General features: G+C 47.6%; 2 protein-coding genes and 1 non-coding gene across 8 annotated transcripts; 2 read left to right on the top strand and 1 right to left on the bottom strand.

Moving 5' to 3' along the window:
• The first annotated feature begins 43,764 nt into the window (after window positions 1-43,764).
• Window positions 43,765-108,496, top strand: VKORC1L1 (vitamin K epoxide reductase complex subunit 1 like 1). Of its 3 annotated transcripts, none has more exons than XM_040972762.1 (3): window positions 43,765-44,011; window positions 100,379-100,488; window positions 104,637-108,496. In XM_040972762.1, the coding sequence occupies exons 1-3, from the start codon at window positions 43,818-43,820 to the stop codon at window positions 104,861-104,863; spliced, it is 531 nt and encodes a 176-aa protein (XP_040828696.1). In that variant the 5' UTR covers window positions 43,765-43,817; the 3' UTR covers window positions 104,864-108,496. The 3 variants fall into 3 exon arrangements, with proteins under 3 accessions (XP_040828696.1, XP_040828698.1, XP_040828697.1); XM_040972764.1 differs by lacking the exon at window positions 100,379-100,488 and adding an exon at window positions 51,686-51,691 and having other exon boundaries at window positions 43,814-44,011; XM_040972763.1 differs by having other exon boundaries at window positions 43,818-43,873.
• On the top strand, window positions 80,317-80,478 carry LOC121152110. Its single transcript, XR_005883240.1, has one exon. It is a non-coding gene; the product is annotated as a U1 spliceosomal RNA (small nuclear RNA).
• A 16,523-nt stretch (window positions 108,497-125,019) lies between the features above and the next one.
• Window positions 125,020-141,044, bottom strand: GUSB (glucuronidase beta). Of its 4 annotated transcripts, none has more exons than XM_040972759.1 (13): window positions 140,822-141,044; window positions 139,941-140,126; window positions 139,438-139,619; window positions 139,109-139,251; window positions 138,529-138,716; window positions 138,068-138,220; window positions 137,616-137,794; window positions 137,379-137,525; window positions 134,746-134,830; window positions 131,483-131,659; window positions 128,119-128,254; window positions 125,962-126,089; window positions 125,020-125,872 (listed from the first exon to the last, which is right to left on the bottom strand). In XM_040972759.1, exons 1-13 carry the CDS (start codon window positions 141,029-141,031, stop codon window positions 125,867-125,869), a joined length of 1,920 nt encoding a protein of 639 aa, XP_040828693.1. In that variant the 5' UTR covers window positions 141,032-141,044; the 3' UTR covers window positions 125,020-125,866. The 4 variants fall into 4 exon arrangements, with proteins under 4 accessions (XP_040828693.1, XP_040828691.1, XP_040828694.1 ...); XM_040972757.1 differs by having other exon boundaries at window positions 125,978-126,089; XM_040972760.1 differs by lacking the exons at window positions 138,529-138,716; window positions 139,109-139,251 and having other exon boundaries at window positions 125,020-126,089; window positions 138,068-138,215; window positions 139,537-139,619.
• Between the last annotated feature and the right edge of the window lie 1,301 nt (window positions 141,045-142,345).

The raw sequence follows: 142,345 nt of genomic DNA, 5'->3' as shown, positions 1-142,345 counted from the left end.
CTCGCTCCAGTCTCTCTCACCTCAACTCATGATCTGAGGACCAGACATCATCCATGCCAGTTCCCCAAAACTTTCTAATTCAAGATAGAAGACACGGTTCAAGCACAGGGCCAAAGCTGTCCTGCAGCAGGTAAAGCAGCCACCTGTAATGCCAGCATTCCATCTGGGTAACAATTCATGTTCTGGATGTCCCACTTCTTTTTTCTTAAACGTGTATATTTTGATGATCTTTACATAGTTGATTAGGGCTCAAAGGGTCAAGGGCTACAGGAAAGTGGGTAAGACCATTGTTTTCACATTCTCTTTTTTCCTCCCTGTATCTGGGGGGAGGGGAGAGACAAAGGGAGAAGCCACACCCAGCCTCCCATCCATCCCAGGGTTCCCGATGTGGGGCATGCTCCGAGGGCACTGCTCAAGTGGCTTCGACAGTTCAGCCGTTCTGAGTTGCTGCCCATCTCACCATTCCAAGCATGATGAAATCCCTTCAGAATCCACTGGCTGACACAGTCCACCTTAGCGTCTCCAATTGCCCAGATTTTCACTGCCAACACTTGGCTGGGGTAGTTGATCAATTTGTTCTGTCCTCTGTTGTGGTAGCAGGTGTCCTATGCAGGCTCCAGTGTACTACCAGTTTTCCATGTGCACCTGGATACGCTGCCCACTGCTCCGTCTGAGCCGCTGAGGAGGCTCAGTTTGACACATGCCCTCCGTGACTGTTCCACTTCTGATCTAGCTCCCTGCAGTGACTTGCTAAGGTAGTGGTATATGGCCCAAATGCTTAGGTCCCTGCTACCTGTGGAGGGACCTAGAAGAAGCTCTTGGCTTCTGTCTTCAGCTTGCTGGGGGGGGGGGGGGACACTTTCTCTCTCTCACACACAACAACTCTGACTTTCAAATGAATAATTTGGTCTTTTTCTTTTAGTATTATTAATCATACTTAGTTTTGATGATAGTTTTTTAGGGTGATAAGGATCCAGAGCTACAGTAAGGTGGGTGAGACTACCATTTCCACGTTCTCGTTTTTTTTCTTCCTGCCTATATCTGGGCAAAAGGGGAAAGACAACAAATAATTTGAAAAAGAAAATCAAGCACAATGTCAGGGTGAGGGATCTCGAATTGCAATGACAGTAGCATTTGGGCTCACCAAGTTTCTCAGTTGAACGTCAAATCAGGAAAGATTAGGATCCTGCAGCTTGGAAAGGGAACATATTTCTGGATCCCAATGGAACTTCCAACTGCTCTTGGAGGTTGAACAGTTAAAGGGTTGGATTATGGTAGTCATCCATTTATTGCCTGTCGGTCCCAAGCTGGCTTCCACGGATCCCAGCTTTCTGCCTCCACACCTTCACAGTTGTGTTGGCATCTCTGTGAGGCTACACTGATGCCCACTGCTCAGTGGCCTTTCAAGCCAAGCCAGCACTCTGTCTGCACGCTTCTCCCACAGTGTTTCACATGGCAAGCACCCCTACCGTTCTGGGGCTTCGCTCAGTTCACACTACCAGGGATTCCAACCCCCAAATCCACCAAGACCCTACACTTCTTGCATCTTGCAAACCTGCAGAACTAGTACCACTAGCCTAGAAGTTAGGCACCTGTGAAGTGTGACGACACAGGCGCTAGAAGTTAAGAGGGCAGAGGTTGAAGAAGTGAAAGGGCAGGCTTGAAACATTCCTGTACAACCAGCTGAGATAATAACAACTCACCTGAGAAGGGATAAATGTAGCAAGCAAACTAGAAGAACTGGGAAGGTCAGTTAGAGAATGACAATGGCCACAAGACTGGTTGGAACATGAAGGGTAGGCCTGTAGCAACTGTCCTCTTTTAAGTTAGGGTGATTGTTACCACATGGTTGCCAGCGACTGTCCATTAAAATGGGTCCAAAATCGAAGAAGTAAACTTGATTTTCTTTTTCAAAAACTTACTTATTTTCATTGGAAAGGCAGGTTTACAGAGAGGAGAGACAGAGAAAAAGGTCTTCCATTCAAGATTCAATCCCCAAATGACCGCAATGGCCGAAGTGGAGATGTTCTAAAGCCAGTAGCCAGGAGCCTCTTCCAGATCTCCCATGTAGGTGCAGGGTCCCAAGACTTTGTGCCATTCTCCACTGACTTCCCAGACCATAGGCAGGGAGCTGGATGAGAAGTGGAACACCCGGACACAAACTGGAGCCCATATGAGATGTCACACTTGGAAGTGGACAATTAACCAGTTGAGCCACTGTGCCAGCCCCAGAGAAGTGTACATGTAACTGCATTATTTCCTCATTTTTGATTTGCTACCTGTGGTTCATGAGGTTATTCCGAGTAAGGGATATGCCTCTCACCCATGCCCTTCGTCTTGAAGAATTCTGCCAAATTCTCGGACCACCCTCTGCGTTGTTTTTTTTTTTGTCTCTATCTCTCTCTTTTCCGCTCTGCTACTTACATAAATAAGTTAAAAAGCTGTCAGAAGTCACACTGTGGCCAGTGTAGTTTGGGCTGCCGTGGCCTCTGAAGGCCAGGCAGAATCCAGAACCGACCGTGGGCAATCCCAGGATTTGTCCTGAAAGGGTTCTGCCCTGGAAGGCATTGGATACCTGTTTGTACTCCCAGGCCTCTGATGAGACGGTGATGTGGTTGGCAGAGAGAGCTGCTTTAAAGATCTCTGCAAAGCCTTGGGTCTTTCATTGCCTTGCTCATTCATGCTTCCTGCACCAACTTCTTTAGCAAGTTCTTTCTCTCCTGCGCCCTCTCAGAATGCATGATTTATCCCCCCCCCCCCGCTTTTTTTTGGGTCAGGCTGAAATTTTTTAAGATATTTCTTCCCTGCTCCCGACTCTCACTGTAAAACAGCTGCAGCCCGTGGCTGAACTTGGACACCTTGAAATCTCCACACAGACCGCTCCATCATCTTTCCCTTCAACCTCCCGTGATGTCTCAAGAACAGGGACAAGATAAAGCCAGCTTCTTTGTGACAGAGGAGCAGGGGCGGCTGGTAGCACATTTCCTAATATCATCCTCACTTCCCTCTGAAACCTTACCAGCCGCCCACATCTAGCAGCTTCTGGTTTTTCAAGCCCTTATCACAATCACCCATAAGGTTCTGCTTACAGCAACCCAGGCTAGTCTGTTCTTCCAGAACCTTCCAGCCTCTTTTTAATCAAATCATTTGCACATCTTCAAGTGGAGTTAATGGCAAGGATGCTGCCTCTGTGGTACCAAGCTGTGATTGGGCATTCCCTTCTGTCTGGCATTAGCTGAGGGCAGAAACTGGCAACGGTGAGGTGCACCGTCCTTGGTTTCATGCAAGAAAACAATTCAAGGGAGGAGCCATATAGAAAGGGAACAGGAAGCAGGAGTTACGGAAAGAGACGATCAATGCTCAGATGTCAGTGCAACAACCTCTCTTCACAAAGAAAGAAGGCCTGTTCTCCTAGCAAGGTTGTGTTGTGTAAGGAGTGATGCCTTGGGCAGGGGCTAGTTGAGTATTCAAGCAGGGTGGAGTTCAGGCAGGACTTGACCGATTCCCTCCCTAGTCCCACTCTGGGGCTCGCGTCATCTCCTGGGAGGTGTCAAGGCAACGTGTGTATGATGGGCAGTGAGGTTCAGGAATAAGATGAGAATGATGGGCTGAGGTTACAGCCAGTGCACACGGAAGGAGTGGCCCTCTGGTGAGCCCAGGTGCCACTGGTACCCTTTAGTTTCTCCTTGCTTCTTCCCTGTCTGCATCAGAACAAATATGGTGAGCCAGGATAGAGAGAGCAGAAGGTTGGGTGCATTTATAGCCAACCTTCCAGGCAGAATGACCTTCTGAGGACACAACCTCAGTGTTCTAAGCACCTCCCGCTGGGCCCATCTCATAGACACCATAGTTTCATCCAGTCTGCACCCTTAATCCATAAGCCATTAGGATAAGATGCTAGGGTTTGATCATCTGCCTAGGTTGGGGAGGCAAATGTTCTGTACACCATGACGGGCCTTTAAGCAGGTGTTCTCTCTCGCTCGCTCGCTCTCTTAAGATTTCATTTTTTTTTTCCTTTTATTGCAAAGTCAGATATACAGAAAGGAAGAGAGACAGAGAGGAAGACCTTCCATTTGATGATTCACTCCCCAAGTGACTACAAGAGCCGGAGCTGAGCCAATCCAAAACCAGGAACCAGGAACCAGGAACTTCCGGGTCTCCCGCGCAGGTGCAGGGTCCCAAGGCTTTTGACCATCCTTAACTGTTTTCCCAGGCCACATGCAGAGAACTAGATGGGAAGTGGGGCTGCTGGGATTAGAACTGGTGCCCATATAGGATCCCGGCGCGTTCAGAGTGAGGACTTTTGGCCACTAGGCCACCACGCTGGGCCCAAAGCAGGTGTTTCTTGCTAGCTGGTGCCAAGCTTTTTTACGACTGAGTGCTAAGGAGACATTAGAAGAGGAAGAGGTTTCCTGTTGTCAGATTGGCAGCTTCCCATGACATGGATAAGTTTTGCTTCATGGGATGACTTCTCAAAGCTGGCTCCGTGGAGTATGTGATGCTCAGTACCCCCAGCCAGCCCCTGCCTTTGGCTCCCCAGAAGGACTATTGCACCACAGAGTGTCTCCAAGGATGCATCCATGGGCTGATTCCCTCAGTACCCTTGAAGATGGGTTTCTAGAACATTTCTAGGAAATTCTGCCATTATCACCATGACAGAGACCCACAGTCCTACAGAGAGAAGGTGAGATGGGGCAACGTCAATTACATTGCGCTTTGTTGTAGTCGTTTGAAAGGCAGAGTGACAGAACCAGGGACTGAGAAAATTTCCATCTGCGTGGTCACTCCCCAGATGGCCACAGTAGCCAGGGCTCAGCCTGGAGCTCTGTCTTGGAGCATCAGGGACACAAGAACTTGGCTGTTTTTGGCTGCCTGTTTAAGAGCAAGCACTGGGCCCACCTGTGGCCTAGCAGCTAAAGTCCTCACCTTGAACGCGCCGGGGTCCCTTATGGGCACTGGTTCTAATCCTTGCAGCTCCACTTCCCATCCAGCTCCCTGCTTGGGGCCTGGGAAAGCAGTCGAGGACAGCCCAAAGCCTTGGGACCCTGCACCCGTGTGGGAGACCTGGAAGAAGTTCCTGGCTCCTGGCTTCAGATCAGCATGGCATCGGCCGTTGCGCTCACTTGGGGAGTGAATCATCGGACGGAAGATCTTCCTCTCTGTCTCTCCTCCAATCTGTATATCTGACTTTCCAATAAATAAATAAATCTTTAAAAAAAAAAAAAAAGCAAGCACTAACAGAGAGCTAAATCAGAAATGCAACAGCCGGGGCTCAAGTAGCACTCTGATATGGCGCTGTAAGCATGGTTTACCTAGCGAGCCATGACACTGCTCCTGATATTTCCATCTCCAGGAGAGCGTCGCACAACCTGGGAAACTTGGCTACACCTTAGCTGCAATGTACACTTCACACATCAGTACATTGCCATTTTCTTTAGTGTAGTGGGAATAAGCACGCATTTATATCTACACATACATATGCACACGCGTGTGAGTACTTCAAATGTTCATGGAAAAAATCAAAGTAAAAGGTAACTTTATTGTGTCGCAACACAGTTTTGAAATCTGAGGCAGATGTTGAGATGTTGAGGTGCAGTGTTTAAGGTTCTGCTCAGAACTCCACCTTGGCGTGCCAGTTTGAGTCCCACCTGCTCTGCTTCCGGTCCAGTTCCCTACTACTGTGTTGGGGAAGCAATGGATGATGGTTCAGGCACTGCAGTTCCTGCCATCCGTGTAGGAGATCTGAACATGATTCCTGGTCCCTGACTTCCGTCGGGCCCATCTACAGCTGTTGTGGCCATTGGCAGAGCGAGCTGGTGGGTGGAATGCAAAGAATTTGTTTTAAAATCCATGCCTAGCTTTTTCTTTTCTTAATATTTATGTTCTTTGAAGGAGAGCGAAGGAGAACCAGAGATCACACCTCTGCTGACTCACTTCCCAAATGGCTGTCACAACCAGGCCTGGGCCGGGTTGAAGACAGGAATCAGGAATTTCACCTTGGTCTCCCATGTGGCTGTGAGGGACAAGTACTTGGGCCACCTTCCAAATCTTTCCATACACGTTAGCAGGGAGCTATATCGAAAGTGGAGCAGCTAGGACTTGAACCAGTGCCGGTATGGGATGCTGCTTTCGCAGGCGGCGGCTTAAGCTGCTATGCCACAGCGCTGGTGGCTTCCATGAGCTTGATAAGTATTTCCAGATGGAGAGTTTACCTTCTGTGCTCAGGCTTTTGCGTAGATCCAAACCACCACAAATCCAAAATACCCAGGGGAAAGAAAAACCCTGCATCTGAATAGAACATGTCCAGACTTAAAAAAATTATAATTAGTCCCCAAAAGATACAGAATAACAACTATTTTACATAACATTTTCATGGAATTGGGGATTACAAGGAGCCTATAGAGCACTGGGGGTACATAAGAGAATGGACAAAGGTTTTATGCAAATACTATATCATTTTATGCAAGGTATTTAAACATCTACAGCTTTTCGTGTTCATGGTACCAATAACCATAAGCATGTGTATGAATTTGCATATAATAGATATGTATGCGATTTTTGTTTCTGTGGAAAAGATATTTGAATAGCCAGAAATTCCCCCAGCCATTTGAAAGCACCTTTAACACAAAAACTGCGGAAGTACACAGTGTCAGAGATGACCATCAGTCAATAGGACTTTGCCCTTCAGCTGCCTTCCAACAGAGCATCTCAAAGGGCTGGTGTTCTTTGAACATCAACCCTTCCACATCGGCAGGTGGCTCTGGGGTGAGCGCTCCTCAAGACGCCATTGCGTCCCTTGTCAGGGTGAAATCAGCAGTGATTACCCAAATCACAGAGGTACTGAATACCAATCAGGAAGTGAATATTGCCTTTAGTTCGTCCTAAGTGCCTGGCCTAGGCAGGTGGAATAGTGCAGCAGTGTGCGTGTAAGAACCCTCCTGTGCACACACATGGAGTTGAGGATAAGGCTTAAAGCCGATAAACCTGGCAGGCAGGGTGCTGGGAGGAGTTTGGCAGCAGGCAAAGTTTGAACTCTTCGCTTTACTAGATACGTGATTCTAGAATTAACGTACTCACAATCCTTTTTGTCTTCTGGAAAATGATTGCTATAATCCCTACTTTGATGAATTATACTTGGACTCAATGATCCAAAAAAAATGCAAGATGTCTAGCCTGTAATAGGTAATGACTAATCCTTCTTTTGCAGGGTGGGCATCCTCTGTGGTTGCCGGTTCAAGTCCCAGCTGCTCCACTTCCCATCCAGCTCCCTGTGAATGTGCCTGGGAAGGCAGTAGAAGCTGGCTCAAATACCTGGGCCCCTGTCACCCATACGGGAGGGCCAAATGCAGTTCCTGGCTATTGGCTTCGCTCTGATCTGGACACAGCTCTTGTGACCATGTACGCAGGAAACCACTGAGGGCACATTCTCGTTCTTTCTCTCCCTCTCGCTCTCTCTTTCTCCCTCCCTAACATTGTCTTTCGAACACATGAGTGAATCTTTAAAAGAAATACACACAATCTTACGTTTGCCTAATATAACAGAATTTATGAACATCAGATAAGTGCTGATGCACAAATAGTATTTGTTTCTTCAAGATTTATTAAAATGATAGAAAGACTTAAAGCACAATGATTCTTTTTAATCTGCAGGTTTCATTTCAGCTCATTGCTGCTGTATTGAGAGAACTGACGCATGAGAGAGAGTTTCTGATTATTGCTGTCATGCCTGAATGGCATTTTCTGGGTTCAGCCCTGCCTTAGGCCTGTGACTCCAATACCTTGCAGCTCTTGCTGCAGTCATGGAAAAGCCCAGGTCTGACCGAAGGCCCTTCTCCTGTGCAGGTGATGTTTTCCTGCCCGAAGTCCTATGCAATGCTTTCTTTTCCCTGGAGTTGCACAGCTTAGCCAGGACCAGCTCTGGCCCAGTGACTGACTCCTCACGCGGTCTGTTTTGTTTTCCAAGTACCTTCTGTGCCCTCTGCTAAGTAGAATCTTCTGTATTACTCAAAACTTTCCCAGTAGTTTCTTGCTGTTGTTTTGCTTTTTTAGCTCGTCTTCATCAGGGTCACCAGCTGACAACCCAAGGGTGTATTTTTGTCTCTGTGTGATTTCCAAAATTGTTCATATTTTTCTGTTGCTTTAATTTATTCCTTCTATTCTTACTAAGATTACACCACTCTGTGTTATTTTTTTTTAAATGAGAGTTTTGGGATTTATTTAATCATTTTTCTTTTTGTTAAAAACATGATTTATTTGAAACACACACACACAATCTTCCATCAGCTGGTTCACTCCCCAAGTGGTCAACATGGCCGGAGCTGGGCCAGACTGAAGTCAGGAAAGGCGATATACAGAAAAGAGAGGAGAGGCAGAGAGGAAGATCTTCCGTCTGATGGTTCACTCCCCAAGTGGTCACAACGGCTGGAGCTGAGCCAATCCGAAATCAGGAGCCTGGAGCTTCTTCTGGGTCTTCCATGTGGCTGCAGGGTCCCAAAGCTTTGAGCCGTCCTCGACTGCTTTCCTAGGCCACAGGCAGGGAGCTGGATGGGAAGTGGAGCAGCCGGGATTAGAACCAGCACCCATATGGGATCCTGGTGTGTGCAAGGCAAGGACTTTAACTGCTATGCTATTGCGCCAGGCTCCATTTCTACTTTCTGAGCGCATCTTTGCATTCTTTCATCTTTGCCCCACTGTCAGTTCCTGCCTGGAGTTGGCAGAAACTCTTGCTCACCTCTCTTCTTCCTTTGTTGTCCCTGACACCTGTAATGTATCCTCTACTTGGAAATAAAGATGTGGTGCATTAAAACACTTCTGTCATCACAGGGTGTGAGTCTGGTTCCCTTTCTTTGGAATGAGGACCTCATCGTGTGTGTCCATGGTGAGAGCACTGCCTGCCCATGACTGACTCCCCCTGCTGGGATGCTCCGCTCTTCTGTGAGGTCACGTGGGGAGGCCGTGGGTAGTCGTGATTGACTGAGGTCCAGGAGGCAGCCTGAGTGAGAAAATCTTTGAGATGATTCCAGTCACTGTTTGTTGTTGTTGTTTGTGTTTAGGATGTTATTTAACTGCTTGAAAGGCAGTGTATGTGTGTGTGTGTGTGTGTGAGAGAGAGAGAGAGAGAGAGAGAATATGAGAGTTACTTTCTATCATTGGCTTATTCACTCACCATGATAGCCAGGGCGGGACTAGGTCAAAGCCAGGAACTGGGCTGGCGGTCCATGGCCCCCAGGGGCTCAGCTGCATGAACTGTGACCTGCAGAGTCCACAATGGTTAAGAAGCAGGAATTGGGGGCCTGGCACAGTGGCCTAGCAGCTAAAGTCCTCGCCTTGAACGCACCAGGATCCCACATGGGCGCCGGTTCTAATCCTTGCAGCTCCACTTCCCATCCAGCTCCCTGCTTGTGGCCTGGGAAAGCAGTCAAGAACGGCCCATAAATAGCCTTGGGACCCTGCACCCACGTGGGAGACCAGGAAGAGGCTCATGGCTCCTGGCTTCGGATTGGCGCAGCACCGGCTGTTGTGGGTCACCTGGGGAGTGAATCATTGGACGGAAGATCTTCCTCTCTGTCTCTCCTCCTCTCTGTATATCTGACTTTCCAATAAATAAATAAGTAAATAAAATAAAAAAGAAAGTACACAGGAAATATTGTGTGTGTGTGGGTTTTTTTTTTTTTTTTTTTTTAGTTTTTTAGTTTTGTTGGAAAGGCAGATTCACAGAGAGAAGAGGAAGATCTTCCATCTGCTGGTTCCACTCTGCAAGCGGCTGCAACAGCCGGAGCTGAGCCAACCTCAAGTTAGGGACCATGGTCTCCCACGCAGGTGCAGGGTCCCAAGGCTTTGGCAGTCCACCATTGCTTTCCCAGGCCACAAGCAGGGAGCTGGATGGAAAGTGGAGCAGCTAGGGCATGAACCAACATCCATATGAGATTCTGACGAGTCCAAGTTAAGGATTTGGCCGTTAGGCTATTGTGCTGGACTCAATATTGTGGACTTCTTTTGGGCCTGGCACTGTAGCCTAGCAGCTAAAGTCCTCCCCTTGCACACACTGGGATTCCATACGGACATGATTCGTTATCTCGATTGAGGCTGGGGCAGGCTGAAATCAGGAGCCAGGAGCTTCCTCTGGGTATTCCACATGACACAGGGGTCCAAGCACTTGAGCCATTTTTGCTGCTTTCTCAGGCACCAGCAGGGAACTGGATCGGAAGTACAGCATCCGGGGCTTCACCAGGTGCCCATATGGGATGGCAACATTGCAGATAGTGGCTTAGCCTCAGGAAATTTCTCTGGAATGAGTGAGGATCAAGGGAGGGAGATATTGTGATATTCCACCTTTACATGGAGTTCCTACCTGGCAATGAAAGGTTTCTCACGTGACATCCATATAAGAGGAAGTCGAATCTGAAATCATTCAACAAAAACAACCTCTTATTGGTAGTCATCACCATTTACTCCTTCAACTAGGAGGAGTGAACCACTGGCTGGAAGATCACGTTCACTTCTTTGTTTCTTTATTTCTTTGTCTCTCACTCCCTCCCCATCACTCTGCCTTTTGAATATGTCAATAAATCATTTTTAAGATTCCTTTTCATGTCCGGCGCGATGGCCTAGCGGCTAAACTCTTCACCTTGAACGCCCCAGGATCTCATATGGGCGCCAGTTCTGATTCCAGCAGCCCCGTTTTCCATCCAGCTCCCTGCTTGTGTCCTGAGAAGGTATTGGAGGATGGTACAAAACCTTGGGACCCTGCACCTGCTTGGGAGACCTGGAAGAGGTCGTGGGCTCCTGGTTTCAGATTGGCTCAGCTCTGGTCATTGCATCCCCTTGGGCAGTGATCATCAGAAGGAAGATCTTCCTCTCTCTCTCTCTTTCTCTCTCTCTCTCAAAGTGATATATATATCACTTTGCAATAATTAAAAAAAAGATTCCTTCTCTCAGCAGATGGGATTAACACAGCATCAACAATAGTCCCTAATGTAGTGTTCAGGTAAACCTTTGACGAAAAATACAGCAAAGTGAAAATAAAGTGACAGAAGACTGTAGCTAGAGTGGTCAGAAAACACCTCCCTAAGCAGAGGGCTTGAGCAAACATCTGGAATGAGAGTGGAGCCATGTGAAGGTTCAAGAATCTTTCAACAGAGAGAACAACAGGTCCAGAAGTTGAGAAACCCTAAGACTGGTGTGACCGGAAGAGGGGCTGGAGATAAAAATCAAAGGGCAAACAGAAAGTGGGGGACGAAGGCTTTCCGAGATCCTGGTGAGGTCTGTGCATTCTGAAGAACTGCGGGCAAATGAGGGAGAGTTTGACTTTGTTGAAAAGAATTCCAGATGTGTGTTGAGAGACTCTAAGAGGAGTAGCCAACGTGGGAGCAGGACGACTGGTGAGGCGTATCCACTTCCACGTCCTTTAGAATCATTCAAGGTGGAGTATTGATCAGGGCCCATGGGAAGATGTGGGGGGCAGCGTCCAGATCCCCGGACTCTGCCCTCCTCGGGGGGCTCAGACTCGGGAGGCTGCAGGAAATGGCTGGATTCTCCAAAGTGATATCTTCACCCATCACTTGCACCTGCAGGTGGACACCTGTCTCCCCTGGCGTGTCTGCTCCTCCGGCTACAGACGAGGCAGAGCATCTGTAGTCCAGCAGGGCATGCTACTCGAGCTCGCATAAACACAAACCAATGGCACAGGTTCACAGGTGGTACCTCATCCTGGCTCTGGCCCCCCCAAAAAACAACTGTCTGGACAGCAGTGGACTCCAAAATATTGAAAGTTCCCCATGCACTCCTTCTTCTGAGCTTGAAAATGAAATTCACATTTGGAGGGGGGTGGGAATGGCGAAAAGCAAAGGCCGGGAGAACAAAGCTGTTTGCCGCTCTATGAAGCTCCTTGGATTGGCTTTTACTTCCACTGATGTGTCTAAGAAGAGTTCTGTTTTCCAATGCCTTTGAACCTACTTGGCATGTGCTTTGTTTTCTTTCTCAACTATTGCAAGATTTGAGTATCTATTCCGTCACTGAATGAAGCAAAGGTTTCACATTTGAGAAACCCTGTTGCCATGACTGCCTCGCCTTGGGGCAAGGCAACAGAGGGAGTCACCGTGGTTCTGTCCCTGGGCTCCGCAGCCACCTCCCCCACCCCCTGTTACCCAGGGCGCTCATCCAGAGGCAGAAGGATGAAGCAGGATGAGAAGATGGAATACCCCTGAAGCATTTTTATTGGCTACATTGATTTGGTTTATTTACTCATTCGATTCATGAAGCTTGCACTTTGTTTTTTAGGGCCTCTGACTATCTAGCCAGCTGTTAACACAATGATGTTACTGATATTTGAAAGACAGTTAGTGGGGCCTGGCACAATGGCTCAATTGGCACCTCCAAGTCCCAGGATCCCATATGGGCACCGGATCGTGTCCCAGATACTCCACTTCCCTTCCAGCTCCCTGCTTATGGTCTGGGAAAACAGTTAGAGGAGACCCAGAAGCAAGGGAGACCCAGCAGAAACTCCTGGCTCCCAGCTTCAGAGCAACTCAGTTCCAGCCATTGTCATTTGGGGAGTGAATCAACAGATAAAAGAACTTTCTCTCTCTCCTTCTTTCTGTAAATCTGCCTTTCCAATAATAAAAAAAAAAAAAATTGAAGAAACAAACAAAAGGTAGGCAGTGAGTATGAGTGAGTTATCCGAAACCAGGCAATGTGCTCACTTCGGCAGCACAGTCAGCAAAGCCAGGCAGCAAGCTGAGAGCTCACACTGAACTCGGCTGCTGCAGCCACTTTGTCAGGGTGTTGACCGACTGTGTGATGACATGCTGCCTCCTTCATCTGCCAGTTCAGGAACCAACACTGTCATTGGCCACACTGGGCCATTTCCCCTGGGGGCAGGGGAGTTTTGTTTGGTTCACCCTTCACCTTGGCCACTGCGTCTACTTGCTCTCCAAGTTATGTTTGATCCTCTTCACTCTCTCTTTTGTCTACCTTCTCCTCCCTGGTCACTGACTCCATCCAGCTATAATCATTTCTGGCCTAGTTACTGCAGGAGCCCCTTGACGGAGTCTTCTAAGTTGTATCTCTATTTTTATTTTAATATGTATGTGTTATTTGAAGGGCACAGTTCGAGGCGAGAGAGGGAGGGAGAGGCAGAGAGATCTTCCACCTGCTGCTTTATTTCCTCTAAATGTTTGCAACGGACAGGGCTGGAGCGGACCTAAGCCAGGAGCCCGAAACACCACGTGGGCGGCAGGGGCTGCAGCACGTGGGCCATCTTCCGCTGTGTTCACGGGCACATTCGTAGGGAGCAGGGTTAGAAGCGGAGCCTCAGGACTCCAGCCAGCCCTCATACTGAATGCCCACGTTGCAGGTGGCAGTTTAACCCATTTCTTCACATGGCCAGATCCACATTCCACCTTTTAAACAAAGAGGCTTTATCAAAATAGCTCCTTGGACACTGTCTAGTATTAAGACTCCCTGCCTTTTCACCAACTCCCATAGCCTCTAAGCCCTTAGTTACTATACCATAAAAAGAAAGAACATACTTTTAAAGGAGACAAAATACTGAGCTATCTTTTTCATTATCTTTGACCCTTATTAATTTACATAAACTGCGATCTCATTACACCGCAATGGAAACAATCCTCTGTAAGTCACTGGATTGACTTGGATTGAAAGGCTATTAGTAATGGTTTTTATTCTGTCTGGAACTGGAAAGTCCTTCTGCAATCTCCACGTTGCTTGAGCTGCCCACCAGCATGCTGAGTTAAACTCCAGTCTGGTTCAGCAGAACAATGGCATCCCTGGCTGCCCTGTTGTGAATGTTTGCTTTGTCCAGCTTGATTGTGTCCTATTTGCATGTGGAAAATTCCAGAGGTGGTGGGGAACAGATTGTGCTAGCTCATGGCTTCCCTCCCTAATTGAATACTTGAGGAATAGGCACGGGTTTAGGAATATAAGAGATAAGCCAAAATAGGGCCTGGAATCTTTCCTTGTGCTAAATATAGAGAAGAGGGGAGCAAGCACTTGGATCTGATTCACAGCATTCTTAGGGAGTTCCTCCGATTTAGCTCAAGTCCTTCTTGTCTTTCTTCCTCTTTCCTTCCACCTTCCCTCGTTTTTTATTTGCGTTTGGAAACAACAGGGAAGAAATGCTAGTCCCATTTTCCAAGGGCAATTTTTTCAATTGAGGTGAGGCCGCTGAACGTTTCTCTCTCATAAAAATACCATCTCCTCTCTTGGAGGGTTGCCTTCTTCTCTCTCCACTTTCTTCTTGTCCTGGCTTCTTAGCGTGAAATTTCATCAAATGCCCCGACATAGGACATTTTACCCCCTTTCACTCTCAGTGGGCCAGCTTACATTTCCTTGTCACAATGAGAACTAAAGGAGAAGCTTAGTTTGAGCTGAGTGAAAATGTATAAAAAAGAAACAAATGATTTCAATCTGCACTGATACAAATCTTTTGGACTAGCCTCTGTCCCGTGTGTCATGGGCCAGATGATCAATAGTGAGTGTTAACTGGCCAATACACTCCCTCACACTTGAATATATTTCTTTTTGGCTTAAAAATGTTGGTATTTTTTCACCTACCTGAAAGGGAGAAGGAGAGAGAAAAGAAGGGAGATATTCAATCTTACTAATTGATTCCCCATATGCCTGCAACAGCCAGAGCTGGACCAGGCCACAGCCAGGAGCCAGATCTCCCATGCAGGTGGCAGGGGTCCAAACACTTGCACCGTGATCTGCTACTTCCCAGGGTGCTCATTAGCAGGGAAGTACCAGGACGTGAACCAGCTCTCCTTTGGGGAATGTAGTCAGTTTAGTTGCTACACCACAATGCCCAGCCCTTGAATGCAATTTCTTTTACTTCAGTAGTAAAGTCACTTCACCTCTGCTTCATGGTCCTGTTCTCTTCCCCATCCTGTGTTTTTCCCTACCACCTGTGGCTAAAGAAGGAGTCTGGAGCTAGGCCAAGCCTTCTAAGCCTTCGCCCTCCATTGCACAGGGTAGAACAACTCTCAACTCCAAGGCTGTTGCCACTCAAGGGTTTGCACAAACATGACGTTGAGAAACACTGCTTGCCAAAAAAATGGGCAAAAGGCCAAGGACAAACTAGTTGTCCTTTGAGGTGGAGACATTTCCGTGTTGTCCTTAGCAGTTCCATGTTGATCTAGGATCTTGGAGGGTACAAGCAGGAAGAGGCTCCCTGGTCCCCTTTGGCAGATGTTCCTTGCAGACAAGTGACCTAGAGCTGTTCTCAGCAGGGTGAGTGGGCGAGTGGGTGGGTGGCTTAGTCGAGTTTCCTCACCTTTAAAACTAAGAGGTGCAGCCACGTGTTCCCTGAGATCCTGTTGGGGGCACTGACAATTTCCTGCCCTGTCATTGGCCCTTTGCCCTGATTGGTGTGCCTTGGTGATCTTTAAGCTGATTGGGCAGGTTTGACAGATAAGCGGGAGGCTTGGTGCGGGAGGGGCTTCAGCGTAACAGAATTAACGGGCATAACGGTTTTTAACGGAAGATCTGAATAAAGCGCCTCTGAGACTCTCTCCAGTGTCGGGTGATTTCTTCTGCAGGACGGGAGACCCCGATAAGATCCTTTCATCTTGGCATTGCTAGGAGTTAGGGGATGAGACTCATTTTCCAGAAAGCACATATCCAAAATAGTACCCATGGTCTTTGAGGTAGGCCTTCTGTCTGTTCCTGGAACCCTGTCACCAAGTATGAAACCAAGAGGCGCTTTCTCCCCCCACCCACTCCCTCCCCTCATTGATTTTTTAATAATTGTAATTACCTTTTCTTCTAAATATCCTTGGAGCTCTGCTTTCCCTGTGGAAGCTGGAGTCACTTTTAGCCAAGTCTTGTGAATGTGGTGAGAGGCCAAACATGATGCCACAACCTTGGCTAAAACAGTTTCCCGGAGGGCGTGCCATGAACTCCGAAATGTTGTCTGCCAGTCACCAGGCCACAGTTGACTCTCCTTGCCAAGCTCAGAACTGGACATCAAAAAATGTCCCCAGTATCAAAGGGCTAAAGCACCAGGGTCTTCCATTTGTTTTGATTCGTTGATTTTCTTGGTTCTAGAGATTTTGTAGCTTCTGACTTTGGTGTCTGGTCTTTTTTTGTACCAGATATTCTCATCATTTATTTTAAAATCTACTGCTTAGAAATAACTTTGATATTTTCTACGCCCAAATGTATGGACCGATTCTTCATACTCGATATTACTTTTTAAATTAGAACGTGCAACAGGAACTCTTGGAAGAGCAAGCTGTACAGAGCAAGGTGGACACTGACAACACAAGCTAAGCCAGGAACGAGAGAGGTATCGCCACCACCCTCATCCGCTGTCACAGGATTCTTACGTTCCTGAAACCCTGGAAGAAGATGTACTGGTTGGAGTTCAATTGGGAAAGGGAGCAGAGAAAACATCCCTGAGTAGCCCCATGCCTGCCGCTAGCCTGGATACCAAGACACCCTCGGGGGAGCCACAGCTGCTCCAACCAGCCCTGACTACCCTCACCATTACCATGAGCAGTGAGATGGAGACCTAGCACGTGCCCATTGAGCCCAAGCCCTCCACCATGGTCACTGGCCTCACAAGACTGGCACAGCCAGAGGAACAGGATTATTGCAACCAAGGTTCTAGAAATCACGAAATAGTTCAACATGAGAGACCTGCTCCGCTACATCAACTACAATGACAGCAAGCAGGACGGCTTTGCACATCAGACTGCCATCAAGAAGAATAAACCCAGCAAGTTTCTTCACAGCTTGGGAGATGGCAAGACCGTGGAGTTCTATGTGGTGGAGGATGAGAGGCGTGTGGAGGCTGCAAATGTCACAGGCTCCAGGAACAGAGCTGTGGTGCGGGGCAGTAAACCTTAGCAGAGCCCTTCGCAGTGCTACCCGTGGCAGAAGGCTCCTTGGTGCCATTATCAACTGAGTCACTTGACCAGCGACAGTGATGGCTCAGACAGCACTTCCAATGGCCAGGCTCAACCTTGCTGTCCCCAAAGTAGTTGAAGGCTCCCACCCCACTACCTACAGAGACCCTATTGGCTGCACAGTGTTCCTATGCGCCTGTGCGAGAGAAGGGATGAAAGGTGCTCACAGGCTACAGGTGAGCGTGACTGGCCTATGGGACAAAAAGTGTTATCAGGGTTATAGATCACCATGCCACAGGGGACCTCACCACAGCCAGACTGAAAAGGGTAATGACAAGGCAGACGGGAAAGACTGGGGACAAGAGACCCAAAGCCAAGAGCAGCCTCTCCAGTGCTCCTCACACAGCTGCCCAGACAGCCCTGAACCCTAAGATCATAAAGACACCAGGGCTGCCCATCCCACTGCTGAACATTCACCTGCTCCTGAAGATAAGTAAACCCCATCTTAACATCATCCCCATTGCCTGAGTTAGTTACCCGCCAAGAATAAATGAATGTGAAATTCCACTAAAAGAGAAGGACACAAGATTGGAGCTGAAAAACCCTCATCACGTGCTTATTTATTATTATTTTTTTTTTGCCACTTAACCAGACTAATATAGCTCTTTGTATTCTTTCTGCAACTTTATTTTACATAAAGATGTCCCTTTTATGTCATGAGTAGTGTATTTTTCCCTTGGTGCACCTTTTAAGGGTTATTAAATTGTATTATACATTATATATTAATTGTGTTATATGTTATATGTTGAAATTTCTAAGAAATTAATTTTAATTTGACAACTTCATCTTTCAACTTTAACTAACAAGTTGTTTCAACAAAATCAACAAGTTAAAAAGATGTAGTGGGGCCCGGCGCGGTGGCGCAAGTGGTTAAGGTCCTCGCCTTGCACCCCCGGGATCCCATATGAGTGCCGGTTCTAATCCCGGCAGCCCCGCTTCCCATCCAGCTCCCTGCCTGTGGTCTGGGAAGGCAGTTGAGGATGGCCCAGAGCTTTGGGACCCTGCACCCGCGTGGGAGACCCAGAAGAAGCTCCTGGCTTTGGATCAGCATAGCACCCACCGTTGCGTTCACTTGGGGAGTGAATCACCGGACGGAAGATCTTCCTCTCTGTCTCTCCTCTCTGTATATCCGCCTTTCCAATAAAACAAAATAAATCTTTAAAAAAAAATGTAGTGGTCCAGCTAACGCAGTTCTCATAGTAGAGGAAAAGCTAGTTTCACCTGCTAATGAAAAGGAGCACACCCAGGATGAAGTTGCCTCACAGAACCAACCCAGAACAGTTGAAGATGGTCTCCAGGCAGAGCCGTAAGGGCATTACAGCGCTCTGTCTCAAAAGAACAAGGGAAATAGCGTGCTGTATCCCTGAGTGACAAGGAAAGTTGACAGTTGCACAGAAACTGTCAGCAGCAGACGACCTGAGCAAAGCACACGCAGAAAGGAAGAAAACCAAAGAACTAACTCAACAGAGCAAGGTCCAACGGGGCGTTCTGTGTGTTTCCTAGAGAATGATGAAGCTTGTAAATGGTACACAAGAATATCTTGTGGGGCCTGGCAGCGTGGCCTACTGGCTAAAGTCCTCGCCCTGAATGCGCCAGGATCCTATATGAGCCCCGGTTCGTGTCCCGGCAGCTCCACTTCCCATCCAACTCCCCGCTTGTAGCCTGGGAAAGCAGTCGAGGACGGCCCAAAGCCTTGGGATCCTGTACCTGTGTGGGAGACCTGGAGGAGGTTCCTGGATCCTGGTTTCAGATCGGCACAGCACCGGCCATTGTGCTCACTTGGGGAGTGAGTCAACGGACAGAAGATCTTCCTCTCTGTCTCTCCTCCTTTCTGTATATCTGCCTTTCCAATAAAAAAATAAATAAATCTTAAAAAAAAAAAGGAAAGAATATCTGATGGACAAGCCCCTAATAAAGTTTTGAAACTTCCCCAAACTGGTTGCATAACTTTCTGCAGAGTCACCATATAGTCCACTTACAGGACACACAGTAAACACATTTCTGCATAAGGATAGGACTGAAATGTGACCAAAAAGAGGGGCTTGAAGACAGTAGAAATTGCTGGGGGACCAGCACTGCACTGTATTAAGTGGCTTTCTGTGATGCCAGATCCCACATGAGCACTGAGGTGAGTCCCACTGACCCATTTTTGGTCCAGCTCCCTACAAACATACCTGGGAAAGCAGCAAAGGATGAAGCCGGTGCATAGGACTGAACCACCCCTATGGGAGACCTGGATGAAGCTCCTGGCTTCAGCTTCAGAGTGGTCCAGATTTGGCCTTTTGTCACTTCCATCAGCAGGTGGAAGATTCTGTCTCTCCTTCCCTCCCTGGAACTTTGCCTTTTAAATAAACATATTTTTAAAAGATTTATTTATTTTTAATTAATAAATAAAGTGTATTGATGGAGAACCAGGGACTTGAACTTGCACTCTATGCTAGCATTTAATTTTTTGTTTATTTGAGAGAGAGTGCTCCCATCAGCATAACCACCCTGGTCACATGCCAGCTCCCAATCCCTTCCTCTTTTTTTTTTTTTTTTAAAGATTTGTTTATTTTTATTACAAAGTCGTGTGTGTGTGTGTGTGTGTGTGTGTGTGTGGAGGGAGGGAGAGAGAGAGAGAGAGAGAGAGAGAGAGAGGAGGAGAGACAGAGAGGAAGATCTTCCATCTGCTGATTCACCCCCCAGGTGACCGCAACAGCTGGAGCTGAGCCAATCCAAAGCCAGGAGCCAGGAGCTCTCTGAATCTCCCATGTGAGTGCAGGATCCCAAAGCTTTGAGATGTCCTCTACTCCTTTCCCAGGCCACAAGCAGGGAGCTGGATGGGAAGCATGGCTGCCGAGATTAGAACTGGTGCCCCTATGGGATCCCGGCGCGTTCAAGGTGAGGACTTTAGCCGCTAGGCCACCATGCCGGGCCCAATTCCTTCCTCTTAAAAAAAAGCTGAATCTCGTATCCGGTTTCTAAGCATTAGAATACATAAAAGCCACATCATGTCACTTTCCATGATTAGGCTAAGATCAGTTGGGATTTCCATCTCTCTGGTTCTCTCTTCCCGGCACAATCTTGCTCCCCTGTCATGCTTGTTCTAATAAAGCCAGCTGCCGTGAGAAAAAGCTCAGACTGGCTGGACCATAGTTGGAAGGGAGTGGTGCCCCTAGTGGGATAACCAGCAAGGAGGGGGAGTGTTGCCCAGACCAAGTGAGCGAGCTGTGAAACCAAACCTTTCACCACTGAACCTTCAAGTATGACTGCAGCCTTGGCTAGCACCTTGACCATAGCCTTGGGAGGCATCCTGATGCAGATGGCATGGTGATTTTTCAGAGTCTTGCAACCAAAAAAAATAGATACAGATCTTCCAACCACTAGGTCACTCTCCCAAAATGGCCATAGTGAAGTCAACCTGAAGCCGGGAGCGAGGAGCTGCTTCTGGGTCTCTCATGTGGATACAAGGACCCAAGGACTTCAGCCATCCTCTGCTGCTTTCCCAGGCCATAGGCAGGGAGCTGGATTGGAAGTGGAGTAACCCAGACTAGAACGGGTATCCACATGGGATGTTAGTGCTGGCAGGCTGAGAATTAGTCTGTTGGGCCATTGTGCCAGCTCTTAAGTCACTAAAGTGTTTTTTTTTTTTTAAGGTTTGTTCATTTTTATTGGAAAGGCAGATATTTAGAGAGGAGGAGAGACGGAGAGGAAGATCTTCCACCTGCTGATTCACTCCCCAAGTGGCCACAACTATTGGAGCTGAGCCAATCCAAAACCAGGAACGGGGTGGCAGCTTCCTCTTGGTCTCCCACTCAGGTGCGGGGTCCCAGGGCTTTGGGCCATCCTTGACTGCTTTTCCAAGCCACAAGCAGGGAGCTGGATGGGAAGTGGGGCCACTGGGACACGAACCGGTGCCAATAAGGGATCCCGGTGCATGCAAGGCAAGGACTTTAGCCGCTAGGCTACCACACTGGGCCTACCACTGAAATTTTAAAGGCATAATATAGTGGTCATGTAACACATAAGCAACTGATTCACCGCTCAGGAGAATCAACAGCACTAATTCTGGAACAGGCAGTTAGCCTCCCGTTTAAGATGCACGCAGCCCAAATTGGAGTATGAGAACCAAGGCCCAGGTCTCTCTGCCTCTCAAGTTAATTGATGAATTCTTTTTAAAGCCCTTGCTCTGGTAACGTTGATTTATCTAGCAGAACTCTTTTTGAAAACGTGAGTTTTAACAGCTCTGTTGAAAGACAGAGCTGTTTTGTACTGTGCACTCTCCAAATGCTTGCAATGGCTGGAACTGGGCCAGGCCGAAGCTGGGAGCCAGAGCCCAATCCAGGTCTCCCTCCTGGGATGTGGAAGCTCAGTTGGGCCATCACTGCTGCCTCCTAGAGTCTGCAGTCACAGGAAGCTGGCATAGGTAGCTAGAGCCCGTTATCCAACCCTGTTACTCCAAGGTTTACTGCTTGGCTGCCTGCCTGCCTGCTTGCCTGCCTGCCCCCACAATGCCTTTTCATGTATCAGCTGCTTTGCTTACAGATTTAATTTACTGAAATTTGCCATCACAGGGAGTGTACGTTTACTTTTTCATTCTTGTGAAATCAAAAGGGTTCATTTACTGGCACAAGAGTGACTGTGCAGCAAGCTGTAGGTGTATGTAGATGCAGGGTTGGGGTGAGCAGCAAGCAAGGATCTTCCCTCAGCATGGATCAGTTCAAGTTCAGGGTGCTGCACAGGCAGCCACTCCTTCCCTGTCAAGGTGGGCTCTGATTCAGCCCTTCCAGTTTGTTCGGATTGTGTTCACTGTCAGGAGCCGTGTAGGACAGTTCACTATCATGCAGCACTTAGGCATCCAGAATTCCTCCTTATTTCCTTACAAAAACGTTCACATGTATACACTTCCACTCTCCCTGTGAGGGACACTGAGACTTAGACAAGTTAAGCGGCCCACCTTTGCCTGGACCCTGGACTCTTGCTTCTGTATTTCCAGAAACCTCTAAGTTTGAGCTTGCCTTCCTGGGGAAGGATTCCCTTTGGATGGTGGAGAAGCCACCATCAAGGAACCGGGTCAGAAACGGAGCCACCAGAACTCAAAGCTGCAGCTTAACCCAATGTGTCAACAGGCCAGCCTCCCTATCTTAAACCACAGTGCCCTTGTATCTGGTAGTTCCTTATTTTTCAGTGGGAGGTGGCAGCTTGCTTAAAAAACACGAGAGACTTAGATCCCGGGTGCCTAGGAGACAGCCAGATGTCAATTACAGCAGAGCTGGATGTCAGCTGTCCTTGATATCCAGAGTCCCCCAGGATCCGCTGAGCCTGAAAACTCTTTCCTAAATCCGTGGACACCTTCTGCACGGGGAAATGGCTGTGGGGTTCTGGTGGGTGTGGCAGGATGGCCTGGGTGGAGGTCGGCATTGTGCAGAGCTGTGTTCAGCACCCGAGCCTAAATGGCTCCCTTTCTCATGGAAAAGATAACAGATCTCTTTTGCTGACAGATGGGAGACCTTGGGGGAAATCCAGCTTTGCTTGTTTTCTTCTAAGTTGATTGATTGATTGATTGATTTTGTATATTTGAGAGAGCGAGTGTTTCCATCAGCTGACTCAATCTACAAATATCTGCAACAGTTGGGAGTGGGCCAATCCAAAGCCATGACTCACGAACTTCACCAAAGCTCCATGTGGGTGACAGGGTCCCAAGTACTTAAGTCACAACCTGCTGCCTGCCCCTCCCCCCAGGGTGTGCACTGACAAGGAGCTGGATCAGGGGTGGAGGTGGGGCTCAAACCCAGGCACTTTAATATGGCATGTGCATATCTCAAGCAACAGCTTAACCTACTGCACCACCTGCCTGCCCTGCCAGCCTGCCTGCCCTGCCTGCCTGCCTGCCCTGCCAGCTTCACTTCTGTCTACAATCTGGAAACACACGAATTTGTTGATACACACCAGAGACAGCAGACTGGGGGGTGGGTATTAAGGTAATCCTAACAGCATCTGGTACAAGACAGACATGTAAAAAGGATCAGAGTCCACTAAAGGGATGTATAGTAACTGTGTAATAGAGACGGTCATGTCTAGTAGCATGTTATTTAACTTCATGGTGTTGTTAATTTGTTTTTTCTTCCTGTTATTGATTTCTGTTCTGTGGCTTTTCATTTAAGGGAATGTATAGTGACTGTGTAATGGAGACTATCATATCCAGATGTGAGGATATAATGCAGTATGCATGTCTACTTCCAGACAAAGATGGACTCCCAATGAAACTGTTTACCATGTCTTGATAATAGGATGCTGGACTCTTTGCCATTGTCCATGCCCGAAATGATGGACATATGACTGTTTATGAAGAACTATACTATAGCAATGATATAAGGGAATTTGGTGAGGGGGGAGGAAATTGGGGAGGGGATAATGGAAATCCCAGGGTTTTTGGAACTGTATCACAAATTGATAATAATAAAAAGAAGTAAATTTTAAGCAAAAAAAGAGGGTCAGAGTGAGGTGGGAGAGGCTGGGGGGACAAAAACAGTATGAGGCCTGAAATGAGTGGTAGTGTCTTTGTTCTATGGAAATTTTGAAAAACTGTCACATGTAGCGATTACACATATAGTTTTGCCCCATCCATCACATCTGTTTTGGGCTCAGACAAGAGACCCAAACTCTGCACAACTGAACGCAGTAGCAGGAAGAATAGGGGGTACAGACAGGAAAGAGAATGCTTGCCTGTTCTCCTCCTCTTGAGGGGCCAAGCTTGTGGTTTTCAGAAAGCAACAGAACGCAGAAGAAATGAGAACATGAGACAATGTTAGAGAGGAGGCACAGTTTTTATCTGGGATCCTGAACTGCTGGGGGAACACTGCAGGGAAGATGAACTAAGCCACACGGAGAGGTTCTGAAACCAAGAGAGAGAGAGATCACAACATCGCAGCAGCTCCAGCCCCTGCTGTTTCAGTTCCAAACACTGAGAGATCCCGAGACAGTCAACCCACGGGGAACTGAAAGACAATGTCATTGCTAAGTTTAGGAATACTTAAGCAATGCAGCAGTAGATGAGTAACAAGTGACTTGCCCCAAACGTGCAAATGGTGGAGCCGAGTTGAGTCACAAGGCTACTGCTCAATAAGACAATCAGAGACACAAATGAAGATTTGTCATTGTCGTTTTAGGTTTATAAAGCACCTTGAGCCTCAGGCCATTTAGGACTGCTGTAACAGAACCCTTGAGCCTGGGTAATATTTAAAGGACTCAAGTGTATTCCCACAGTTCTAGGAAGTTCTGGAATGTTCCATGTCTGGTGAAGCTGCTCTCTGTTTCCAAAACGGTGTCTTGAGTGGAGGAGGAGCATCGTTGACTTTCATAGTGGAGGGGGCAAAGTGGGATCATGGGATAAAAGGCCACCCTCCCCCAGATCCCTTTTTTGGTATCATTGTAATGACATCAACTTATTAGTGGGAGCAGAGTTTTAATGACTCTGAATGACCCACTTGTTGCATTAGTAATTTACTTTCCGACCTAAAAACTTGTGGAGTCACATTCAGACCATGGTACCTGCTGAGGGCAACTGATTTTTTTTTTTTTTTTTGGTTCTTTTCCTTTATTCCTCATGTAAGCTGCTTCTTACAGAAGTCTGAACACACCATTGGATATAAATGATAATTGGGAAGTTTCCAAACAGCATTGAAATGAATTCTAGGCTTGTAAGATATCTCAGGGTATTCTGCTTTGGAATTGTGATAGATACAATAAAAAAGAAAGAAGAAGGAGTCAAAAGCAATAATGTTATCATCAGTGTAGTATGGATTATTTGTGAAAATGCAGAGAAGAAAATAAAAGAAAATGCAGACAAGTATATTGGATATTGTAGGAACACTGAAGAATCTACAGTGTTTACAAAATATACAGTGAACTTCAGAGGAAGTTCTGAAGAATTTGTTTGTAATCTATGTAGTAGAAAATATGCTTATTGATAAATCAACAACAAAGAGTGCTGTCACTTTCTGCCCAAAATTTAATAGTATAAATATATGATTTCTAAGTCTAAATTGACAGATTTTTCACATCAATCTAAAGCTGAGGAAAATCAACATCTGTCTATGTGTTTATCAATATGTTACAGCATTGTCTGCGTGCATATTATCAAAGAGTCTGTTTTTACACTGTTCAGTATCAGGCATATGTAATGGGACGGAAATCAACATTTTCTTTTTTTTTTAAACTACATTTATTTCATTTTATGACACAGTTTCATAGGCTCTGGGATTCCCCCAACTCCTCCCCAAACCTTCCACATTGTTACAGTAGTACAGATCATAACCAGTCATGATTCCTTCATTGCCGGCATGAACCATGCAGAGTCCAGCATCTTATTGTCCAGATAAATTCAACAGTTTCATTGGGAAACCATCCATGGTCTGAAAGTAGGGCTGGCAGAATATCATCCCCTCCGATGAAAAGCCACTACACAACTTCAACAACAATTTACAACATCATGAAGTTAATTGACATGGTATTGAGTGACCAGTATGTTAGAAAATGCAGGTTCTTAACCACATCCTGTGACTACTTCATTGACATCTCAATCATAGTTTATATCAGCTGCTATACACCTTAATATAGTTTTATGGGACTATTCAGCTGTCTCGTGTCTATTTTCATTTATACATTTAGCAGCTTAAAGTATTCAAGCATGATTTCTACTGAACTACGCAAAATTTAGGATAGTCTAAACAGGCTTATAACTCTAACAAGCCATATGTTAGCAATGGAGGGGCAGAACAGTTTTAGGAGGGGTGTGCAGAGAAATCTTCAATACCTTAGTGAGGAGTAACTGATCTTGGTGTCCTACCTAATTAGGTATATGGGAGTCCAAGCTGACTGTTTTCTGTCTGTTTTAAGCTTTCCTTATTGGTTTCTGTCTATCTGATCTAATTTTGGGGGGGGGCGGGGGTGGAGCTCTGGAGCGACCCTGATGGTCATTGCAAGAGAGGGTGGGGAGCCAAAGTTGGAACTAAGTTAGGACCAGAGAAAGCTCCTTGCCCTAGTCCCGAAGGAAGTTTAGTTTACTGTTCTTCTGTTTCTGAGGACTGCTCAGCGCTCCTTGCTGTTGTTCCGATGACATTAGATCCCATGAGGAAGGATTTGGGCTTCTTCCATCCTGTGTGGGAGATCCGATAGGGAATGGATGAACTCAGAGTTCTTGGCCTGTGAGGGCATTCCGATTCCCCGTGGTCTCCTTGGCAGATGGGCTATAGTCCTTGGAGGAGGGCAACTGATTCTTATATAGTTGCTATATATATTCTTACATATAACAAGTGTTCAGAATTGAGAATTCAGGAATAATTTTAATGTCATCTTATATGTATTTGTAGATCTAGGCTATTTGAATGCTATTTGAATATTCAAATATTGAAATGACACAGCAAAACCAAACTTTTTCTTTCAGAAAATAGTATCTGAGGAGCCAGGGCATGGTGTAATAGGCCAGGCCTCAGCCTGGAGCATCAACATCATGTATGGACACTGGTCCATGTCCCTGCTGTTCCAATTTCAATCCAGCTTCCTGCCTGTGGCCTGGGAAAGCAGTGGAGGATGGCTCAGTCCTCTGTCCTTGAACCCTTCACCCATGTGGGAGACCTGGCTCCTGGCTTCAGATTGGCCCAGCGTTGGCTGTTGTGGACATTGGGAAAGTGGCCTAGTAAATGAAGGATTTCTCTTTCTCTCTCCTTCTCTTTGTAACTCTGTCTTTTAAATTAAAAACATTTTTTTTTTCAAAAACATACCTGACAATGTTGTTCTAGAATATGAATGACAAGTCTCTAGCAGCTTGGAGACCGATTTGGCAGAAAGGGGCTAGTTACCCTGCAGATCTCTGAGTGCCACGCACACCTCTGAATCTGCATCTCCGTGAGCAGCACTGGGAATCTGAACTTTTCACAACTCTTCAAATGATCCCCAAACTCGTCAAGATTTAAGCAAGGCTGCTGTATGGCCAGCATCATTTGAACCCAGAGATACAGCAAGCATAGGGTTCATAAGCGACCCTACCCAGGAAAATCAACGCACTCATTGAAGGGTTCTTGAAGGTTATTACCTGAATTGACCTAATCATAAGAATCATGTAGGGGCTTTGCAAAAACTACATGTCTCTAGGCTTCTCTTCTTCTTTTTTTTTTTTTAAAGATTTATTTTTTTTTAATTTTTTTATTGGAAAGGCGGATATACAGAGAGGAGAGACAGAGAGGAAGATCTTCCATCCGATGATTCACTCCCCAAGTGAGCGCAATGGTCGATGCTATGCCGATCCGAAGCCAGGAGCCTCTTCTGGGTCTCCTGCGCGGGTGCAGGGTCCCAAAGCCTTGGGCCGTCCTCGACTGCTTTCCCAGGCCACAGGCGGGGAGCTGGAAGGGAAGAGGGGTCGCCGGGATTAGAACCGGTGCCCATATGGGATCCCGGGCGCTGCGCCACCGCGCTGGGCCCTAGGCTTCTCTTCTGATGGCAATCAGGTATGAGGCAAAGTCCAGGATTCTGCATTTTAAATTTGTTGCTAAATGTGCCAAGAAACTGGGACTGGGCACTGTGGCACAGCAAATTAAGCCTCTGATTGTAATGTCAGCATCTGAAAACAGAGGTCTGGTTTGGGTCATGGCTACTGTGCTTTCAACCCAGTTCCATGTTTATGTGCACGAGGCAGCAGTGAGCGAGAGCCCAGACATGTGGGCCCCTCACATCTATGTGGGAGACTCGGTTGAAGTTCTAGGATCCTGACTTCCGTCTGGCCCATTCCTGGCTGTTATGGCCATTTGGAGATTGAACCATTAGCTGGAGAATCTGTCACTCTGTCTTTCAAATCATATTGTAAAAGTTCTACATTACTATATCAAATGATGGATCTCACGGAGTTATTGGAGCATAGATCAGTTAAATTTTGGTTGGCATTTACCCAATATGATAATTTTAGTTTTTGAAAAGCAGCTTATTTTAAGCCATAGCTTCTGGAGAAGTTTAATCTCATCCAGTGCTATGTTTTTCATTCACCATAGAGACAAGGATTAAGATAACAATAACTAGCATTTATCAAATGCTTCCATGTGCCAGGCATCATCATTCGAATTCTCCTCAGCCCCCCGAGGCAAGTACCAGATGAAGACACTTAGGTAAAGACTAGTTAAACATCTTGTCAGGCATGCTGCGCTAGCTAAGTGGCAGAGATGGGATTCCAATCCATGCCCTTCACCAATGCACTCCCGCCTCTCTGCATTTATTCCAGACCATTGTCTCTGATGTACAAAATTCGTCTTTGTCCAATATGCTTTTGTGAAATATATTTCCTTTTTTCCTTAATTTGTTTTTATTGGAAAGGCAGATCTGCAGAGAGGAGAGACAGAAAGATCTTCCATCCCCTGGCTCACTCCATAAGTGGCCACCATGGCTAGAGCTGAGCCAATCCAAAGCCAGGAGCTAGAGCTTCTGGTTCTCCCACATGGGTGCATGGTCCCAAAGCTTTAGGTCATCCTCTACTGCTTTCTCAGGCCACAAGCATGGAGCTAGCTGGGTTGGAAGTAGAGCAGCCAGGTTATGAACTGGCACCATTCCTAGTGAATGCAAGGCTAGGATTTAGTTGCTAGGCTATTGTGCTGGGCCCAGATATATTTCTTATATGAGAATTTTCTTTGTTCTGCCTTCAGCTCATCAAGAGAACTTGTTTTTAACACAGAGAAGCCTGTTCTAGAAAAACAACGTACCAAAAAGACTCATTAACTCTGAAGACATCTCCAAATAAAATATAAAACAAGGTAAATCCTTTTATTATTCATTTATTTTAAGGGCTGAGTTAGAGAAAGAGGAAAAGACGGAAAGAGAGAGATTTTTCATATACTGGCCCATTCCCCAATGATTGCAATGGCTGGAGTCTAAACCTGCACCCCTATGGGTTTCTGGCATCTAACCCACTGTGCCTTTTTAACAAGGCTGGGCCTATTAATTATTTTTTAAATAATTTATTCTTGGGCTTTCTGTGACTTGCTGAGGAGTTACGTAGAATATCTTGGGATGTCGGTAATTAGGAAGTTGCAAAAATAAACAGTAAGATAAACATTTGTAGGAGTGATATTTAAAAACAGATATTAATACGGAAGTCCACCAGGAATTTAGCTTTTTGGCTGCCGTTTATTTATTACATGTCTTCCTTTCAACAAAATGCATGAACACTGATTAGCTCAGCAGTGTCCTTGTCCTCACTCGGGGGAGAAAGTGACTGCAAGGGAAAAAAAATGAGCATGGAGCACAGCGAGAGGCAGGCATGGCTGGGAATCCTTAGAATCTCAGGAATCCTCAAAATAAAGCCAGGGGGTTCTGCAGTCATGCAAGGGATGGGCTCTCCAGGGAACAGAAATGTGGAGGTTGCAAAGACATTCAAGTTAGCCAGAGAAGGTGAAAAAACGCCTAGGAAAAGCCACAGGCACCAGGGCAATATCCCAATCTGTTTCCTCTGAGGTCCCTGGGAGGAAACGTTGACTAGGACAGAACAAGTCTCCAGAAACTGGTGAGTCAGAGAACCTGAATGAAAGGAAGGTGTGTCAGTTCCTCCCGAAGCACGGTGCAATGCACCCTGACTAGAAGCTTAAGCAATCACCATCTTTTCTCTGTGTGATTCCAGGAATTGAGTTCAGCCAGGTGGTTTTCAGGTAGAGTCTCTTGCAGTGTTTGGGGCTGTGATCACCTCCAATCCATTTTCATTCCATGGGTGGTGACTGGGATGACTTGTGCCTGAGACCTGAGATGATTCTATTGACTGCAGGATCTAAATGTCACCTTTTCATGCCACAACTTCATACATGGTTTCCATTACACTGCTACTATACATTCCCTCAAATGAAAAAGCCACAAAACAAAATCATGAACAGAAAGAAAAATAGGAATCCACAATGTCATAAAGTTAAATAACATGCTACTAGATGTGATAGTCTCCATTACACAGTTATTATATACACCCTTAAATGAAAAGCCACTAAACAAAATCAATAATGAGGAGAAAAGAAATTAAAAACACCATGAGTTAAATAACATGCTACTAAATGACTGATGTGTCTCTGAAGAGATGAAAAAAGTCAAGAACCTTCTTGAAGAAAATGATGCTACTGTATGATCTATGAGCCATTGAAGAATTTAATGAGAAAGTGTTTTGAAGAGATGAAACTTTAAAAAAACAATCAGAATCCATGAGATAGTTTCCCCTGATCTTTGTTGATGAGATATGTCTCCTGTAGGCAACAAATAGATGGGTTTTATTTTTTATTTCAGTCTACTAATCTGTAATGTTTGATTAATGAGTTTAAGCTCTTACATTCATGGTTAATATGAATGGGTGGTAATTTGGTCCTGTCATTTTAGCAATGGATCATTCATTGATTCAGTCTTCTGTTGTTATTTCACTGGGATGTTCTTCCTGTTTGCCTTTGGGTTTGGTAGACGCTATTCCTCTTCTCTGTCAAGAGAACATCTTGAAGTATCATTTGTAGGGCAGATTTGGAAGAGGCAAATTCTTTAAATTCTTTTAACTTTTCTTTACTGTGTAAAAATTTTATTTCATTTCAAAGACAAAAGAAAGCTTTTCTGGGTATGTAATCCTTGGCCTTTTTTTTTTTTTTAAGAATCTGGAATATGTCACTCCATTCTCTTCTGGCCTGTAGAGTTTCCTATGAGAGGTCACCTGTGAGTTTAATTGGCATTCCTTTATATGTCAATTGATTGATTTTTTTTCATGTGCACATTGAAGGATCTTTTCCTTATGTTCAATTGAAGAGAGCTTGATGATCATGTGTCTTGGTGAAGATCACTTTTAGTCAACCCTGTTTGGGAGTTCTGTGCCCCTGCTGCATATTGTTTCCCAATTCTTCTCTTGATTAGGGAAATTTCCCCTTATTTCATTGAATACAGCTTTAATCCCAGTTTCTCCTTCTATACTTTCTGGGAATAGCTTAACTCTTATATTTGACCTTTTACCAGTGTCTTTCAGCTCTTACATATTTTTTAAAGCTTGACCCAGCTTAGCTTCCAGCTAAGCTTCCAGCTTTTATTTGTTTCCTGCTGGTGACAGAAAATATATTCCAATTCTGAGATTCTTTCTTCTGCTTCCTTCATTCTATTTTGGAGACTCTCCACTGTACTTTTAATTTGCTCCACTGTATTCTTCATTTCCAATGTATCAGCTTTCATTTGAATCATTTCCATTGTGATATATTCCTTAAATTCCTTGAACGCCTGCTTTACGTGCTTCTCGTTGTTGATAAGAAGCTTTATAACAAGTGTTTTGAAATCTGTATTCCCCCATTTTCTCGATGTCTTCCTCAGTTAACTCTGAGGTTGGCAAAGGCTTTTGCTCCTTTGCTGGGAAGTCTTCAGTAACATTCATTGTGCCTTGGTCTCTTCTTTTGCTCTTGGTCATTGTACTTCTGGCTATCAGATTGTTCTGCTTGGGGCAGGTTTGGAGCTGTGTCACCGACAGGTCTATAGTTCGATTTTACTTATTGTAGTTGGTTCATGGCTCTTTGTTTGCAGTCACTTGTGCCACTCCCTCCAGTAAGTTCCAGGTCTGAGTTCTTATGTCAGATTTCTGTCATGGTCTCTGCAGCCCCAGCTCCTAGGTCACCACTCTCCACATCCTGTGATACTGTGCTGTGTCTGCACTGTTGTCCTTATGACCTTTCTACCACTTCTTGTTGGAGCAGTTCCCAGGATTAGGGAGACACCAGGTGTCCTATATAGCAAGTTTGTTGGTGATGCTGATCTTTCTGAAACCTGTTGGCTGTTAGGTTCTAGGGCCACACAGACCTATTTTGATCTGTACGATGCCATATTCTGTATTATTTGTCAGTTTGCTTCCAGCTCAGCACATGCACAGCACACACTTGTCCCTGTAGTCTTAAAGCCTTTGCCACACTGTACAAGATGGCACCTGATGTGCTACTACTAGTATTCTTGATCTGCTGCTCATCGAGTCTGAGGGCTACCTGGACCTGTCTTGGGTGGAACCTGTAGGATGCCACGTTGTTGCAGTTCAGTTCAGAAATGAGTTCACTCCCAGCTCAGTGCATGTGCAGTACTATCCATTGCCTTTCACTCCTTAAACAAAAGGGTGCCTGATTTAGCTCTAGGGGTCAGACTGGGCTGTGAAATCCACCCTGTTCCCGCACTGCGTGTCTGGAACCTGCTTCTCTGTCTCTGCTCCTGGTCAAATCAAACAGGATGGGCAGTTCTTTGTCTGGGTTCACTTCCTGGGCTTCTGGTGAACATCCCTTCCCACCATGTTAATGGTGGAGTTCCAGCTGCCGGTGGAGTTCAGATCGCTGTCCCCCTTGAATGCCACTGGGGTATTAGTCACTGCAACACCACACGGTCGTTTTGTCCGCTGCTTTTTTGCGTCTGTCAGTCTCCAGGTAGCCCTCTGCTGCTCTTCTGTCCTCTTCTGTTTCCTGCAATGTGCCCTCTCTGCTTCACACTGGCTAATGTTTCTCCATTTGTTTAAATGTATCCTTTCCCTATTCTGCCATCTTGATTCTCCTCTGTATACTTTTTAAGGGGCTGGCATGCTGGAGAATCAGGCTAATCCTCTACCTGTTAGTTCTAACATCCCATATGGGCTCCTTTTGTGTCCCATTTGCTACACTTTTGACCCAGCTCTCTGCTTATGGCCTGAGAAAACAGCAGGGGATGGCTTAAGTCCTTGGGTCCCTGTACCCATGTAGGGGACCAAGAAGAAGTTCCTTGCTCTCAGCTTCAGATCACTCAGCCTTAGCTGTTGTGCCCATTGGGGGTGGGGCGTGGGGAGGGGAAAGCAACAGATGGAAGGCATCTCTGCTATTCCTTCTCTTTGTAAAATCTGCCTTTAAAAAATCTTTTTTCCAACCGATTTAGGTTCCTGGAATTCCATTCAGATCTCCAACACTGGTGTCAAGAGCCCAAACAGGACCATTTTCTGCTGCTTTTCCAGATTCATCAGCGGGGACCTAGATTGGAGTTGCACTGGAACCAGCTTTCGAGTATGGATGCCTGTGTTCTAAGCAGCTGCTTAACATGCTACACCACCCCCTGGCTCTGTTCTACGTGCTGATGCAGTAGTGAATGAGACAGATGTGTCCTGTGGGGCTTATAGCCTCCTGAGAGAGACAGACATAAGCCCAATCAAGGTAAGTGTAACACATATTGTTATGTGATGTTAAAACACTATTTCCCTTGTTAACATAGTACAGAGGTTAACAGTATGAATCTGGGAACTAGACTGCTGAAATGTGAATCCCAGCCCTACGACTTACAGGCTGTGTGATTTGGGCACCTCACTGAGCCTCAATTTCCTCACCTACAAAACATAAGAACAGTAGTTCCTACAGTAAAAGTTGTTCTTGGGACTAAACGAGGTGATGCAGACAAAGATCCTGGATCAGGGTAAAAAGAATAGCAGGCCTGGTGGAGGAAGGTGTGAGCCTAAGATTCCTTATGAGCTCTGGCTGCTGGTCAGGTGCCGACACTGGGGTTCATGGGCTTGGAAAGGAAAGGGCCCCTATGGACACAAGTTCAGCAGCGTCAGGATGTCCATGGGCAGCCTTCAGGATTCCGCCTCAGGTCCAGCCTATCACAGACCTCAGGAGAGACACCTGTGCTTTGACTTTGAGGCAGGAGCAAGGAATGACATTGGCAGTTGGCTACGCTTCCAGGACAGAGGGGAAGGTTAGGAGACACAATCCTTTCATTACTCAGTAATGGACAGAGCGTCTTCATCCCCTTGAGTGTGGTTTGTTACAGAGAAGTCAGAATGGCGAGAAGGGAATTCTGCAGGCCTGGCTGCTGACCGGAATGCTGTTTCTTTCAGTAATTGGGATCTGCTGTTCTGACAGGAAAAGTGGGGACCATGACAACCTGTCTCATGCAGGTCTTAGGAAGTTTCGCTAAAACCTGTCACGGGGAGGTATTCCCTCAGTGAGACCTCTTCTTTGCCTAGTAGGTCAGCAGGCCATCAGCGCTGCAAAGGATGTTTACTGGGCCAGTCCTAGCCTGGTTTTTAAAATGAGCATGTTGTTTGTATGGCCCATGTTATTTGTTGTCTGTGAACATGACAAATCTGACAGTAGCATGCCCCCTCCAAGGGGTGACTTCCTGAAGAGTCTGGACCTTCAGATACCCCATAGGAAGATTTCAGAACAGCATTTGCCACATCTGGAGGAGGTGGCTCTGTCCTTGCAAAGATCTGCAATGTTGGCAGAAGGTGCAGAGCACAGAATTCCAACTTAGCAAAGCAAGTCTAGGTCATGAGCCACCTTAGAGAACCCCTTTTGGATTTTTTATTTTGGTATGGTAAATTGAGCCAACACAGATCTCCTCCTTGGTACAAATGTGAAAGAAGTGGAGACAAATATTCTAGGGAAAAAAGGAAACTTAAACACATCCCTGAGCTCAGACTTTGCATCTCCAGTTGTCATGAGAGAGATTTTCAAGTGTTGCAGCTGTTGTGGCTCAGGCTGATGCAGCTGCTGGCTCTACAAACTGGGGACTGGGGTGATGAGTGGGCCTGGGGATGTCCTAAAGTGAAACGGCTGTTGGGGTGGGGAGAGCTTTAGGGCATATAGAGCGAAAAGTTTCCCAGATGAGATGGTATGTCAGGCCAGTTTTGTTCACTGACTCATTATTCAAGTAATTTTTGCATGTCTGTACTGTACCAGGGAGGCACGATATCAGTTGCTGGGAGCAAGTTAGATCCACTCACTTGACATCACAATGTTTGCAGCTGGTAGAGATGGATGTTCAACAAATAATGTGGAAGCTCTTCTCTGTTCACATATTACTACTACTGTCTTTATTGATACTATTAATTTTTTTCTGGAAAGGCAGACAGAGAGACAGATGAATACTGGTTGACTCCCCAAATGCCCACACCACCTAGGGTTGGAGACTGAAATACAACCCAGGCCTCCTATTCAGTTGCCAGGGACCCAAGTACTGGAGCCATCATCTATCTGCTGCCTCCCAGTAAGAAACGGAGATAAGAAGCAGGACTTGAACCAGACACACAGATATGAGATGAGGGCATCCCCAAAGCATCTTAAGCACTAAACCAAATGCCCACCCTGAGTATCGGTATTTCATTTTTTAAATGGCTGAATAACATATACCAAATTTGATTGCTCATTATCAACTCATGCACAATTTTAGTTATTAGGGAGTAATGCTACTATGATCAGTCATGTGCAAGCTTCTGTGTGGATAAATGTGTTCAGTTCTCTTGGATGTATACTTAAGAGCTGAATTAATACATCCTATGGTATTTTATGTGGAACTGCCAAAGTATCATCCAACGGGCTGTACCATTTCTGCTCTTAACAGCAAAGCCTGAGGGTCCTATCTGTGTTCTTGGATTTGGCATAAAGGACCTGTGCCCCCCTGGCACAGATGGTATTTGCTGACACTTGGTTCTACACAAAGAGAGATGACAAGATTTTTTAAATTGAACAATAAATTTGTTTAGATTTTGATGTTTACATAGTTGGGAAGGATGATGCCCATGTGGACCACCAAATAGGATGGGAGGGATCCAAGAATGAGGGAAAGTTGATGAGACAACTGCCTCCAATCTCCTTTTTCTTCCTGTAACTGGGAAAGAGGGGGAGAGAGCCGGGAGAAGGCTGCATCCTAACCATGTCAGTACCTGGGGATGGGGAATGGCCACCTGATGTCATCCTTGGGTCCCTGATGTTCCAAGGATACTGCTTAAGTGATTTTGATAGTTCTGAGATGCTGGTGATTTCATAGCTCCAAGGCTGAGGAAATCCTGCCAAGGTCCACTGGCTGACGTAGTCCACCTTAGAGTCTCAATTTGCCCAGATGTTTGCTGTCAAAGCTTGACAGGGAGAGCTGTCCAATTTGTTCTGCCCTCCATGGTACTAGACATCCTTTGCAAGCCTCGATGAACTGGTTGTCATGACTCCCATGAGTACCTGGGCATGCTGTCCACTGCACAGGCCTTAACAACCATACAGACACAATTGTAGCACATGCACTCCACAGTCATGTGATTTTCACCATGGGTGGAGTTCTGAGTCCAGTGATACAGCTGGGGAGGTCCCCAAAGAAGTCTCACCAGAGGTGATCCTATCCTGATTCCTGTGTGTGCCAGCCAGTGCAGGGTATGGCTCAGTCCATCACCCACATCACCCTACACTCACTGGTAGTTGCAGTTGTTGGGTCAGTTCTGACCCCAACTCCATCTCTTACTCAAGCCAATGGAGCCTAATGCTGTCTGCCCCACACTCAACCCTCATGCACACCAGTGGGAACTGCAGCCCAGTCAGAGTGACCACCAATAATCCCCACCAGGTCCACTCTAGACGTGGTTCCTGTGCATGCTGGTATGTGCAGTAGACTGGTCCCTTGCATTACATTTGGCTCTGGTATGCATCAATGGGCATTGGAGCCTAGCGCAGCCCAATGTACTCCACTATAAAGCCCACACTCATGCCAGCAGGTGCAACTGCCTATCCAGCAAAACCTTCCACCAGCCCTGGTTCTCATGCTCAGCAGTGTGAGCTGCAGCCCATCAGAGGGGTGCCCACAGTTTCCCTACTAGGCCCACTCCCAGTCCTGGATCTTTCAGGTTCTGTAGTCTAGCCTGACAGCACTTGATTAGACTGGTTCTGCAATCTAGTCTGACAAGACTTGCCCCCAGTCCCAGCACCTGCTAGCCAAGGCTGTAGCAAAGCCCAACCAGCCTGCACTTACTCTGGCGCATGCATGCACCAGTGGGTTTGGTCACTTAGCACAGGCTGGCTTTTCCCCTAACCCAGCTCACATGAGGCCAACAGGTTTTGTAGCCTTGCCCAACCGGGTCTTCCCCCAGTCCTGGCTCTCATGTTCACCAGCAGGATCAGTGGCCCAGGAGGGGAGCCCCAGTAGTTCCCCTACTGGGCTTACCCTCCATCCTGCGTCTCCCATGTACTGGTGGGAGGCTGCAGCCCAGTCTGGCATGTCTTGCCTCACTTTTGCATTCTCCTGGCTCAGCCCAGCCTGCCCCCAGATACAATTCGTGCTAGCAGGTGTTAGAACCCAGCCCTGCTCAATCAACCCCCAGTCATAGCCCTAATGTGAACTGGCTGGTGTTGTGGCTCCACCTGGCTTGTCTTGCACCCTGTCCTGATTCTCATATTTGCCAGTGAGTGCTATGAACCAGCCCAGCCTGGCTGGCACCCAGACCTTTTCCACATGTATGCCAGTGGGTACTGTAACCTGGCTTGGTCTGGACTGATCCCAGCCTTGGTTCTTGCACTCAACTTCAGGGACTGCGTTTTGACCCCAAACTGTTTCACCAGGTTACGTCCCAATGGCAGATCTCAGGCACACCGGTGGATTCTTGGCCTGGCCTGACTTGGCCCACCTTTTGTCCTGGCAGGTACCACGGTACCTGCTCACACCCATTCTGGCTCTTATTTTTGGGTTCTACAGCCCAGCCATGCCTAGTCTACCGTGAGACCCAGCTCTCAAATGCGGAGACCTAACACAGCCTGTCCTACATTCACTCTTTCTTGTGAGCACCAGTGGGTGCTGGAGCCTAGCTCAGTCTGGCATACCCATGACCTAGTCCACACCTGTGCCAAGAGAAGCTGCAGGCATTTCCATCCCAGTTCGTTGCCCCCATTCTGATTCTCATGTTCGACTGTGGGAACCAAAGCCCATCTGGGGAGTCCTCTTAGCTGCCCTACCAGGCTCGCTCCCAGCCATAGATCTTACATGTGCCAGTGGTTGCTCCAACCCAGCCTGCAATAACCTATCACCCAGCATGGCCTTTGCCATCAGATGCAGCAGCCTGGCCTGACCCCAGTCCCAACTCTCGCTGGAGCCGAGCCCTGCATTGTCTGCAAACCAGTAAGTGTGACAGCCTAGCCTAGCCTGGCATGGCCTGTACCACATCCTTGTTCCTGTGCACACCAGTGTGCGATGCTCTGGCCTGGCACTGCCTTACACCCCGCCCCTATACAGAGCTAATACACATACCTGCTGACAAATGAAGCATCCCTGCCTGACCTGACCATCACCTAGCCCTGACTCACATACTCACCAACAGGAGTGATGGTCTACAAGGGGAGTTCCCCAAGTTCCCCCACCTGGTCCACTCCCAGACTCACATCTCATACATGCCAGTGGGTGTTAAGCCCTTATCCAGCATAGTCTGCCCTCCAATCTCAGCCTCTGTGTGTACATGTGGGTGTTGCAGCCCGATCCATACCACACCTAATACTTGGGTGCACCTGTGTGTGCTACAGCCTGGATCAGCCTGGCCTATTCCCAATCCTAATACCCATAAATGTTGTTCTCTATGCTCATGCCTAGCTCAGCCTCTCACCACCCCTAGCCCTTGAGCCAACCATCTAGTATGGCATTCCCACAGGGGTGAGCACATGATCCCCCACAGAATTTGCTCCCAGACCCAGTTCTCTTATGAGTTGGTTAGTGTCATGGCCTAGCCTCACGTGGCCCGCACCCTGCCCAACACTCACTGGCAGGCACCCCCCACACACACACCCTGCCTGACACTCACTGGCAGGCCCCACCAGCCATGGCTTTCGTATGCCAATATGTTGTGGTAGCCAGTATTCCTAGCACTGGTCTCCTAGTGTGGGTGTGTATTCACCACCCAGTCTCAGTCCCCTCATTTCCCTGCAAGTAGCCTAGTTGGTAAAAGTTCCCCAGAAGTCACTGCTCAGCTCTCAGATTCTTCCTTAGCAGTCATCCCTCTCACACATTTCCAGGCCCCCTCCCCTGAGCAATCCACTGCCCCCCAGGTCCAGGAGCACCAGATTGCCAAACCTGGTCCGCCAGCAGTATACTATGCCAGTCTGGGGTTCTACCTGCCACCCAAGGTTCACATACACTTCTGTGTGGGTTCCCAGACCCTGTCGTCTGGTATTCTGGCATCCGTACCCTCACAGATCATAAACAATATATATAGAATAGGCAACTCTATTGGTATAGTTAACAGACATTTGGAATTAACCAGACCTAGGCTCATGATGCCAACCAGTTATTACCTGCTTTTCTCCCTGCAGTTTAACACTTGTCTAAATACAATGCAACCTAGGCAGTTGTCTACAACTGGGAGCAGATGACAAGCTTTACATGCCTGGGAACAAACTTCCTTCCTACGAAGCCTTTTTGTTGAGAGCACCCTACAAGAATGTGAGTCTTAGGGTCAGTGTCATGGCGTAGCAGACCGACCCCCCCTGCACCACCAGCATCCCATATGGGAACTGATTTAGTCTTAGCTGCTCCACTTCCAATCCAGCTCCCTGCTAATGTGCCTGGGAAAATCACTGGAGGATGAGGAAGTGCTTAGATCCATGCATACACATGGGCGACCTGAACGAAGCTCCTGGTTCAGAAGCTCCTGGCTCCTGGCTTTGGACTGGCCCAGCTCTGGCTGTTATGGCCATTTGGGGAGTGAACCAGTGGATAGAAGATCTCTCTCTTTCTCTCTGTTTGTCCTTCTCTCTATATATAATTCTGCCTTTCAAATAAAAACAAAATAAGTCTTTTTGACAAAATGTGAGGTCTGTGGCAAAGAGTCGCAATCATCATCTCCTTTGTGGCACCAACCCCTGCAACTGTCCTGCACAAAATAGACACTCAATAAATATCTATGGAACAAATCAATAAATCCACCTCTCTGTGTCTCCCCGGTTTCCTTTCCTGCTTCTGGCCAGCATCTTCTTCCTCTCTATTGTCCATTATCGAAGCCTATCTGTTGGCCTGCCATCAGTAAGTCAGAAATTTTCACCAGTATTTAAAAAAAAAAAAGATTTATTTTTATTGGAAAGGCAGGTTTACAGAGAGAAGAAGATTTTCCATCTGCTGGTTCACTCCCCAAGTGGCCGCAATGGCCAGACCTGAGCTGATCAGAAGAAGCCAGGAGCCAGCAGCTTTTTCTGGGTCTCCCATGTGGGTGTAGGGTCCCAAGGCTTTGGACCGTCCTTGATTGCTTTCCTAGGCCACAAGCTGGAAGGGAACTGACACCCATGTGGGATCCCGGAGCATTCAAGGTGAGGACTTTAGCCACTAGGTTACCACACAAGGCCCATCACTCTTTCTGATAGTGGAATTAAGAGATAAGCCATAAGACAGAAATGGACTACATTTAGGTTAAAAATCTAATTGGCTTTTATGAACAATTCATCAATCAGGTGGTGCTTTGTCTAAACGCATAGATAAGACACTCTGAACCTATGGTGCTATGATAGAACAGTTGATTTGCATATGGTAATTTGCACAGGAACAAGGAAACATCATGACACAAAAGACAAATTGGCTAATACTGTGTTATTTCAGGTGACTTTCCTGGAAAGACTGAGAGTAGATGGGACTTCTTTGTCATGTCTGCTAAAACTGGCCTGTTTAGAAATTTGAGTAGCACCTTCTACCTGATTTTCCAGCAAGTCAGATCAATAACGGTTTGATGACATGACACTTTACCATGAGTGACTCCATTTTGGATTGGTCTGCTCGGACTGGTGTCAGGACGTCGTCCAAATCAGTGGCCTCCCATGAACATTATTCTTGTCTGAGTTTGTGTTGCCAGTTGTGGCTATTACAGGAGAAGGCCTTTCCACAGGAAGTGCTAGCTGAACTGTGGGGATCCACATAAAAGCACAAAGAAGTCAGTCCTACCGTTCAACAAAAACAGCCTGAAGAGAGGGGACAGGCAGGATAAGACACCTGCAAGAGACACACTGAGCAACTTACTCACCCAGACAACTTATTTTTAAAAGTGAGCAAAATGGACCAATGCCTGAGAAATCCAGGCACATCCCGTATCTGAGTGCCTGGGAAGGAGTCCCGGCTCCACTTCCATATTATCTTCCTGATAACGTGCACCCTGGGAGGTAGTAGTTGATGACTCAAGTAGTTGGATCTTTGTCACCTGTGTGGGAGATCTGGCAACTCCTTAGGAATCCCTTGGTCTCTGGCCCTATAGAAGTTAGCCTGCCTCTCTCTCTTTCTCTCTCTCTGTCTCACACACACACACACACACACACACACGAGTAAAAATAACCACAAAAAGTAAAACAGTAGACAAAAAATGTGAAAGGTATTTTTACAAAAGAGAATACCCAAGCGGCTAATAAGCTGTGAAAAAAGGTGCTCAAATTCATTTCTCAGGGAAAAGTCATTTTGAAACCACAACACAGTCCATCTATGGAGCCATCAAAATGTGGAGATCGGAAGCACCGACAATGCCAAGGTTCAGTGAAGGAGTGAAGTAACAGGGGCCTCTCTCTCTGTTACTAGCGGGGATGGGGGGGGGTTGAAGTAGCATAGCCACTTTGGAAAACTTTGGCATCCTACGCAGATCTCACTTCAAGACAGCCTGCTGCAAGGGGGCCTGGCTGGCCAACAGCCTCTACTTGTGACACCTGGGTGCCCAGCAGAGCCTTCATGCCGAGGCCTGGCAATGCCCGTGAACGGGCAAGGTTACAAGATCCAGGCCATTTGGGCTTTCTGAAGAGCTCCTCTTAATCCAACTCAACAGCCTGACCAGGACTGTAGAGTCCTCACAGTGTCAGGCTTGCATACGGACTGGACTGCCTGGACAACCTGTCTCTCAAGACATTCAGCAAAAAAATTTAGTCCTTGACTATTTGTACTAAAACTTCCAGAAACCAAATCAAAGCATCATGCTAATTAGCAGGAACTCATCCTGATGTTCACAGCGAAAGGGAATTGAAAGCCTTATTGCCCAATCAATCACGCCCCAAATAATGAGTCCGATACATGGCAACACGTTCCTCTTGTGGTCTTGTCATTTCCTTTGTATTTGTTCCAATAGGACTGGATGTTTTGGGTATGTGTGCCAAGTGACGTGGAGCAGAAGCTGAGATCATGTTGATTAATCTGAGAATGTCAGAAACCAAGGGGAGGTTGAAGGTTATTCACACACAGCCCACGAGTTGCAGTGAGTGGTAGAACCAGACTGGATTATGTGCTGCAGAACAGGCAGAAAAAAAAAAAAAAAAAGGGCAGAACAGTCATCCATATTTCCCACTCTGGGAATTTGACCTGCAGGCCAGGGACAAATTGTTCCATTGATCTGTGGTCTGGAGGCTGCCTTTGTCTACTTGCCACCTCCATCTTTTCTCCTCCACGGACATTTTCCCTGGTAGTTTTTGTGCACACCTGATTTCACCCTTGGCACCTGTTTCTCAGATCGTCTGAACTAACACGGGCAGTATTTGCACAATGTTCATGGCAGTGTTCTTTGTTAGTAGACGGACCAAATGCCCATCAGCCGTGTGGCTAAAGACCACTGTGTGGTTACTCATAGAAAGGATGATTTACACAGCGATGCGAAATAATAATTGCTTGAGTGGATAAACCTCACAGGCCATCAGATCTTGTTCACAGAGTGCAAGGATCTGGAAAGGGAATTGCAGGAGAGAGAGTCCACGTCGACTCCGAGTGGGAATCTTTCTGAGGACGGTGGAAGACAGCCTTAAATCCCCTTCTACTGGTGTCCGCATCCCGTGTAGTCAGGTGCCTTGGCTGGACCTAAGAGCCATATTCTAGCTAACAGCATCTGTGAAAGTGATAGCATGTCATTTCCAAGGCTAATTATGTCACCACAAGCCTTGCCCTTATGGAGAGGTGTAAGTGGCAAGGAGCTCGTGTCCACACCCAGCAGCCAGAGGCCTGCGGCCTGCCAACAGGCCACATGAGCGCGCGCTGGAAATATGATCCTCTAGCGTTCCGTGGACACGAAGCCACTCCAGCGACACTGAGTCCGAGGACCCAAAGTGCACCCAGATGCTTACCCGGAGAAACTGGGAGGACGTTATACTGCCTGTTTTAAGCTACAAAGTCTGAGATGACTCGTTCCCCAGCAGATAACAGCAAGGAGGACATTGACCATGCCTCGGAATCACCGTACACAACCCTCCTGGAAACTGGAGAGCCGCGGCGTCCAGGGGAGAGCTGGCAACCTCCAGGAACCAAGTGTTGCTTCTCCGAAACAGCGAGATCCGCTTGCATGTACTTTCCTTTTGGTTCTGGCCACCGGGAAGCTCGGAACCAAATTTAGGACTCGGTTTAACAACTCTGCAGGCCCTGTATTCCCAACTCCTGGCTTCTCGCTACATCGTGACATGTCTTTCTCGAAATCTGATTTTTACAGTTGATCCTTGTATTTTCCTAAAGTATATGGATGATGTTAAACTACTCTGAATTTAGCTCGAGAAAAGCAACACATTCATAAATCATTTAAACTGAGTATGCTTTTTTTTTTAAATCTCCACTTAATTTTAAAACTAGTTCCGGGCATTAAAAACCCACAAAGTTTTTCCCTTACAGGTGCCTGGAGGTGGTGCCAGGGAGGATCAGGTCATGGGAAGTGACTCCGGGAGCTGTGCGCGCGCGCGCGCGCGCGTCGGGTGAGAAATGTCCAAGTGATAAGGACAAAAAAGGCAAGGAGGATGGCAAGTGACCGGCCACGCTCCGGGAGGCGGGGCCGGGGGCGGTCATGAGCGGTGCACCGGGTCCCGCAGGCCGGCCCCGGGCGCTGGGCCGCCCCGCCGCCCGCCCGGCCCGCCCGGCCCGCCCGGCGGCTGCGCGCTCCGCCCCGTCCCTCCGCGCCCGCGCGCGCCTTCCCCGCCCTTGCCCGTTCGCTCCGGTCGGGGCGGTTGGGCCGCGCGCCCGTGGAGGCGGGGCCGGGAGCGGGCGGCCGAGCCAATGGGGCGCGGCGGCGGCGGCGGCGGCGGCGGAGGAGGCGGAGGAGGCGGCGGCGGCGGCGGCTGGGTCGGGCCCCGACGGGCGGCGGCGGCTGAGGTGGAGGCGGAGGGAGGCGGCGGCGGCGGCGGAGGAGGAGGAGGAGGGGGGAAGATGGCGGCGCCCGTCCTGCTGAGAGTGTCGGTGCCGCGGTGGGAGCGGGTGGCCCGGTATGCAGTGTGCGCCGCCGGGATCCTGCTCTCCATCTACGCCTACCACGTGGAGCGGGAGAAGGAGAGGGACCCTGAGCACCGGGCCCTCTGCGACCTGGGGCCCTGGGTGAAGTGCTCCGCCGCCCTTACCTCCAGGTATCCCGGCTGAGAGGGGGGGAAACGGGCCCGGAGCGGCCGAGCCGGGGGGTCAGGGCCGGAGGCCGGGGGTGGGGGAGAGCGCGCGCGGCCCCGGGGGGCTCGGGCCTGGGGAGCGGCAGGGACAGGGCCGCGCGAGGACGAGGAGGACCGACGGCGCCGGGGGGACCCGGGTCCGGTGCCGGGGGGTGCGGTGTGGCAGGGCGGTGCAGCCCGGGCGCAGGCCTCCGGGGCGGAGGCGGGCGGGCGAGGGAGGGATGAGGTGGCAGAGTGCAGCGGGAGGCCGGAGCGGACCCGGAGCGGCGGCCCCGGAGCGCTCGGGCTGCCTGGGGCCGGGCTGAGCGGCAGGAGGAGGAGGAGCGAGGGTGGATCCCGGCAGGCTTGACAGGTTTCCTGCTTCTCGCCCGTGGGTGTCGGGTCTGGGGCTGTTGGGACCCTGTCCCGGGGAGCCGCGAGGGCCGCTGTGTCGCCCGCGATCCCTGCCTGTCTGTGCAGCCCCGGGGCTGCGTGACCGGCGTGGGCTCGAGGGGGCTGTTTCCCCAGTGTGTGTGTGCACGGGGGACAGGTGTTTCCGCGGCCAGGCCTCTTTGTACTCTGTAGCGCTAAGGAGACTTCTTGAAACGGTGACACACACGAATTTGACCCCAATCTGGAAGGAGATACCGGCATGTAAACGTGTCTGATTTCTGGGGATTTCTCCTTGCGTGTTTTAAGGTGCCCAGCAAGGAGAATTGATCAGACTTAGAGTCCGACTTAAGTCTAATTTGAGTAAAGGAAGAGAACATGTCGTGCGCAGGGATAACGATTTAAGCTAAATTAGAATGTCTTAATGTCGTTGATGAGTATAATTGGATACTCACAAAAGGTTAAAAAAAAAACCACACACTTTGCTAAACTAGTTCTGCTGATTTTAGTTTTTTTTTTCCAAAGTTGCCATTGATTTGCCTTTTGTAATATTAATGCACTGAATATTCCCAGGCAACTTATTTTGAAAAAAAAAAAGGGGGGGTGGGAGGGAGTTTACAGCGTGAAGTAACTGGTTCCCTCCACCCCTTGGGGGATGATGATTTTAAAACCTAGCAAAAGTGCAAAATGCTTTCAACACTCACAGGTTGTCGTTTTCATCAACACGGTGCCTGGTATTTTTTTTTCTGTTTGTTAGCTGTAGTCACATTTGAGCGATTTCGTGCCCTCCTGTTGATGGGAAATTGCTAGGTAGACAGACACATAGAGCTCACGGCTCCGTTTTGACCCACATATTGGTGGTTTTGTGAGCAAGCTAGGAGTTTGTCTTGTTTCTGTTCGCAGACTTGCTGATCTCCCCCCCCCCCACCCCCCAAGGAATAGCCCTTTCAAGGCCTAGGAGCTCCATCTCTTCAAATTCTTGTAGCTTTTTTTGGTAGAGCATGGTTACTTTGTGCATGCTGTAAGCATTTTGTAAAAAAAAAAAAAAAATGCATTTTTGAAATGTAATGTCAGTTTGCAGTGAAAACTAGAGCAGCTTGATCAAAAGCTCCCTTTCATTGTTGGTTCTTTTGAAAGTTAGGCTAACTAGACTTTGAGAGACAGCGAGTGTATCTTTGGCAAACATTTTAATGTAAATTTTAGTTTTGGAAATGGTGTTTAAACTTAGAAGTATCTTGCACTTAGAGTTGAATGAATAAACGCATAATGAAAAGACTGCAGCAGCACATTGCAAATGTGGAAGAAACAAAATATAAAAAAACAACTTTTGGGGGCCCGGCGCGGTGGCGCAAGTGGTTAAAGGTCCTCGCCTAGCACGCCCAGGATCCCATATGGGCACCGGTTCTAATCCCGGCAGCCCCGCTTCCCTTCCAGCTCCCTGCTTGTGGCCCGGGAAAGCAGACGAGGACGGCCCAAAGCTTTGGGAACCTGCACCCGCGTGGGAGACCCGGAAGAGGCTCCTGGCTTCGGATCGGCATAGTATCGGCCCGTTGCACTCACTTGGGGAGTGAATCATCGAACGGAAGAAATCTTCCTCTCTGTCTCTCCTCTCTGTATATCCGCCTTTCCAATGAAAAAATAATAAAAATAAATCTTTAAAAAAAAAAACAACTTTTGATGCTATACTGATATGGAATTTATGCAGAATTTTTGCTAGTTTTTTTTAAAGATCTATTTTATTTTATATTGGAAATTCAGATACACAGAGAGGAAGACCTTCTGTTCATCGATTCACTCCTCAAGTGGCTGCAACGGCCAGAGCTGCACTGATCCAAAGCCAGGAGCCAGGAGCTCTTCTGGGTCTCCCACGTGGGTAGAGGGTCCCAAGGCTTTGAGCCATCCTCGATTGCTTTCCCCAGACCACACGCAGGGAGCTGGATGGGAAGCAGAGCTGCTGAGATTAGAATAGGTGCCCATATGGGATCCCGGTGTATGCAAGGCAAGGACTTTAACTATGAGGCTACCCCACTGGGCCCAATTCTTGCTAATTTTAAGGGTTTTTTTTTCCCCCTAGAAACATGTGGAATGTGAAAATTTAGTGGGCCTTTTAACATTGAACACGGGAAAAGTGTATTTAAGTTCTTCAAGCGGACTTTTCTTTACAAAAGAGTGATGCCTTTCTCTGATACTTTAGGAGGAATCTGGGTTGGAGGCAGAATATTGGGGATGGGCTGCTGGCATTGCAAGCAGCATCTTACCTTGCTCTGTCACAATGCCAGACCCTATACTGTAAATTTACTGAGTTGGAACTGGAACTAAGTTTTTGTAGCTTTTACATAAAATATTTTGGATTTGATGCTCCTTGGAGAATAGGTAAGAGATAAGGCCTGCTAGTAGAATTAAGAAGATAACAGAGTTGTCATGCATACTATAAAATTATTCTTAAGAAATTTATCCAGCTTAATCAACTTACTTATAAATTATATGTGACATATAAGCATATATGCATAAATCTATGTATTTTAAATGGATATTTGGAAATTAAAATGTTAGTGTGGTTTATGGCTTTTTACAAAACATTTATTTATTTTTGCTTGAAAGCCAGAGTTAAAGAGAGGGAGAGACAGAGGTCTTTCGTCACTGGTTCATTTCTCAGAAAGTTGTGGCATCCAGAGCTGGGCTGGTCCAAAGCTGGGAGCCAGGAGCTAGACTGTGATAAGCAGGGAGCCGCATCGGGAAGTGGAGCGGCTAGCCAGGATTCCACCAGAGCCCATGTTGACTGCTGAGCCCACAGGTGGAGGATCAGCGTACTCCACCACCACCACCCTGGCTCCAGCTTATGACCTCCTTTTGGAAGTGGTTAGAATAAAAGTTTTCTGAAAAAGACTTTTGAGTGGAAGCAGGTTGTCGGAGACCTCAAGTTCCTTTGGTTTACATCTTGATTGCTGGGTAGTGGTAATATTCAGAGATGTGATTATTTGGGGGGAAGGTTGGAGTCCAGGTTGCAGTTAGAGTTGAAGGTGAAGGATGAGAGAAGTCGGGCAAACCACGGCGAGGGAAGTCCTCTCCGAGGACCCAGCGCTCACCCCCGGGATTGTTGCAGTGCTCGACCTCTGCTCTCATTTCTCAATCTTAAATTTCCTAATTCAGTTAGAATAAAGTACATATTAATGAGAGAACCTTGGGAGGGGGCGTGTGTGTGTGAAGTTCTCTGATATTTCGGGAGGTATAATTATGTCAGGGAGTGATTCCAGAGTTTTCCCTTTCAAAGAAGCATGTTCCGAGATAACGGAGAGAGCGTAATAAAATTTGACCAACGATAGCCAGTACAAATAAGAGCAGTGATCTACATCACAATCTATCCTTGATCACTTCATTTTTTTATATTATTATTTTTTTAAAAGATTTATTTTTTATTATTTTTTCATTGGAAAGGCGGATATACAGAGAGGAGAGACAGAGAGGAAGATTTCTTCCATCCCATGATTCACTCCCCAAGTGAGCGCAACGGGCCGATACTATGCCGATCCGAAGCCAGGAGCCTCTTCCTGGTCTCCCACGCGGGTGCAGGTTCCCAAAGCTTTGGGCCGTCCTCGACTGCTTTCCCAGGCCACAGGCTGGATGGGAAGCGGGGCTGCCGGGATTAGAACCGGCACCCATGTGGGATCCCGGGCGTGCGAGGCGAGGACCTTAACCACTTGTGCCACCGCGCCGTGCCCGATCACTTCATTTTGAAAAAGGGTATTTTGATCATAGAGCAGAATCTCCAGCTAGAGATGGAGACCTCTAGATGGAACATTTAGCTTTGTTGGAAAATTTGCTTGGTTGTTCCTTTGCTATTTTACCTCATTTTTGCCTAAGTTATGGGAAACTCCACCACAGCCCTGCACCAGTCGAGCAGAGGGCATTAAGTAAGCACTTGCTGTCTGGGCTTGGTGGGCGCCTCTGCCAGGTGTGGCCTCAAGCTAGTTACTTATCTTGGTTGAACCTGTTGTTTTGCAGGGTGAGTGTTGGAATCAAAGATGATACGTTTGTCTGCTAAAACACAGTATGTATTTAGTGATTGACGTTATTAATTGGAGGTGTTACTCATTTCTTCTTTTTAGATTTATTTTTTGTTGGAAAGGCAGATTTACGGGGAGAAGCTGAGACAAGAAAGATCTTCCGTGCACTGGTTCACTCCCCAAGTGACCAAAACAGCTGGAGCTGAGCCAATCCAAAGCCAGGCGCTTCTTCTGGGGGTACAACTTGGGAACAGGGTCCCAAGGCTTTGGGCCGTCCTCTGCTTTCCCAGGCCACAAGCAGGGAGCTGGATGGGAAGTGGAGCAGCTGGGAGATGAACCAGCGCCCATAGGGGATCCCAGTGTGTGCAAGGCGAGGATTTAGCCACTGAGCCATCGCGCCAGGTCCAACGTGTTACTTTTTCTTTTGCAGTGTCTGATAATGATAAATGCCGTTGAGTAGAACAAGTTTTGTGACTACTTGGTGGCGTGCTGTAAAGACTTAAAGGCACTTAAATAATTTTAAAAACAAATCACAGACAGAATTTTTTTTTAAGATTTCTTTTATCTTTTTAATTGGAAAGGCATATCTACAAAGAGAAGGAGATACAGACAGATCTTCTATCTGTTAGTTCACTCCCCAAGTGGCTGCGCCAATCCGAAGCCAGGAGCCTCTTTCAGGTCTCCTATGTGGATGCAGGATCCCAAGGCTTTGGGTCATCCTCCACTACTTTGCCAGGCCAGAAGCAGGGAGCTGGAAGGGAAATGGAGAAGCTGGGGTATGAATTGGCACCCGTATGGGATCCTGATAGGTGCAAGGTGAGGATTTACCACTAGGCTGTTGCACCAGGTCCATGCAGAATATTCTTTACGGGTATCTATTATAAGTTGCATGGACTCTAAGAAAGGGTTTTTTAAAGATTAGAGGGCTTAATAATTCTATAGTTCTATGAACAAGTAGATGCTGGCATGGTGGTATATCAGACTACTCCTCCGTCTCTTGGCACTGGCATCCCATATAGGGGTCAGTTTGTGTCCTGGCTGTTCCACTCCCCGATCTGGCTCCCTGCTTCTGGCCTAGGGAAGCAGCGGAGGACGGCCCAGGTCATTGGCCCCTGTACCTGCGTGGGAGGCCTGGGTCAGCCCTGGCTTTTGCAGCCATCTGGGGAGTGAATCGGTGGTTGGAAAATCTATCTCTGTAACTCTTTCAAGTAGAATAAATCAGTCTATATACATATATATATATATATATTTTTTAAAACCCGCACAAATATTATTTGAAAATCACCACTCCTCAAAACATGCCTTGTTTTACAAAATGTTAGGCTAGTACTGATTTCATAACTTTTTTTTTTTTTTTTTAAATCATCTCTTTGCTGCCTATTCCCTATTGAGATAAGAAACCTTTAGAATTAGGACAGAGCCTGGAAATAGCCACTGTTCCTGTCTGTCCAGTTGAGGTTCCAGGGCTGAGACTTGCCCAAGGTAACACAGGTGGTAGCTGCCTGGAAGTAGAGGCTTGGCTCCCAGGGCGCTTGGTGAACCCCTGCAGGGGAGTGCCTTGCCTCTTCGTCTGTGAGGGCTAACAGCATTGGGAGTGAGAAGGCGCTTTTCCTTTCTCTTGCCCCTGACATGCACTTCTGTCTTTCCGTAGGCAGCCCTGCGACTTTCTTTTCTTTTTTTTTTTTTTTTTAAAGATTTACTTTATTTTCATTACAAAGTCAGATATACAGAGAGGGGGAGAGACAGAGAGGAAGATCTTCCATGCTATGATTCACTCCCCAAGTGAGCGCAATGGCCGATGCCATGCTGATCCGAAGCCGGGAACCAGGAACCTCCTCCGGGTCTCCCACGCAGGTGCAGGGTCCCAAGGCTTTGGGCCATCCTCGACTGCCTTCCCAGGCCACAAGCAGGGAGCTGGATGGGAAGTGGAGCTGCCGGGATTAGAACCTGCGGCCATATGGTATCCTGGCGCGTTCAAGGTGAGGACTTCAGCCGCTAGGCCACAGCGCTGGACCCAGCCCTGCAACCTTCCAGAGCCCTGCTATGCATATGTAAGAATACACATGACAAAGTATCCCCACTGTTGTTTTGAAATTTGATTTGTTTTATTATTTAAAAGAGTTACAGAGGGAAAAACAGAGGAAGAGGTGTCTTCCACCTGCTGATTCACTCCACATAATGGCTTTCACGGCCAGGGTCTGGGCTAGGTTGGAGCCCAGCGCTCCTTCAGGCGTCCCTGGTGCGTTGCAGGGGCAGGCCATCAGCAGGGAGCTGGCTCAGAGGTGGGGCTGCCAGGGCACAGACTAGGGTCCCCGGAGAGCTGGCCTCACAGCCTTACCTGCGAGCCCACTATCCTGCCAACCCCAGCTCCCCACGATCCTTTTTAAACACAATGGCATCCTGCTCTCCATTCTAATTTGAATCTTGCTTCAAGTGCTTATTTATATTTAGTGAAATTGCTGGTGTGCGAAGGAACGTTTCCTTTGGCAGTTTTGACTGTGAAGAATTTAGAATTAAAATATAGATTCCAATGTTATCATTGTGGAAGTTTCGGGATTAGTACACTCCAGTGTAAACTCTAGAGTCTAACAAGGAGTAAGTGTCGTGAAGAGTGAATCTGAGCTGCCAATTGTGAGAAATAAAGCTTCATACTTGTAGTGCACTTACCGTGCACTGGGCAGCCTTCTGTGTGCCTTACATGTATTATCTCATCTCGGAGCAGCCCTATCACGGAGGTAACTCTTGTTGACATTTTATAGATGAGAAAATTGAGGTGAGTAAGGTATTAATGAAACTTCATGCAAGGTGATTGTGACAGCGGCGGAGTCCTCATTGTAATCCATGCAGGCCCCCCGAGTCCAGGCTCTTCACTATTTTAAACTCCGTTTAGATCTAATGTTGAGGAGGCAGAACTTTTTTTTTTTTTTATAATTAGGCGTGTGCACGATTGGACTCTGCAGAGTTAGTATTATAGCTGGAGCTTATATACAACGGTCTTATTGAAAACCAAGACACTGCCGAGAAGGAATGGTGCTCGTGAACTGAGTTTTAGAGTGTTGGGATCCTGTTGAGGAGCTGGCCTTGGCATGCCGCTTGGGTAACGTGGAGTGAGGTAAGGCCATCGGAAAGTCTCCCTTAGGTTTGCCTGGGACAGGGGGATGACGTGACCTGCAGCGGGCAGTAGGAGAGGGACAGGTTGTTGGGTCGGGTCCGCGGCGGGGGGGTAGTCATCCTGTAGGCAGCTGTTGAGTGCACACACAGCCAGGCACGAGTGAAGCTTCCTAGGGAAGAGCCTCTGGGGGCGGATGAGGAAAGGCGCGGGCAGTTAGGCCAGTGGCATTAGGGAAGAGTCATCGGAGCGCGGCACGGATGGGGAACGGACACTCGGGGCCTCTCCGGGCTTGTTCTTTCTCTCTCTGTTTTACAGTGAGCTGTAATAGTTTTAAAGTAAGAAGTAAAGAAGCAGTAAGGTGATTTCATGGAAGTTGAAAACGCCATGATGGTTGGGAGGGAGGAAGGACCGAAGGACGGGGAAAGGCTCGTTAACACAGACAGCAGCGTAGAGCTAGACAGCAGTGGGGAGGAGGTGCTGGGTTCTCCTGCACAGTAGAGGGACTACAGATAATGTACTGTGTCTCTTGTAAAGTAAGCAACCTGGGAGATAGGGTCTTGAATGTCTTCAACATAAAAAATATTCAGTGTTTGAAGAGATACATGTATTTACTCTGGGCATTGCACAATGTATTCATGTATCAGAACCTCTCATGGGCTCCCACAAGTTGGTACAATTTTTACATATTAACATTTAAAATATTTAAAGTAAGCAGGGCCTGATGCAGTAGCCTAGCGGCTAAAGTCCTCACCTTGAACGCGCCAGGATACCATATGGGCACCGGTTCTAATCCCAGCAGATCCACTTCCCATCCAGCACCCTGCTTGTGGCCTGGGAAAGCAGTCGAGGACAGCCCAAAGCCTTCATACCCTGCACCCATGTGGGAGACCCGGAAGAGGCTCCTGGCTCCTGGCTTTGGATAGGCGCAGCTCTGGGCCTCGGCAGCCGCTTGGGTAGTAAATCACTGGATGGAAGATCCTTTTTTCTGTCTCTCCTCTGCATATCTGCCTTTCTAATAAAAATAAATCTTAAAAAAAAAATAAAGTAAATATTTATATGCCACAAGAAAAACAAAAAGCAACATATTTTGAATATTTGGGTGAAAATAAAGAAAAGGAAGAAAATTCAGGCAATCCATAAGGGTGACAACCAGGAGAACTTATTAGCTTCTCATTTTTGTGTGTGTATTTGCATTTTTAAAAATGCTATTGATTAGTTAAACTTTAGCTTTACAGTGATATGGAAATTCGGGCCAGTGCTTTTTTGTTCATGGGAAGTTGCATAAGCAAGTTTAGCACTATAGAGAACTCTCCCGGCAGCCATTGCGAGGGACTGTTTATGGTTTGAGGATTTTTAAAAAATAAAAGCATATTGATTGCTGATTAGTCACATTAATATTACAGATATAACTTGAAAACTGTCTTATTTTCAGGCTAGTAGCTGAGTGTAATTAAATCCTTTGATATTTAAGAAAGTACTGAATGCCTTTATCATTGCTCATTGCTCATCTTTGTGACTCAGGCCTTACCTGGTTCTGTGCAATGAAAACAACACCGATTTGACCTAGGGTGCCACAGCCATCCATCATTTAAAGCTTGTGCTCATCAGAAGAACTTTCTTATTCTCATAAAGATTATAAATTGATCTTTAAAGACAATAATGAGATAAAATACTGCCTTTTCCTTTTTCATATAATAGGTCTACGTAAGATTTTATTTTAAAAATTATTTTACTAAAAAGTTTTAAAACCAAAGAATTATGATGTATAAGGTTACTTTGAGGTGCAGGGTCCCAAGGCTTTGGGCTGTCCCCGACTGCTTTCCCAGGCCACAGGCAGGGAGCTGGATGGGAAGTGGTGCTGCCGGGACATGAACCGTCGCCCATATGGGATCCCGGTGCGTTGAAGGCGAGGACTTGAACCACTACACTATTGTGCCAGGCCCTCAAGGACACTTTTGTCAAATAAGCCCTTGAAATCGCTTGGTCTCACCCTGCCAAGGCACCCACAGGCAGAACTCGAAATACAGTAAATCTGTAGCAGGCTAATGTTTAAGTTGATAACTTTGTGTGGCCCGTGTCTGGATGATTGGTAATGTCCCAGTGGCCGGTGGCAGAGCAGAGTCTTCCCATCTGCTGACGTCCACCTGGCTCGAACCCCTGATCTCAGTTTCCTCTTTAGTAAATGCTGCTAGTGACGGTGTTAGCTCGCAGGGCTTGTGTGTGGCTGTCAAATGTCCTGACACGCAGAAGGCGTCTTGGCCCAGTGCCTGGGGCAGGGGTGCTCATCCTGCTCGGCCCTTCCTGTTTCCATGGTTGAGAGCATGGTGGAAGTTCTTGATAGATGTTTTTTCTCCTCAGTTGCCGAGCTTGTTGTAACTATCTTGCCCTGTTGTTAAAGTTTCTACCAGTAATAAAAGAGCATCATGTGCCCTATATCCTTGCCAATAACGACCATTCTCAGGTTTTAGGTCTCTGCCAGTTAGATGTGAAAAATGTTCCTCCGTTCTTTGGATTTGCACCCTTCCCCAAAGCATCAGTAAAACCTGAAATGACTTTCATATTTTTTTTCTCTGTTTGCATTTCCCAAACCCTTTTTTTTGTTTCTCTGTCTTACTTGTGTAGATCTTCATACTGACTAGGCAAATACTTTTTATACTTAAAGGATATGAATGTTTTATTAAAAATATTTTTGCCGTTTTAGTTACCGTAGCTACTCTTCATAGTACAAAGATTTGTTAAATATATGAAAAATTGAATTATCATTGTCTAATCTTTTTCATAAATCTTGAGGCTATTTCCCATTCTAATATTAAGGTGAATGTACATTTATAATTTATTTGAAAAAGTCAATATCTTAATCATCTAGAATGTTGACTATTGTGTTTTAGATGAGTCTGTAGCCCAATTTTTTTTTTAAGATTTATTTATTTATTGGAAAGTCAGATATACAGAGAGAGGAGGAGAGACAGAGAAGATCTTCCGTCTGATGATGCACTCCCCAAGTGAGCGCAACTGTCGATGCTGTGCTGGTCCGAAGCCAGGAACCAGGAACTTCTTCCGAGTATCTGACACGGGTACAGGGTCCCAAAGCTTCGGGCCATCCTTGGCCGCTTTCCCAGGCCACAAGCAAGGAGCTGGATGGGAAGTGGAGCTGCCGGGTTTAGAACTGGCGCCCATATGGGATCCTGGCGAATTCAAGGAGAAGACTTTAGCCGCTAGGGCACTGTGCCGGGCCCTTTTGGCCCAATTTTTATGCAGCCATTTCATCTGGATATTGCCCGACAAGCTTTGCTCATTTAAAAAGAGGTTGAGTTTTCATATTGGGAGGCTGAGAAAGAGAACATGAATACAGTAAGAGACTGGGGATTTTCCACCTGCTTGTTCTCTCCCCCAGTAGCCATGGCTGGGGTAAACTAAAGGCTGCAAGGCGGCGGCCATGGCTCAGGTAACTGGGTTTCTGCCACCCATGCTGGAGCCTAGGACGGGGCTCCCAGCTCCTGAGGCCAAGGCTGGTGGGCCGCATGTGGGGAGTGAAATAGGAAGTGAGCACTCTGTCTCTCAAAACATGACCAAAGTTGAAACTTCTCAATAGAATTATCCAAACTCAATAAGATTATAAACTAGGAGGAAAATATGTATAACATAGAACCAAGAGATTAACTGCTGTGATATCTAAAAACTCTTGCTGAGCAGTAAGAACGAAAGACAGACAGCCCGGAAGGAAAGACGGGTGGGCATTGTGGTAGAGTGGGTTAAGCTGCTTGCCCCGGTAACTCCTGTAGCTTAGTGTTGATGCTTCCTGGGGAAGCAGTGCATCATGGCCTCTGTCACCCACATGTGGGGGACCCAGATGGAGTTCTGGGCTCCCGGCCCAGCCCTGACTGGGGAGGGTCATTTGGAGAATGAACTAGTGGATGAAGAGTCCATCTCTGTGCCTTTTACCTACATTTTAAAACTTTTTGAAAGTTCGTTTGTTTAGAAATTTATTTGGAATTTGCTTTGATTGAATGTGAGGTAGAGATCCAACTGGGTTTTTTTCTTAGTAGATAGGCTTTTTTCCTCAGTCCGTTTCCTGGCTTGATTATACTTGAAATGCCATGTGGCTTCATACTTGAGGTATCTTTCTGATTCGCAGTTCTGTTTTACCAGTTTGTCTGTCAATATTTATTCTATTCCTGCAGTACCCTCTTCCCTGGGCTCTGTAAGCTGAGTTTGATACCTGATAGGGCAGATAAACTTAGGTACAAACTACGAGAGAAGAGTACGGTATCTTTTTGCTTTAGAGTTGCTTACCTGATGCTGTTTTAACAGAGATGTACACTGTGGTTTGATTTTGATTGAAATAAATGGATCGGAAAGATAACATTGGCGTGAACTAGTTGGGAGGAAAAAGCTCCTTACCTATCCCTGCATTCGTTGCTCTGTTCTCGTTCATTTTGCACCTACAGAGATTTTTTTATCAGGGCATAATATTGTGTTTGTTTACTCAAGCTCATATTATCAAACCTTTTTGTTATTGTTGTTAATTGATTAGAGATTTCTTAGTCAATAACTTTTTTTTTTAAAAGATTTATTTTTATTATTTTTTCATTGGAAAGGCGGATATACAGAGAGGAGAGACAGAGAGGAAGATCTACCGTCCGATGATTCACTCCCCAAGTGAGCGCAACGGGCCGATACTATGCCGATCCGAAGCCAGGAGCCTCTTCCGGGTCTCCCATGCGGGTGCAGGGTCCCAAAGCCTTGGGCCGTCCTCGACTGCTTTCCCAGGCCACAGGCAGGGAGCTGGAAGGGAAGCGGGGCTGCCGGGATTAGAACCGGCGCCCATATGGGATCCCGGGCGTGCAAGGCGAGGACCTTAACCACTTGCGCCACCGCGCCGGGCCCAGTCAATAACTTTTTAATAAAGATTTTATTTTAAATTTGTATTGGAAAGGCATATTTACAGAAAAAAGCAGAGAGAAATATCTTCCATCCACTGATTGAGTCCCCAAGTGACTGCAACAGCTAGAGCTGAGCCTATCCAATCCAAAGCCGGGAACCAGGAGCTTCTTCCAACTCTGACATGCAGGTTCAGGGTCCTAAGGCTTTGGGCTGTCCTTGACTGCTTTCCAGGGCCAGAAACAGGAAGCTGCGTGCAAATTGGAGCGGCTGAGATACGAATCGGCGCCCATGTGGGATTCCCGGCTGTGTTGTGCCAGGCCTAGTAACTTTTATATTATTGTAGTCGGATATTGAGGATGTGTTTACTTTTTGATAGTATAAATTAATACAGTGCTTTCATTCTCATTTTATTTAAGAAATGTTCTAGGAGAGGGCCCGGCACGGTAGCCTAGTGGCTAAAGTCCTCACCTTGCACGTGCCAGGATCTTATATGGATGCCATTTCATGCCCAGCTGTTGCACTTCCCATTCAGTTCCCTGCTTGTGGTCTGGGAAAGCAATTAAGGATGTCCCAGAGCCTTGGGACTCTGAACCCGTGTGGGAGACCCACAGAAGCTCTTGGCTTCTGGCTTGGGTTGGCCCAGCTCCAACCATTATGGCTGTTGGGGAGTGAATCAGCGAATGGAATCTGTTTCTCTCTGTCTGCTTCTTTCTGTAAATATTACCTTTCCAATAAAAATAAATGAATCTTTTTTTTAAAAAAAAATCAATGTTCTAGGAGGAATTCTTTTCTTGCGCAAAAGTCCTTTTGTTACTGTGTATTTGTTATGAAACATTTGTACAGTGTTGCAGCATATAATGAAGAAAGTGACCCTCCAAACCTGAGGACGTTGTGTAACAAACTCAGGCTCAGGTGCTTCCTACCTGCCCTGCCATGTGTTTGTATCAGCTCTCCTCTCAGTTCGTAACAACTTTTTCAAAAAAGAACTAAAACCAAATCCTCTCAGAACACTTCCTTATAGGAGCCAGAAAACAAATTGCTGTGCAAGTCTCTTCTAATGCAAATTAAATACATAACTAGTTTTTCAGAAGTACATACGCTTTATGAAACACTGGCACAGAGAAAAGGAATGAGCTTTTAAAATCAAGGTTTGTTTTTTACGGTTTTAAGTCCCAATTCTGTTGTACCTTGTCTCTGTGATACGAAATTATCCGAGTACCTGTTAAAAGTTTTCTCATTGTTTCCCAGTTTTCACATTTTTAAAATGAGTTTAGTGAGACACCTGTAATGTCAGATTTGTGTGTATGTGTGTGTATAATTAAATAGTACGTGTGCAAATAGCACAGCCCAATATATAGGTTTTTGGTACATTTTAACTATTAGTAAATTGAATAGTTTTAAGCACCTTGGTTCTCCTTCATAATTCCCACAAGTATTTTTTTTTTAAAATTTTTTTAGCTTAAAAGGCACACAGGATTTTGGAACTTCATGTGGGTCTCCCACCTGGGTAGCAAGGGCCCAGACACTTGGGCAGTCTTCCGCTGCTGCTTCCCTGGCACCTTGGCAGGGAGCTGGAGCAGAAGTGGAGTATGTGAAATGCTGGGGTTGCAAGCAGCGGGTTAACACCGCGGCACTGACCCATCCCGTCCTGGTCTGAGCACCGTGCAAATGCCAACAGCACAGCTGTCTCATTTTTGTAGTGTTGTATTGTGATTAGGGAACTAAGCGTCTGTGATTTTCTGCTTTCTCCCTCATTAAAGAGAAAGCAGCGAAGAACAGGTTTGGTTCCTTACATGTGTCACTCCTGTTTACCTTCCATAGAATTGTGCTAACTTCTTTTTTTTTATTATTTTAATTTTTATTTATTTATTTATTTTTGTTACAACGTCAGATATACAGAGAGGAGGAGAGACAGAGAGGAAGGTCTTCTGTCCAGTGATTCACTCCCCAAGTGACTGCAACGGCCGGTGCTGCGCCGATCCGAAGCCAGGAACCAGGAACCTCCTCCGGGTCTCCCACGCAGGTGCAGGATCCCAAGGCTTTGGGCCATCCTCAACTGCCTTCCCAGGCCACAAGCAGAGAGCTGGATGGGAAGTGGAGCTGCTGGGATTAGAACCTGCACCCATGTGGGATCTCAGCACGTTCAAGGTGAGGACCTTAGCCGCTAGGCCACGCCACTGGACCCAGAATTGCGCTAAGTTCTTGTCAGCCATGCCTTGGGAAGTTGAGAGCTTATCATTGCTTTGTTTAAAGTTGCTTTTTTTAATGGACTAACAATAACAATGGCTTGCTTAGCTAATCCTCCCTTCCATGTGGATGTCTCTGTGTCCCTGTTGCTCCACTTCCCTTCCAGCTCCCTGCTCTTGGCCTGGGAAAAGAGCAAATGACGCAAGACCTTGGGAATCTGCATCTGTGGAGGAGACTTGGAAGAAGCTCCTGGCTCCTCCTGGCTTCAGATTGGCTCAACTCCGGCCGTTTTGGCCATCTGGAGAATGAACCAGTAGATGGAAAATCTGTTTCTATCTCTCCTAATCTGTCTTTCCTATAAAAATGAATAAATCTTAAAAAAAAAAAAAGGTAGGCATAAGCATGAGTTTGTTGTCCAGAACCAGGCAGCAAGTTGGAGCTCTCACTGCACCCGGCCCCTTGCAGCCACTTTGTCGGTGTGTTTGCTTTGAGATGGCTTCATCTACCGGTTCAGCGACCAGCACTGCCATGTGCCACTCTTGGCCTTTGATTCTGAAAAGGCAGAGCTTCAGAGCCGGAGAGACCTTGGCATCCGCTGGCTGACTCTGCAGATGGCCACAGTGGCTGGGACTAGGCCAAGCCGAAGCCCCACACGGGTGCAGGCATCCAGCTACGTGGACCGACTTCTGCTGCCTTCCCCAGTGCTTGAACTGGTGCTCTTAGGGGATGCCAGCGTTGCAGGGGGCAGCCCAACAAACCGCACTGTACTGTTAGCCCCTACTTGGTTTTATTTTAACTAAGATTTTATTTTCAGCAGTCTGTAAGGTACATGTGAGATCCTGTTGTTGAACTTAATTTTTTTGAGAGGAGGAGAGGGAGGGTTGGAAAGGACAGAATTATGTGTGTTTAGGCATGTGGGTTATATGGTGTGAGGATTTGAGAAATTAGGATAATTTTAGAATATTTGTCTGTGATCCTGGAAGTGTCAGGATTCTCTGTGGTCCTTCCTCTTGTTTCCAACTGGATAGAGTCCCTAAAACATAGATTTGTACTAAGTACTGATGGTGTCAAAATAGAAAACAAAAATACAACGTTTTATTCCTAACTAGAACTTGGGCGCCAGACTCCAGAATGTAAGATTACTGGAATGAGCCCAGCTGAGTCATGAAGTGCTGTTTCTAAGAATCTAGTTGAGCTTAAGTTGTTTTCAAACTAGAGCAAATTATGACATGACTCTCCTCCAGTCCCCCAGTTCTAGATTTTTCTACTGCAACGTGATCAAAGCCTGATTTAAGTGGTTCCTATCAGCTGCATACAGCCATGTAACCAGGAGAGCCCATTTGCCCTGGCTGACTGCTCACCTGGCTTTGGCCACCTACCCTGGGCCTTTCCTGCCCAAGCAGTACGTGTAGCCTGGGTTTTCTGTTGGAGAAGAGAAGCAAGCAAGGAGGGGACGGGTATGGGTGTGGATGGAACTAAACTGTCTAATGAGACTCCAGTCCCACAGAAGAGACAGAAGTGTGAATCTGTACCTGTGTGCCGACTTTGTGATCATGATTCTGTCAAGTCGTACACAGATCCAAATCTGTCCCCTTCCTTCCTGAGAGTCAAAAAAAATGAAGGCCAAGAGGAATCTCGCATCCCTGCCTCAAAGGACGTTACGTGGCCAGTCCCGGAAGCTTTGGCTTTGTTTGGGCTGCCTGGAGTGGCAAGTGGCTTGCCGAGCATCCTACATAGTCCACTTCCTCCCTCACTGTTCATCACCCAGCGGTGACTGGCTTATGGCTCATGGGCCGTTCCCTTTTCCCTCATGGTTCATGTCGCATTCTTCATTTTCTTGCTCTGCTTTGGTCTCCCCTTCCTTCTGTACCTGGCCGTTGGACGTTGATGATCCACAGAACCCTGGGCACTGCCGTCAGTCTTGAATCTCATTGCTGTTTGTGGCTTTGCTCAGGGATGAATCCACGGGTTGTTTTTTTTTTTTTGTCTCCACCCCTAACTTCTTTGATTACTCCGGGTACTTACCTGATTGCCTACTGCACATCTGTACAAGAGCATCTCTCTCCAAACCCCCTTAATTTAAGCGTGTTCAAGACTGGACTCATAGTCTTCCTCTGAAAATGCTGATTGCTAAACTAAGTGAAAGGCACCAGCACTCAAGCAGTGGTGTTGGCTGGAAACGTGGACTTGTGTGTGATTCCTGAGGCAACGCCAGCACTCCGCTCTGCTCAGTTACCAGACCCAATGGATTATTTCTAACTTTTAAATTTTTTTACATAAGTCAAGCTGTGTGTCTTTTTTTTTTTTTTTTTTACTATTATCATAGCAGAATCCTTGCAACAAACCTTCAAGGTAATTAAAATAGATTCTTGCTGGCATTCCAGAAAGCCTCCTTAAACTCTTAAATTGGCCTTACTCTCCCCCTTGTAAAGAGTGACCTCTGTCCTGGCTTATAGCAGTCGTCTGCCTCCTGTTCTGTTGAATAAGATTCCATCCTCTGAATAGTTTACTATTATCATTAACATTATTATTTTAGTTACTCAGAAGAGTTCAGAGAGAAAGGCACAGAGAAATCCTCTGGTTCACTACCCAAATTGCTGCAACATCCAGGGCCTGGGAAGACTGAAGCCAAGAGCCAGGAGCTGCTTCTGCATCTCCCACTTGGGTGCAGGGGCTCACCCTTGGGCCCTCCTCTGCTTTCTCAGGCACGTTGGCAGGGAGCAGGATCGCAGGCAGAGCAACCCTCACCCATATGCATGAGTCTTACCTGCCATACCAGAATGCTGGCACCTACTATATGTATGTATATGTATATATATATATATATGTATATATATATATATTTAAGATCCATTATTTAGTTGAAAGTCAGTTACAGAGAGGAGGGATCTTCCGTCTACTGTTTCGCTCCCCCGGATGGCTGGAATGGGCAGCTCTGGGCCAGACCGAAGCCAAGAGCATCTTCTGAGTCTCCCGCTTGAATGCGGGGTCTCAAGCACTGAGGCCGTTTTGCACTGCTTTCCCCAGGCCGTTGGCAGGGGGCTGGGCAGGACACGGAGCCAGGGCATGAACCTTGTGGGGTCACAGCGTCGCAGGTGGTAGCTTTACCTATACTACCACAAAGCTGGTTCCCAAACCCGATAGCTTAGTTTTTGCCTCCTGTTGGAACGTTTTACAAATAGAACCTTTTGAGTTTTTTTCATTTAACTACCTTTAGTCATCATTATTTTGTAAGATCTTATTTTATAGACTGTTATCTATTCATTAGTTATTGCTGAATAATGTTCTGAGTGTATCACAGCTTACTCTTTCTGGAAGGAGAGTTCTCAGTTTGTAGCAATTATGAATGTTGAGCTGTGATTGTTGTTGTGTATCTTTGGTTGTATTTGATGTTTAGCTTCTATACCAAGAGTGTGTGAGAAGTCCTGGTTATTCATCCCGTCACCACACTGTGGAATTGTCAGTCTGTGGAATTTTATTAACCATATGCGGTATATGCAATGCTTTTTGTGCGTAGCTGAGGTATAGTTCTATAAAGTAAAATACAAAAATCTTACATAGCTAGCTTGAAAAATACACAGAAAAAGTACCTGTGTAACTATCGCTCAGAAACACATCAAACATTTCATCACACCAGAAAATTCTCTCCTGCTCTTTTCCAGTCAATGGCTATTCTAATCTCACCGTCTTGATGGCCGCCCGTGCAAATCTGTCCTTTTCTGAACTTCATGCAATGAGGTTATACTGTCGGTACGCTCTTGTTTCTGATTTCTTTCAGGCTAGTTCTTTTTCTTTTTCTTTCCTTTTTCTTTTTGTGATTCATCCAAGATATTGGTTGTATCAGTTCTTTTAGTCCTTTTTGGCCAGTTCTGTTGTATCATTGTGTGTAATTTGTTTTCTTATTGATGTTTCTTGGGCTGTTGTGATTTAAGCTGCTATGAACACATCTTTTGCATATATGCTCATTTCTCTTTTGGCTTCATACATAAATACATTAAGAGTGAGTTTCTACGTTATAGAGAAGATAAATGTTTAAACTCATAAACTCCCCTCATGGTATACATTCCTGTTTGGTTTTACTTTGTATTTTTCTGATTACTGGTGAGGTTAAACAGTCTTGTGCTTCTTTTTTTTTTTTGACTATTTGGATATCTTCTCTTTAGAAGACTCGCTAAAGTTTTTTTTTTTTTTTAAGATTTATTTATTTTTATTGCAAAGTCAGATATACAGAGAGGATGAGAGACAGAGAGGAAGATCTTCTGTCCAATGATTCACTCCCCAAAAAAACCCAACAGCTGGTGCTGTGCCGATCCAGAGCCAGGAGCCTCCGGGTCTCCCACACGGGTGCAGGGTCCCAAGCCATCCTCGACTGCTTTCCCAGGCCACAAACAGGGAGCTAGATGGGAAGTGGAGATTCCAGGATTTGAACTGACATCCATATGGGATCCCGGCACATTCAAGGCGAGGACTTTAGCCACTAGGCCACCGTGCCAGGTCCAAGACTCACTAAAATCTTACCTGTGTTTCTACTGGGACATCTTTTAAGCCTCTCACATACACTCAGGATTAACATCCCTTGTTTAAAAATCTGAAATCATTCCTGGTTTTGTGTTTTATAGCATTTCAGATTTGTACTTTCAGGTTTAGGACTGCTCAGCTGGTAAAGCCCATGCAGATATTCCAAAATCTGAAAGAAAGTCTGAACTCTGAGACCATTTCCAGTCCTGAGCCTTTCAGCCCAGGGGTTCGCAACCTGTTATGTACTGCCCCACCTCCACGTCTGTTATCGATGCTTCTACTCTTGCTTAGCTTTTTATCCTTTTTAAAATTCTCTTAAAGGTATCTTTTGATGAACCGAAGTTCTTGATGTAGTTAAAGATATTCATCTTTTTCCTTTCTAAAAATATATTTACTTATATTTATTTGAAAGGTAGAGAGACAGAAGGATAGAGAAAAGTCTCCAATTTATTAATTCATTCCCTAAAATGCAGCAAGTGGGACTGGGCCAGGCCTAAGCCAGGAGCTCAGAACTCAGTCTGGGGCTCTCACATGTGTGGATTGGACACTAGTGTTTTACATTTTGTCGTTACCGGCTGCCTCTCAGATGTCCATTAAATGGAAACTGGCCTTGCAGGGAGCGCTGGCGGTTGCAGTGGGGGTGTGGGGATGTGGGGCTCCTCAGCACTGCCTCAGTTGCTGAGACAAATATTTGCCCCCGTCTTTTCTTGTATAATTAGGTCTGGTTTTTTTTTTCCCCTAGTGTGAACATATTTTGTATTCTTTTTTAGTCATGTTCTACTGTTTCACATTTAGATAAAAAGTCTATGAAACCTTTATTTTTATTTGGTAGATTTTAGGGAGGAGGAGAGAGAGGTCTTCTGTCCTCTGTTTCACTCCCCCAGGCCATAAGCAGGGAGCTGAATCAGAAGTGGAGCAGCCTGTTGAGCCACTGTGCTAGTCCCTGAAAACTTTCCTTTAAAAGAAGACTTTATTTTCATGTTACTTAAAAGAGAGTGACAGAGAGGCTGATCCTGCCACTAATTTGCTTCCCTAGAGCCTGTGCTAGCTGGAACGGGGCCGGGTTGAAGCTTAGGAACCTGAGACTCAACGTCATCCGCCCTGTTTGTGTCAGGGAGCCGGGTACTGGGCCATCAGCTGCTGTCTGCTAGGGTGTACACAGTAGGTGCTGGATCAAGAGGGTGTACACAGTAGGTGCTGGGTCAAGCAGAGCTAACCGAAGCCCAGGCACTCCAGGAAGGGACACTGCGTCCCAAGTGGCTCTGACTGTGCCAGATGTCTGCCACCGCAGTTGGGTTTTTTTCTTGAGTCGGTGTGAGATAAAGGTCAGTGTTTTTTTTCTTACATGTCTGATTATTTTTATTATTGTGGTATCATTTATTGGAAAGACTTTTCCCTGTGCTGTAGAGCCACGTTTCTCATAAATCAGATGAAACGGTGTGCAAGAACTTGGGCTCTTCTCCTCCGGTTTTCCACTGTCTGTGTGCGTGTCAGTGTTCCGCTTTTCAGCAGTTCTCAAGTTGTGCTCCGGGGGCCGGTGGGGTTCCTGAGACACTTCCAGGGAGTCTGCGTTTGCAAAACTATTTTCATAGTAACACTGTATACGTAGTAATATTGTATGATAAGGCAGCTTGTAGTATTGCAGGCTGCAAATGAATGAAGCAGCAGGCCTGAGCATCCAGCTGTCAGACATGGAAGACTTAGAAACATGTGAAACAGACTCTTATTTTTCTTGCTGGTTTTGGATGACAGTTGTTTTCCTTAATTGTGTTACTTATGCTAACATGTAATGCATGCCCCGTGTGGGATTCCTGCTAGGATAGGGAGGGGCAAGGTGTGGAAGAAGGTGGGTGGGACAAAGGTTTCAGTTCTTTTTTTTTTTTTTTTTTTTTAAGATTTATTTTTATTATTATTTTTTTTTTATTGGAAAGGCGGATATACAGAGAGGAGAGACAGAGAGGAAGATCTTCCGTCCGATGATTCACTCCCCAAGTGAGTGCAACGGGCCGATACTATGCCGATCCGAAGCCAGGAGCCTCTTCCGGGTCTCCCACGCGGGTGCAGGGTCCCAAAGCTTTGGGCCGTCCTCGACTGCTTTCCCAGGCCACAAGCAGGGAGCTGGAAGGGAAGCGGGGCTGCCGGGATTAGAACCGGCGCCCATATGGGATCCCGGGCGTGCAAGGCGAGGACCTTTAACCACTTGCGCCACCGCGCCGGGCCCTCAGTTCTTTTTATTCTCCTTGTCTGCTGGTGGGCAGGAGAGGGTGGATGAACCTCTCGTTGCTGTCAATCAGCGCCCAGAGTGGAGGGATCCGTCATTCCATGACACCTTAGGGACCTTGATGTGGGGAATAATGTTCCTAGGGTGTTGAGTGGTTTTGATTGTTCTGAGACATTTTCAGATTGGTTGTACCAGGGTTGAGAACAATCTAACATCTCTTAGCTGTCCAGGTGCGCTTTAGTGTACAGCGCAGGCCCAGCAATATGTTGCAAAGGTTGACCAGGAGAGTCGTCCAACCTGTTCTGCTTTCCAGCGTCTGATGAGACAACATCCTCTGCTGCCCTAGGTGAGCTGGCTGTCATGTCCCCCGTGTGCGTCTGGGCAGACTATCCCCTGCACAGGCATCAGCAGCTGAGGAGGCCCAGCTGGTACATGCACTCTCACGTTGAAGCATGGCCCAGCTCTGAGTCCTGCAGTCTAGTTTTGGAAGCCTGCAAGAAACTTGGCCTGGGGTGACCTGAGACTTGAGTTCGTGTGTGCCAACAAATACAGGGTCAGGTTCAGTCCATTACTGGCATGACCCACACAGATACTGGTAGATGCAACTGACTTGGTGTTGTGGCCCAGCCCAGCACAGCACAGCACAGGCAGTCGTCATCATTTCTTCATCTGTTTGGCTTTTAATCTCTTTCTCAGCATTGAGATTTAGTTTTCTAGGTAATAGCTTTACATACTTTTTTTTCTAATAACTTATTCTATTTTTGAGGGAGAGAAAGAGATGATAACACAACTGTCATTGCTCATTCACCTCAGTTACTGATAATGCCTGGGCCGGGCCGGAACTAGAAGCTGGGAATGCAGTCTAGGATTCCTGTGTTTGTCAGGGAGCCAGCTACTTTAGTTCTCATTGTTGCCATCCAGAATCTGTCTTAGCAGGAAGCTGCAGTAAGGAACCAGAGCCTGGAGTCAAACCCAGATGCTCTGAAAAGAGAAGTGGCTATCTTAACATCTGTTCTGCTAATCATTGTTTTCAAATAAATAGTCTATTTAGAAATAAATTGAATAGGGACAGGTGTTTGGCAGCATGATTAAGATACTACTTAGAATATTGCGTCTCAACTTGATGTACCTGATTTGAATCCCTGCTCCACTGCTAGTTCCAGATTGCTGCTAAGGCAAACCCTGGGAGGCAGCGGGTGATGGCACAAGTGCTTCAGCCATGTGCCATCAGTATGTGGGAGACCTGAATTGAGTTCTTGACTTCTTTCTGTCTTCAACCTGACCCAGCCTTGACTGCTGCTGACACTTGGGGAATGAACCACTAGTTGGAAGACCTTTGACCCTCTCTACCTTTCAAATAAATATAAATCAATACAATTTAAGAAGGAAAAAAACTTCAGAAAATTTAGATTATCTAAAATGTTATAAAATGTACTGATAAGGGCCAGTGTTTCGGTACAGCCGGTTAAGCTGCCACCGAATGGATGCTGGTTTAAGATGCAGCCATCCCACTTCAACCCTCTCCCTGATAATGGTCTGGGAAGGCAACAGAAGATGGCCCATGTGCTTGGGCTCCTGCACCCACATGGGAGATGTGGATGGAGTTCCTGGCCTCTGGCCTTGGTCTGGTCCAGCTTCAGCCATTCTGGCCATTTGGGCAGTGAGCCAGCAAATGGAAGATCTTTCTGTCTCTTTAGGTCACTCTTTTGAATACATCTTTTTGAAAAAAGTTACTTAAGGACATAAAAGAATAAGTACTGAAGCATAACTTGTTCTTAAATGTAATAATTCAGATTTAGGAGTTATTCCCCTACTTAATTGCCATATTTTGTATTTTTAGAGACATGTCTTTTTTTACTTAAAAAAACGAAGCTAAAACATGCCTTACAGTTGATGATACACTTATTGCTGGCCAAAGGGAATTAGAAGGTTTTGTGAACATCTGCCTCAGTTTGTTGATTTTCCTTTTATTACCAGCATGAGTCATGTAATCTTCAAGTAGTGCTTAAATCTAAAAGTGTTCCTTCAATTGGCACGAAATAATTATTCATTTTACCATGAAGATGTCTTCAACTTAATGAAGCTTAATCTGTAGATTGTAATCTCAGTTTTCAATGTACTTCTCAAAAGTTGACCCTAAAATTTGTACAAAAGAGGCCAGTGGGATGGTTCGGTTGGCTAACCCTCCCATATGGGCACCAGCTTGTGTCCTGGCTGCTCCACTTCCCATCCAGCTCTGTGCTTCTGGCCTCAGAAAGTATCAGGGGACTTTGCACTGCTATGGGAGGTCCGAAAGAAACTCCTGGCTCCTGGTTTTGGATTGGTTCACTTCCACCTGTTTCGGCCATTGGAAGAGTGAACCAGCAAATGGGACATCTTTGTCTCTCCTTCTTTCTGTAAATCTGCATTTCAACCACGTGAGAGTTGTGTCCGGACGTGGAACAGGTGTGGCCAGGCTATAACGCCCAACAGTAAGAACCGGAATGGGTGTGGGCCAGTTGTGTAAGGCCACTGTTCCCTGCCACGACAGGAGTGTACTAAGTCATCCTGGGCCAAGCACCCACCAGTTGGCACGAGATCTGCCACTGGGAAGAGACCAGACTGAGGAGCTTAGTGAACAACTGTCACAGCGTAGGTCAGCACAAGAACCAAGGCAAGGAGCAGCCCAGATCATGCCATGGTACAGTACCCGCCAATATATCTGTGGGTTAGGTCTGGGGATGGGCCCAGCTGGCCAGTACATGTATGGCCAGTACAGTATGAGCTAGAATCAGGCACAGAATGGGCTGAGCCAGATTATGGTACCTTCTGGCAAATGCTGTGAGGAGGCAGGCCATGCCAGTCTATGCCGCAGCGCCCACCAGCACCCATGAGACCCAGGGGAAGAGTGTGAGCCGCAGGGGGCACAGCGCAGGTTCTCCTGCTGGGCTACTGCTCTGATTTGCAAGCAGAACTGGGCCTGGGGGAAGACCAGGACGGGCAGGGCTACACTTGTTTGCCTGCATGTGAGCTGGGTTGGGGAGAGCCAGGCTGGGCTGAGTATGTCTGCTGGTGCATGCATTAACCAGAGTTGAGTGCAGGCTGGTGAAGCTTTGTTGCAGCATCAGCTGGCAAGTGCTGGGATTGGGGCAAATCCTGTCAAGCTAGACTGCAGACTGCCTGGAGAATGCAAGATTCAGGAAGGAGAGTGGGCCTAGTAGGGAAACTGCAGGCGCTTACCTGACCGGCTGCAGTTTCTGCTGGTGAGCATGAGAATTGGGGCTGAGGTAGGGCCTGGCTAGATAGGTGGGAACATCCGCAAGCATGAGTGTGGTCTGGGTAATGGGGTTGGTTAGGTTGAACTAGGCTCCAGCGCCCATTGATGTATATGAGAACTGAATTGGAGGTGGGACAGACTGGACCAGTCTGCTGTACATACTGGCAAAGACAGGAACCGGGGCAGTGGGCAGACCTGGTGAGAGTTATTGGGGGTCGTTCCAACGAGGGTGCAGGTCCCACAGGTGTACATGAGGGACGAGTGGATGGTGGGGAGGGATGGTCTGGGCCACAGCATCCATTGATTTGCATAAGAGATGGAGCTGGAGACAGAACTGACCCAGCAATTGCATCAGCATAGAGTGAAGTGGGTGATGGACTGGAGCCAGACCCCGTACTGGCAAGCACATACAAAGAGTAAGGTCTGGGATAACCTCTGACAAGGTCCCGTTGGGATCCCCCACTCCTCTAATGAACTGCTGGACTCAGAATTCCAACCCCAACCATGGGGAGAATTATAGAATCAGTTGACTGACCATGAGGTACATGAGTCAGAACTGGGCCCCCTCAGTGGGAAAGACAGAGCAGTGAATGGCAGACCTATATGCCCGTGGAGGATACGGCAGCCCACTGGGGTCTGCAGAGGACCTCTCCTGCCACAGCGAGGGAAGGAGAGCACAACAAAATGGGCAGCTACCCCAGCCAAGCGATGACAGCAAATATCTGGGCAAGCGGAGACTCTAAGGTGGACTATGTCAGCCAGTGGACATTGGAAGGATTTTCTCATCATTGGATCAGCGAGATCAACAGCATTTCAGAAGCATCAAAACCACTTAAGCAGAACCCTCAGAGCATGCTCCACATGAGGCCTCTGGGTTTATGTTGGGTGGCTGTTCCCCATCCCTGGGTACTGGGGTGGTTGAGAGGCTGGGTGTAGCTTCTCCACCTGTCTCCCCAGTTTCCCCTAACCCTTGATTCTTCCAACCCTGACAAACTGTGTAAACATCATCACCAAAAAAAAAATTTTTTTTAATCTGCCTTTCAAGTAAAACAAAACAAAACAAAAAAGCGTAGGGCCCAGCGTAGTAGCCTAGCAGCTAAAGTCCTTGCCTTGAATGTGCCGGGATTCCATATGGGCACCGGTTCTAATCCGGCAGCTCTGTTTCCGACCCAGCTCCCTGCTTGTGGCCTGGGAAAGCAGTCAAGGACAGCCCAAAACTTTGGGACCCTGCACCTGCTTGGGAGACCTGAAAGAGGCTCCAGGAGACATGAATACCATTTGTATGTGCTGGATGTATGTTATTTTAAAAGGCATGAATGTATAAGTATATAACTCTATTTGGAAGGCTAAAAGAAGATCTTGTCACTGAGCAGTGGAACCAGCTGAGTAGCTGGAGGGCAAAATCGGGGTACATTTTCTCTGCAAACTATTTTGTGATTTTAAAACTTTTCAAAAACATTTAATTATGTAAATACACAGTGTATTTAGTAGCCCGAGTATTTGTAAGTGTAGGGTTTAGTAGTGCCCAGTTCATAGACGATCTCCAGAAGAGCCTCATATTCATTTAGTAACTGTTTGCTGTTGCGGCTACCATCTGCCTTCTGTGTCCCTGAATCTGACTTCTCTAGATGTCGCTTAAGAGGAATCATACAATATTTGTCCTTTGGCAACTACTTTATTTTACTTAGGTCAGTGTCCTTAAGGTTTAATCCATATTGTTTCGCAATAAAAATTGTCTATTTTGTTTATTACCTACTTTGAAAGAACGTTCACATAAAAAGACACAGACTTTTGTCCTTCAGAAATGCTTAACTGCATAGTAGGAAGTTGATCACCGATGTGTATTAAGCACAACCAGTATTAAATACGTGCTTCGGCAGCAAAAAGCTTTATGCCACGGTGCCACTTGAACAATGCCAACCAAAATGTGGCCTTCGCCTCCTCCTCCAAGTGCGTCTCCTCCTCACGGGGCACGCCACACTCTGCTTCTGCCTCCAGAGCATCGCAGCCCGTGAAACTGTTAAATATGTCTTGGCAGTAGAATGCTGGACTTTGTGCCATTCTCCATACCTCCAGTGTCACTTCAACAGAATGCTGGACTGGTAACTGTAGTTGAGAGACTAAAATGTTGTTACTAAATGGGAGAAGTGGGGGAAAAGTGTGTGGGCAGGGCAAGGGAAATCCTTGAGCCTAAGGAAATGTATCATGAAAGTTACAGAATTTAAGTAAATTAATTAATACCAATAGATGCTAATATTAAAATAATAATAATAAAGTGTTGCTTGCTGTTTGCGGATCATTCTTCCCTTTCATTGCACCAGCTTTGCAGTTCTACTCTGAGATCATTGTTCTAGGGTTCTGAGCAGTAATAATATATCCAAAAGTTGAAGCTCATTGTTTCCAGTAGGATTTCTGGCTGAATGTGGGAACAGAGGAACAGGTTGAAAGGACCGAAGTTTATGGAAGGACTGTGCGTCATTAGCCAGAACAGAAAGTACAAACAGGCTCTAGGTGGAAGAAATATGACTTGTTTTTAAAAATATTAGTTCTAGGGCCCAACGCGGTGGCCTAGCAGCTAAAATCCTCACCTTGAATGCGCCAGGATCCCATACGGGCTCCAGTTCTAGTCCCGGCTGCTCCACTTCCCATCCAGCTCCCTGCTTGTGGCCTGGGAAAACAGTTGAGGACGGCCCAAAGCTTTGGGACCCTGCACCCGTGTGGGAGACCTGGAGAAGCTCCTGGCTCCTGGCTTCAGATCGGCACAGCACTGGCTTTTGTGCTCACTTGGGAAGTGAATCATTGGACAGAAGATCTTCCTCTCTTTCTCTCCTCTTCTTTGTATATCTGACTTTGTAATAAAAATAAATCTTTTTTTTTTTTAATGTTGGTTCAAGATGATATCCTGCGAAAAACAGCTACTGCTGTTGGCTAGAAGTGAGGACTTTAGAAAATCACTTCTCAGTTTAACCTATATAAATGAATATATGTGTAGAATACAGGAAAGTAGAAAGAAACAGTATCTGTCAAACAAAATCATCCTTTAAAAAAAAGATTTATTTTTATTGGAAAGTCAGATGTACAGTGAAGGAGGGACATAAAGATCTTGTGGATATTGTTTCACTTCCAGGTCGTCGCAACAGCCAGAGCTGAGCCATTTTCACCCTGCCCATCTTGCCCCATCATTGGCTGATGTAAGCCAGTGGGTAAGGTAATCTAGCCTAGCCTAGTCCTACCCACACTCCATCTTGGTTCCTGTGTGTGCCAGTAGCCCAGTCCAGTCTGACCTGATGCACCCCAGGCCTGACTCATGTTTACTAATGGGGTGTAGCCTGGCAGGGGAGCTCCCCCAAGTTCACCCACCAGGCCCACTCCCAGACTCGAATCTCTGTGCCAGCCTGTGCTAGGCACCTGCATGTGCTGCTGGGTGCTACAGGCCAGCCAGTCCCCACACCCAGTTCTCTGTGCAGCTACAGGTTCTGCAGCCTGGGCCAGCCCAACCCCAGAGCCTGTGTGTCTCAGTGAATTCCGTAGCCCAGCCCAGCCCAGCCCAGCCCAGCCCAGCTCTTGCGTAAACCCGTAGGTTACTGCAGACCCACAGGAGTAATCCCACGTATCCCCTGCAGAGTCTGCCCCAGACCTGGTTCTCCTGTACGCCAGTTGGCCTCGTGTAACACCTCCACTGCCCCGACACTCGTGGTAGATACTGTGGCCTAGCCCTGCCAGGCAGATCCTCCAATCTTAGCTTTTGTTGTGTGCTGGCAGGCAATAGCACGCAGCAGTACCACCTCGCCCAGCCCGGTTCTCTCACATGGGCAGATGCATTGGCTTAATTCAGACATGCTGTCTGGTTTCCCCCCATCTAAACCACCTGCTCTTAGCTCCCTCGTAGACCTGCAAGTGCATGTAAGCCCCCATAAGTCATTCCATACCTGTGAAGTACTCACTCGATGCCCCCGCTCCCTCGTATCCCCAAAGCCCTTCCCTTTGCAATCCACAGCTGCCCTCACTGGCACGGGCCCAGCAGTCCAATGGTGGAACCTGCTGCCCTCCACCCACATTTCTTTTTAAAAAAGAGTAGAATAGGCAACTATGCTGGCACACTGGTATTTACCAGGCCCGGAATGCCCGCCAGCTATTGGCTGCTTTTCTCCCAGCAGTGTAACACTTTGTGAGGTATAGTGTAACCTAGGCAGTTGCCTACAGCTGCGATGAACTGTTCATTTTAAGTGGAAGAATTAATACCTCAATAAACCTAGAGCTATAAGTTATTGTTAGAAAGTATAGAGCCAAATAAAGACCAAAAGCCTTTAGATGTGAAATGGAGAAATTGTTAGTTGACTTACAGTATTTGTTCTGTCCAGCTGTGGTGCAACAAGAAGGAAGGACTTGGCTTAACCCTGCTGCCTTAAGCAACCAGAAAACTAGGTAATGCATGAGATAGCAGTTTAAGCACAGTGGAAGGGTCGACATTGTGGTGCAGTGGGTTAAGCAGCCACCTGTGACCCTGAAACATCCCATAGCAAAGCACTGGTCAAGTCCCTGCTACTCTGCTTCAGATCCAGCTCCCTGCAGAAGAAGGTGGCCTCAGTACATAAAGGCTGCCACTCACCCGGAAGAGCAGGATGAGTTCCCGCCTCCTGGCTTCAGCTTTGAGAAAGGAACAGTAGTTGGAAGATCTCTCTCTCTCTCTAAAAGCCTTTTCAGTGAGTGATTGAATCTTAAAAAAGAAAAGAAGAAAAAACCCATATTGGGTATCAGGTAATACAGATCAGAGCCAAAAGGGCTGGCACAGTGGCCCACACCTGCTAGAGCTGATGTCCTGTATGGGTTCTGCCCTTGTCCTCGTTGCTCCCCTTCCAACCCAGCACCTTGCTTATGGCCTGGGAAAGTAGCAGAGGGTGGTCCAAATTCTTGGTCCCCTGCACCCATGTGGGAAACGCAGGAAGTTCCTGGCTCCTGGCTTTGGATTAGCTCAGCTCTCTGGTTGTTGTGGCCATTTGGGGAGTAAAGCAGCAGTTGGAAGATCTCTCTCTCTCTCTTTACCTCTCTCTCCTTTCTGTAAATCTGCCTTTCAAATAAAAATATTTTTTTAAGATAAAAGAAAATATAGTAATAGAAATTATCTAAAATGAGACACAGAAAGAGACATGGAAAAGTTAATGCATTAGTGACTATAGCAGGGACAATACTTGTGGCCAAAATGGTCTAACATATGTGGAATTGGAGCCCCAGAAAAGAGAGAGAAGTAGGGAGAAAAAAACTGTTTTTTTTTTTTTTTAATTAATTAACAGCCAAAAGCTTTTCCAAATTGGTTGAAAATTCCAAAGCTCAGCTGATCCCAAGGAGAATAAATACAAGAGTCTACACTAAGGTACTTTGTAATCCACTTGCTGGCAACTAGTAATAATGACTAAATAAATGGTGGGAGAACCTGTTGCCAGCAGATCTTCACAACAAGAAATGCTAAAGGAATTTTTCAGGCAAAAGGAAAATTATTTGAAATTTGGATCTGTACAAGGGAGTAAAAAGTACAAAAATGGGGCCTGGCGCGATAGCATAGTTGTTAAAGTCCTCACCTTGTACGCACCGGGATCCCACATGGGCACCAGTTCTAATGCTAGTGGATCCACTTCCCATCTAACTCCCTGCTTGTGGCCTGGGAAAGCAGTCAAGGACAGCCCAAAGCCTTGGGACCCTGCACCCATGTGGGAGACCTGGAGGAAGTTCCTGGCTCCTGGCTTCAGATTGGATCAGCTCTGATCATTGCAGTCACTTGGGGAGTGAGTCAGTGGACAAAGGATCTTCCTCACTGTCTCTCCTCCTCTCTGTATATCTGCCTTTCCAATCAAAATAAATAAATGTTTTTTTTTTAAAAGTACAGAAATTCTAAATAGGGATGTAAAATGGAATTCTTATTTGAAAATGTTTTTAAAAAGATAGTTACATTGAGAATGATTGCTGGTAGGTGTGGTTTCTGTGGTGCTGGAAATGTTATGGAATTAGTAATGGTAGTTTACATCATTGAATTAAACACGTAGTGGTAATAAAAAAGATACTTTGCTATTTACAGCAAAAATAATAAGTTGTAAGGTTTGTAACGTGGAAGCTATAAAATATATGACAAGAACAAGGAGAACCATTTTAAGAGCCTTGCATGATACATCAAGGGATGCCGTGTAGGGAGACAGAGAAGTTAAAGGTGGGAAACCTAAATCCTAGAACAACCATCAGGAAAATTAAACAACTGTAAATAATAAACTGATAGTGGAGCTAAAATAGAATCCTTTAAAAAAGCACTGTGTTAATACAGAAGAATGGTGGGGACAAGGTGGGGACAGGAGGAATAGAAGCAGGGAGGGGAGATGTCACACACCAGCTGGTCCCGTTCAGTGTGGTGGTCTTAAAACATTCATTCAGGGGCATAAGCTTACTCTTTGTTTCTCTTAATTTTGGAACAAGAATATTTGGACATGTGTAATAAAATGCTTGAAAAGAGCCTTTAAATGTCTGTATAGCATTTCACTGGCTAAATTTTAATTTGTTTTTTTCTAGATCGTTTACTGTTTTTGGGGGGGTTTTTTGGTGGTTGTTGTTGTTATTTTTAAGATTTATTTGAATGACAGCGTGAACTAGGCAGAGAGAGATCGATCCATCTTTTTGTTCTCTTTCCAAATGACTAACAGCCAGAGTGGGCCAGACGGAAGCCAGAAGGCTGGAACTACACACCTGGGTCTCACACATGGGTGGCAGGAAGCCGGGTCCTTGGGCCATCTTTCTCTGCTTTCCAAGGCAATAAGCAGGAAGCTGAATCAAAAGCAGAGCGCCTGGGAGTTAAAGCAGCCCCACCATACGAGATTCCAGTGTCACCAGTGGGAGCTGAACTCGCTGTGCCACAATGCGGACTCCTAAAGTTGGTTTTCTTCACTGACCATTTTTAAAAATGTGATGAACATCCTGGTATGTTTCTGTGTAATTTTTCTAAAAATGATTTTTGCTTGAAAGAATTCTAGAAAAAGAGAAGGAGAAACAGATCTTCCATTCAGTGTGTCACTCTCCAAGTGGCTGCAACAGCCAGAGCTGGGCTGATCTGAAGCCGAAAGCCAGGAGTTTCTCTTGAGTCTTGCGTAGGTGCAGGGTCAGCCTCCACTGCTTTCCCAGGCTATTAGCAGGGAGCTGGATCAGAAGTGGAGCAGGCAGGACTCAAACCAGCGCCCATATGGGATATTGGCATCACAGGCAGAGGATAGCCCCTCACGGAAACTGTTGCCTTAACCTATATTTCTAAAAGTGTCGGGTTTACGTAGAAAATAATTAGTGTTACTGCTACAGTAGCATGGTAGTGCCAACTTAGCCTCATTGCGTCTCTGTGATATTAGTTTAAAAATACTGATTTTTAAAAATTTTTACAACTTATCTCTTGCAGTATTCTGTCAGATATTTTGAAGTTTAAAATATCTACTTTAGCACAAAGTATCTCTGTTGAAATATCTAAAACATAAAATATACATATTTTTCCTTTCCCTCCTTTTCTTGCTAAGTGTAATCTTCTTCATTTCTTGGGTTATTACTTCAGCTGCATTTGTTCTAGCATGTGTGGCTGTAGTGTGCTAGGTGCTCAGCAAATTTGTCATGTTTTCCATTTGCCAGGAGTTTCTTCCTGGCATCCCATGTAATTGGGCCATCTTCCATTGCTTTCCCAGGCCGTTAGCAGGGAACTGGAGCAGAAGTGGAGTAGCAGGATTCGAACCTTTGCCCTTGTAGGATACTGGTATTGCAGGTAGTAGTCTTACCCATTGTGCCTCAACAATTCCTCTCTAGCTTCCATAGGGATGGGAGATGGAACATAATATTTACTCAAAATAGGCAATTTAATGGAAAATGTGAGTGAGCAAGGAAATGCTTTAGAAGTCAACCTCAGTCTGGGCATAGGGCTGCAAGAAGCCTCGTTACTTTCATATTTAATGCCAAATAGTTCTCTAAAACCTTACATAAGAAGAAGCATTCTCCATTTCTTTCCTCATACCTGGACCATCCATGGTAGCGTATTTCAGGTAATGTCTGTATCCTCTTTCCTAGAAGTGGCTAAAAGGAGTGGTTTAGACTTGTTTTCTCGTTCTGGAACGACTTGCAGCAAGCTTCCCAGTATGCAGTGTCTACCCTACTGAGTGACTCCACTGTGAATGCTGCTGTTTTGTCTTAATCATAGTGGATTGGTCCAATATTTTTCCCCTTATTTATTGTTTTAAAGTTTTTACAAAGACAAGGCAGTTAGAGACCCATGTGGGCCTCTGATTAGGGTGGGGAGGGTTGGAGTACAGGGAAGGAGCATGAGATAAGAGAGTCGGTTTTCCTTCCTGTGTCTGCAGAGGGTGGGGGAGGAGAGTGTGCTGCTCCTTGCTGTCACACTGCATCAGCATCGAGGGCAAAGATGGATGACGTCAGCTTTGAGCCCCAATATGGAAAGGGTGTTACTTGAATGGTCTTGATTGTTCTGACCAGAGATGAGAAATTCTTCCTAAGGCCTGTTGACTGTCCCTCTGTCTGTATGCCCATACGCCCTGATGCTTGCTGTAGATTCCGGCCTGCAGTGTTGTTCAACCTGTGCCTCTCGCCATCTTGTGCATATTTTGATAAGGTATTCAAAGGTCTTCTGTTGACTTCGGTGAGCTACCTGTCTTGGGGTTCATGTTCATCTGGGTATATGCTCTCATGTCTTGTATGAGGGTCAGCAACTGAGGTGGGCAAACACGTGCTCCTCTGAGATTGGACCACACGTTACGTGATCTTCCCTGAGGTCAGGGATCGAGTGCAGCAGTCCAGTTGGGGAAGCGTCAAGAAACCTCACCTCGGAAGTGTTAAAACTTTACTCTTACGAATGCCAGCTGGGTTATTCTGACTGCTTAGTTCCATCCCTAGGCCTGGATCTCACACCAGCAAGTCCTGCAGCCTAGTTGGGTAGACCCTGAAGAACCTCACCTGGCCGTCTCCCAGTCCCAAGTTTTTGCACACACCAGTGGGTGTTAAGGCTTTGCCTGACCCAACCTGCTTCCCTTCCCCGGTGCTTGCATGCACCAGTGGGAGCTGCAGCATAGAATGTCTTCTGTGAGCCCCTACTGTGCGTTCCCGCAGCCCTGGTTGCTGCGCATGCTGGTGGATGCTGCTGCCTAGGCAAGCCCAGCCCACCTCCAGCCCCAGCTCTCCTGTGCACAGGTGGGTGTTGCAGCCCAACAGCGATGTCCCCTAGAATCCCCAGCTCTCGCTGGCAGGTGCTGCAATCTAACTAGGCCTAGTCCATCCGCAGCCCCAGCTTTCTTGTGTATTGGTGGGTGCTACAGCCTAGCCCGGCCTAGTCAAGGTGACCCTAAGGAACCTGAGCCACCCTCAAATAACATCTGTTATGTGTGCCAGCGGATGCTGGAACCTCATCTGGCCTCAGGAGGCTCCAGCCCCGGCTCTTATACACGCAGGAGGGTGCTTTGGCCTAACCAGGGATCCCTCTGGATCCCCCCTTGATCCACCATGTCTCGGCTTCTCAAGAGGAAGTGCCTCCATCCTTGGAACCCCAGAAATCATTTCAAATATTCACACAAGCCCTCAGTGGTGCCTATTCTGCCCAATCTCAAGTCGCCTGGCCCCTGGCAATGCACGCCACCTCCCCGCGCAGCCAGCACATGTATGGTGGTGGTGGGGTGGTCCCGGCCAGTGTGTGCCCTTGGTGATGTGGCAGACTGCTTCCCTGCCCCACAAACCTTAAAAAAAAAAAAAAAAAGAGAGCTATGCTGGCAAACTGGTATGGTTATCACAGAGTTGGCATCAAGCAGGCCCAGATGGCAAGTTATTGGCTGTTTTCCACCCACCATTTTAACACTTACCTGGGTACAAGACAACCTAGGCAATTACCTACAGCTTAGGAGGTCTGATACTTTCATTGCTGTTAGCAAGCCTGGTCTAAAAGATCTCTGAACTGGTGTTTGTTTTTGAAGTTTTATTTATATTGGAAAGTCAGATATACCAAGCGGGGGAGAGACAGAGAGGAAGATCTTCCATCTGGTGATTCGCTCCCCAAGTGGCCGCAAGGGCGGGAGCTACACCAAATTGAACCCAGGAGCCTGGAGCCTTTCCCGGGTTCCCCACACAGGTGCAGGGTCCCAAGGCTTTGGATCATCCTCGACTGCTTTCCCAGGCCACAAGCAGGGAGCTAGATGGGAAGCAGGGCCACCAGGATTATAACCAGCACCCATATGGGATCCCAGTGCATGCAAGGTGAAGGTTTTAGATGCTAGGTTATGGCACCGGGCCCTAATTATTTTTTAAGTTCAAATTCACTTGATCCTCAAGGAGTTTGAGATTTTGGTATCTCCGTGGACAGGTTTGTTTGGCTTGCTAACCGAAGTTAATTTTTAGAGAATCTTCCTTCATGATTTTTTCCCCTGTGGCAACAGTATAGATGAACAGAGCATTAGAGTAAATGTGAAAATGTGGTAAAGTCTGGCTTTTATTATTTACAGTGAAAACAAGCAAGCGGGCCTGCATGTGAAGATACCGACAGGACATTTGCTTCAACTCTTCAAATTTGCTTAACACGTTAGCTGAATCCTAGTAGAGATGCATTCAGGATTTAATCAGTTGGCACAAACTCAACACAAAGTAGCTACTTCAGACTAGCCCCGTATTTCTCACACCGCTGGAGGCATAGGTTTTTAGTTTTCCAATCCATTGAGAACTGCTTGGTCTGTAAGCTGTGTTATTAAAGATAAAAACAGTGGTCATTGGAAAGAACCTCGGGTGACTTATCTGTCAAAGCTTCGTTTTAGGAATAAAGTTAACAAAGTCATTAGAAAACTGGACATATATAGCCATATGCATAATTATTTTTCAGTTGTAACTCCCCCAGTGCCTGTCACGGCCGAAGCTGGGCCAGGCCGACATGGAGCCAGGAACTCCATCCGGGTCTCCCTCGTGTAGGTGCAGGGGCTCGGTGCTGAGTCTGCTGCCAGGTCTCCCCCGTGTGGGTGCAGGGGCTCGGTGCTGAGTCTGCTGCCGGGTCTCCCGTGTGGGTGCAGGGGCTCGGTGCTGAGTCTGCTGCCTCCCAGGGTGCTGATGCGCAGGGAGAGGAAGCAATAGTGCCGCAACGTGGCGTTCCAAGCAGTGACTTACCTGCTGCACCAAATGCCCACCGCCTTACTAGTTTAAGTTTTTAACTTGACAAACGAGCCTCCTGTGAATTTATCAAGATTGTATTGGATACAGCACCTCTCTCAAGTGACAGTGGTATAGCTAAATTTTGTTGAATTTTTATTTAATAATACAAGTAGAGAAGCCATTGTTATTGAATTACTCTGTTGGTAAAGGAATAAAAGAGCTTAAAAACAATTTAATTTGGGGCCAGGCGGCGTGGCCTAGCGGCTAAAGTCCTCACCTTGAACATGCCAGGATCCCATATGGGCATCGGTTCTAATCCCCGCAGATCCACTTCCCATCCAGCTCCCTGCTTGTGGCCTGGGAAAGCAGTTGAGGATGGCCCAAGGCTTTGGGACCCTGCACCCAAGTGGGAGACCCGGAGCAGGTTCCTGGATCCTGGCTTCGGAGGATCAGCATAGCATCGGCCATTGCGCTCACTTGGGGAGTGAATCATCGGACGGAAGATCTTCCTCTCTGTCTCTCCTCCTCTCTGTATATCTGACTTTCCAATAAATAAATAAATCTTTAAAAAAAAAAAATTTAATCTGGCAGCAGAGAGACCATGATCATGAAGGTGGTGAGCCCAGGGCAAGGCTCACCTATTGCACTACCGTGTGCTGACCCCTGCGGTTCCCCAAATGCGCAAAACTGGACTGCATCATTTGTGGCCCTGGGGGACTGTGTTTGCACTCTCCCCTGAAAATTAAAAAGAAAAACAAAACAGTTTAATCAAGCTCAGTCCTCTCAAGTTTATCCTATGTAAAACAACTGTGCTCCTTGTATTTCACAGCAGCCAGTTCCAACAGCTTACCCTGTGAGTAGTTGAAATGATTTTAGATGAAAGAAATGGGTGTGTTTCTCCCACATTTCCTGTGTGTGGCTCCATTTAGTTGGAAAATGAAATTGTAAAATGTTGCCACACGTATAACACTTGTAACAATCTGTAGCCATGTAAGGAAATATTAAGCTGTTAAGAAAGTACTAAAGTTACTGTACTATTGGCTGTCCAGAGCTTTTAAAAGTTGGATTCAAACTTTTTTTCAGTCTCACAAAATTACTGAGTTCGTTTTCTAATTCAAATTTCTCCGCACTGCCCATTTTTTGATAGTTTCCTTGAGCATTAATTCATTTTTTAAAGTATTTATTTATTTGAAACAAAGAGTTACAGAGAGAGAGAGAAAAGCTTTCCATACGCTGGTTCACTTCCCAGATGGTCACAGTGGCCCAGGCTGAGACAGGCCGCAGCCAGCAGCCGGCACCTTGCATGTCTCATGTGGATGCCAGGGCATGAGTGTTTTCTGCCACTTTCTCAAACCTTTAGCAGGGAGCTGGATGGAAAATGGAGCAGGCAGGACTTGAACCAGCATCCCTGCGGATTAATCACAGGCAACACCATGGTATCAACCCCTAATTATTTCATTAACGAGGCTATACACACTTTCTTGCTGGCATATAATAATAACCGTTTCAGTGTTTGCATTTTTATTATGACAGTAAACGATCTGTGTAGTTCAACAGACTTTTTTTGTACTAAGATCTTGTTAATACAAACAAGAGCGTGATTGAGGCTGGCACCATAGCTCCACAGGCCAATCCTCCACCCTGTTTTGCCAGCATCCCAAGTGGCCACAAGGGCCAGAGCTGAGCTGATCAGGAGCCAGGACCCAGGCCACAAGCAGGGAGCTGGATGGGAAACTGGGCCACCAGGATTAGAACCGGCGCCCATATGGGATCCTGGTGCATGCAAGGCGAGGACGTTAGCCTCTAGGTTACTGTGCTGGACCCTAAACCTTCTTTTTTAAAAGAGGAAGTGATTTTTGGTTCAAGCTTCTTTTTAAAAAAAAAAAAATGTATTTTTATTTGAAAGACAGATTTATGGAGAAAAGAGAGAGACAGAGGATGAATCATCCACTGAATGATGGATGATGATCCCAAAATGGTCACAAGGGCCAGAACTGAACTGATCCAAAGCCAGTAGCCAGGAGCTTCTTCCCGGTTTCCTGTGTGGGCGCAGGGTCCCAAGGACTTGAGTCATCCCTCGCTGATTTCCCAGGCTGTCACAGGGATCTGGGGGAGAAGTGGAACTGCTGGGGCACAAATTGGTGCCATATTAGATGCTGGTGCCACAGGCAAAGGATTAGCCCATCTACTACTGTGCTGGCGCCTGGTACAAGCTCCTTAATCTGGAGAATTGCTACAGAAAGTTTTCTTGTCTGCAGGTGTGTCAGAATATTGTTCTATACAAAATCCTAGAGTTAGATCAGTGTAGTTCATTTTGTGGTTACTTCTGCGCATTTGGTCTGTGAGTGCGCATAGACCCTTAAATTTTGATGGCTTTGTCGCTCACCTCTGCAGTTAGCACACTGAGATGTTAGCGCTGTGCTGTGAGTTATGACTGTAACACTGAACCCAATGCAGGAGGCGTCATTCTCCAGAATCGAGGTGATCTAACTGCTTTTGTATTTCATCTGTTTCCTTTTTTTAAAGATTTGTTGTTTTTTTTTTTAATTGGAAAGGCAGATATACAGAGAGAAGCAGAGAAAGATCTTCCATCCACTAATTCACTCCCCAGCTGGCTGCAATGGCCAAAGCTAAGCTGATCTGAAGCCAGAAGCCAAGAGCCTCTTCCAGATCTCCCATGCAGGTGTGCAGGGACCCAAGGCTTTGGGCCATCCTCTGCTGCTTTCCCAAGCCATAAACAGGGAGCTGGATGGGAAGTGAAACAGCCAGGATTAGATAGAGCTGCTGCCGATATGGGATGTCACTTATGCCACTGCATTGGTCCCATGATTTCACTAATTTAATCTGTTAAATTATAGATCAAGAAAAGACTTAAGATGAAAAATGCTTGTTAACACTAACTGGTTATACAAAAGAATAAGCCCATATATTTCCTCAGAATTTTACTTACTTGCATGTAGATGACAAAGCAACCTTTGCTAAGCATGTATAACTTGATGGTGCTCTGCCTGGCTGGTGGACATGTTATGGCACACACATACATACAACGTGTTTGACAACAGCTGGATCAGCTAGTACTCCCTTCAGCATGACAAATCCATGGATCATGTAATCGGATGCTATGACAATGGCAGAACTTCCAGAAAAAGTTTCTAAATGTTTATTTTCAGTGTCTTAGCTGCCCTCATCGTGGATCCCGCACAGCTCATGGAGTGGCACTGCTGCCTGCAGCCCTTCCTTTGGACAGCAGTGAACTAGATGATTCTATCACGCTCAAGACGTTTGTAGACTTTATGATCACTAATACTTACAGATTCAACAAAAATCACTAGCCTCACTGCATATCTTTTAACCTTTTTTTAAGATTTATTTTTATTGCAAAGTCAGATATACAGAGAAGATCTTCCATTTCAATGATTCACTCCCCTATTGACCGCAAACGGCCGGTGCTGAGCCAATCCGAAGCCAGGAGCCAGGAGCTTCTTCTAGGAATCTCACGTGCATGTAGAGTCCCAAGGCTTTGGGCTGTCCTCGACTGCCTTCCCGGGCCACAAGCAGGGGGCTGGATGGGAAGTGGAGCTGCCGGGATTAGAACTGGCACCCATATGCGATCCCAGCACATTCAAGGCGAGGACTTTAGCCGCTAGGCCATTGTGCTGGGCCCTCACTGCATATTTTTAAAGGGTTTAATTTGTCCTTATAGAGGGAGATCTATGCCTACTTTTTATCATGCTACCGTGGTGAGATGGGCACCATGCTTTTGTAAGATCCATGTTTCTGCACCCAGATTTTCACACATAAATTCTGTGCCATGAGGAGACTATCATCCCCATTACTGAAGAGGCCTAGTTGGTATGATTTGAACGAGGAATAGGCACTCAGCCTAGGCACTCATTCCTTTCCATATTGGAGTGCTTGTGTTTGATTCGCGGCTCCAGTTTCCTGCCAGCCGCAGTGATGCCTCAAGTAGTTGGGTTCCTACCACACGGAAGCATGGGGCGGAGTGTGCTCCCCGCCCCGGTCCATGCCCAAGCCACTGCAGGCGTGTGGGGAGGTTACCAGTCTGTGTCTCTCAGTCAACTAAATGGGGAGAAGTATGACGGAATCAGTAAGGAAAGTTTCCCTGACATTCTGTTCTCCAAGGCCTTTTGTGCGAAAATTAATGTCAGGGCTTCTTTCCAATCCTAGCTGTATGGACAAGTTTCCAGGTTGCTCAGAACACAGAGCTTGAGAGAATACAAGTGATGGCAGCGTCATTCACCTTCGGGTTCCACTGGTTAGATCCTGGAGTCAGGAGGTACCCAGAAATCCTTTCAAATTTTAAATATCTTCAGTCTGTTACTGTTGCTAGACTGAGCGTGTTCATGAAGCCAGTGTCTTGGCTGTAATCGGCCATCCCCATGTGTGTTGTGGCTGTCTCCTAACCCTTCTCCGTGTCCACTCCGCCACTGTCAGTAAGTTCCTCCGTGACCTCAAGCTCACCATCTTCCCTTGGTGACACCCACATCCTCGAACAGTGCAGTGTCTTTGGCCGTTGCTCACGCTCTCACAGTCCATAAACCTGGCAGTCCTAAAAGGTTGTCTCAGCGTTCTCTTTGCTGCCTGGTGCTGTTTTCAAGTTCATTGTTTCCTGCCCTCCTACAGAAATCATCCTTGTTCATGCATTCCTTCTTGTTTCTTAACGTCGACCATTGGAAGATACTTAATCAAATTTGTTTTCTGGTGCTCTCACAGAATAGCTGACCCTGGGTGGTTTAGAAAGAACTAGTTTTAAAACTAGTTACCCCTTAAAAACTCCGCCTCCCCTATTCACTACAATGTCGATAAAATTTCAACAGGATTTTTGGTAGGTTTGTATCATTTATATCATAATCACTTTCCATCCTTGGGATTCTCTTGTTTGCGCTTGCTCTGTATCTACCCATCTTCCCTGTTTGTAAGTTTTAAAAGATTATCGGAGAAACAGAGAAAGCATCCATCTTTGTGGTTTACTGCCCTAGATGCCTGCCACAGCCGTGACTGGGTTAGTTGACCCCGGTGCCAGAGCTGAGAAGTCAGCCTGGATCTCCTGTGTGGACAGCAGGAACTCAGTGGCTTGAAGCATCACGCCCGCTCCCCACGGTCTGCATTAGCAGCAAACAAGTTGGGAGCCAGCGCCAGGTACTGAGCTCCAGTACTCGTGGGTTTTTCGCCAGCATCCTAACCACTAAACCCAAAGCCTGCCCCTGGTTATCACAGATCTTGATGGGAAGCTTATTAGCAGTGGTGGCTTCCCTCTCTCAGTCTGTTGTTCCCTGAAGGTAGAAATCTCCCCACAGAGTGAGTTTTATTTTTCAGTTTGGTAGCGGGGGGTAGGGTTTACTGCCATCTGTGGCAGTTATTGCTCATCTTTGCTTGAGATTCCTAAAATGCATAGATAAATTCAGATTCTGATCCTGTTGTAAGCATAGGCTTAGATTGCTGGTCTCTCTCTCTCTCTCTCTTTTTTTTATGAGAGACTTTTGAAATCTTTTATTTTGGAGTTTCAAACATACACAAAAAGTAGAACATACAAAAGTGTCATGGAGCACCAACAGTTAACAATCTGTGATATGTTTTGTTTCATTTGTACTCCTATTCATTTTTTTCTTCCTGGATTACTTTAAAGAAACTATTACATGTAATATCATTTCATATTCCAGTATCTGTCTTCAAACGATAAGTGCTCTTTAAGAAAAACAAAAATGCAGTTATCACACCTACGGGACTGGTGTTGTAATTTAGTGAGTTAAGCCACTGCTTGCAATGCTGACATCCAATATCAGAGGGCCAGTTCAGGTCCCAGTTGCCTCACTTCCAAGCCAGCTCCCTGCGAATGTGCCCAGGAAGACAGGGAGTGACGACCGAGTACTTAGGCCTCTGCCACCTGCCTGATGGAGTTCTTGGCTCCTGCCTCTTGGGTTTGACCTGGCTCAGGCCTGGCTGTTGTGCTCCTCTGGGGAGTGGACCAGTGGATGGAAGATCTCTATTCCTTTACCTTTTAAATAAGAAAAAGCAATGAATCTTTTAAAAAAAGGGAAAAGAAAATACGTTACCTTCATACCAAATATCCAGTTATAATTGAATTTTCCAGCTGCTTCATAAATATTGTGTTTATTCAATTTCTCTACATCAGAATCTAAATAGAAATATTCCAGTTGGGTGATGGCATCTTTGATCTTTAAGATCTTCCTTCATCTCTCTATCCTTTGTAGTTTATTCATAGTTAAGAAAACTTTTTTCCAGTAGTGTTTCCCACCTTCTGGGAAATGGGTAGCTTGTAGAGTTTTGAAGGAAGGGCATAGCAAAACCATGCCTTTTTTGTCGTATAGTAAGCCTTTGATGTTCACTGCGTAAATCCACCGATTTGTTAGGTGCTCCCAAATGGTGTTATTCTATCCTTACTCATGTATTAACTAAAATATTTCATTAAAAAGTCTCCCTCTTAGTATTTCTTGATTACCCAGTGATTCAGTTTGTATAGAAAAGTGTGGTGGGCGCTTGGTACAGGACCTTTTCCCACATCCTGTTTGGGAATGCTTGGGAAATGCTCAAGTCCCAGCTCCGCCACCTCCAGCTTCTTCCTTGGGTCCCCATGACCCACCCATAGGAGAAGCCTGGATGGAATTGCAAGCCCCTTTCCTGTAGCTGTGAGGTTACAGAGTGAAATGCTGTTGGCCGTATAGGACAGTTTGAATCCCCTGAGTCTCTTTGGAGTTCGTCCTCTCTGTACCTCTCCTTCCTTGACATACTATACTGCAGCCCGTTGAAGTAACTTGCAGTTTGCCAAACTTCTCATATGCTCAATCGTGTATTATCTCAAATGTTCTTTCCTCTTCCATAATAGCAATTTTCGTTTTATTAAGAAACATTTCAAACATCCAGAAAAACTTTGTAGAGAATCTCTGTATACCAACCACTTCTATTTTACTATACTTATATCCTGGACTTCACAATGTTTCACCAAAATGTCTTTTAATTTCGTCTTCCACAAACTTTTTGAACTGCCTTCACACTTAGCATTTTATGTACCTGTAGAAACTTGTACCACCAAACCATCACTGGACATCTACATCCTTTAGCATGCATATCATTGGCTAGAATTCATTACTTGTAATTTATTCTCTTCTGTGCTAAAATAAAGGCACAATGAAATTCAAAGATGTTAAATGTATCTTTTGTAAATTTCACTAACTGTGTATACTTCCGTAACGTAAAACTCAGTCTAGACAGAGGACACTGGTTCTTAGTTAGGGATTGTTTTTGCCTGCCCGGATGTATCTGACAGCGGCCTGGGGATATCGTTGGGTGTCACAGTTGGGACTCAGGGGAGTAATTTAGCGCTGATACCTAGTGGCTAGAGGCCAGGGATAGCTCCACTCACAGTCCTTTCTCAGCTGTGTCACTGTTGAGAACCTCGGAGGCAGAGCATTGCCACAACCCTGAAAAGCGTCATCAGGCCTTGCTAATCACACTCCCAGCCCCTCCCTCTCAGAAATGCTTTTGAGTTTGTTTGTTTTTTTTTTTGATCCATTTTGTTTGGCCTAGAACATTGGTATGAATGGAATAGTGTTTTTTTAAAGACTTATTCTTATTGGAAAGTCAGATTTTAAAGAGAGAAGGACAGGAAGATTTTCTGTCCACTGGCTCACACTCCAAGTGGACACAATGACTGGAGCTGAGCTGATCTGAAGCCAGGAGCCAGGAGCTTTTTCTGGGTCTCTCACACAGTTCAGGGTCCCAAGGCTTTGGGCCATCCTCTACTGCTTTCCCAGGCCACAAGCAGGGAGCTAGATGGGAAGTGGGACAGCCAGGATATGAATCAGCATCCCTGTGGGATCCTGGCACCTGCAAGGCAAGGATTAACCACTAGGCCATAGCGCTGGGCCCTCAGATGGTATTTCACAACAGTTAACCTTGTATTCACCTTTTACTGCTTTATGTTTTTCATTTACTTGTTTGCTTGTCTCCATCCATGAGGACCTAAATTGCATAGAAATGTTTATTTTAGTAATATAGTACTAAGCAAATGGTAGTTACTCAGTAAGTCTTTGTTGAATGAATGGTTGGTTCCCTGCCACTTGCCACTGTATGAGACATTAAGTATTAGAATGATTCCTTCTCATGATTATACTGACAGGGGACATAGTAATTGATCAATGCATAAATTAACGTGCATCTGAGATGAGAGTTTTCAAGGAAGGCTCAGGTCGACAGGAGGGGCATGTGAGGACTGTCTTAGTGCCGTGGACTGGGCTTGCAGCCATGATGGGAGTGCTGATTCAAGTCTCCTGACTCCCAGCTCTCAGCCCCAGCTCTCAGCCCCAGCCTGGACTCAACTCTCAGCCCCAGCTCTCAGCCCCAGCTTGGCCCCAGCTCTCAGCCCCAGCCTGGCCCCAGCCTGGACTCAGCTCTCAGCCCCAGCTTGGCCCCAGCTCTCAGCCCCAGCCTGGCCCCAACTCTCAGCCCCAGCCTGGCCCCAGCTCTCAGCCCCAGCCTGGCCCCAACTCTCAGCCCCAGCCTGGCCCCAGCTCTCAGCCCCAGCCTGGCCCCAGCTCTCAGCTTCAGCCCGACCCCAGCCCGGCCCCAGCCCAGCCCCAGCTCTCGGCCCCAGCCTGGCCCCAGCTCTCAGCTTCAGCCCGGCCCTAGCTCCCAGCCCTAGCCCGGCCCCAGCTTTCAGCCCCAGCCCGGCCTCAGCCTGGCACTGTCAGCCATCTGGGGACTGGATTCATGATGGGAGAGATTTCTCTCTCTCTCTCCTCCTTTATCCTCCCCACTATCTGTCCCTCTGTCTCCTCTTCACACTTGTCACTCTGCCTTTTGAATAAGTAAATGAATCTGAGAGTGAAAAACACTGCTATCTAGAAGGTGCATGTTAAGTAGCTTCTGTAATATTGACCCCTTTCTCGTTCCTGATAGATAATATTCTCTGTTTTTCATTTAAGATGAATCTTTCTTGGGGCCCAGCACCAATAAATCTTCAAAAAAAAAAAAAAAAGATGTATCTTTCTAGGTGCTAAACATATCAATCTTTGATTTCCTATATTTTTTAAAATTTTCTTAAGATTTATTTATTTTTATTGGAAAGGCAGATACACAGAAAGACAAAGAGGAAGATCCTCCATTTGCTGGTTCACTCCCCAGGTAGCCACTGATTGGAGCTGAGCTGAAATGAAACCAGGAGCCAGGAGCTTCTTCCGGGCCACCCACAGAGGTGCAGGGTCCCAAGGCTTTGGGCTGTCCTCGACTGCTTTCCCAGGCCACAAGCAGGGAGATGGATGGGAAGTGGAGAAGCCAGGACTCCAACTGGCGCCCATACAGGATCCCGATGCCTGCAAGGCAAGTACCCAGCCACTAGGACAGCGTACCGGGCTCTCTTTTAAAACACTTAGAATTGAAGAGTTTGAGAGACAGAAAGGGAGAAGCAGAAATCAGTCTTCCATTCTCTGATTCACTCCCTAAATTGCCTCAATGGCTGGGGCTGGACCAGAGTGAAACTGCAGTCTGGAATTCCATCCGGTCTCTCACATGGATGCAGGGTCCCAGCACTTGGCAGGGAGCTGGACTGGAAGTGGAGCACTCATGTGAGAAACTGGCAATGTTGGAATCGTGGCTTAACCCACTGTGCCACAACACTGGCATCTGTTTTCTACATTATTTGCTATTTGTCTTAAGTTTATTTGCTCTGCTTTTGAATCTTTCATCTACAGTAGTAGAGTCAGTAGTGCATGCATTTGTGGTTACACATTCCTGTTGAACAGTGTTAGCCACATCTCACAAGTATTCGTTGTGATCTTTTCATTAAACATTGTAGTGACTCATTTCTATAGTCAGTTTAATTGCTGACATATTTGATAATATCTTACGGTTTCTGTTTCTGTGAATTCTTTAGTTAGTATTACTTTCCTTCATTGTTGCCTTGGATTATTCAGGCATCTTTTAATATTATTCCACTCCCTTCCCATTCTCCTCCATTACTTATTCAGTTATGTTCATTTACTTTTTTTTTTTTTTTTTTTTTTTTTAAAGATTTATTTTTATTATTTTTTCATTGGAAAGGCGGATATACAGAGAGGAGAGACAGAGAGGAAGATCCTCCGTCCGATGATTCACTCCCCAAGTGAGCGCAACGGGCCGATACTATGCCGATCCGAAGCCAGGAGCCTCTTCCGGGTCTCCCACGCGGGTACAGGTTCCCAAAGCTTTGGGCTGTCCTCGACTGCTTTCCCAGGCCACAGGCAGGGAGCTGGAAGGGAAGCAGGGCTGCCGGGATTAGAACCGGCGCCCATATGGGATCCCGGGCGTGCTAGGCGAGGACCTTTAACCACTTGCGCCACCGCGCCGGGCCCGTTCATTTACTTTTAGTCACTAAACCATGCTTTCTTGGATTTAATTAAAGTCTAATATTAATTGCTAATTTTATCACTTCTCTGTTAGCATGTGAATCTTGGAATATTTGTGTCTCATTTTATACGGTTATATTTGTGGTTTACTGTTGCATTTATTTTCATCTTTCATTATGTATGAGTTTTCCCCCACAAGGCATTGATAGTGTTTCATATAGTTATGTCCATCTAGTCGTTTCCTGTTTTTCCTTTCTGGTTTTATTCCCTGATTCTTTGCAGTATTTCTGTCCAGAATCCTGTTTCTTTTGCCTGAAAAACTTCTTACAGAGTAGGGCTGCTCGTGGACAAATTCAGCTTTTACTCATCTGGAAATGAAAACTAAAAGTTAGCCTTCGTTTTAGATGATGTGTAGGCTGGAGTGTAGAATTGCAGGCGCTACGGAGTTGTCACTGCTGTTACTTTAAATGCTGCTCGGGGCCTGTTCTCTATTTCTGGTGATGACAAAGTGGAGCATCTGATTGTAGAAAAAGGTAACTAGGTTGAAGTTATTAAAGTGGCAGCTGATGTGTGGCCTCAAACATAAAAGAGGAGTTGGAGAGGACGAAGGACCGTAAGCCAGGAGATAAACTGCATCGTTGAAGGAGACGGTGTGCAGGTGCCACCGTGATTGTGAGGCCGGTGGATGGCAGCTGGGAAGTAGTGGCTGGGGCAGGTCTATTTGGGTTGAACTGTGCCTCCGGGGAGCTGCAGGTTTTGCAACAGGGACAGTCATGGAATCGAAACATGAAAGAGAAAGCGGGTGTTTTCCTTTCTGGCCTGGCCTGTGAGACCAAAAACTCTCTCCTTTGAGATGACTGCACAGAAATCCATGGTCTTGAAGAACTAGAGAAGAGGCTGTTTTTGTTTTGTTTATTTTCGATTTGTTCATTTTCTCATTTGAAAGGCAGATTTTTTTTTTTCACTTAAAATTTTTTTAAGATTTATTTTGTTGGAAAGGCAGCTCAGATTTATAGAGAAAAAGAGAGACAGAGATAAAGATCTTCCACCCACTGGCTCACTCCTCAAAAGGCCGCAGTGGCCAGAGCTGAGCCCATCAGAAACTAGGAGTCAGGAGCTTCTTCTGGGTCTCTCGTGGGTGCAGAGTCCCAAAGCTTTGGGCCATCCTCCACTGCTTGCCAGTCCATAAGCAGGGAGCGGGTTTTGATCCCGGCTGCTTCACTTCCCATCCAGCTCCCTGCTTGTGGCCTGGGAAAGCAGCAGAGGACGGCCCAAAGCCTTGGGACCCTGCACCCATGTGGGAGACCCAGAAGAAGCTCCTGGCTTCAGATCAGCTCAACTCTGGCCGTTGCATCCACTTGGTTAGTGAATCTGTGGATGGAAGATTTTCCTCTCTGTCTCTTCTCCTCTCTGTATATCTGACTTTCCATTAAAAGTAAATCTTAAAAAGATAAAAAAAAAAAGCTAATCAGGTCATTAGAGGCACTCCAATGTCAGTATGAGTATTTTCTTTTTTAGAAAGAAAATGCTTGATCCTTTCACTTCCCATCTTTTTTTTTTTTTTTAAGGTGAAAGCTTACAGAATTGATCTCAACCTTCTTGTTTAATATTAGGATGTTACTACTCTCTATTTCTCTCTAAACACAACTTTTATAGCTTTTTGACACATGCGTTATCTTTTAGAAAGTTGCTTAATTTCCAGAGTTGGGCATTTTCCAGATGTATTTCCACCTAATTACATATGTTCAGGGAGTATATTTTGTGTGATTCCGGTTATTTTAAATTTGTAGAATTTATTTATATATATTTATCTTGGTGAGAATTCCACACATTGGAAGTATTCTACAAATGTAAGATCTGATCAGGCTTATTTTATCCTTGCTGGTTTTCTGTCTACCTTTTTCAATTACCAGTAAGAACTGTATTTCAGTCCCTAAGTACTTTTGTGGGTTCCTTTCTCCTTTCAGTTCTGGGTTTTTGTTGTAGTCACTCAGCTAGTCAGTTCTTTTATTTTGTTTTTTTGTTTTACTTTATGCACAGAGAGGGAGCACCTCTCCACTGGTTTACTCCTCAGATGCCCACAATGGCTGGGACTGGTCCAGGCCGAGAGCAGGAGCCCAGAATCCCCGCTCTGCTTCCCAAGCCTCCCGTGGTAGCCGTTAGAAAGGTGGGTTCAAAGCAGAGCCAACAGTGTCCAACTACTTGGCCCTTTCGTCTATATAGAGCTCGTCCCTCACTGTTGTCTTTTTGTTATTTCTTTTAGGATTCACTTATTTATTAATTTGAATGGTTAGCGATACAGAAGGTGAGGGAATATTGCGAGAGAGGGAGACCCAGAGAGAGAGATCTTCCATCTGCTGGTTTACTCTGCAGATGATCACAACCGGGTCCCAAGGCTTAGCCGTCCTCCACTACTTTCCCAGGCCACAAGTAGGAAGACAGATGGGAAGTGGAGCAGCCTGGGCAGGAGGCAGTACCCCATAGAGAGATCCAGTGCTTGAAGCGGGTAGATTGACCTATTGAGCCATTGTTGTAGGCCCTGATTAATTAATTTTTTAAAGATTTTTATGTGAAAGGCAGCTTTACAGAAACAGAAGGAGAGATGGAGAGATCTGGCATCCACTGGTTCATTCCCCAAGTGCTTGCAGTGTCTGGAGCTGGGCTCATCCAAAGCCGGGAGCCAGGCTTCTTTTGGGTCTCCCATGTAGGCACAAGGACCTGGGCCGTCCTGCCACTACTGCTACTTTCCCAGGCACATGAGCAGGGAGCTAGATCAGAAAGTGGAGCAACCTCGACACAAACTAGCACCCTTATTGGATGCCAGAATCGCAGGCAGAGGCTTAGCTTACTATGCCATATCACTAGCCCCCATCTTCCTTTTTTTGAGGTTGAAAAATCTTAAAATTTCAAAGAAATAGTTTAAAGGGAAAAAAAAAAGAGGTCTATCTACCGTTTTGTTGTTTTGTTTCTCTCAAGTTCCATATTTCCCTCAGGTGTCATTGTCCTTCAGTGTAAAGAATTTTGACTAAAATTTCTTTTATTGCATAGGAGCACTGAGCTTCCGGGCCTCTGGGCTCGCCACCCTCGAAGAAGCTCATGTGTTCAGCCATCCAGAGGCTCTCTGAACCATGTCCTGTTAGAATTCTGTGGCAGTCCCTTTCCACGGGTACCACTGATGAAGTCATTGGCGGCTGCTGATGCACTTGGCTTCCAGCCTGTCTCCATTCCCTGAAGGTTGACGAGCGATGCGGCTCCTCGCCATCTGCCAGTTTACTAGCTGACAAAGAGATACTGATTTCTTAGGAGTTTGTGAGAATTTGGGCAGCTGTGTGTCAAGCAACTGGACACAAACCAAGTGTATATTTCACAATATCATACTGAGCTTCCAGTAGGGTCAAGAGAGAAAGAAATAGGACGACAAACTGCTACTAGGTCTAAACTCATCATCCCTCTGCACACAAAAAAAAGCCATTAACCTGAGGGCAAGGTGTGGTGAAGGAAGGAAGCAATTTTGTTTGGAGTACTGGTAAACCAAAAGAATGATTGGGCTTGCCACCCCAAAGGCACCATCTTGCCGATGTCTTACAGGTCAGTTTTTAAGAAAGATTTACTTGTTTATTTATTTATTTATTTATTTTTGTTGGAAAGGCAGACATATGGAGAGGAGGAGAGACAAAGATCTTGCATCCACTGGTTCACTCCCCAAGTGGCCACAACAGCCGGAGCTGAGCCGATCCGAAGCCAGGAGCCAGGAACCTCCTCCAGGTCTCCCACGTGGATGCTGGGTCTCAAAGCTTTCGGCCATCCTTCAATGCTTTCTCAGGCCGTAGGCAGGGAGCTGGAAGGAAAGTGGAGCAGCCAGGATATAAGGATACAAACCAGTACCCTTATGGACTCCCAGCATGTGCAAGACAAGGACTTCAGCCATTAGGCTACTGTGTCAGGTTCCAAGATTTACTTTTGAAAGGCAGAGTTCTATGGACAGAGATCTTCCATTCATTGGTTTACTGCTCACACTGTTACACATCTGGGTCTGTGCCAGGCCCAAACCTGGTGCCCAGAGCTTCTTGGTCTCCACGGAGATGCAAGGGGCCCAAGAACTGAGACAGCTGCTGCTTTCCCAGGTGCATTAGCAGAGAGCTGAATAGGAAATGAAATAGCCAGATCTTGAACCATTACCTATATGGGATGCTCACGTTGCAGGTGTTGGCTTAACCCACTGTGCCTCAAGGCTGGCCCAGGGTTAGGTCCAGGTGGCAGATGAAAGGTAGTGAGTAAGATTGAGAGGTCATGGATTACCACAGATACCTAGGTGCCAAGCAGGAGTCAAGACGGTTGGTTGACCTGGGAGATCTGTTCAGGCTGCTGTAAATTCATAACAGAGCAATCATTACTTCTGCACATACCTCCTGGTTTTCTCCCATGAAGTGAGCAAATAAGGGCCCACTTGCAGAAGCCTCAAGCTGCAAGCAAAATTGCTATGGTGACTAACATGTCTGCGTGCCGACTGTCCACAGGGTAGAGTTGACAGAGTATGAAAGCAGAGATGCCAGGCTTCTTCACCATATTGCAAAATATGACTGGTTTTTGCTCATCAACTCCGGAATTCATTTTTTTCTTAGATTTTTCCCAAATAGGATTTGTTTTTGTTTTTGTTTTTTGTTTTTTTGATTGACTTTCCACCTAAGCCGTTCTGCAGCTCTGACCACCTTGGTATCAAAGACAGAAGTTAGCCTTGAAGGTTACCTAAGCTTGAGCTGCAATCAGTGGAAGGGAGCAGCTACGGTGGACACTTTCTGTTTGATCCAGCACTGAAATTAACCTTCCAGAGAGCAGCGGCTTCGGTCTGACAGTGAAATAGACAGAGACAGACCCACGTGGACAAACACCACCAGCGCAGAAAGGTGCCAGTAGCACACATAGTGGTCTTCTCTCCTCGTATCTCAGAAAATGTAATATCCTGTAACAAAGTAAGATGCTGTCTGTAAAAGGACCAGAGAGTAGGAGCCCTCAGATAGGATAATAACTGTTGGTCTGTTCCTACTCATAAACCGTAACAGCGGTTTTTATTGGACTTTTAGAAATTGTAATTTGGAAAACACGGGCTCGGTTGGGTCTAAGTCAGTGCTCCAGAAAAGGCCAGGAGAAGTGCAAGTTTACGCAGGCAGGCAGAGCACAGGGATGAAGTTCCTTTGCGGGGAACTTGTCAGACAGTGGCTATGTGCCAGAGACCATGTGGGCCACAGGAGGTGGAGGTGAGAATGTACGTGCTTGGTAAAAATGTCCACAAGACAGGAGGCCCTTATCTCCTGCCATGCAGCCGTAGTCTCCAGGCACAGTAGGCACCGTGCGGCTGCCTGCTCTCGTACCAAAGCTCACATGCCCAGTAGCTGCCATGAGTCCTCCCTATCAGTGAGTTTAATAAATGAATTTAATAGAAGACTGGGAGGAACATGCCGTGCTTATTTAGAAAATGAAGCAAAAGAGGAAAGGCATGGAACATCGGAAACAGTAAGAAAATAAAGTTGAATCTGCTTAAGAAGTCAAACTTCTGGCTGATGATATGTGAAGGTTTCCCGGTAGAGAAGGAAAAGTCATTTCCACACGGCAGACCTGCCAAAGGAGCTTTACAACAAAGGAACAAAGACCCACACCAGAGCACATCCTTGGTGAAATTTTAGGCCACCAGGATTAGAAAGAAGCTTCTCAGGGAGGAAAAAAATGCAAATGTCAGAACAGCCTCAGTTTTTAAGCACCAATTCTGAAAGCAAGAAAGGTGAAAAATGTCTTAAAAATTCTGAAGGGGTAAACCCGGCACAGTAGCCTCGCAGCCAAAGTTCTCCTGTTGCATACGCCAGGATCCCATAGAGGCACTTGTTCTAATCCCAGTAGCCCCACTTCCCATCCAGCTCCCTGCCTGTGACCTGGAAAAGCAGTTGAGAATGGCCCAAAGCCTTGGGACCCTACACCTGTGTGGGAGACCCAAAAGAGGCTCCTGGCTTTGGATCGGCTCAGCTTCAGCTGTTGTGGCCACTTAGGGAATAAATTATTGGATGGAAGAATTCCCCTCTGTCTCTCCTCCTCTCTGTATATCAGACTTTCCAATAAAAAAAAATCTTTAAAAAATATATTAATACATTTCTGTAATAAGTAAAAATGCAATGATATTTTTCTTTTCCTATATATTGAGCTTGTTTGGCTATTTAAATAATTTTCCCCCATAATTTTTTAAAATTTATGTATTTTTATTGGAAAGTCAGATATACAGAGAGGAGGAGAGACAGAGAAGAAGATCTTCCATCCGCTGATTCACTCCCCAATGTATCGATTTATTTGAAAGACTTTAAAAACAGAGCTCCTGTCCGTCCACTGTTTCAACAGGTGGGGTTACTCCCAATAAGGGTGGCAGGAGCCCAAGGGCTTGTCCTCGCTGGCTACTTCCCAGGGTCTGCGTCAACAGGAACTGTTGAACTATTGAACTGAAGCACAGGACATAAATGTCTTAATAGATAGCTTTTTTAAAAAAATTAATATTATTTAGAATTAAAATTGACAAAGAAAGATCATCCATCTGCCGGTTCACTCCCCAGTGACCACAATGTCCAGCCCTAGGCTGATCCAGAGCTGGGAGCCAGGAATTTATTCCAGGTCTCTCAAATGGGTTGCAGGAGCCCAGGCACTTGGGCCATCTGCTGCTGCTTTCCCAGGAACTGGATTGGAAGCGGGCTTCCAATGTGGAAGTCAGAACTTGAACTGGCAACCATATAACGTGCCAGCACCACAGGCTGAAGGTTAGCCTGCTTTTCACAGGACATTAATAGCAAGTTGGATCAGAAATCAAGCAGCTGTATTTGAACTTGCCTGACTCAAGCCCTGCCTCTAATTCTGACCCAGCTTCCTGCTCTTTAAGTACCCTGGGAGGCAGTAAGTGTGGATTATACTTGGGTCGCTGCCACCCATGATGGAGACCCAAATGGAATTTTCAAAGAGGTATTTACTGGTAAGAGTTACAGAGAGAGGAGGTGGTAGAGGGGATAAGAGAGAGAGATTGAGAGAAAGAGACTATCTCCCTTCCTCTGGTTCGTTTTCCAAATGGTCACAATAGCCTGGGCTGAACCAGGCCAAAGCCAGGAGCTGCTGTCAGTTCTCCCAAGCGCTTGGGCCGTCCACTGCTGCTTCTCCCAGGCCATTATCAGGAGCTGGGTCAGAAGAGGGACAGCCAGGCCACAGACTGGCCCCTCTACCGGTTATTAACAAATCTGTAGGACTCATTTATGAAATGGAGATAATGATGGTACTCAATTAGCAGGATGTTATCAGAAACATTAATATTTAATAAATTCTTCTGAGTTTTACATTTTATTTAAAATAGTTTGCTAAGATAATCTTACTGTTAGCAAAGCTGAATTTTTGCCATGTCTAGTGGATTTCATACTGCTAACCAACTTTGTAAGACAACTAGGTTTTATTTCTGCGGTTTACATTTTGTTTAGGTCACACAACACAAAAGCCTGTTTTGCTTTTGAGTAGACTTGCTAGCAGTCAGACCATGCAACTTTGTTGGGTTGAACATGTTGGGATGATGGTAGCATTTTATAACGGTGTGACTTTAGAGCATTGCCTTCACCAGACCAGTGACTTTCTGAATTCCCCCAGCCCTTGTCACCCAGCTTCTTGCATGTGGCTGGGGAACTATGGGAGAGGACACAGAACATAGCTGGGAGGAAGTGGGGGTGGTGGGCTGTGGGTAGGATTGCTCAAGTAAATCCATTTGTTAAAATTACACAGCTAAGGGCCCGGTGCGATGGCACAGTGGTTAAGGTCCTCGCCTTGCACACCTGGGATCCCATATGGGCGCCGGTTCTAATCCCGGCAGCCCCGCTTCCCATCCATCTCTCTGCCTGTGGCCCGGGAAAACAGTCAAGGACGGCCCAAAGCTTTGGGACCCTGCACCCGCGCAGGAGACCCAGAAGAGGCTCCTGGCTTCGGACCAGCATAGCACCGGCCGTTGTGCTCACTTGGGGAGTGAATCATCGGACGGAAGATCTTCCTCTCTGTCTCTCCTCTCTGTATATCCGCCTTTCCAATAAAAACAAAATAAATCTTAAAAAAAAAATTACACAGCTAAGATTTGTACATTAACTGCATCTAAATTTTTCCTTCAGAAAAGAAAAATTAATCCTAAGTATTGTATTGAATAGGGGTGGAGCTGAACCCAGAGGTAGGAGTGAAAACCAGTAATTGAGGATGAGCGTGAGGATGGTGGGAGTAGAGGTGTCTGGACGGCTTTTGGCATTCTTTAGTCCTTAACATGTATTCCTTTGATGAGATAACGTATTCACTTTGTGCATTGCTGCATTGTTTTCAAGGAAAATATCCACATCATGCTGTGTGAATAATTAGGCATAGACCAATGTTTTGGATGTGTAAAAATTCAATATACCCGTGATACTTTTGGCAATATACGCAATTATCTCCATCGCTAAAGGCAGTGACTTGAATTTGAATTCATCCTTCAGATGAGAAGTTTGATCACATGGAAGTTTCTCTCTTTCTCTCCCTGCTGCCCCGCCAGCCTCTGCCCCATCTCCCTGCAGCTTGATCCTACACAGTAACCCGGCATGAGCTTATGTCACAACCGTCTTTTATTGCAATTAGAATAAGATTCAACTCTTCATCATGGGCTGAAGACCAGGCCCTGCATAATTTAAGTGATGCCTTCGGCCTGCCTCTGGCTAACCTCCCCTGTCCGTGACCTTGATGACCCTCTTTGCACATTCAGAACCTCTGTGTTGTTGGTCCCAAGACCGGCTCCTTCCCATTGGGGTTTGAATGAGAAGTTTACATCTTGGTTGTCTAGCTGGCGTAGCTTCTCTGCACCTTCTCGGTCCTGAGCGCTGGCCCTCGGGGCAGAAGAGACAACATCCCTTGAGCAGTGTTTGGTTTGGGTTTTGAAATGCCACAGACCCCCCTGTGTTTTAGCAAGAGCCTCGGGTGATTGCGCTTTTCAGTCTCCAGAGGAGCTGGCAGGGACCACCCCTCCCGATTCCCCTGTGTGTCTGTGAATAGGCTGGTTCCGTGCATTTCACTTCTTTTCTTTTTTCAACCTGTGTACTGCTATACGTCCCTCAGTAGAAGCTGTTCGGCCTGTTCACTCTGAGATCCTCAGCAACCCAGCACAAAGCCTGCACCTAGTACCTGCTCAGTCAGTGTTTACTGAGCCAACAGATACATGGATATAATCAAGTTTTATGTTCTGTGCAATGTGTAGCTCTGAACAATGAAAGTCTTTACAGCCCCCCGCCCCGCTTGTAAAATCGGAGTTAATAAAAATCACTTTTAATTGTTGTTTTCAGGCAGTTTGCAGAACCAAAGTTTAGTTTTCTTAGAGCACTTTCCAGTTGACGTCACATGGTTGCCGTGGGTATTTAGAGAGCATTCATTCAGAATGAAGTTATCTTCAGAGATTTTTTTTTTAATGAAAGTGAACGTAAATTTGTATCAAGTTTTCTTAAATTGGATTTAGTATTCTTATTTTAAATAGAAAAATAGAATTCCAAAGATATTAAGTTAGTTACAAATAAAAGTTGATGGGTCACAGATGAAAAAATTTCTACTTTTCAGATAAGATTCTATGAAAGATACGTAGTTGATAATATTAACTCTTAAGTCTGGTTTTTTTTTTTTTTTTAATGAACGTTTTAGAAGCTTCTCTGGCGGGTCCCAGGAAATGTTCTCTTACGCATAGCCTGTTGTGATTTGTTCGGAAACAGCTCTCCAGCCTATCAAAACCCAGGCAGTTTCCATCAGTGGCTTCCACCTGGGGGTCATGTTCCCCCTCCAGGGCGTATGTGGCAGTGGCTAAAGACAGTTTTAGTCATAGTCACACTGGGCATGAGGCACTAGCAGTCGGGAGCAGTGCCAAGTCCCCTGGCATCCCAGACGGCCCCTGCCAAAAGGACTGCCCAGCCTAGAATGGCGGTAGTGCCCCCCGCTGTTCCCCCACCCCCGTCTGCAACCACTGCTTCCATCAGCTGCTACTAACATCCAAACATGGAGACAAAATGGTCAGATTTACATGGATATTATTGGCAATTTGCGACATGTTCATTTTAGATCGTTATACAAATCTCGTGACTAACATTCCAATAAAAGAACATTTCAGACATTTGTCAACATAGTTGATCTTAGAAACTGGATGACATTTTCAAATAACTTTATATTTTCAAAAATAGGGAAACGCAAATGTAGGGTTACTGGTTTTCCTTATTTTACAGATGGGGTCGAGGATTTGGTCTTTTGGGTTCCATTTTTGGAAAAGATGGTGTATTAAACCAGCCAAACAGTATCTTTGGACTTATATTTTATATACTACAGTTATTACTTGGTAAGTATTTAAACAGCAATACAAAAAATTAAGTTTGTTGTATTCCATTTAGTACTTTGTGCCTTTGCCCTACAGTATGTCTTTATATTAAACACGTGTTAATGAGAGAACCTCTAGTGTGTAGCACATGTGTGTGTTGTGAAAACTTGGTTCATTGAGATTTTGATAAGACTAATGTTGAATTTACTATCAGTTGTTTAATTATGGATATTAGGAGCGTCTCGTGATATTCAGAAAAAGCCTCTCTCAAGGAAGTTATCGCTCCCATCTTCCCGGTAGCCGCTTTTCCTTATTTTATAGATTGAGGCTATTTTAAAATATCATGTATTAGGAAAACATGAACAGTAAACCACATTCATAATCCCATCATTTCACGTATTCACTTTGTCCATTGTCCTCTGCTTCTTTTAAATTGTTGTTAATACTATTATTCCATTGAGACACAGAGATCTTCCGTGTGCTAGCTCAGTCCCCAAATACCAGCACTGGGACGCAGCAAGGTGGAAGCCAGGAGGCTGGAAGTCACGCTGGTCCTTCGCTGAGGGTAGCAGGGAGGCAGGTGCCTGTCGTCACCCGGAGCAGAAGGGAGGGAGCCAGGACCCCCTCAGCAGCAGCCTCACAACTGCACCAAACACCGACCCAAGTGTGGTGTTTTTTTTTTTTATCTTAATTTTATGTTTATTTGAGAAACAAAGGGAGAAATCTTCCATCCCCACATTCACTCTTCAGATGCTCGCAGCAGCCAGGGTAAGCTGGGGCCTAAGCCAGGAGCCTGGAATTTAATCCGAGTCTCCTGCAGGGGCGTCAGGAGCCCAAGGGCTCGGGCTGGCACCTGCCTCCTAAGGGGTAACTTTCTAGGCATGGGGTTATAATGAGACAAAGGTCAGATATTTTTTGTGGGCTTTAATGTGAATTACCAGATCATTTTCTCACCCAACCTCATAGTTTTCTGTTTCCTAAAATTTCATCCGTGTTCATTTGTGAAGGTGTTTTCTGTGAAATTTCTGATACTTAAATAGTAGTAGCTGTTATTTTGATTTTACTGTTTTAATTTCCTTTTATTGATAGTTTATTTGGTATGATCCTGCTAATGGCCCATTTTCTTTTTTTTTTTTTTTTAAGATTTATTTTTTATTATTGAAAAGGCGTATTTACAGAGAGAGGAAGAGAGAGGGAGAAAGATCTTCCATCTGCTGTTTCACTCCCCAAATGGCTGCAATAGCCAAAGCTAAGCTGATCAAAACCCAGGAGCCAGGAGCCTCTTCCAGGTCTCCCAAGCGGGTACAGGGTCCCAAGGCCTTGAGCCGTCCTCTGCTGCTTTCCCAGGCCATCATGAGGGAGCTGGATGGGAAGTGGAGCAGCTGGGATTAGAACCGGCGCCCATATGGGATGCTGGCGCTTACAAGCAGAGACTGATCAGTTGAACTATCGTGCCAGCCCCCATTTTAATGCATCTTCTGAACGTGTCCTCACTCTTCATCCTTTTTTGTGTTTTGTGAATTTTTAATCATATGAACTTAGACTTTTTCATTAAGCCCAGGTATTTTTGCCTTTGTAAGAAAAGCTTCACTATTTTATTGTCAGTGAGCTCCTCTGTGATTTGATTGATTAAAAATACGCATTTCGCTTCTTTCTATTTGAAGTTGATTGGTTGCGAGGCAAGTTGTGAATCTGATTGGTTTCGGGTAGTCCTGTCAGGTTTGACCATTCTCTTATCTACATGTTCCTCCATGGAGGTGCAGAGATGCACACGCAAGGACAGTCAGAACAGCACTATTTAAAAGAGCCCAGCAGTGGGTCACGGCTGGATGCATGCTGGGGCTGGTGTGTATCCATCCAAAGAGAACAAGCATCTGTGTGTAGATCGGAATGAATAAGGCATCGTTTAGAGAGAATAAAACATAGGTAAATACGTTTCTGTGCATATATGAATAAATGTACAGAAAAGGGACTTTGGTGGGAAGAAATGTCACTTTGGTTTCTTGCATTTCCAAACAATAATATAGAGAGTATAATGCAAGACAGCAGTCTGTTTTCTCCTTCTAGGCCAGAGCCTTAAAAAGCCTGTGACTGTATTAAGCTTGTATGAAGCAGTCATTTCTGTTTATACTGTTAATTTGTTAATTTCATGAATACATATTTTTTTTTTCCAGTCACATTTTCTGAAGCTTTGTTGTAGACCATCACATGCTCTTACAGTGTCAGTGTCTTTGTTGTTGGAGACACATTGTAACTCACCCAGCACTGTGTTCCAAAGTGAGTTATCTTCACTGCCTCCCGGGCTGCTGACGTGGCACTTTGAACTTTCCCACAGATAATGCATCCGCACAGTTCAAAAGTTCAGAAGGAACCACGAGCCAGCGACCCGTCCAGCCAGCTCTCCCTTTGCCCCAGTTTTTCTGTACGCTTTATCCCCCAACCAGTGACCTGTTGTTTTTGGCTTCCTTGTGTATATGAAAGAAAATACAAATGTATAATCTTAATTTTTCTCTTTTCTTAAATATGAAGGGCAGATGCTGTCCAGCTGCCATACTGCCTGTGCGTCCCTGCTCTGTCTCGGTCACCCTCCCATGTCAGTGCCTCCAGTGTCTTCGCTCTGTTCACAGTGAAGTCAGCCCCTTTGCGTGAAGGCGCTGTCACCTGCTGCCAGCACATCCATCTTACATCCCACGGGGGAAATGTCCCCCAAGTCACCAACACCCAGTCACATTGTGATCACACTTACCCATCAGCTGGCATTTACAGGGCCTTGGCCATGTTGCCCACTAGCTCACTTCACTGTGCTTTACTTTAGCTCACTTAATTTTCACTGCAGTCTTCCAGGAAAAGCGTGATTGTTATCCCAGTTTTAGAGTTGAGGAAACAGAGGCGGAGAAAGCGAATAATTTTCACATGTCAAGGTGAAACTAACCTTAGTAGGTAAAATTGAGGTGACAGCATTAACAATTTTTTTTTTTTTAAGTTTTAAATGTTTAGTTTGGGTAAGATTGACAAACTTTTTCCTTAAGAGACTGCCACAGTTCCTTGACCTGGCAGCAGCCACAAGCCTTATGTAAATGAGGCTGGCGGGATTGCAGTTAAGCTTTACCAACAGAAGCAGGTGCCTGGCCAGATTTTCCAGTCACTGACACAAGTAGTTCAGCAGCATCTTGATCTTGAAGAGCCTTTGAAAGCATTGTCTGCTTTGGAGTGGTCCCAATGCCAAGTCCAGCGTTTATGGCTGTGCCCCGGCTCTGAGCCCCCTCCTCCCTTTTGCCAGCAGACCCCAGGATATTAGCTCCGTCAGTGACTTCTCAAAGAGTGTTACCACCTGGTCTTAATCTCGTGCTGCTGTGCATCAGCCCCTGGGCAGGAAGGTGATTTAAAATGTTCTCCATTTTCTCCACTGGAAAGAAATGCACGCGTTTTCTGTGTTTTTGGGCACAGGAAATTACCAGACAGTGCACGTACGGATAGTCAAGAATCTGGGCGCTTATTTTGGTCTTGGAAACCTGGGCCCTCTTTTTTTTTTTTTTTTTTTTTTTTTTTCCTTTTTCTTTATCAGAGATGACCCACGAGAGACCAAATAGCCAAGTGCTGTTTCCTCTTTCCAATAGGGGGGAGCGCGTTCTGAAAGGATCATCAAGATTTTTTTTTCCCACTTCTGCAGCAGTATGTTGGTTTCAGTCACGTTCCGTGAAGCATTTTCAATGCATCTGACCTTGTTTGAGGTCATTTGCTTTCCACAGGTGGGAGGCCTGCAGTGAAAGGCCAGGGCAGGGCTTCTCCATGTACATACAGCTCCTTGACTCCTTAGGAGAGTCGACACTGTTGGTCTTTCCACTCAGCTTCATTGCTTCACGTGATTGTGACACCGCATATTTTCTTGGTACACACTGTCCCTAGTTTATGAAATATCGATAACACCAGCGACATTGCAGCTATCACCCTGGTGTCCCGTCTGTATGGTCAACCTGCACAATCTTAACCGACTGCTGCCCGACCAGGCCAAGAGTTTCTGTTCTCAGACTTGAGAGCTTTGCAGTCGGGCGGGTGAGGGTGGGTGACTGTTCCAACACTGCCGCAGATCACGGAATGTTATTTTGTAACCCGGATGTGTCCTCTGCAGCGTCGAGGCCTGATTGAGCCCGTGTGTCTCTCTCTTACAGGCCTGACCGCGAGTGCAGTGGCGGCTTTGATCCTCATGACGTCCTCCATCGTGTCTGTCGTAGGGTCGTTGTACCTGGCCTATATTCTGTACTTTGTGCTGAAGGAGTTTTGCATCCTCTGTGTCACTACATATGTGCTGAACTTCATTCTTCTTATCATCAACTACAAACGACTAGTTTACTTGAATGAGGCCTGGAAGCGACAGCTGCAGCCCAAACAGGACTGAGGATGGCCTTGATGATGAACTCCTGACTGACCGGCTCAAGTCCCTTTTGTCCCATTAAGTTTATTTTGCAGCATTTTTTTTTTTTTTTTTGATTCTTCACAACAGACACTTTCCCCGAGAATCTTAAACTGATTTTTTAAAAATCCTGTAAATTAGAAGGGGCCCTAGCTATTCTCTGTGTCGATCTTCATTTTGAATGTGGATACAAAACAAAACAAAAAAAGATATGCCAAGCCAATCAAAGACAAGCTTTAACTTTACTTTGAAGATGTTTCTGAAATAATAAAATGTAACCCTAGCCCCATGCCCTCAACTGTAAAGTGAACAACCATTGCTAGTAATTCCTTAATGTGTATAAATTCAATTTCAGGTATAACAGATGTGATCATGACATGAAACTATTTTAGAATAGATGCTGTATTAAATATTGCCATGTTTACAATATGTACTATGTTTTTAGCTGACGGATTTAAACCTGTAGGTTCAACTAGAATCCATTTTTTTGTGATATTTGTAAATAAAGGTAGAAATATTGGCTCCATCCCTGCAGAACTTCCTGTACGGCTTAGTTGAAGCATAGCGACAAAGTGGATTCAGCTCAGTGTTGACGGATGAAATAGTGAAAAAGTGGTAAGCCCCAACAGAGCCTCTTGCGAAAGACGCTGGCGGCGGTGGGTGCAGCAACAGCAGCAGCGACACCAGAAACCTTAGGGCAGTCGGTTCCCTTTCATCTCCATCCTCTGAAAGAAGAAACTGAATTTGACCATTCAAGTCAAGTTTGTGTTAAGGCCTAAAACTGGATGAATTCTAAAACCTTCCACAGAATGAGTTGTGTGACCAGACCTCCGAGTCCAAGGCCTTCGGGACACTGATATAGGAAGTGGGTATATTTCTTTGGAGAAAAACTGGAAATATTCAAATGGCATTTTCAAGTGAAGCCTCTTAAGAGTAGTTGAATTTTCACAGATATTTTTTTCTTCACGTTGGTGCCAGTCAACCCAACAGTGTTAGGACTTGGAAGTGGCCAAAGCCCGCTGCCCGAGGATTGCCTGTCAGTCACGCTGCGGTCTTGTCCCTCCTTGTTCCTGCACTAACTACATCTCTGGTTTGTTTCAGAGTCAGCTATTGGATTCTGTGAGCTTTAGGGCTGACACGCTGCTCAGTTTACTTAGTCGGGAGAAATCCTGCTGGTACAAACAGAAGTAAAATCTGTTCTTTCTGTAACTACACAGATGCAGTGAGAATTTCTAACAACGATTTGAATAAACCCCAGTGGAATTGTGACAGTATGTTTCTATGGTTAACATCTTCTGCCAGAATGTGAAAAGTGCCTTCTGTCTTAAATCTAAAACCAAATATTTTGTGCGTTGAACTTGGGCAGAAGTGTCCTTCCCTCCTTTCGTAATTGAAATTGAAAACTCATATTCCACCAAAAAAAAAAAAAGTTCTGAATGAGCATTTGATTCTTTAGATTGAGGTTTATACCATTGTGTTTGCTTCGGACTCACTTAATGATTCTGTTAAATACAGTCAACTAGATTGGGCATTTTTGAGTGCTGTATTTTGCCTTCTTTTTGAAAGGAGGGGATAGGCCCTGCTCTGTAGATTTGTAGCATCAGCAACTATTCAGTAGTTGGCAACTGTCACCGTTTCAGCAAGGCAGGTATATAAAATCTGAACTTTAACGGACTTTTAGCCAATTTTAACCAGTTTCTTAAAAAGACAGCTTAATTCATCTTTCACTAAGGCTAACGTTTTCCCATGAATGTGAATATTTCAATGCCTGTTTGATTATGTATGTATTGTTCTTGTGTTGTTAAAGTAGTTAGAGAAGTCTGGAAAGCATTTGATTGAACGTGTGGCTTCGATGGAGAAATGAGTCCTCCGATTTGAAAACTGTGCAGTGAGGTCATCTTGTTGAAGTGTGTCTAATTCTACCAAGGCAGTGTGCTGGTTCTGTTTTCTAAACTAGAGTGGAAATGGCTTAACGGTTAAGATGTCTGTGGTATTTATGACACCGCTTGTGCTAAACAAGTTCCTGTGTCCCAATCTCAAATGAGTTTTCATCCTATTTTGTGTCAATCAACAGAGTATAGTTATAGCTTGTCTTGAGGTTACATTCTTGCAAATCTCTTCAACTCTGATATGAGAAAACATGGAAAAATATGCAGCCAAACCCTTCAAGTTTTCCTTCGCTTTCTTAAACCTCGGGGAAACCACTGTTTCAGTTGTATTTTTTTTAAAAAAAAAAAAAAAAAGAAGAAGAAGAAGAAAGAAAGAAAATGCCACATTCCTATGACCTAGTAGGGTGAATGCCCTTTTTCTCACTGAAAGAGGCACCTGTGCTGCCTGCAATAACAGGAGTGTAACGTCACCGTGTGGGTAAGGGACAGAGCCTGTGAGTGGAATTCGGTGTTTTACCTCTGGAAGGCTCGAGGCGTCCCTCTGCACGGTATTCCACCCAGAAGAGGGGCGTGGGAGGGGTGGGAGTCCCATATGATCAATGGTGAAGGTCACTGTGGTTGCAGACTGAGGAGGCGTGAACAGGGCAACGCTGCTCTCCGCAAGTGCTGAGGGACAGACTAGGGCAAGAACTGCACACAAGTGACTTACAACCAATGGAACTTCTTATTTATGTAACAGTCACAAATATTTGAAAAAAAAAAACATAATGGGTTACAGAAGATCAATTCCAGGCACTCTAGGTGGCTTCAACGATTTCATTTGGCCTTTCGTTACAGCTAGTTGCTGGCAGTGAAGGTAAAACTTGTGGGAAAGTGACAGGTTTAATGAGCTGTGTGTCGAGAGACTTTAGTACTTGATGTACGTATACCCTTCCCCAAAATGTGTTAACTTTTAAAGAATGCTGAAAGCACTGACTATGTTCACACAGAAAAGATTGTCGCTTGGTACGTGGGGATCTTTGGACCTGCTTGCTAGGATACAGGACCAAGACTACAATAAAATGAAAATTCTTTGTTGGTTTTTTGTTTCTTGACTCCTTGTTTTAAAAGACCGCAAAAGTACAGAATTCTCTTGGGCAGTTACTTCATAACTTTCAGCAGCAGCCCTGCTGGACACCAGTGGATATTGTCAGGAAATCTTGTCTAGACAAGTGCCAACAAAGAAACCCAGCATCGTTCTGGGGCGCCTCCTTGGGGGGAGACTCGCTAGGCAGCCTTTGTCCCCCAGTCGGTTCCCCCAGGAGACAAGCATTTCTTAGGAGATGTTTTAGGCAGCACTGTGACTCAGTGAGAAATTACCCTTCAGTAAAACAAAAGGGGTGGGGATGGGAGTCCAGGCTATCTGATAAAAAAACGTGTTTTTTTTTTTTTAAACAAATTAACCCCGAGAAGGTAAAATGTTTTGTTATAAAACTGTATTAAGCATGACCTAAATATTAGGTATATGATCTGTATAGTATGTTCCATCAAAACTATTTATTCCTCGTGCTTGTTTAAAACAGAGTTCACTGGGCAGATTTCTCCGTCAGTTCAGAGGGAAATGTTCTTGATCAGAGGCTTAGGACAGTTTTTGCTAACTGGTAAATAAAAACAAAATGTAAATATGTAAGAATGTTCATTTGTTGCACATAACTTTTTTGGTATAAAATAAATGTAGAAGTTACCTGTGCGAGGTGTGCTGCCGTCGTTCTTACGCTATAGCCCCACATTTCAAAATAGAGGCCCAGGTGGAGCTGTGTGGAGCCTCAGAAAGTGTTGCTGAAGCTGACACAGTGACCTTGTTTCTTCAAGGACACTGCTCCTCTTAGAAGGCATAGAGTTCTTACAAGATCCAGCTCGTGGCAGTCCTGTGGTTTACCGTGCTTGTAATTGTCAGCACTTGGTGACAAAAGGTGTTACTGCTGATAGTTCAGTAAACAGAGAAAACATTAACCAGATATTCTCTGGTTATTTTCAAGGCTCACTAACCCTGAAAATTCACTGTGGCATAGCAGGTAAAGCCACTCGTTGCTCGTGATGCTGGCCTCCCTACTGGGTGCCAGTTCAAGTCCTGGCTGCTTCACCTCTGATCCAGGTCACTGACATCCAATTGGGAGACCCAAAATGAAGCTTCTGGTCCCTGGTCCAGCCCGGCCCCATCCTGACTGTTGCAGCCATTTGGGGAGTGAACGAGTGGATGGGAGATCTGTCCCTATCTCCCTTTCTATAACTGACTAGCCAATGTTTTTTTAGAATTAGGATGAACTGTTCCCCCCTCCCACCCCGTCTGGGTCAGGCAGCTGCTCAGGCGACCTGGGCACCAATGGTTCAATTTTAATTTTATTGGGCTATCCAACAGTAAGAACTGGAATGGGTGAGGACTGGTCAGGAAAAGCCACTGTTCCTGCTAGGACAAAAGGTGGACTAAGTAGAGCTGGCCCACAGACCCACTGGTGTGCACAAGATCTGGCATTAGCAGAGGTTCTGGTGGGGGCGCTTGGCAGCTCCTCTGTTGGAACACAGTCCCTGCAGGCGAGCGCAAGAACCAAGAAAGGGAGCAGACCAGGCCAGGTTACTGTACCCACTGGCATACATTTAGCTCGGTAAATCCAAGAACCAGAATGGAGTGTGGGTCATGCCGGGCTGGGCTGGGCTAGACTGTAGCACACACCAGTGTGAGCTAGAACTGGGGCGGGCTGGCCCGGACCAGGCTACGGCATCCAGTGGCAAATGCTGAGATGAGGTGGGCTATGCCACACTGGGCCACAGTACTCAGCCAGCACGCCTGAGACTTGGGGGTTAGGAGGCAAACATGATGGGGGAACTGCGTGGGACTTCCCTGCTGGACCACTACGCCCATTGGTGAGTGTGAACTGGGATGGGGGCAGACCAGGCTGGGCAGGGCTGTTGGCCTGTATGTGAGTTGGATCAGGGTAAAGCCTGCTGATTTGACTGTACCTACCAGTACATGCATAAGCCAGAGGGAGTGTGGGTTGGTTGGGCTTTGCTGTAGCATCAGCTGGCAAATGCTGGCACTAGGAGCTAATTCTGTTAAGCTAAACTGCAGAACCACCTGAAGAGTGTGAGATGTGGCAGTGGGAATGGGTCTATCAGGGAAAGAGTGGGCAACTGCCTGTTGGGTTACCACTCCCACTGGTGAATACAAGAACTAGGACTAGGGGCAGGCATGGCTAGCGAGAGTGACCCCGGCGGGCACCAGGGTATGGGCTGGATAGTGGGGCTGGTTGGGTTGAACTAGGCTTCAATGCCCATTGACATGTGGGAGAGCTGAATGAGATGTGGGACAGACTGGACCAGTCTGCTGTACATACTGGCAAGCATAGAAACCGGGACGGGGGTGGGCCTGGTGAAGGTTATTGGGGGTCGCTACAACTAGCCTGCAGCTCCCACTGGTTTGCATGACGGCCGAGTGTGTGGTGGACAAGATCGGCTGGGCTGCAACACCCACTGGTTTGTGTAGAAGACAGGGCTGGAGGCAGAACTGACCCAACAACTGCAGTGTGTGCATGGGCTAAGTTGGACGATGGACTGCCAGACCCTGTGTTGGCATGCACAAACCAAAATCAGGTCTGGAATCACTTCAGGTGAGGTTACTTTGGGGATCCCCTAACTGAACTGCTGATCTCAGAACCCCAACCATGGAGAGAATTGCAGGTTCCATGGTCTGACCATGGAGTGCATGTATCAGAGCTGGACCTCCTCAGTGGCTTAGATGGAGTAGGGCACAGCTTATCCAGGTGCACACGGAGGATATGGCAGTACACTGGATCCTGCAGAGGACACCTGGTATCCCAGAGGATGGAGGACAGAACGAATTGATCAACCACCCCAGCAAAGAGTTGGCAGTGAATATCTGGGCAAACGGAGACTCTAAGATGGACTATGTCAGCCAGTAGATTCTGGAGAGAGTTCATCGTGCTTGGAGTGGTGGGATTGACAGCAATTCAGAACTGTTGAGCTACCAAAACTATTTGAGCAGGACCCTTAGACCCTGGGATGGTTGGGATGCTGGGTGTGGCTTCTGCCTTTACTTCCTCCCTCCCTTCCGCCAAATACAGGAAGGAAAAAAAAAAAAAAAGAATGTGGAGATAAGGACTCACCCGGGCCTGGCGGCGTGGCCTAGTGGCTGAAGTCCTCTCCTTGAACGCGCCAGGATCCCATATGGGCACCAGTTCTAATCCCGGCAGATCCACTTCCCTTCCAGCTCCCTGCATGTGGCCTGGGAAAGCAGTCGAGGACGGCCCAAAGCCTTGGGACCCTGCACCCATGTGGGAGACCCGGAAGAAGTTCCTGACTCCTGGCTTCGGAGGACCAGTATAGCATCGGCCGTTGCGCTCATTTGGGGAGTGAGTCATTGGATGGAAGATTTTCCTCTCTGTCTCTCCTCTGCTCTGTATATCTGACTTTCCAATAAATAAATCAATCTTAAAAAAAAAATGGACTCCCCCATTTTCCTCTATCTCTTGATCCTTCACACCCTAGTCAACTATGTAAAAATAATCAAAAAGAAAATTATATTTAAAAAAGAAACAAGATGAACTGTGGCACAAATTAATTTATCTTAGGTTGTTACTGTTCTACACTTGATCTTAGCCAAAAGGCCAAGAAACGATTATTGCTTTTTCTAGAACAGCAAAAAATATGTGCAGATTTTCAACAGCAAGTAGGAATCAGCTCAGCTCCCCTAACGCTTATGCTGTCCCAAGATCCGCTGAACATTTCTGGCTGCGATTCAGCTGTGAGGAAGAGCTTTCGCTTCTCCCGTATGAATCTGAAGAGTCTTACGTAAAGATAATCATTTCTGTATTTTTTAAATATTTAAAAGGCAGAGTGATGGGGCAATGATGGGGTAGACCTCCGTCTGCTGATGCATTCCCCAAATGGCCACGATAAGACTGGGAAAACCCAGAGCGAGAGCCTGGGCCTCACCTGGGTCTTGCACATGGACAGCGGGGGGCCTCGTTTGCACCGTCTTGGGCTGTTTTTCTGGAAGCGACTGGGATTTGAACCAGTACTCTAATATGGGATGTCAGGGTTACAGCCAGTGTCTTTTTTTTTTTTTTAAAGCATTCGATCACAATTCTGTTTAATTAAAACATCTTCATTTACAGCCAGTGTCTTAACGTGCCATGCCACAATGCCAAGCTCTAGATTCTTTTTGTTGCCGTGGTGGCCCAAGTTAGAAACTCTTCAGATTAGCTCTAGTCTTTCTTCCACTTTCCTCCTTGTTCTTTCTCTCTTTGCTTCTCTCCTTTGCTTTCTTTCTTGATGTCTTTACTTTCTGAGCATTTCTTGAATGTTTCATCTTGCGGTTTCTTTGCCCCCAGCCCTAGAGCTAGCCATATCGCCAAGGCTCTTGGTTTCTCTTACTAGATATTGGAAATTAGAAAGCAGAATTTGGGTGCAGGGTCCTCCATTGCTGCTAGAGCGGAGCTGTCTCTGGACTGAGCAGAAAGGTAGGGAGCATCCGTATGAGTACCTGGCGTGCACATGCAGTGTCCGTCTCTGTACGTGAGAGACCGTCTGTTCATACTGACACTTTCCAGTTCTACTCCGATACCGGGGTTCATCCCCCTTAGTTGATAGTGTAATTCTAATTTGTGCTTCTAATGAGTGAAGCTGCTCCTTTCCTATGCCTTTTTTTTTTTTTCTTTTTCTCTGAAAGATGACTGTGGCCTTCACTTGTTTTCCCCCCACCCACCCGTGTGGCTTTTTTCCTTTCATTTTCCTAGCAGCTCTGTTTACAGTAAGGAAATTGATTTGGAACCAGGGATTTTAGTCAGTTAAACTAACTTCAGTTTGTGACGTCAGCATCCTCTCTGGGCGCCGGTTCCAGTCTTGGTTGCTCACATCCCAACCCATCTCTCCGCTAATGCACCTGGAAGAGCAACAGCAACAGTGCCGGAGCCCCTGCCACTCATGCGGAAGGCTGGGCTGGAGTTCCTGGCTTCTCCCTGCTGTCTGATCCAGCCCCAGCTCTTGTGCTGTCGGTCCGGCAGAGCCTGCAAGCCACAAGGTGATATGACGTGACATAAAGCTGCCCATCAAGGCATCCCCTTTCCTGCTTCATCCCGGACTTCCAAGAGGAGAAATGATGAAAATACGCAAAGCAAGCTTGATGTGGAACATCCAGTTCCCCGGGTGGCTTCACACAAGGGGGGGCACCACCGCCTGGCTCGGAGGCCGATGTCCAAGGTGAACTGTCTCATCAGACGTTGGCTGGAGCCACTACTCAGGCTTTCTCTCCTCCGCTCTGTTTGGGTAGCCATCTGGTCCACCACTCATCATCGCTGTTTCTCCCTGGGGCAGCCCATACTCGCTCGTGAATGTGTGTTTTCTCTCTCTTGCTGGTAAATAAATCCATTCCTATTTGTGTGTTTCATGGATGCCTGCACATACAAGGCTTATCTTTGTGTGAGACCGAACCTGGCAAGCTTAGGGTATGCTCATGCCCATACAAAACTAAGAAGTTCATGGTTTTTTTTCCATTTTATTTTAAAATATATTACAAATGTGAGGGGGTTGCAGACCCACCCAGGCCTCCAATTAGGATGGAGAGTCAGGGTGGGATGGGCGGGGTGGGTGAGATAATTTTCCATTTTCCCTCCTTTGTTCTGGGTTAGGGGAAGGGAAAATGGGGGGTTGGGAGGAATGTTCTGCTTCTTGCTATCAGACCTCGTCAATGCAGGGACCGGGGTGCTTGTTTTATGTCACTTTAGAGACCCCAAGGTGGGGAAGAACGTTCCGAGGGTATTACTTGTTAGTTTTTAGGCACACTTAAAGTTCTGATGCGCAGCTAATTCTGCAACCAAGTCCTCTTTTACCTTAAGCTGAAAATACCAGACGCGATGAGGTATCTTAGGAGGCTCTTTATTCCAGCAGGGTAGGAACGGGAAGGGGGTGGTGGGAGAGCAAAGAGAACAAAAACAGAAGGGGGCATACATGAAGGCTCATCTTAACACAATCCAGGCCAGCCTGGAAGGTATGGAGGGCATGGGGAATTGGGAGGCGCTGTGAGCGGGTGGCTGAGATTGCCACAGGTGATTGGTGAGAGGGTTGAAGTTGAGGGGAGGGGCCGTGAGAGATTGGCGGGTGGGGTTCCCGGGTAAGACGCCATGAGGTTACATCTCATTGGTGGGCGACTGAGCCGGTGTGAATTTCGTGAGCTGTGAGAAGAAGGAAGTGGCGGTGTCCAGGATGACGGGGGTCTCACCAATCTCCGGAACAATATTTGAACCACTCACATTACTTGAATGGTCTTGATTGTTCTGAGAAGTTGTTGGCTTTCTTATGCCAGAAGTGAGAAATTTTTTTCTAAGGTCTGTTGGCTGACAGTGTCTACCTCAGCACGTCCAGAGACCTGGGTGCCCGTGGTAAAGCCTGGCCTGGAGTGTTGTTCAACCTGCTCTTCTTTTCATCCTTTGAAGAGGCACTCAAAGTCCTCCGTTGGTTTAGATGAGTCAGCTGTGTTTCGTGTGCGTCTGGGTGTGCACACTTTTATTACACACAGAAGTCAAGCCACTGAGATGGCCCAGTCCTGCTGCATGTGCTCCAGAGTCAGATCACATTGCTGTGTGATTTCCCCTAAAGTCGGAGATCAAACTCAGGAGTCTAGCTGAGGAGCCTCCTAAGAAACTCCACCTGGGAGATCCTCAGTCCTGGCTCTCTCATGCACCAGCTAGTACAGGGTCCAGCCTGGCTTTCTCCCTCCAGCAGCCCATCCACCGTACTAGTGAATGCAGCTGCGTGGCCAGCCCTGCCCCCAATGCTGAACCAATGGATACTGCAACCTAGCTCAACCCAGCCCTTCTTCAGCAGGCCTGGTCTTCATACATGCCAGAAGTGCTGCAGCATATTTGGTGCAACCCTGAAGAACCCTTACCAGGCCCACCCCCAGCCCCAACTTATGCATTTGCCAGAGGGTGCCAAGGCCTAACCCTGCCTAGCTGCTCCAAGTTCCAGGTCTTGCATTCACTGGCAGGTGTTGCACCCTAGTCAAGGCATCACGAAAGAACCTCTACCACGCCTGCTCCCAGTTCACCTTCTTCTATATAATGGTAGGTACTATGGCTTAGCCCAGCCCAGCCCAGCCCAGCCCCAGCTTTCGCATACACCAGCATGTGCTGTGACCTAATTGGGGTGACCCCAAAGAACACCTGTGAGGCCTGCCCTGGATTCCAGATCTCATATGTGCTGGCACAAGCTACAGCCCAATCTGGCCCACCCCAGTTGCAGTTCTCACAGGCAGATGCTACATGTGGGTTTGGCCCACACCCAAACCTGGTTCTCACATGTGTAAGCAGATGCTGCAGCCTAGCCAAGCCCAGGTGGATGCTGTGCTCTAACCCAGCTCATCCCACCCCCAGCCCTGACTCTTATGCGCACCTGTGGGTGCTATGCCCTAGTTGAGACAACTCTACGCAACCTCTGCTAGGCCTGCCCCAGCTCAGGTTCTCACGCGTGCTGTCAGGTGCCATGGCCCAGCCTGGCATGGCCCACCCTCAAGCCCTGGCTGTCATGCACGTGGGTGGGTGTTACAGCCTTGCCCAGTATAGCCCACTCTCAGACCCAGCCCTCACATGCACCAACAGTTGCCACAAACTAGATGGGACAACCCTGAAGAACCCCTACTGACCTTTCTCCAAACACAGTTTTTGTTAGCCCCAGTAGGAGTGTTGGCCTTGCCCAGGAAGGCCCTCTGGATTCCCCCATCCAATCCACTTCACCTGAGCTCCCTTGAATACCTGTATGTAAAGTGGACATAGATCCATGGAGGCCCTTAGATGTCATAATTGCCAGTCAAGTCCTCAACAGCACCCATTCCAGTTTGTGACTAGACCCCCATTCCCAGGCAATACTTAGCGCCTATATGTGCATGTGTGCACCATGTGCCAGTGATAGCAGCAGGGAGGCCCTGGTCAACATGCACCCATTCTGGCCCTAATGCATGCCAGAGAATGCAGTAGTCTAGCCCAGCCTGGAATGCCCCCAGTCCCAGCTCTCACACTTCCCTGTGGAAGGAGTGGCCCAGCAGAGGAGTCCCTGTATTTCCTCTTCTAGGCCCACCCAATATTTTCTCTACTAGGCCATTGAATGCTGTGACCCAGTCTGAGATGGCCCACTCCCAGTCTCAGCATTTGGCAGCCCATTCTTAGTCCAGCTCTCCCCATCAGGGGCAACAGCCTCACCCTGCCTGGCCAATTCCAAGCATCAGCCCTCATGTGAACTGGTGGTATTGTGGTCCAATTGGGTCTAGCTGCAGTTCGTGCTGGCTCTCACTCATGCCAGTATGTGCTCTGGACTGACCTGGCCCACCTCATCTCCAGATCTAGCCCACACATATGCCAGCAAGTGCTGGAGCCCAGCCTGGTCTGCCATACTCAAAACCCTAGCTCTCACACTTACCAGTGGGTGCTACAGCCTACTAGGGCAGTTCCCCAAGTTCCCCTACCAGGCCCCCTCCCAGCAATGGATTCTATGTGTGCCAGCAGATGCTGCTGCCTAGACTGACATGGCCGACCCCCAGTCCTGCTACTCATTGGTGGGTACTACAATCTAGCCCAACTGGCCCACTCCCATTCTGGTTCTCACCCAATCTCAGCCCAGCCTGACCCACTCCCCAGACCTGACTCTTATGTATCCTGGAGTGTGCCATAGCCTAGCCTAGCCTAGCCTGCCCTGGACCTATTCTGGCTCTCGTGAGTGCCATGATATGCTGGAACCTAGCCCAGTCTGGTCTGCCCCCAGACCCAGGGCACATGCATGTTGATCCTTGCTCAGCCTGGGGTACCCACAGCCCTGGCTCATGCACTCTCCAGTGGGGGCTGCAGCCTAGCAGCAAAGTCCCCAGAGCTCCCCAAACAGGCCTGTTTCCAGCCCCAGGTCTTGTGCATGTTGGAAGGTGCTTCAATCCAGCCGGCCTGGCCCACCCACAGTTTCAGTTGTCACTGGCAGGTGGCAGGTGTTATACAGCCTAGCCCAGCCTGGCATGGACCACACCCTGTCCTGGCTTTCGTGCATTGCCTAGCCCAGCCCACCCTGTTCCCAGACCTAGCCCACCCAAATGCTGATGAGTGCTGCAGCCTTGCCTGGCCTAGTCTACTCCAGCCCCAGTTCTTGCACACCCCAGAGGTAGCTGGTCTAGTAAGGGAATTCTCCAAGTTCCCCTACCAGGCTTGCTCCCAGCCCTGGATCTCCCGCATGCTGGCAGATGCAGTGGCCATGCTTATCATGATCTGCCCTTAGTACCAGCCTTAGCATGTGCTGGTGGGTGTCGTAGCCTGGCCTTGCCCAGCCACCTCCCAGCCCCAGCTCCCATGAGTGTCAGCTAGGTTCCTGTCAGGTGAGTTTTGTGGTCCAGACTTGCTCAGCTCATTACCTCCCTCAGCTCTCTGTGTAAACCAGCAGATGGTACAGTCCCACAGAGACAAACCCACAAGTCTCCTAGAGAACCTGCCACCAGATCTGGTTCTCTTGCAGTCTGCTGGGTACTGTGGCCCAGCCTGACGTGACCCACACCCTGCTCTGACACCTGTGGGTGGGTACTGTGGCCTAGCTCAGACAAGGCATGCCCCACCCCCAGCCCCAGCTTTCGTATGCACCAGTGGGCAGTGGGTGATGCTACTCAGCCAAGCTCAGTTCTCCCATGTGGGCAGTGCTACAGCCTGACCCAGATATGCCCTCTGGCTTCCCCCCTCTAAACCATTCCTTCTCAGCTCCCTCACCTTCCTGCAAGTGCAATGACCTAGTCTGTGGAACACCCCAGAAGACATTGCTCTCTTGTCAAACATCCCCTCAGCTGCTCCCACTCCAACATATCCCCAGACCCCCGTTCCTGAACAGTCTACAGCCTGGGGGTCTTGGTGGTATGTCCTGGCCCAGCATTCTCTGCCTTCCCCACGTGACTTTGTGGCCACTTAGAGAGTGAACCAGCGGACAGCAGAGCTTTCTTATCTCCTTCTCTGTAAATCTGACTTCCAACAAAAATAAATAGATCTGTTTAGGAGAGAACTTAGCCACTGAACCATCATGCTGGGCCCAAAAATAAATCTTAAAAAAAAAAGTGTGCCACTTCTTGTTTCTTTATTTTATTATTATTTTATTACAAAGTCAGATATACAGAGAGGAGGAGAAACAGAGAGGAAGATCTTCCATCTGATGATTCACTCCCCAAGTGAGCGCAACGGCTGGTGCTGTGCTAATCCGAAGCCAGGAACCAGGAACCTCTTCCGGGTCTCCCATACAAGTGCAGGGTCCCAAAGTTTTGGGCCATCCTCGACTGCCTTCCCAGGCCACAGGCAGGGAGCTGGATGGGAAGTGGAGCTGCCGGGATTAGAACCGGCGCCCATATGGGATCCTGGCGCATTCAAGGCAAGGACTTTAGCTGCTAGGCCATGTCGCCGGTCCCCACTTCTTGTTTCTTGTTGTCAGTCTGGGGCCCACATGGGCTGCCGGCATTGCAGGCAGCAGCTTTCCCCGCGACGCCACCACGGTAGTCCCATAGTCACATCTTTTTTCAACATTTATGAATTTTATTTGAAAGGTAGAGAGACAGAAGACTAGGGATAAAGACAGAGACCCATCTGCTGAGCCATCCCTCAGATGCCTATAACAGCTGAGGTTGGGTCAGGCAGAAGCTGGGAGCCTGAAACTCAAGTCAGGTCTCCCACCTGAGTAGCAGGGGCCCAAGCCCTACTGCCTGCCAGGGTCTGCAGCAGCAGCAAGCAGGAATCAGGAGCACAGGTACTATAACATAGAGCCTGGGTGCTTCTATCTGCATCTTAACCAGCAGGTCAAATGCTTGCCCCAGTACCTTCGTCTGATCATTCTTCTATTTGGAAAAGAGGAAGGCTTCCATTGTCTTTATACTTTGCTTTCACTGCCTTTAAATGTTATCATGAAAAGAGCTATACTGCACAACTTTCAGCTAAATTACTAGAAACAGAATTGAATCAAAAGATGCACACCTTTTATTTAAGATTTAGTTATTTTATATAAAAATAACATTATTTGAAAGGCACAGAAGAGAAAGAGAGCCACAGAGACAGGTCTTCTGTGCACTGGTTCACTCCCCAAATGGCCACAATGGCTGGAGCTGAGCTGATCTGAAGCTGGGAGTTTCTTCTGGGTCTCCCATGCAAGTTTAGGGACTCAGGGACTGGAGCCATCCTCTGCTGCTTCCCAATCCATGAGCAGGGAATTGGATCAGAAGTGGAGCAGCCGGGATACAAACTGGCACCCACATGGCATGCCCAAGCTGCAGATGGAGTATTAGCCTGTTGCACCACCATGCCAGCCTCAGACAGACACATCTTAAAGAGCTAGTGGCTTTCTATATTTCTATCTGAAAAGATTTACCAGCTCTTCTGTCCACGAAGTCCCACTAAATGCTTCTCATTTAGTTCTTTAATGTGAAAATTCGTGTGTCCTTTTTTTTTTGTGCATTTTTAATGCCAGGTGGTTATTTTCACAAGCTTATTAGCTACTTCCATTTTCTCCTGTGATGTACCATTATATACTCCTCATTATTATTTTCTTTTAAAAACTGAAAGATTTTTTTTTTTTACTTGTTTAAAAGGCAGTTACAAGAAGAGACATAGCGATCTTCCCTCTGCTGGTTCACTACCCAGCAGAGACCGGACCAGGCCAAATGCAGATGCCAGGAACTTCCAGGTCTCCCACGCCTGTGGCAGGATCCCAAACACCTGAGCCATCTTCTGTTTTGTCCCGTTCCATTAGCAGGGAACTGGAATGGAAGTTGGAGCAGGCAGGAATCAAACTGGTGCCCATGTGGGTTGCCAGTATCAGAGGCAGCAGCTTTAACCCCAGTCAAAGCTGTTCTGAAAACACTTTCTATTTATTTATTTGCACTTCTTGTAAGACCAATAGAGATCTTGCATCAGTTGGTTCACTACCCAAATTTGCAGTGAGATTCAGAAGCCTGGAACTCAATTCAGGCCTTCCAGTTGGGTTGCAGGGACCCAAGTACTTGAGCCATGACCTGCTATTTGCTAAGTATGCACTGGAGTGGAATTAGAGCTGGGGTTAAGACCCAAATAGCATCTTACCTGCTGGACCAAATGCCTGATCCTCTTCTGTTTTCTCCTGAATTCCCATTACTATGTTATTGGCTTTCTTGGACTTGTCCATTTCATGTTAAATTTCATATTCTCATCCCCCAGCCTTTTTTGAATTTTGAAGATTTTAAAAATTTTTTAAATTTTTTATTGGAATGTCAGATATACAGAGAGGAGGAGAGACAGAGAGGAAGATCTCCCATCTGTTGTTTGACTCCATCTTCCATCTGTTGTTTGACTCCCCAAACGGCCACAATGACCGGAGCTGAGCTGATCCAAAGCCACGAGTCAGGAGCCTCCTTCGGGTCTCCCATGTAGGTGCAGAGTCCCAAGTCTTTGGGCTGTTCTCGATTGCTTTCCCAGGCCACGGGGAGCTGAATGGGAAGTGGGGCCGCTAGGATGGGACCCTGGGCATGCAAGGCAAAGAATTTAGGTGCCAGACTACCACATTGGGCCCTCTTATTTTTTAATTTAATTTTTTTGGCCCAGTGTGGAGGTTCGATGGCTGAAACTTCACCTTGCAAGCACCAGAGGGCACTGGTTCATGTCCTGGCTGCTCTACTTCCCATCCAACTCCCTGATTATGGCCTAAGAAAGCAGTAAAGGGTAGCACAAAGCCTTTCACCCTTATAGGAGACCTGGAAGACACCCCTGGCTCCTGGCTTTCAATTGGTTCAGTTTTGGCCTTTGCAGCCTTTTGTGGAGGGAACCAGCAGGTGGAAGATCTTTTTGTCTCTCTTTCTGTAAATCTAATCTGCCTTTCCAGTAAATAAATGAATCCTTAAAAGTTTGTTAAAATGCTTTTTCTTGTGCAGTTCTGGGAATTTTATTATGTATATAGACTTAAGTAACTACCACCAGAATCAAAACGATTTCCTGCTGTGGCCATTTCAGCATGGCAGTTAAGACTGTGGGTAGGATGGCTGAGTCCCAAATCCTAGCACCTGCGTTTCATATCTGTCTACCTCCTAAACTCTTTTACATAATGAATTCATTTTAAACATTATTTACTTAATTTTTTCATTGGAAAGATTTACAGAGAGAAGGAGAGGTACAGATAAATCACCTATCTGCTGGTTCATTCCTCAAGTAGCCACAACGGCCAGAGCTGAGCCAATTCAAAGCCAGGAGCCAGGAGCTTCTTCTAGGTCTCCCAAGGAGGAGCAGGGTCCCAAGACTTTGGGCCATTCAACTGCTTTCTGAGGCCAGAAGCAGGAAGCTAGAAGGGAAGTGGACCAGCTGCGACATGAACTGGTGCCCATATAGGATCCTGGCACATGCAGGGTGAGGATTTTAGCCACTAGGCTACCGTGCCAGACCCTATTTATTTAAAATATTTAAAACAGTGGTAAGGGGTTTGCAGACCCACGTGGAGAAAGCTGTGGAGGGTGGAGCAAGAAAATGTTTCATCTTCTATCCAGTGTCCATGGGTTGATGTGTGTGTGTGTGAAGAGGATGAACTTCTTGCTGTCAGATTACTTGAGTATCAGGGAATGGAGATGGATGTTTGATGTCATCTTAGGGTCTCTGATGGGGAGCGCGGAGGAGAATGTCCTGAGGGTGTTACTTGAGTGGTCTTGGTTGTTTAGAAAAGTTGTAGGTTTTGTGTACCAGAGGTGATCAATTCTATCTAAGGCTTTCTTGGCTCTCCTTGTCTAGCTCCGTGTGTCCACAGACTCGGGTTCAAGCTGTAGAACAAGGCCTGGAGTGTTGTTCAACCTGCTTTGCTTTCTACCCTTTGCAGAGGTATTCAAAGTCTTCTGTTGGATTAGAGGAGCCAGCTGTCTTGTCCTTTGTGTCATTCTTTATTCTTACACAGGAGTCAACAACAAAGGTGGTCCAGTCTTGCAACATGTGCTCTGAGGTAGGACCCAGCCTACCCCAAGACTCAACTCCAGCATGTATAGATGGATGCTGCAACCTAGACAGGGAACCCTCAAAGAACCCCTTCCCCTAGTCGTGGCTCCCATGCACACCAACAGGTGCTGCTGTCCATTTGGGGAAACCCCTAAGGACTCCCCTACCAGACCAATCCAAGCCCTGGTTCTCATGTGTGTGCCCTGGCATGGCCTGCGCCAGACTCATTCCTCGGGGTCACCTGGGGGCCAACAGCCTGGCCTTGAGGATTCTCTAAGTCACCTCATCAGGGTCATCCCCAGACCTAGTGCTCCTGGGTCAGCAGGTGCAGCTGCCTGGTACAACCTGCTCCAGCCCCAGCTCCCATGCTCATCAGTACAATGGCCTGGTTGTGGAGACCCTCCAGAATCCTCAACAGATCAGTCCCCTCATCCAATTCTCACGTGTTGGCAGGTGCGTAAGGGTGGCCTTGGGAGGCCCTCCGGGTCCCCATCTGATCCACCCCCTGTCCCAGCCCCCTTACTTGCCTGTGGGTGCAGCAGCCTAGTCTGTGGAAGCCCTATAAATTATTTTACATATCTCAACCCCTCAGTGCAATCATATTGATGCTGGAACTTCTACCCCACCACCCGCCCCAGCTCAATGCGAATGCAAACTCCAGAAGACAGCAGTGGTGGGTTAAGCTGGTGCCTCCCATGTATGTGCAAGACCTGGACTAAATTTCTGGGTCTTGGTTTTATCCCCAGCTCATCCCAGGGGGCTGCAGGCAATAGGGAATGACTCAGAAGATGGGAAGACACTTTTTTTTTATTTGAAAGGCAGATTTTAGGGGGAAGATGAGACAGAGTTAGAAATCTTCAGCTACTCGTTCACTACCCAAATGGCCATTTCATCTGAGCCAGGACAAAGCCAGGAACCTGGAGTTTCTATCTTGGTGTCCCGTATAGGTGCAGGGACCAAGGACCGGTGCCGTCTTCTGCTGCTTTCTCAGGTCTTAGGCAGGAAGAAGGATCAGAAGCAGAGCAGTGAGGGCTAGAACTAGCACCCACATGGGATGCCAACATGACAGGTGGAGGATCAGCCTGTTAGGCCACTGCCAATCCCATATACTCTCTTTCCCCACTCTCTCTGCCTTTCAAATAAACTCACAGGCATTTTAAAAAGTACTTTTTGGGCCTGGTGGCGTGGCCTAGCGGCTAAAGTCCTCACCCTAAAGACGCCGGGATCCCATGTGGGCGCCGGTTCTAATCCCGGCGGCCCCACTTCCTATCCAGCTCCCTGCTTGTGCCCTGGGAAAGCAGTCGAGGACATGTCACTTGTTAGAGAGATGAATACATGTGGAATGTGTTTTAGCCATTCTTCACTGGTTAGAATAGGTGTGTTTTAGGTTCAAATCTTAGGATCTCTGAAATGGACCTTACCCCTAATCTACACAACATGCAAATGTGTCTGTTTAATCTTTTATATATGATATTTGTCATTAAAAACTTTATTCACTGACATTCAACTGGAATGAAAAAGTTTCTTTCTGGGGTCCAGCGTAGGATCCATCCAACCAGCATATAGGCGCTGGTTCATATCCCAGAAGCTCCACTTCCCATCCAGCTCCCTGCTTGTGGCCTGGGAAAGCAGTCGAGGACGGCCCAAAGTCATGGGACCCTGCACCTGCGTGGGAGACCTGGAAGAGGTTCCTGGCTCCTAGCTTTGGATTGGCTCAGCTCAGGCCGTTGTGGCCATTTGAGGAGTGAATAGTGGATGGAATAATCTTTCTCTCTGTAAATCTGACTTTCCAATAAAAACATATCTTTTTTTTTTAAGATTTATTTCTTTATTTTTATTACAAAGTCTGATAGTCTGATATATGGAAAGGAGAGACAGAGAGGAAGATCTTCCGTCCGATGATTCACTCCCCAAATGAGCGCAAAAGCCGGTGCTGTGCCGATCCGAAGTCAGGAGCCAGGAACTTCCTCCAGGTCTCCAATGTGGGTGCAGGGTCCCAAAGCTTTGGGCCGTCCTCTGCTGTTTTCCCAGGCCACAAGCAGGGAGCTGGATAGGAAGTGGAGCTGCCGGGATTAGAACCGGCGCCCATATGGGATCCTGGTACATTCAAGGCGAGGACTTTAGCCGCTAGGCCACACCGCAGGGCCCAAAACAAATAAATCTTTAAAAAAATGTTTCTTTCCTGTGAAGAATTTTAATGGTGCTGAGAAACATGGAATTCCTAATATACTGTTTGGGTTTCGTTTAAGATTTATTTTTATTAGAAAGGCAGATTTATAGAGAGGGGAGACAAAGAGAAAGATCTTCCATCTGCTTGTTCACTCCCCAAGTGATAACAATGGCCACTTTTGAACCACTCCAAAGCCAGGAGCCTCCTCCAGGTCTCCTATTTGTGTAAAGGGTCTCGGGCTTTGGGCTATCCTCCACTGCCTTTCCATGCTACAAAAGAAAAGGATTAGCCAGGATACGAACCAGTGCCTATATGGGATGCTGGCACTTGCAGGCAGAGGATTAACCAACTAAACATCATGTTGGCTGCAATACTATTTGTTTCGATAAAAAAAAAATTTTTTTTTCCCACTTTTCTTGTAAGGCAGGAAGATATATTCTGGTTGACAGCTGGGGCCAGGACAGACTGACACCAGAAGCTGGGAACCCAATCCAGGTTTCTTGTGTGGGTGACATGGACCCAAAGCAGTTGAGCCACCCTCTATTGCCTGCCAGGGTATACGTGAACAGGAAGCTGGATTGCAAGTGGAGTCAGGACTTGAACCAGCCACTCTGATAGGGGATATCAGGGACCCAAGCACATTGTTAACTGCTTAGCCAATTGCATCCCATGCCCCAGCTTAGTTATTTTAATTGACTACACTCTCAATTTTTTTTTTGGTAAGATTTATTAATTCTTATTGGAGCTGAGCTGATCCAAAGCCAGGAGCTTCTTCTAGGTCTCCCACATGGATGCAGGAGCCCAAGGCTTTGGGCCATCCTCTGTTACTTTCCTGGGCCACAAGTAGGGAGCTGGATGGGAAGTGGAGCAGCCGGGACACAAACTGGAGTCCATATGGGATCCCGGCACTTACAAGTGGAAGATTAGCCAGTTGAGCCATTGCAGCAGGCCCTATACTCTTAATTTCTAAAAGCTATCGGAAGATGCTAAGAGGAAGCTAAGTTATCTTCCGTTTTCCTTTCGTGGAACTTGGAAGGGAGGGGGTGCCCTTTGAGATGGGACATAAGCACAGTAGCAGCGAATTGAGTTCTGTAGCAAAAACTTTTATTGGCAGGTTGTCTTCCATCTGATCGTTCTGCAAAAGAGTATTTCCCCACAGCATGCAGCTTGGAACCACGTCTGAGGAGTAGACTGTCCGTCCGTGGGAATGATGTGCCTAACTTGCCTGTTTGGGGCCTGGGGAATATGGGAACAAAGCTTCCCTGAGGAGGGCTGTGTTCTGGGAGAGGGCAGGGAGCGGCTCCTGAGGCACAGCTGGTTAGACCCCTGCGCTCAGGAATCGCGCTGCTAGGCAGTTACACTCCAGGAGCGTAACTGTGGCTGCGGTGGCAGCAATGCCCTGGGAGACCTCTGAGCCCTGACATGACACGCGTCAACACAAAAGGTGTCTTGATCAGCACAGGGGCCTGGCTCATCATGGCACCGAGGTAGCACTGCCAGGAATCTTGTAGGCTGTGTGGGACATTAGGCTCTCTGCGGGCCTTGCCCACAGCTGTAAAAGCCTTTCACTCGCTCTCACTGGATCAACGCACGCCTAGTCTGGGTTGCCACATCCTAGCTGGTTGCCACATCCTAGCTGGTTGCCACATCTGACCGTCTCTTAACGGCAGGCAGCTGGAGATGTGGCGCGGGTGGTGAGGTGGCAAGGGCTGAGCCAGGAGCCGGGTAAGGCCAGGCGGGCAGACCGGCCCCATTAGGATCCGAGCTGTGCGTCAGCAGAAGACGGCATTCCTCTTGGGGTGAACACTTTATTCCCATTCCAGATAAGCTTTCCCTTTCACCTCAGAAGTTCCCTTGCAGCAGAGTCCCACGGAATCCAGGCTGGAAAGTTCCAGGTATACCCTCAACAGCCAGGCAGGCACCTGCTCCGTGGAGGTCACCCCTGAGAGAAGCGGCGGCAGCGGTCACCCCAGAGGTAGTTCTTGTTTGTTAAAAAGTAAACGGGCTGTTGCCCAGACACCGGGGCCTCACTGAGGAGCGGTGGTACCTGGTCTCGTTGGCCAGCCTCCAGTACCGGTCTCGCAGAAGAAAAGCTGCACTTTTGGGCTGCCTCTGTCGGGTGAAGATCCCCTTTTTGTTTCCCACTGGTCTCTGCGGGGCTAAAGGAAAAAGAATAAGCAGAAGACAGTTAAAGGTTAAGATGAGAGAAAAAGCAGCTCAAGTGATGGAGGTAAACTGAGATCCAGCCGGGCACGCAGTAAAAACGGTCCCTGTGGGTTAGGACCACGTGCTGGGCTTAAAGTGGCATCAGAAGTGACAGCTTTGAGGCTAAAGCATTAGGTGCCACTGTTCCCTCCCCAAATCACCGCAGCTCCCTGGTGTGCGAATGTCTGGTCAATCGGGGAAGAAACTCCAGAGGATTTTGCTCTGTGGCTTTTCTTATTACTGGGGAGCACTTTGATTACATGAGACTGTTGCTGGGCCAGGACAAAGTCAGGAACCCAGAACTTGGTGTCTCCTCCGTCGGCGGTGGTGGTGGTGGCGTACCAAGTGCTGGAGCCATTGCCTACTCCCAGAAGATGCGCTAACTGGACACTGAAATTGGGAGCGGAGCCAGGCTTTGAACCCCAGGCATTCTGGTACAAAAGGTGGACATCTCAACCGTGACGTCAGATGCCTGCCCCCTCAAACCATTATCTTTCATCTACAACATGAGGTTTAAACATTGTGGTCACGCACGTGTTTGATATGCAAGGCCAATGAGGGGACTGGTCCAGGAAATACGAGGAACTGTTAATCCCAGCCAGTCAGAGGCACCTGTGGTGGGCGTCGATTTCAGAGTTCCCACAGAACACTCTCCAGCCTTCTGCTGCCATTTCCCAGAGCCGAGGCTGGGCAAGGAGCAAAACTGGCAACAGCTTGGGAACAGCTGCACCTCCAGCAGCCTTTCCTCCCCGCTGACCCCCGGAGACCATGACGTCGTCATGGCAGTGGGTTACGCCACTTGAAATCCTGGCATCCCGTATCAGAGTGCTGATTTGATTTCTCTTGCTGCCCAGCTTGCTGTTAGCATGCCTTAGGAGGGCAGCAGCAGATGGCCCCCTTGGGCCCTTGCTGTCTACGGGGAGAGCTAGGTCGAGTTCCTGCCTTCTGGCTGTTGGCAGCCACTGGGGGAGTAGACTGGTACATGGAAGATTGCATTGTTCTCACTGTCACTCTTCCTTTTAATATGAGACACGAGACTCATTTCCTCCACAACAGGCGACTCTCCAGTATTGTCAAGCACTGTGTCAAATGGAATAGCAACATCAACCTGCAAGGTTCTGCGAAGGGCATTTGGCACAGCAGCAGGGGGATATGAGATACCCATATACCATATCCGGGTGCCTAGTTCTTATCCGGCTTCATGCTAAAGCACATCCTGGGAGGTTCAAGTGACCAGGTCTCTGCCAACCACGGAGCAGTTCCTATGCTCCATGCTCTGGCCTGGCCCAGTCCTGGCTGTTGCCAGCCATTTGGAAATGAACCAGTAGATTTAAGCTCTTCCGCCAATTCTCTAGCTTTCTGTCATTCTTTCAGTTAAATAAACAGAATTGAAAACAAGAAAGAGCCTTTAACGTGACAGGTGTAATTTTACTTTACTTGTGAAAGTTTGGATTGTTCAACCGATTCCTTACTGCACAAAACCGCCGTCTGGGTGTTTCCTGACCCCGTTTTTCTCGTTCACCATTCATTGAATTCTCTTTCTATACTAATGTTCAGTTAAACTTTAAACTCTCAAAGGCCCATCTTCTCCATCATTCCCACCACTGCCACAGTCTTCTCCACTCGCCTGAATGCTCATCCCACATTTACGGTAAGTCAGGAAACCAGAAGCCACAATGTGTGGGAAGAAACCCCAAACATTCACGTGGAACTTCCCTGAAGTTCTCTGGGGAAAGCGCTCTGGCGGAAGCTTCGCACACCCTCATATTCGAGGATGCTCTGAGCCTCACCTGTACGTGCCAGAGCCTGCTGCCGCTGAGCGGATGAAATGCCACACCCGGATCTGCCTGGCACTTCTCAGGCTCTGTGCCCTACTCTGGGATAATCACCAAAGCAGACCCAACCTGCGGCTCAATTCTGCCTTAGGTTATCGTGAGAAAGACAACGGCAAGTGAGGCATCGCGCCCGACCGCTGCCACTTACACTGGTTGGTCATAAAATCTGCAAAGTTCCAAACGAGCTCTCCCACCACGTATTCTTTGCGTTTCTGGTCCAGAACCAAGTGGTATTGCTCCAGCATGCTCTTCTGGTACTCCTCAGTGAACATCAGCGGTGGGTCCTGCAAGGCAAGGAAGGGGCAGTGTGCGCATGTGCAATAAAAATAAGGATGCACTTGGAGACGACCAAAATACTACAGAGGGCTGTAGCCACGTACACGCAGCCAGGTTATGAAAGAACCCAAACAGGATTTAAAAAAAAAAAAAAAAAGCCAGTACTGCTGTATTTACAAACACAGCTTGATACTTGCTTTATCTTCCTTTTCTATGTCTGAACTGTCTTAAAGCTGCACTGCCTCAAGCTTCAAGTTGCTGCTAGTGCATAATTTGAGAAGCAGCATGACTCAGCCGCACCCGCAGCTGGCGTGGCTAAGGAGCCACATGAGCCACTTTAGCCACACAACAGATAACCTCCCATCCGCTTATGGGACAGGCATCAACCATAAAGTGAGGAAGGGAGGCAACTCTGCCCTCGCAGGCTCGTAGTCCAGAGAGGGAGACACAGAGGAGCTGTCCACCACGTGTGACGAGGGTGAACAGGGAGAGGGCACAGGAGGAGGTGGGCATGGTTAGCAGGGGATCCAGCTGGCAGCCCTCCTGTGGGCAGCGTTAGGACACTGCCAGTTGGCGAGAAGACCCCCGACTCATGGATTTTCAGACAATACCCAGCACGGTGCTTTGTATCCTATAACTGTGCCCAAGGTGTTGTTGGCACACAAAGTCAGCTTTTTATCTCGGGGAATGCTTCGGAGCTCCAAGCCTCGGCTGCTCAAGGATGCAACGGCTCCATCAAGGGGGTGCTGGTTGACACAGTAGTTCGGAAGTGGCCTGGGCTGCCACATCCCATGTCAGAGGGCCTGGGTTCAGATCTCAGCTCTGCTTCTAACTCCCAGCTTCCTGCGGAGGTGTACCCTGAGGGCCAGCAGATGCTATTCCAAGTGCTTGGGCTCTGCCACCCACATGGGAAAACTGGATGGAGTTCCCAGCTTTTGGTTTTTGGCCTGGCCCAGCTCCGGCTGTTGGATTTGGGCAGTGAACCAACAGACAGAAGATCTGTGGGGTTGGGTGGGGTGGAGCGCTTTTAAAGACAAAATAAAATTTTTAAATTTTCAATTAAAAAAAAAAAACAACTAAACTCAAGCAAACTAATCCCATTTTCAGTAATCAAGGTCTGGGACAGCTTGTACTGCCCCATTCACAGCTATCATTTCCATCTTTGCAAAGGTTCTGTCAGTTTCTATCAAACTGGGGGAGCTTCTTTCTTGTGACTTATTTTTTTAATTGGAAAGTCGGATGTATAGAGAGGAAGAGAGACAGAGAGGAAGATCTGCTGTCCAATGGTTCACTCCCCAAATGGCCACAATGGCCTGAGCTGGGCCAATCCGAAGCCAGGAAGTTTTTCCGGGTCTCCCGCGCAAGTGCAGGGTCCCGAGGCTTTAGGCCATCCTTGACTGCTTTCCCAGGCCACAAGCAGGGAGCTGGATGGGAAGCAGGGCCTCCGGGATATGAACAGTTGCCCATATTGTATCCCTGGCACACAAAGCGAGGACTCCAGCCACTAGGTTACTGCACCAGGCTCCTGGGTTTATTCTTCAAAGAGGGAGAACAAATTCACACACCAATGAGCTATTTTCTTATATTTTACAACTTGTACAGGTAGCATTCTATGTCAGCAGGTGAATTTAAGGGTGCAAACTGAACAGCACAGTCCGCCATGGGTAGCAGTTCACTCACAAAAGATGCACACATAAAGAAATGCTTGCTGGGCCCAGCGTGGTAACCTAGCGGCTAAAGTCCTCGCCTTGAATGCGCTGGGATCCCATATGGCCGCCGGTTCTAATCCCGGCTGCTCCACTTCCCATCTAGCTCCCTGTTTGTGGCCTGGGAAAGCAATCAAGGACGGTCCAAAGGCTTCGGGATCCTGCACCTGTGTGGGAGACCTCGAGGTAGTTCCTGGCTCCTGGCTTTAGATTGGCACAGCACTGGCCACTGTGGTCACTTGGGGAGTGAATCATCGACGGAAGATCTTCCTCTCTGTCTTTCTTCCTCTGTGTATAACTGACTTTGCAAAAATACATAAAATCTTTCAAAAAATAAAATAAAAACAAAATGCATCTTTATTTTCAAAAAGAAGAAACGTGTGTCAACAAGGGGTCCCAAGAATCACGACAGAGCAAGCGACAGGTGGCTAGGGGGAGGAGGCAAAGGACTGGCTATGGTACATGAAGAGGCACGCGCTGGGTACAGAAGTTAAGTCACCACGTGGGACACCCACATCCCACACTGAGTGCCTGGTTTGAGTCTTGGCTACCCCACTTGTGATCCAGTTCCCTGCTACTGGGAGGCAGCAAGTGATGGCTCACGGGCTTGGAGGACCAGGATGCAGTTTTAGGCTCCTGCCCGGCCCAACGTTGGCTGTTGTGAGCATCTGGGGAGTGAACCACGAGACAGCAGATCTCCCTCCACCTCCACCTGTGTCTGTTTTTCTCCCTCTCTCTCTCTCCCTCTATTCTCTCTCCTATCAACTTAAATTAAATGCCAAAAAAAAAAAAAAAATCCACGTTAAAAAAAATCCCCCAACACAGCAGCATATCTTTGGTATAGAAATGGACCAAAACAATGAGAACAAAGCTGATGACTGAACTTCGCTCCAAAATGTCACTCGTTGCCTCCATCTTATTTAGCACCTGCTAGGTATCAGACACTACTGAGTGCTCGGGAAGCAAGCATCACCTCATCCCTTTGCACCCTCACAGTCTGGCCAAGGTTGAAGAGTAAGTAAACAATGCAGGGACGGCGGAAACGCCAACGGGTACTCAGCCTGGAACGGGTGGGGTAAGCCTCTCCAAAGAGGCTGAGCCGAGACCTGACACTTCACAGGAATCTGTCGGTGACTGTGGTGCGAACATGAGGTTGCACACGGAGAGAACAGCCTAAGCAAGAACAGGGGGTGCAGACCTCTGCAGGGTCACCTGCCCATCGGCATCCAGTGAGGCCATTCAGCAGCCAGGAGTGACAGGAGAGAGGAAATGAAATCCTGGACAGGACAGGTAGCGAAGGACATCTCTAACCTGACCAGGGTGAGGGCTTGGTACCGTAGACCAAGGGGCACACCAAGGGATTTGCTTAAAAAAAAATAAGACCACTTGCATAGGTGGGGGTCTTTGAGGATCCAGCAAGTGGGGCGAGTGAGTGTAAGGATGGCTGAAAGGAAGCCATCAGTGTGGGGGGGACGAGTGGTGTCACTGGCCAGGAGTGGCACAGCAGGCAGAATGCAGTACTCGACCTACCTGGTGAAACCCTGCGATGGTCTCTGCTCCGTACTCGCTCTGGATGATGGGCTTCTGGTAGGCCCCGTACCAGCTCTCAAACTGCGACTCCAGCTGCAGCCGAATCAACTCCAAGTGCCCGTAGTCATGATACCAAGAGTAGTAGCTGTTGATGCAGATCACGTCCACATACGGAGCCTGGGACAAGAGTGCCAAAGGGTGTTCACTAACCATGAGATGGAAACAGTGTTAGGGCCCTGGCAGAGAAGACAGGGAAGGGATACAGAGGATGAGTCAGATCCTGGGACGATCCCACCCCATGTGCAGGAAATCGGAAGTGACCCAGAGCAGCAGGGCTACATTGCCGGGCTGACTGCACCCCTCCTGAGTCAGCTGCAGTGGGGGTCCCACAAGGGACCTGAAGTGGAGAAGTACAGGCATAAGCAAAGCCTTCAGGATACCTCCGGCTGGAATCTTCACCCATCTGAGTGTTGACCTATCTAGTAACATCATCAACCTCCAAAGTCTGCCCTTGGACTGACACGATCTACCCCAACAGCCGGCAGCCCCTTCACAGACTTTGAGCAGCAGGAAGATGCAAGCAGGGGAAAGCTGGGGACAGGGGCAGGTGGGTCCTCTCAACCATCCCAGACCTCAGGCCATCAGTCAGTCTGGCAGCCTCTCACGAGGCCAGGCACAAGGGAGTCCACAAGAAGCAATGGCAGTGGGTACGGGCACTGGGGACAGCTGTTAAAATGCCTGCATTCAGATGCCCACTCCACCATTCAGATTCAGCTACCTGCTATTGTACAGCCTAAAGGAGCAGAAGATGGCACAAGAATGTGGGTCTCAGACCACGTGGGAGACTCAGACGGGTTCCTGGTTCCCAGCTTTGGCCTGGCATGGCCTGGTCCCGGCTGTTGCAGCCGTTTGCAGAGTGAACAGCAGATGGAAGCTTCTCTTTCCAGCCTTAGGCCATACTAGAGTTCATGGCAGTCTTTGTGCCTCTTGGAGGGCAGAACATAAGGCCAACACAGCATTCTCCATCAATGGCAAAATGATGGCATCACAATCTGTGAGCATACTGGTTTCTTCTTTTTCAAGATTTATTTATTTTGGTTGGAAAGAGTTACAGAGCGAGAGGAGAGACAGAGCTTCCATTGCGTGCTTTACTCTCCAAAGGGCTAGAACTACCACAGACAGGTCAGTCCAAAACCAGCGGCCAAGAGCTTCTTCTGGGTTCCCCCACATGGGTTCAGGGTAGCAAGACTTTGGACCATCCTTAGCTGCTTTTCCAGGCCACAAGCAGGGAGCTGGATTGGAAGTGGAGCACCCAGGACTCAAAAACTGGTGCCCACAAGAGATGCCAGCACCCACAGGCAAAAGATGAGCCATGACACCACCACGCAGGCCCCATGCACACTGATTTTCATCCATTTTTCTTTTCCGTCTTTCTTCCTTCCTTTCAAGATTTATTTATTTTTATTGGAAAGGTCTACAGAGAGGAGATACAGAAAAATCTTCATCCGCAGGTTCATTCATGTGGCTGCAATGGCCAGAGCTGAGCTAATTGAAAGCCACAAGCTGGGAGCATCTTCCAGGTCTCCCACATGGGTGCAGGATCCCAAGGCTTTGGGCCATCCTCCGCTGTTTTCCCAGGCCACAAGCAGGGAGCTGGATGGGAAGTGGAGCAGCAGGGACATGAACCAGCATCCTTGTGGGATCCCAGCATATGCAAGGTGAGGATTTATCCAAAGCCATCATGCTGGGACCTCTCATCCATCTTTCCCTTCTATAGCAACTTCCACTGACAGACTCCCCAAGGGAAGGAGCACTCTGCTGTCCCTGTGTCTTAGAGCCACAGGGCAACTCCACACAGTTTCTGAGGGGAGAGATGCTGGACCCCCAGACTCCCACATGCTGGAACGCCTGGGGAAGCCACGTGGGATACAGCCAGCAGTTGACCCTTTCCTTTCCATGCTCAGTCCGACAGTGGTTTCCAAGCTGCCTCATCACTGCACTCACTAAGCAGGTTTTAAAAAATCCAGTTCTGGAGCTCAGCACTGTGGCACAGCAAGTAGAGACTGTGACAGCTGTGACACCAACTTCCCACGTGGGCACTACTTTGAGTCCGGGCTATTCCGCTTTGATCCAGCTCCCTGCTAATGCATCTTGGAAAGCAGTGAGGGGCTGGTCCAAGGGGGCGATCTGCCGGAAGTTCCAGGCTCCTGGTTGATACAGTCATTTGGAGAGTGACCCGGTGGATGGAAGATCTCTTTCTCTCTTTTAAATGCAAATACAAATAAATCTTTGAAAACAAATCCAGGTTCAACTCCTGGACTTAAAAAAAAAAAATCAGAAACGGAGAGGCCAGTGTAGCAGTGTCTCAGGATAATCCTCCACCCGCGCCATCATCCCGTATGTGTCCAGGCTGCTCCACTCCCCATGCAGCTCACTGCTCATGTCCTGGTGGGGCCGCGGAGGATGGCCCTGCCACCTAAGTAGGAGATTACAAAGAAACTCCTGGTTTCCGGCTTCAGATCTGCCCAGGTCTGGCCATGGTGGCCAACTGGGGAGTAAACCTCCAAATGGAAGATCTGTCTCTCTTTCCCTTTCTTTCTATAAATCTGATCTGCCTTCCCAATAAGAATAAATAAATCCTAAAAGAAAAAAAGGGGGAGGCCCTTAGGAGCTAGCACCGTTGTATAGCTTGTTAAGCCTACACTTGCAATGCCGGCACCCCATATGGACACTGGTTTGAGTTCTAGCTGTTCCGCTTTCAATCCAGCTCCCTGCCGGTGTGCCTGGGGAAGAGGGTCCAATTTGTTGTGTCCCTCCCCCCACATGGAAGACCCCCCAAAGCTCCTGGCTTTGGCCTGCCTCAGCCATTGTGGTATTTTGGGAGTGAAGCAGCAAATGAACATCTACCCTCTGCCAAATGCCCAGGTTTGGGAAACCTTGGGCCAAATGGACCGAAAGCGCCTTTCCACTTTTGACATCCTACAAACCTGAGGGACACACAATTAACCCAAGGTGTCCCAAGGTCTCTGTGCTGAGAAAGTCCTTCCCCTCGGCCCTGCCTCTGAAGAATCAGGAAGCCACGCTGCCTGGCAGGTCAGCAGACGGGCAGCCAACTGGTCACCTAAAGACCATCTGTGAATACAGCTAACTGGCTGCCCGCAGCTCTCTCAGAAGTTCAGGTTAGCAAGCATCGGGACAGGATGGGAAAGGCAGACAAATGCTGAGAGAAGTGACGTGGACCGCCCCCTCCCACGCCGGCTCACCCCCAGGTCTGTAGTGTAGTTGGAGTTGGTCACAAATGTCACAGGCCGGGAGGGGTCCAAGGCTTTGGTGTGGGCAATCACGGTCCTGTCCACAGAGGGCAGAAGACACGGGCTCCATCAGGCCGGTGGGGAGGGAGACAGACTCTCACCCTTTCCCTCCCTCTGCCCCTGGCCCAAACCCGAAGCAGCCATTGGCTCTCCTGCCTACCTCCACCTACACAAGTATTTCAGAATGTCTGTTGTGGAAATCAGAATTAAGAGATAGGTTCGCTTTTGTTGAAGCCATGCTTACGAGGGCAGGCTTTTGAGAAAGTTGTGCACAACATAGCATTATTGCAAAACACATGTATGGATTAAAAAACAAAAAAAACCCTCTTGGCATCAAGATGCCCATCTTTTGACAGGTTTTTCCATGCAGTTCTGAAGCACCCCCAAATATCTGAGTAAGCTGACGCCTCCCTTTCTCTCCTTGACTCCCAGCTGCGCTCCCAAGGAAGAGCTGGCAGGTCAGGCCAGGGTGAGTGTCAATGGCACAGATCATCAGGGAATGCGCTAGCAGACAGTTGGGGTGCTGCGTGTGGGGTGCTGCGTGTGGGGTGCTGGCCAGCAGCAGCGGCAGCAGCAGCGGCGGCCGGAGCTGCACGGAGCAGAAGGATTACATGAACAGCTTGTGGCCTCGCTGAAGTCACTGTAGGAGCAATGTCAGGAGGAGGGAGTGTGGGGTTCCAGGAGACAAAACCAGGGAACTAATAATACGTGTGGGCAAGGCAGGGCCAGGCCCCTGGAGGAAATGGCATTCAGGATGAGCCAAGCGGGCCAAGGAGGAATGGAGAGGCTTCCAGAAGGCAGCCAGTCTGTGGCCAGGGCTTGGTCGGGGTCTCAGGGACCACCCACGCCTGCTTTTCTCTTCTCTTCTCTGCCCTCAGTTTCGTTTTATAACCTCACCACGGTTCTGATGAAAGGCTGTGTGTGGTTCCTCCGCATGGCACGTCTCTTTGCTTCAAGTGCTACACTCTCTGTCATCCGGGAGATTCTGATGCCACAACAGAGGCTAGCACTGCTGCTCCACCCGAAGCCTGCCCATCCCTACCGCCCAGGCAACCTGCATCTCTCCCTCTACTGCCCACAAAAGCTGGCTCCTGGGAGCCCAAGCTCCTCACCTTCCAACTCCATTCCCCACATGGTTACAAGAGCCAGAACTGAGCCAGGCTGAAGCCAGGAGCTCAGAACTCCATCCTGCTCTCCAACATGAGTCCAACCACCTGCGCCATCTTCTGCTACTTTCCTAGGCGTATTAGTAGGGAGCTGCGTAGGAAGCTTGGAGCTGCTAGGACTCAAATGGGGGTGCTGTGGTATGAAGTGGCATTGGCGTAAGTGGCATGCTAAGCTACTGTGCCACAACACTGGCTCCCTAACAGTAGCTGTCTCCTCCCCCCTTGGAGAACTGGCCTGCCAATGCAGAAGATGGCCTGAGAATTTGAGTTCCTGCCCCCTACACAGGAGACCCTGATGGAGCTTCTGGCTCCTGGCTTCAGCCTGGACAAACCCTGGCTGTCGGTGGCCATTTGGGGAAAGAACCAGCAGATGGAAGACCTCGCTCTCTCTTTCTCTCCCTTCTGCCTTTCAAATAAACAAATAAGTCTTAAAAAAAAAAAGAAGAAGAATGTTCTATCTGCTAAACTCTGGCTTAACCCACCACCCTGCACCCCAAGAGCGCTGGGGGCTACGGGTGTTCAGAGCCCTCTGCAGACTCAGCTCTCTCAAAGCACTGCAAGAGACCAGGATGCAGCATCAGCCTCAGAGTTTCCGTGCCTCCACTACTGTGAAAGAATTTACCCCCCAAGACTGCTACACCCTGTAAGGAGAGGGAATATCCCCAGGGGGCAAGGGGCAGGCTCCCTCAGTGACATCAACCCTTCTACCCCCAAGTGGTACATCTGCCCTTTGCAGAGGGCTGAGCGGGATGGGGTCAGGCAACTGACATTTGATGAGTGGAATCAACAGCAGATGGTCTGGTCCCAGCCAGCAACATAACCACAGAGGACCCAGAAAGCACACGTCACCGAGGGCCTGGTTGTGTCATAAAGCCCAGGCCCAGCCTGTGGCACGGCAGGTTTGTGTTGCATCAGCACCAGATCTGCCCGGAAGACTGAGCGATGAGTCCACAAGTCTGACCGGTGCTTTACCAGAGCTGCCCATCCCCATGAGAAGGGACAAGGCCTGCCCCGTGCCCATGCGGTGCCCTCTCAGTTTGCTGCTGTAGCTGAGCTCTGGGGGTACATGTGAGTGGTTCGACCTCCTCACAGTCCATTACAAAAACTCCTTTTATTACAACTAGACCATGTCACTCGTTTGGGAGGTTTCCTCTCAATGTGAAGTTGCGCATATCAAACTGGATTTCCTTTCAGATGTTTTTAGGGTCTCCCAGGTTGGCAAGCCCAGTGCCACAAGTCAACACTTGGAGCTGACTGGCCTGTGTTTGGGTGTAGCTGCTCTCCAGTCTGGACCAGACCGAGAGGATACTCCCTTCCAGTACAGGTCCACCCCTGATGAGGTCAAGCCCAGCACAGCCACAGCCACCAGCTGGGCCCCAGGTCCCTGTCTCAGCCCAGGGGAGCCCCGGGGACACTCACTTGAAGTAGTAGCCAGCAGGCTTCAAGAAGGACTTGGGTTCATTGGCCACAGACCACATGACCACAGCTGGGTGATTCTTGTCCCTGCGTACCAGTTCCTCCATCACCTCCAGGTGGTGCTGCAGGGACACGTTGCCATAGTTCTGGCTGCAGCCAGAGGGGAAAGGAAAGGAAGTGGCATTACCACTCTGCAGGGCTGGGCAGTCCAGGTGGGGAAGGGTGGGCTGGGGTACTCACGGCAGCACGATGCCCACGCCGGGACACTCATCGATGACCACGATCCCATAGCGGTCGCACAGCTGCATCACCTCCTCAGCGTAGGGGTAGTGGCTGGTGCGGAAGGAGTTGGCCCCGAGCCAGCGCAGCAGGTGGAAGTCCTTCACCAGCAGCGTCAGGTCAAAGCCCCTGCCTCGGATCTACAGGGGGATGGCAGAGCAGACTGATGCCCTGCCTCCTCCACCCCGGCTGAAGGCATGCTCCCTCCTGAGCCAGGACCCAGACGCTTGGTTCATCATCCCTGACCTCCCCCTTGCCAGGGCCCATGAGGACATAGGGGTTTTCAGCAACCCTGAGCTGCAACTCAGCCACTTCCAGGCCCAGGACGGGGGTGGGAGAGGAAGTGAGAGGAGACCATCAGAACGAGAAAACAGACTCTGCAGGGTCCTCGGGGATTCCCCTGCTGGACTCACATCTGAATCCTCATGCTTGTTGACGCCGTGGAAATAGAACGGTTTCCCGTTGATGAGGAAGCGGCTCTCCGTGACAGCCACGGTACGAATGCCCACGGGCAGCGTGTAGAAGTCAGACATGGGACCAGATGCTGTCTGCGCAGTCAGCCTCACCTATGAGAGCCAAGGCCCCAGACGTGACTGACCACCCTCTGGCCTGAGCCCACCAGCCTTGCCCACCAGTAGGAAGAACCCTCGGACACCATGGCAGCCCACCTTCTGGGCCTGCGAGCGGTGGTGCAGAAAGCACTATGATTAGCAAGAAAGGGCCTACCCCTCCCCTACCCAGGGACCTGCTCTTCAAAGCTGGGCCTCCCCACCCACTGAAGGCTGGAAATGGATCAGAAAGCTGAGGGGACCATGCCTGCCCACCCACCTATCCTGCTGTCAGATTTGGGGGAGGGAAGAGGGCCGGGTATTACCTCCAGCGAGTACAGGTATGCAGGGTGCTCATGCATCAGGTAAGGCCACCAGAGGTTGGCACTGGGCACCTGCAGCTGGCCCCGGCCACCTGTTCCCTGGGCCACAGCTTTGCTTTCCTTATCCAGGAGTCTCACTTCCAGGAGGAAGTGCTCGGTGCCCTGGACAGAAATCTGATAATTCACCAGCCCTGCAGCAAACGAGAGAGGTCAGGGCTATAGCAGGGAGGGACGTGACCCGGTCCCATGGGCAGAAGCACCCTGCAGCCAACGCTCTCGAGGTGCCCCTGGGTGCTCCACCCAGGCCTGCCTGTTTCCTCAGCTCAGTATGCAGTGGGCAGAGGAAGCGAGGGCAGCACAGCAGCAAGGGATACAACGCAGGCCGCTTCTCCCAGGCACAAAATGAGGGACGGGGGGAGGTGGGCTTTGGAGGCCCTTGCCTGCATGGACAGTCAGGTTCTGGCTTCTTGAGTACATAGGAACCTGCGAGGGTGAAGAAACGCTGGCAGAGCCTCAGGAGGCCTTTCCAGAGAGCAGAGCCACTTGGGCTGGGCTGACGACAGACCCGGGGAGGGACCCTCACCAGTGCCTTGGTCCACATCGGTGGTGATAGTAATGTCATCAATGTAGGCGGTGGGTGTGGTGTACAGTAGCACAGTGCGGTGAAGTCCCGCATAGTTGAAGAAGTCGAAATTCGTATCCTGGACAAAGTAGCCCTTGGGATACCTAAGGTGGGAAGACAGCGGCCAGCTGCTCTCATCTCAGGTCCCTCGATGTCCTGGCGCACCTGCCCTGCCCTCCACCCCGCCACCCCCCAGACCCCCGGCTTCTGCTCAGCCAAGCTCCATCCCCACCCCTACCTTCCCCCTGGCAAGGCCAGCACAGGCAGGGCAGAAGTTGGGAGCTGCTCACTTGGAGGGGTCACTCTTGTAGAGGATGGAACCCGGTGGCAGGGTGTGAGGGGTAAGCGTGTTGTTGACAGCGACTGTGATACGGCAGGAGGCCAGGGGCCCACTCTGGACCAGCTTGCTGATGTCAGCCTCGAAGGGGAGGTGGCCGCCCTCATGCTCTGTCACGTGGACCCCGTTCACCCACTGCAGACACAGAGGCAGCAGGCCAGGGCATGAAGGGACCCCACCATCTCAGGCATTCCCTCACATAAGGCGCAGTGCAGGGGTCGGGGTGTTGGGGGGCAAGAGACCTGCCTGGCCAGCCTGGCCTTAAAGCTGGGACTCCGAAGAGACTGGGCAACCCCTTTCTCCACCCAGGGTACAAAGCTTGAAAGCACTCCCAATTCCCCCCGAAACTGCCCCATCCCCAGATACAAGCTATTAAGTCACAGCTGGGAACCAGGCATCCCCAGGACGGCCCGTGCATGCGGGTCAGCCAGCCTGTCCCTTGCTGTCCGCACTGACCACAATGGCATAGTAGTGGGCACTGCCAATCCTCAGCACCACTCTCGTGTCCGGGTCCTGGATCCACCGCTGGGGCAGGGTCACTTCACGTTCGTACCACACCCAGCCAATAAAGTTACGCAGCTGCCCGTCCTGGCTCACGTCGTTGAAGCTAGAGGGGACTGGCATGTCCACAGTGGGGCCAGACTGGGGAAAGAAAAGGCCAAGGTCAAGGTCACACCTCTGGGGCCCGTGTGCCTCACAGCTGCCTAGCTCAAGCCTGATTCCAGTTAAATGCAGGCAGGACTTGCCCGGGAGGGTCAGGTGTCCCAGGGCCAGTGGGGGGGCCTCCCCTCCGCGGGCAGGGGGCACCGAGGACCACATGGGCACAGCGAAGGGAGGTTTTCCCAGGGTCCCCTGTGGCAGGAGGAAGCCACAGATCCTCAAGAAGCAGCTGATGGTTGATTCCAGGTCATGAGACAGGCACAGGCGGGTCCCCTGCCCTCCTTCCTTCCTGTGAGAAGACCAAGAAGGCCAGGGCAGCAAAATCGGCAAAAAGAGGATCTAGGAGGGGCTGGCATCCTCTCTCTGTCTCTCTCTCTGCAGACCCCAACCCCTGCTCCGGGAGCGGAGTAACTAACGGGCTGGCTGGGCCGCTCTCCTCTACCTCAGCCTTGGAATTCGGGGTTCCTGCCCCAGAGGCCCATCCCGGCCAGCCTCAGGCTCCGCAGTGCAGCCGCGGGGCGCAGCCGGGACTCGGCCTCCTCTCCCAGCTCCACGCCCCCCACCCCGAGCCCAGCGACCTTTACGGGCGGCTCCGAGGGCGCGGGGCGAGGGGGGAGCTCGTGCTGCCGGGCGAAGGACCCGGGACCCCCCCCCCCATCCCCACCGCGTGCCCGCACCTCCCGCAGCGGCCGGCGGTACCACTGCTGCTCGAAGCCCTCGTGCCGGCCGGCGGAGAAGTCGGCGCGGAAGCTCCACAGGCCGTCCAGCTCCTTGCGCTCCCGCGACGGGCTCTCGCGGGGATACAGCATCCCACCCCGCAACGCCAGCGCGCAGCTCCAGAGCAGGGGGCCGAGGAGGGCCCAGGACCCCGCCGGCCTCCCGGGCATGGTTCCCGCGCAGTGGCTCCGTCTCCAGCAACCGCTAGGTTGGGAGTCGCGCGGGAGGCGGGCCCGGGGCGGGGCGCGTCAAGTGTCACGCCTGAGGCTGTCCACGCCATCTTGGGTGAGGGCGAATGCCAGCCCTGGAGTCACACCTGTAGTACACAGACTCTCAGACTGCCAGCCCGGAGCCCCAGGCAAAGCTTTCCTGGGATGGGCACACACAGCCCCGGGGCCTGAGGTGCCCCGCCAGCCTCGCCCAGCCCACCTAGCCCTGCTCTGCCCACGCTGTGGCTGCCCTTTCCACTCCAGGAGCACCCAGGTCAGGGCCACATACCGATGGGGAAATCCTGAAATGGCCAGGGTCCCCCAGCTTCCTCCAGGGGCTGGATCTGAGACCCCTTTCCACAGTCTAGTCCTGACAGCACACGAAGCAGCTTCAAACCAAGACCCAGTGGTCCCAAACCCACCGGGGAACTGGGACTCCATCCTGGTTCACCCAGCACTGGGAACATGAGGCCAAAAATGAGGGCACTTGCAGGGCTGAACATCCGGCCAGGACATGTTGTTGCTAAAATCACGCAACTTTTTTTTTCTTTTTCTTTTCTTTTTCTTTTTTCTTTTTTTTTTTTTTTTTTTGACTCTGATATGCTCACCAAAGCAATCCACTTTGATCATGGACTTTGATCCTGGGACTAGAATCCCCAAGATAGTAAAAATAAATAGAGGAAATGACAAAGTCCAAAGGTTTTTCTTCATATAAAAATATGAGAAAATTCGGTGCAGAAATGTACTCAGAATGATCCCAATGTTAAAATTGTATCGACACGGATATGGGGCACATGTGTTGCGCATGCGTGCTTATGTTATTATTATCACTATTATTTTGATAATCTTTACATAGTTGATTAGGGCACAAAGGGTCAAGGGCTACAGGAAAATGGGTAAGACCATTGTTTTCACATTATTATTATTATTTTTTTCCTAGGTCTGAGGTAAGGAGAGAATAAAGAGAGAAGGCACACCCAGCCTCCCACCCATGTGGGGGGCATGCTCTGAGGGCACTGCTCAAGTGCAGGATAGTCCAACAGTTGTGAATTGCTGCCAGTCTCGCCATTCCAAGCACGATGAAATCGCTCCAGAATCCACTAGCTGACACAGTCTACCTTAGAGTTTCCATTTGCCCAGATTTTCACTGCCAACACATGCCAGGGGGAGATATCGAAATTTGTTTTGACCTCTGTCCTCTGTTGTGGTACCAGGTGTCCTCTGCAGGTTCCAACAGACTGCCATATCCTCCATGTGCACCTGGTTATGCTGTCC

This window comes from Ochotona curzoniae, unplaced genomic scaffold (genome assembly GCF_017591425.1).
Source record: "Ochotona curzoniae isolate NIBS_2020 unplaced genomic scaffold, NIBS_Ocur_1.0 contig_2321, whole genome shotgun sequence".
In the NCBI taxonomy this organism is placed as follows: Eukaryota; Metazoa; Chordata; class Mammalia; order Lagomorpha; family Ochotonidae; genus Ochotona; species Ochotona curzoniae.
This window is presented reverse-complemented; position numbering and strand designations above follow the sequence as displayed.

Excerpts from the sequence above, each read along its gene's own strand:
- GUSB (XM_040972757.1), bottom strand. The coding sequence starts at position 141,031 with ATGCCCGGGAGGCCGGCGGGGTCCTGGGCCCTCCTCGGCCCCCTGCTC. Across the intron at positions 134,831-137,378 it reads CCTGCTGGCTACTACTTCAA|GACCGTGATTGCCCACACCA; the intron begins GTGAGTGTCCCC and ends CTCTGTGGACAG. Across the intron at positions 128,255-131,482 it reads CCATCGCAGGGTTTCACCAG|GACCCACCGCTGATGTTCAC; the intron begins GTAGGTCGAGTA and ends CTTGCCTTGCAG.
- VKORC1L1 (XM_040972762.1), top strand. The coding sequence starts at position 43,818 with ATGGCGGCGCCCGTCCTGCTGAGAGTGTCGGTGCCGCGGTGGGAGCGG. Across the intron at positions 44,012-100,378 it reads TCCGCCGCCCTTACCTCCAG|ATGGGGTCGAGGATTTGGTC; the intron begins GTATCCCGGCTG and ends CTTATTTTACAG. Across the intron at positions 100,489-104,636 it reads TATACTACAGTTATTACTTG|GCCTGACCGCGAGTGCAGTG; the intron begins GTAAGTATTTAA and ends TCTCTCTTACAG.